Consider the following 142,153-nt stretch of genomic DNA (forward strand, 5'->3'; position numbering starts at 1 on the left):
GGAAAGGCTGGCGTCCACAGTGTGCAGCTAGAGGAAGCGGCCCTTGTTTGCTCTCTCGCAGCCCCTGGAGCTCCCTTCCCTCTGCGTGTTTGCTTAGCTTCCCAGCAGCTGTCGGCTGTGGAGGGCTGGCCGCCCAGTGGACCCAGGCCCCAGAGCTCAGTCCTCGACTTTAGCTTCCAGACTCATCTCTTGTCCCCCTGCCTGTCGAGAGTCATTGAGGAGCGGACGAAGCCAGCGTTGCCGAGCACCCACTATGAGCCTGGCCCCTTTCGCTGTGGCCCACGGAGGTCGGTTCCTCAAACCTTCCCTGGGACACTTTGAGCTGGTACCTTCTCTCTCTCCCCATCGACCAGCCAGGAAACTGAGGCACAGAGCTGCCAGGTAGAGCCCCAAGTTCTCACCACTCCTGGGGGTTAGATCTGATCTCCAGGAACCTCAGCCCAAAGCTGCCTGCTCTGTGTGGCCCCCTCTGAAGCTGTCACATAGAATCAGGGGCTCAGAATCATGTGATGGAGCATTTTAAAGCAGAGTTGGATACAGGAAACCGAAGACAGAAATTCTCAATGGCGCTATGAGATCTTAGAGGGAAACCAGAGATCTTTTACTGTCAGGCTCCTTACGTCTCACTGCCGGGAGCCCCTGAATGTCCTGGGGTCCCCCACCTGTTCAGTCCTTCCTAGGAGGCCGGGAAAGACTGAAGGCAAACAGAGAAGGGGGCAGCAAAGCCCAAGATGGTTGGATGGCATCACCGATGCAACGGACAGGAGTTTGAGCAAGCTCCGGGAGTTGGTGATGGACAGGGAAGCCCGGCGTGCTGCAGTCCCTGGGGTCCCAGAGTCGGACACGACTGACCACTGACCAGCAACAAACACGGTGCATTTCCTCGCCCGGGCCCAGCATGGGGCTCTCTCGCCTCCCTAGCCAGCGCATCCTCCTCCTCGAAGCCCCCTTCCCACTTGTCTGCATAAATTAGCACCCCTGCCTCAGAGCATCTGGCGACAAAGAGTGCAGTGATTCTGCAAGGCGGTGCGGGCTTCCTGCGGATTTCACGGCTGTCCCTGGGTGGGGGGTGGAGGACTGTCAACCCCAGGCGTGGGCAGCTCGAGTTCCCTCAGCAGACAGCCCCCTCCCCACCTTCACACCGTGGCTGCGAAGGGACCTCACGCAGGTCTCACCTGGGAGGTGGGGGTGGCTTAAAAATCCCTTGAATTCCTCCAACAAAGGGCAGCTCACTTCCTCAGGGGCTCTCCAGGGCTGAGCCAGAGTCATCCTGGGGGAAGACCACCCCCCTTCCGGTGGTCCCATCAGAATGTGAAAGCCACTACCGTTTGACCCAGAACCCCCACTTTTAGGAGGCAGGAAAGCTATGACCAACCTAGACAGTGTATTAGAAAAGCAGAGACGTCACTTTGCCGGCAAAAGTCCATCTAGTCAAAGCTGTGTCTTTTCCAGTAGTCACGTGCTGGAATGTGAGAGTTGGACCATAAAGAAGGTTGAGCGCCGAAGAATGGGTGCTTTGGAACTCTGGTGCTGGAGAAGACTCTAGAGGGTCCCTTGGACTGCAAGGAGATCACTTCTCTTTTCACAGAGGCTGCCCCCTGCTTCATGCAACCGAGGCCAGCTCCTTGCTTTTCCTGAGTCTGAAGAAGCCTCATGGTGGGGAAGGCGGGGGCAGCCTCTGTGGGCAGGAACCGACCCAGAGGGAGCGACAGGCCGAGTCCTCAGGATGCGGATGAGCGTGGCAGGTCAAATCAGCCTGGAAGCCCCAGCTTAGGCAGGCTGCTGGCCGGTCAGGAGAGGTGGGCTGCAGCAGGAGCCCAGTCTGGGGGCCCCTCTGGGCATGGTAAGGAGTTTGAATTTATTCCATTTTGATGACAAACCATCACAGTGGCTGAAGGAAGGAGCCAGAGGAGCAGGCAGGGGTGAGAATGCAGTGCGGCCCGTCCCAGCAGGGAGAGCCAAGCGCAGCCAACCACCCGAGTCCAGACGCCCCGCGAACGTGGGACCCCTGCCTGCTTCCTAAGGAGACGATGCCTTGCAGCAGGGAGGTTGGTCAGGCCGGGGGCTCGGGAGGGTTTTCTGACCCTGAGGCAGCTGTCGTGTGTCTTCAGCTCCTGACCCAGTTCCCATCACGGGGGCGGCTTCTGCATGGATGGTGGCCAAGAAGCGGGCAGGAGGTGGGCATGCAGGCTACACTCTGTCTGTCATCAGGAGAAAGGGGCGGCAGAGGATGAGATGGTTGGGTGGCATCACCAACACAATGGACATGAGTTCGAGCAAGCTCCGGGAGCTGATGATGGACAGGGAAGCCCAGCGTGCTGCAGTCCATGGGGTCGCAAAGAGTCGGCCACGACTGAGCGAGGGAACAGGATCCCGGCATGAGGCCGGGCTCTGCCACTCAGCAGCCCTACGACTTCAGATCGGCCGCCCCTTTGCTCGGCATCCTCCAGCTTCCCATCTGTGAGATGGGCACTGGGCGCCCACCTCAGCGGCCTTAGTGAGGTCTCCTGGGCCAACCCCTGACACAACTCTTTCTTCTCCTCCTCCCCACTCCGGGCACATGGGAGAACTCTCGCGTCACCACTGAAAATTCAATAAGGAAGGCTTCTCAGAGGGGCGGGGGTCATGGAAACTGGTTTTGCAGAATCTGAATCCAGGCCGTCACTCCGGCTGCCGTCCCTCCGTTAAGCAGATAGTTCAGCAGGGCCGCAGACTCTCTCTACCTGAGCAATGCTGCCTACCGGGGGCCAGGGCTCCTGGGTGCTCTGGACGGAAGAGCCGAGGTAGGGGAGAGGCAGGCTCCCCAGGGGGGTGTGGACAAGCCTGCACCCGGACCTGGGGGCACGTTGAGGGGTTCACAGCAACCAGGGGCCCAGCCCTTCTCTGAGCAGCAGAGCCACACCCACATGACTGCCTGAGCAAAACCCTTAAACCTGGCACCCTAGCTCAGCCTGGACCCAAACTGAGCAGAGAGGCCAGGTGCTGAGCCGCCAGCCTTCCTCGGGGTCAAGCTGGCCGCTGGGCTGGGGCAGCTGGAACCTTCTAACCCTCAGAGGCAGGGACCAGGAACCAATGGGGCCCAGCTCACAGCCTGCCTGCCACCCGGGGCTCCCCGGGCAAGTGCCCCCACTCCCGTCTGTGCCACCAGCAGGGCAGCAGTGGTGCCTGGTCACCGGATTGCTGCGACCGTGCAGCGAGCTGGTCTGGGCATTAGGCACACAACGCAGATAAGCCCCTGGCATTGTTATTCCTGCAGATCCTCCGGGGAGCATGAGGGCCGTGGAATCCCATTCGTCAGGACCGTCAAGTCAGGAGAGCCCAAGTTTCGCTGCAGTAACAAAAGCCCCAAATCCCCAGCGGCTTTAGTGCAACAAAAGTGTCCTTTCCACCCATTCAACATGCCCCAAACGGGCTAGCTGTGGCTTTGCTGTGTGCCATCGAGTCAGGCTGACGGGGCAGCCGGCGTCAGGAACGCTGCCAGTCGCTGTGGCAGAGAGAAGGAAGCAGGGGCTGCTGCCAGCTCCCAGGGTGTCCGCCTGGACACGAGACGCATGACTTCCCCTTCAAACTGGCCACTGTGGGTCACAGGGCCAGCCGCAAGGCAGGAGCGTGGCTCTGGATGCGCCTGAGGGGTGGAGAGGCAGCTTATGTGTGAGCAGTGCCAGTGACCACCTGCCTGCCCACCCGACCTCCTTTATTATTGTTCAGTGGCTCAGTTGCATCTGACTCTTTGCAACCCCATGGACTGCAGCACACCAGGCTCCTCTGTCCTCCACTAACTCCCAGAGTTTGCTCAAACTCATGTCCATTGAGTTGCTGATGCCATCCAACCATCTCATCCTCTGTTGTCCCCTTCTCCTCCTGCCTTCAGTCTTTCCTAGCATCAGGGTCTTTTCCAGTGAGTCAGTTCTTTGCATCAGGTGGCCAAAGTATTGGAGCTTCAGCTTCAGCATCAGTCCTTCCAATGAATCTTCAGGACTGATTTCCTTTAGGATGGACTGGTTGGATTTCCTTGCAGTCCAAGGGACTCTCAAGAGTCTTCTCCAGCACCACAGTTCAAAAGCATCCATTCTCCAGTGCTCAGCCTTCTTTATAGAAGAAGAACTCTCACATCTGTACATGACTACTGGAAAAACCATAGCTTTGACTAGATGGACCTTTGCCGGCAAAGGACTGTTGGCTTGTATGACTGACATCCTTATAAAAAGAGGAAATTTGGACACAGACATGCGTTGAGGGCAGACAGTGTGGAGAGGATCATATACAGGCTGAGGAGAGAGGCCTGAGCAGACAGTCTGCCACGGCCGCAGAAGGAACCTGCCTGCTGATGCCCTGATTTGGGATTTCCAGCCTCCAGAACTGAGAGGTGATAAATCTCTGTAATTTAAGCCACCGAGCCTGTGGTGCTCATATCAAGGCTGATAAGAGTCCTGTCTCATATGGAGAGAAGTACATCAGAGGAGATGTGCGCAGTGCTTGGAAAAGGGCCTCACTCCATCATCGATGAGGCCCAGGGAGGCTGAGCAGCTTGCCCTGAATCACACAGCTCCTGGGCACCTGATCTGGTGACGCTGCTGAGCTCCAGTCTGAGGTCCCCTCCCGAGGGTGCTTTGCTGGGTTCCTGTCACCCTGGGCCTTCTTTGCCCATAGCTGGGGCTCAACCACACCAATCGATCATCCTTTCAGTGGTCAAGGGAAAAAAGCAAACCACCAGAGAAGGGGGCCAGGCTGGCGGAGAAAGGCTCTTACTCAAGGAAGTAATTATGCGTTGAGTGGAAAAGTGCCCCAGTGTGTTTAGTGATTCAGCATCGCTGAGTCCCTGGCGGGTGTGCAGCCCCAGCTGCCTTCCACCGGCAAGCGACGCGTCAGCAGGTCCACCAGTGGCCGCCTCTCTGCCACCATCCAGGTGTGCTGGCGGGTAGGCGCCAGAAGCAGGTGGACCGAAGGCCACTCCAGGCAGAAGACCTTCCCCTGGGGAGGGGCCTGGCACCTAATCAAGCACTAAGTCACAGGCCCTAAGAGCTAAGCCTCAGTTTCCTTGTCTGTAAAATGGGTATCTCTCTGATGAGGAAGCTCCAGGACCTGTGGCCTTTCAAGAACCTGTTACGCGGTGGCCCCTCCCCAGCCACGCCCCGCAGGAGGTCAGAGAGGGTCAGGGCGAGGCTGCAGAGCACACAGTCCTTCTGGGGCACCCAGGGTGGGGGCAGGGGGGTACATTTTGCAACAGCTCTGGGGCGACCCCTCCAAGTAGCCCTGACCGGCTTTGCCAAGGGGGAGCCAGGGTGGGTGTGTGGGGTGGGTGAGTGGATGCTGCGGACACTGAATTTTAGGGGAAAACTTACTAGAATGAAAAGCGCCTTGCGATCACTACAACTCTGCTCCCACCACCCCTCCATCTCGGCCCTGGGGAGGGGACCATAAGGCAGATCAGAGAGGGGGAGAGATTGCCCTCAGGGTGCACAGCCAGAAAGCGGCCAGGCCATGCTGCCCGGGCGGGGGCGGGGGGACCTTGAGCACCCAGAGCAGGCCTGGCACAGCTTGAGTGACCAGACTTAGCAAATAAGCACGTAGGACCCCAGTTAAACCTGAATTTCAGACAAACAATGAATTAGTGTAAGTGTGTCCCATGTGCTGCTGGGTACATGCTTGTACCAAACGTTTTGCTTATCTGAAATTGAGAGTTACCTGGGCACCTCGTATCTTATTTGGGACAGGGAGGGGTGGAGATGGTGGGGTTTTGACCTGGGGTCTCTCAGGCCAGAAGGCCTGCGTTTCAGTCCTGACTACCACTCACTGGTCCCACAACCCTGTTGGGTTACTCACGGCTCAGCCTGGGTTTCCTCCTCAGCCTTGACGTTACCGCCCGCATAAGGCTGGTGTGAGGATTCCCTGAGATGACCTTCTAAAGCCTTCAGCTGGGGGCTGGGCGCAGGAAGAACTCAATACCTGCTCCCTGTGTGTGGCATTCACTGAGTCTGGGCGCGCAGAGGAACTGTGATCAATCATTAGCCACATGGCTAAGGCAGCAGGTCTCAAACACTGGGGGTCTCAGGGCCCCTTAGCATTTGGAAAATCATTGCAGGCCCAGAGCTGTTGTGTATGTGTGTATTGACATACGCAGCAATGGAAATTAAAGCTGAGAAAAAACAGAGGTCTTTACGCCTTCGTTTCTACACGACAACGAACCCGCTGTGCTTATAGAAATGATGCACTTTTTTTAATGAAAAATAGCTCTGTCTTAAAACCAGCAAAGTGGCCCAAAGAGCGCCCTTGTGTTTCACTTTGCAGGTCTCTTGAACGCGAGGTTGACACAAGGCCAGCTGGGTTCTCACACCTGCCACGGCTTTGAACCGCTCGCGAGATCACGCCTCACGTAGTTTCTGGAAAACTCCGTGGAACGCCTGCCTGCGAGAAGGTGAGAGTGAAAAATGCAAATCTCTTACTATCGTCAAGAAAGTGGTTTTGACCGTTTGTTCTCCGATCCCCTGAGAGGTTCCAGGACCTCGCTCTGAGAATCACTGTCTGGGACTCCTTTTGGGAAGCCGCCCCCCGCCCCGCCGCCCCCTGAGCCTCACCCGGCCGCGATGGCGGTGGGGCTGCCCCAGGCCTGGGAGTCGAGGTGGTGGCCCGGGTGCTGCGCGCTCCGCGGCGGGCCCTCCCAGCTGCTGTCAGCGCTGAAGGCAACGGGGTGTCCCGCCGGTGTCTGCGTCCATCCCCCCATCTCTCCAGGTAAGAGGAGGGAGCTGTGGTTGGAGGCCTGCGTCCTGGGCTGAGAGCCGGGGCTTGGTAGGGGTGAGGCGGGATGGGGAGCAGGGCTTGGGCCTCGGAGGTGGTCTCTCCTTGCACCCATACAGACACACATGCACACACCATGCACACACTCGCTGGGGGCCTGCACAGAGTTCGTTCCTGGGACCGCAGGTGAACAGCCTCCCAGGTGATGCTGGTTGCCTGGTCCGTGTCTGGCCTCTGGGTGGGTGTGCGTCTGGTGGGTGGCCCCGAGGTCAGGGGGCCTCCCGTGGGGGTCTGTCTGGGTCTGGGTGGGGCCATGTGTCTGGTCTGTCCCTTGCTGTTAGCCCTCTGGTGTGTGCAGTCCCTGTGGGTGTCTGGCTCACCCCGCGTGTGGCCGCGGGTCTGTGCATGCCTGCCCACGAGCACGTGTGTGGCACGTCCTTTGCATCAGAGGCGGCTTGCTGTCCTGGGGGCTGAGCCAGGGTGACTGCAGGCTCTCCCCTTGTCTCCAGCACATCCTTCTGGGGCCAGGAGCGTCGTCGTGGCGACCAGTGGCCACCTTGTCAATGGAGCAGATGGGCCTGTGACCGCGTCCGGGGGCTCCAGCTGTCCCTGCCACCCCCCTGAGCAGCCCCCAGGAGAGGCCACCACTGTCCCCCAGGCCTGAGCCCCAGAAGCCCACCTGGGCCTGCTGTCCCCCAGCCTCGGCCCGGGTAGGGGCCTGGCCCATCTGGGAGTGGATGCGCGTCTTCACTCATCCTTTGTTATTCCTGTCTTTATTTTTATTCAAAATGTGTTTTTCCTGAGACGGTTGGTAGACAATATTATGTAAGTTTCACATGTACAACATAATGGCTCACGGTTTTTACAGGTTACACCCCGCTTACAGTTATTATAAAACACTGGCAGTACTCCCCGCGCTGCGCATGGTGTCTCTGTGGCTCATTTATTTCATACACAGCCCCTGTCTTGCCCTTCCCCACTTCCCTCTCCCACGAGTAGCCAATCGCTTGTTCTCTGTATGTGCGAGTCTGTTCCCTTTTTGTTACACTCACTAGCTGTATTTTTTAGATTCCACGTATAAGTGATACCGTACACTATTTGTCTCTGTCTCACTCATTTCACTTAGGGTAATGCTCTGCAAGTCCATCCATCTGGCTCCAAATGGCAAACTTTGATTCCTCTTTATGGCTGAGTAGTATTCCTCTGTGTGTGTGAGTGTGAGTGTGAGTGTGTGTGTGTGTGCACGCACATATATGTACCATCTTCTTTTCTTTTCTTTTTTTTTAGCGTGTCTTCTTTATCCCTTCATCTACTCATGGACACTTAGGTTGCTCCATATCTTGGCAATTGTAAATAGTGTCGCTATGAACACTGGGGTGCATGTATTTTTTTTTCAGTCACTCTTTTCATTTTTTTTAGATGTGTACCCAGAAGAGGAACTGCTAGGGCATATGGTAGTTCTCTTTTTCCTTTTTTGAGAAACCACCGTATTATTTTGCAGTGTCTGCACCAATTTGCGTTCCCACCAAGAGTACGCGAGGGCCCCGTTTTCCTGCGTCCTCACCGACGTTTGCTGTTGGCAGTCTTTTGATGACAGCCGTTCTGACAGATATGAGATGCTAGCTCATTGTGGTTTTAATTTGCATTTCTCTGGTGATTAATGGTCTTCCGTGTGCCTGATGGCCGTCTGTATATTTTCTTTGGAAGAACGTCTAGTCAGGTCTTCTGCCTGTTTGTTTGTTTTTTTTAATGAGATCAGTTTTTTTTTGTCTGTTTCCAGTATAAGCTGTTTATATACTTTGGATATTAACGCCTTATCAGTCATATTTGCAAATATTTTCTCCCATTCAGCAGATTGTATTTTCATGTTGCTGATGGTTTTCTTTGCCATACAAAGGTTTTTACATTTAATTAGGTCCCATTTGTTTTTTTGCTTTAGGAGACAGATCAAAAAAAAATATTGCTGCCATTTATATCAAACAGTGTTCTATGTTTTCTTCTAGGAGTTTTGTGGGGTTTGGTCTTATATTTAAGTCTTTTAATCCATTTTGAGTTTCTTTTTGTATATGGTGTGAAAAAATGCCATTTCATTCTTTTACATGTAGCTGTCCAGTTTTCCCAGCACCACGCATTGGAGAGACTTGTTTTTCCTCTGTTGTGTGTTCTTGCCTCCTTGTTGTAGGACAATTGGCCACCAGTGTGTGGGTTTATTTCTGGGCTGTGTATTCTGTTGTGTTGATCTGTGCCAGGACCAGACAGCGTGGATTACTGTAGCTTTGTAGTATCGTCTGAAGTCAAGAAGCATGATTCCTCCTGTTCTTTCTCAGATTGTTTTGGCTACTTGGTGTCTTCTGCGTTTCCATACAAATATTAAAATTATTTGTCCTAATTCTGTGAACCATGCCCTTGGTGTTTTGACAGGGATTGCCTTGAATCTGTAGATTGCCTTGAGTAGCGTGGTCACTTTAACAGTGTGTGAATATTTTAAATACTTGACTTTTATTGGAGTCGAGTCGGTTTACAATGTTGTGCTGTTAGTTTTGACTGCACAGCACAGTGGTTCTGTTACACATGCTCCTCTCTTTGGGCTTCCCTGGTGGCTGAGCGGTAAAGAGAACCTGCCTGCAATTCAGGAGACTTGCAGGGGAGGCAGGCCTGATCCCTGGGTGGGAAAGATCCCCTGGAGAAGACAGTGGCAACCCACTCCAATAGTCTTGGCCTGGAGAGCCCCATAGAGCCTGGTGGCCTAAAGTCCATGGCGTCGCAGAGTCGGACTCAGCTGAGCAACTAAGCAACACTTCCAAATACACGTGTTCGTTATTTTTAAGATTCTTTTCACATCTCGGTTGTCACAGAACACTGAGGCGCGTTCCTGGCTGGCTTTCTCTCTTATATGTAGGGGTGTGTGTATGTATATCCCAAGCTCCTGACTTATCCCCCTCCACCACATTTCCCCTTGGGTAACCATACGTGTGTCTCCTCTCTCTTTAAGTCTGTTTCTGTTTTATAAACAAGTTCAGCGGTGTCTCTCTTTAAAGAATCATGTTCCGCATATGAGTGATAGTGTGTGGCACTCTAACAATATTAGCCCTTCCAGCCCAACGTGTGCCCTCTTTTCGTCTGTGTGTCTCCAGTTTTTTCATCAGACTCTCACAGTCTCCTGAGTACAGGCCTTTTGCCTCCGTGGGTAGGTCTATTGCCCGGGGCTTTAACCTTTTTGATGCAGTGGTAAATGGGATTGTTTCCTTAAATTCCTCCTATAGCTTGTTGTTAGTGTCTAGAAATGCCACCGATTCCTGTGTGTTAACTTTGTATCCTGCAGCTTTGCTGAATTCACTGATTAGCTCTAGTAGTTTTCTGGTGGCGTCTTCAGGATTTCTCTATGTATAGGATCATGTCATCTGCAAACTGAACATTTTACTTCTTTTCCAACTTGAATTTCTGTTCTTTTTCTTCTCTGAATGTCATGGCTAGGACCTCCAGAACTATGCTGAGTAAAAGTGGTGGGAGTGGATGGGCGTGCCCGTCTTGTCCTGCTCTTAGAGGAGGCGCCTTCGGGTTTTCAACACCGAGAACGCTGTTTGCTGTGGGTCTGTCATATATGGTCTTTATTATGTTGAGGGCGGTGGTGATGGACAGGGAGGCCTGGCGTGCTGCAGTTCATGGGGTTGCAAAGAGTAGGACACGACCGAGTGACTGAACTGAGCTGATGTTCCCTCTATACCCGCTTTCTGAAGGGTTTCTTTTTTAATCATAAATGGATGTTGAGCTTTGTCACAGCCTTTTCTGCATGTAGTAAGACGACCACGTGACTAATTCTTCAGTTGGTCAGTGTGCTGTGTCACGCTGATTGGTCTGTGGATCCTGAAAAAGCCTGGCGTCCCAGGGATAAGTCCTGCTTGACCATGGTGTCTGACCCTTTATTGTCCGATCCCGTCTGCCACTCTTTTGTTGAGGATTTTTGCGTGTGTGTTCATCAGTGACATTGGCCTGTAATTTTATTTTTGCGAGATCTTTGTCTGGCTTGGGTGTCAGGGTAAGGCTGGCCTTCGAGAATAAGCTTGGAAGTGTTCCTTCCTCTGTGATTTTTTTTTTCAATAGTTTGAGGAGGATAGGTGTTCACTCTTCTCTAAGGGTTTGGTAGAATTCACCTCTGCAGCCATCTAGTCCTGGACTTTTATCTTTTGGGGAGTTTTAAAATTACTGATTCAATTTCATTACTGGTAGTTTGTATGTTTACATTTTCTGTTTCTTCCTGACTCAGTCTTGGGAGATGGTACATTTTTAGGAATTTGTCCATTTCTCCTAGGTGGTCCATTTTATCAGCATTCTTTCTTAGTTAACAAATATTAACCCTCAGCTCCATGCTGGGCCCTGGAGACCAGTGCCATAAAGACAAAGTCCTGCCCTCAGGAAGTTTGACAGCATGTTAATTAGACCCCCTGCTTCCTCAGTCCTTACGATGCACTAGGCCCTGTGTTTTGCAATTTACATGCATTAGTTCATTCAATCACTGCGATAATTCTGTCACCGCTCCCATTTTATAAACAGAGACAGGCAGGCACAGAGAGGTTATGTCGCTTGCCCTAAGTGAGTGAAGTCGCTCAGTCGTGTCCAACTCTTTGCAACCCCATGGACTGTAGCCTACCAGGCTCCTCTGCCCATGGGATTTTCCAGGCAATAGTACTGGAGTGGATTGCCATTTCCTTCTCCAGGGGATCTTCCCGGCCCAGGGATTGAACCCAGGTCTCCTGCATTGTAGACAGATGCTTTACTGTCTGAGCCACCAGGGAAGTCCCTAAACCACACAGCAATAAACGGCAGAGGCAGGCTTGAACACAGGGTATCTGCTCCAGAGTCCGTGCTTTTAACTACCACTATACTGCACAGCCTCTAGGAAATGAGAAGTAACGTTTCAGATAGGGTACATGCCATAAAGAGACAAAAATGGAGGATGAGGGGTGCTGGAAGACAGGGTGCTTGGCGCTGTGTCCCTGAAGTGTTGGCATTTGAACTGAGTCTTATGAACCCAAAAGAGCCAGCCACGCGGAAGTCAGAGGGACAAGCATGTGCAAAGGCCCAGAGGCAGAGCAGAGCACGGCCTGCTGGGGATGGATTCACCTGGCTGTAGCTGGGAGGCCGGCTTGACAGAGCCTGGGTGGAGGCAGAAAGGCCTGGGAGGAGGCTGTGACTTCCTCAGGGGAGAGATGACGGCAGGTCAGTGAAGAGGGTGGGCAGACAGAGGGGCTCCCAGGGAAGCAGGGCCGGAGCTTGGTGACGTGTCGGAGGTGCCTGCTAAGGTGGCTGGAGGAAGTTCACGGCACTCTGTGCCTGGCGTCAGCGCCCCGACCTGAATCCACTCTCTCTTCCTTGAGCCTCCGTGGAGTCGGTGGAGGCTCGGGACCCCATGTGTGGCTGACGTGGGACAGCCTCGACCAGATCCCTCGTTCCTTCTCCTCCTGGTGGTGGTGGGGGGGGGGGGGTCCTTGAAGCTGTCAATTCTTATTCCCCTGAGACTGTCCTCCTCTGAACCTGGGGATGAGCAACCTCCTAGGGGCTCAGGGAACATGTCGCGATCTCTTCTGAAGCTGGAGGGCTCGGCTGCAACCCAGGTGGAGAAAAGGACTCCCCTGACCCGGGTCTCGCTGAGGGAGTCCCTTGAGTGGGGGGGCAGGGAGTCTGCGAGGATTGGGGTCCCTGGGCCTTCTGCTGGGCACAGCCCATCCCCGTGAGGCCTCGGGAAGGCCCAGTTCCTGCCCTGGGGAACCTTGAGCTGGTTTTAAACTTAATTGCAGAAGACACATGAATGCGTGCACACAGACGTGTGCTCACGTATGTACATCTGGACAACACATGGGAACTTGATCCTCCCAACCCGCGCGCGGATGACCCTGCCGCCTCTGGGGTGCCCTGTGTCGGGAAAGGGCTCCCCCAGGAGGCGCGAGTCCTGGCCTTGGCGGTCCCTCTGCTGTGTGGTCTGGGGTAGAAGCCCGCACCTCTCTGGACCTCAGTCTCTCTGTCTTGAAAACGGGAGATTTGGTGCACATCCTAGGCCGGGTGCTGCTTGCACAAGTGCCACGCTCAGCTGCAGTCAGGCTTTGCGCCTTCCGCATGGTGCTTGTCAACATGCAGAAAAAGGAGGAGGCTTTACCCTGAAAACCTGCATACTCAGCCCTTCTAGAAAAACCACACGGTCTGGCCACAGGGTGGCCCACGTCCCCGCGGGGCCGCAGTGGGCCCGTGCTGAGCCGCTCACCTCCTGCAGTTTTGTTACACGTGGACTTTCAACACCAAAGTCCTGGACTTCCTAATTCTTGATTTGGCCTCTTAGGATTTGCACCTATTTCAAGTCTGTTTTGTTGAAGAGCCACTTTAGAAATAAACCAAAGAGGGGAAAAATACCTTTGCCCAACACGGAGCCAAATACTGATTATCGTATGCCGTGTTGGAGGAACCTCACCCTTGTGGGGAGGATGGCGGTAACAGCAGCAGTGGGGTTTTTAACTTTTCACTGGAGTGTAGGGGCTTTACAATGCCGTGTTGGTCTCTGCCGTACAGTAAAGTGAATCAGCCGTAGGTATACACGTATCCCGTTTTGGATTTCCTTCCCGTCTAGACCCCCACAGGGCACTGAGTCGAGTCGTCTGTGCCACGCAGCGCGTTCTCCTTAGGACCTGGTTTGTGTGCAGGCGCGCGAGTGTGCTGACCCTACGCCCCGCCCACTGCACGCCGTCCTCCCTTGCTGTCCCTGTCTGCTCGCTAACCCCGTGTCTACTTCTGCTTTGCATGTATGTTCATCTGTGCCACTGCTGTCGATGTAACGTATATGTACGTGTGTGTGCGCTAATATACGGTGTTTGTTTTTCTTTCTCACTGAACTTCGCTTTGTATGACAGTGTCTAGGTCCACGCATGGCTCTGAAAGTTAACCAGTTTCTTTCCTTTTTACGGCTGAGTAATATCCCACTGTATTAGGTGCCCCATCTTGTTTATCCGTTCATCTGCTGATGGACATTTACGTTCCTTCCACATCCCGGCTATCGTAAAGAGTGCTGCATGAACACTGGGCTATGTGTGTCTTCTTGAGTGACGGGTTTCTCAGGGTATAACCATCCAGTAGCGGGATTGCTGAGTCAATGGTAGCTGTATTTTTAGTTTTTTCTGGAACCTCCACACTGTTCCCCGTAGTGGCTGTCTCAGGTCACATTTCCACCAGCAGGGAAGGAGGGCTCCCTTTTGCTCCAGTAAATCCTCTCCAGCATTTGTTTTTCGTAGATTCTTGGGCGATGGCCATTCTGCCTGGGGTGGGGTGGTACCTCACTGTGGTTTTGATTTGCGCGTCTCTAGTAATGAGCAGTGTTGAGTATCTTTCCCTGTATTTGGAGCCCACCTCTGTGTTTTCTTTAGAGAAATGTCTGTTTAAGGTCTTCGGCCCAATTTTTGATTCTGTTGTTTGTTTGATATTGAGCTGCATGAACTGTCTGTACATTTTGGAGATTCAGTTCAGTTCAGTCTCTCAGTGGTGTCCGACTCTCCACGACCCCATGAACCGCAGCATGCCAGGCCTTCCCGTCCATCACCAACTCCTGGAGATGAATCTGTGTCAGTTGCTTCATTTGAAAATATTTTCTCCCATTCTGATGGTTGTCTTTTCATCTCTTTTTTAATATAAAATATATTGATTATTGTCTTTTAAAAAATAATTTTATCTAGTTACTTTTGGCTGTGCTGGGTCTTCATCACTGCACACGGGCCTTTTCTAGTTGCAGCGAGAGCAGGAGCTAGTCTCCAGTGGCGATGCGTGGACTCCTCGTTGCGGTGGCTTCTGTGGAGCGCGGCTGCGGGGTCCCGTGGAGCGCGGCTGTGGGGTGCCGTGGGGTCCCGTGGAGCATGGCTGTGGGGGGCTGTGGGTCCCGTGGAGCAGTGCTGTGGGGTCCCGTGGAGCACGTCTGTGGGGCTCCTATGGAGCGGTGCTGCGGGGTCCCGTGGAGCGCAGCTGTGGGGCTCCTATGGAGCGGTGCTGCAGGGTCCCGTGGAGCGCGGCTGTGGGGTCCCATGGAGCGCGGCTGTGGGGTGCTGTGGGGTCCCGTGGAGCATGGCTGTGGGGGGCTGTGGGTCCCGTGGAGCAGTGCTGCGGGGTCCCATGGAGCGCAGCTGTGGGGTCCCGTGGAACATGGCTGTGGGGTGCTGCGGGGTCCCATGGAGCGCAGCTGTGGGGTCCTGTGGAGCGCGGCTGTGGGGTGCTGTGGGGTCCTGTGGAGCGCAGCTGTGGGGTGCTGTGGGGTCCCGTGGAGCGCAGCTGTGGGGGGCTGTGGGTCCCGTGGAGCGGTGCTGCGGGGTCCCGTGGAGCACAGCTGTGGGGGGCTGTGGGTCCCGTGGAGCGGTGCTGCGGGGTCCCATGGAGTGCGGCTGCAGGGTCCCGTGGAGCACGTCTGTGGGGCTCCTATGGAGCGGTGCTGCGGGGTCCCTTGGAGTGCGGCTGTGGGGTGCCGTGGAGCGTGGCTGTGGGGTGCTGTGGGGTCCCGTGGAGCATGGCTGTGGGGGGCTGTGGGTCCCGTGGAGCAGTGCTGCGGGGTCCCGTGGAGCGCAGCTGTGGGGTCCCGTGGAGCATGGCTGTGGGGTGCTGTGGGGTCCTGTGGAGCACGGCTGTGGGGTGCTGTGGGGTCCTGTGGAGCGCAGCTGTGGGGTGCTGTGGGGTCCCGTGGAGCGTGGCTGTGGGGGGCTGTGGGTCCCGTGGAGTGGTGCTGCGGGGTCCGGTGGAGCAGGCTGCGGGGTCCCATGGAGCGCGGCTGTGGGGTCCCGTGGAGCGTGGCTGTGGAGTCCCGTGGAGTGTGGCTGTGGGGGGCTGTGGGTCCCGTGGAGCGGTGCTGCAGGGTCCCATGGAGCGCGGCTGTGGGGTCCCGTGGAGCGTGGCTGTGGAGTCCCGTGGAGTGTGGCTGTGGGGGGCTGTGGGTCCCGTGGAGCGGTGCTGCAGGGTCCCATGGAGCGCGGCTGTGGGGTCCCGTGGAGCGCGTCTGTGGGGCTCCTGTGGAGCGGTGCTGTGGGGTCCCGTGGAGCGCGGCTGTGGGGTGCTGTGGGGTCCTGTGGGGTCCTGTGGAGCACAGCTGTGGGGTGCTGTGGGGTCCCGTGGAGCGCGGCTGTGGGGGGCTGTGGGTCCTGTGGAGCGCGGCTGCGGGGTCCCGTGGAGTGCGGCTGTGGCTCCTGTGGAGCGCGGCTGCGGGCGCACAGGCCTCACTAGTTACGGCTCTAGAGCGCGGGCTCAGTCGTGGCACATGGGCTTCGTTGCTCTGCGGCGTGTGGGATCTTCCCAGACCAGGGATCGAGCTGGTGTCCCCTGCATTGCAAGGCAGACTCTTCAACTGCTGGACCACTAGGGAAGCCCTATTGCCTTTTACAGTGTCGTGTTCGTGTCTGCTGTACGACGTATGAAGCAGCTGCGTGAATACATATGTCCCCTCCCTCGGGAGCCTCCCGCCCACCGCCTCATCTCACCCCTCTCGGTCATCACAGAGATGACCTCCCTGTGTTATACAGCAGTTTCCCACTCAGCTCAGTCGTGTCCGACTCTGCGCCCCCATGCGCTGCAGCACGCCAGGCCTCCCTGTCCATCACCAACTCTCCCGGGGCTTACTCAACTCATGTCCACCGAGTCAGTGATGCCATCCAACCATCTCATCCTCTGTCGCCCCTTTCTCCTCCTGCCTTCAGTCTTTCCCAGCATCAGGGTCTTTTCCAATGAGTCGGTTCTTCGCATCAGGTGGCCAAAGTTTTGGAGTTTCAGCTTTAGCATCAGTCCTTCCAATGAACACCCAGGACTGATCTCCTTTAGGATGGACTGGTTGGATCTCCTTGCAGTCCAAGGGACTCTCAACAGTCTTCTCCAACACCACAGTTCAAAAGCATCAGTTCTTCAGTGCTCAGCTTTCTTTATAGTGCAAACTCTCACATCCATATGTGACTACTGGAAAAACCATAGCTTTGACTAGATGGACCTTTGTTGGCAAAGTAACGTCTCTGCTTTTCAATATGCTGTCTAGGTTGGCCATAGCTTTTCTTCCAAGGCTGCAGTCACCATCTGCAGTGATTTTGGAGACCGAAAGATAAAGTCTCTCACTGTTTCCATTGTTTCTCCATCTATTTGCTATGAAGTGATGGGACCAGATGCCATGATCTTAGTTTTCTGAATGTTGAGTTCAGAGTGTGAACTCAAAAAGCCAACTTTTTCACTCTCCTCTTTCACTTTCATCAAGAGGCTCTTTAGTTCTTCACTTTCTGCCATAAGAGTGGTGTCATCTGCATATCTGAGGTTATTGATACTTCTCCCGGCAATCTTGACTCCAGCTTGTACTTTATCCAGCCCAGCATTTCTCATGATGTATTCTGCATATAAGTTTAATAAGCAGGGTACCAGCATTGGCGTACTCCTTTCCTCGTCTGCGGGCAATGCCAGACACCTGGGTTTGATCCCTGGGTCAGGCAGATCCCCTGGAGGAGGAAATGGCAATCCTCTCACAGTGGATTCACGCATAGTCACCGTGCACTGTGCTCTAGAACGTGAAAATGCTTTCCCACCAGCTATCTATTTTACATGTTAGTGTGCGGACCCTAGAAAAATGGTGCTGATGAAGCTATCTGCAGGGCAGGAATAGACACAGATGTAGACAGTGGACTTGAGGACCAGCGGGGAAGGAGAGGGTGGCATGAATCCAGAGACTAGTCCTGGCATGCACGCACTGACGTGTGTGAAGTATGCAAACAATAAGTGCTGCAGAGGATTTATTGGAGAAAGAGAGCACCCTGACGTGAGTGAAGCGGCTAGCGAGACACTGTTGCGCACACAGGGCGTTCGTCTCAGCGCTCCACGATGACCACAAATGACCCAGCTTGTGCCTTTTATGGCTGCGTAATATTCCACTGTGTACATTCATCTGCTGATGGACATCCAGGTTGCTTCTGTGTCCTGGCTGTTGTGAATAGTGCTGCAATGAACCCTGGGGTACATGCGTCTTTTTCCGTTTTGCTTTCCTCGGGGTGTGTGCCTAGGAGTGGGGTTGCTGCTCACGCGGTGGTTTTATTTTGAGTTTTTTCAGGAACCTCCACACTGTTCTCCTTAGAGCTTATATCAGTTTACACTCCCACCAGCAGTGAGAGAGGTGCCCGTTTTCTCCCGTAAGTGCTCTCCAGCATTTATTGTTTGTAGACTTCCAGATGACGGCCATTCTGACCAGCGTGAGGTAATACACCTCTCTATAGTTTTGATTTGTGTTCCTCTAATAATTAAGGCTGCTGCTAAGTCGCTTCAGTCATGTCCGACTCCGTGCAACCCCATAGACGGCAGCCCACCAGGCTCCCCCGTCCCTGGGATTCTCCAGGCAAGAACACTGGAGTGCGTTGCCATTTCCTTCTCCAACGCGTGAAAGTGAAGTTGCTCAGCCGTGTCCGACTCTTAGCGACCCCATGGACTGCAGCCCACCAGACTCCTCCGCCCATGTTTTTTTCCAGGCAAGAGTACTGGAGTGGGGTGCCATTGCCTTCTCCAAATAATAGTTAAGGATGTTGAGTGTCCTTTCATCTGGCCATCTGTATGTCTTCTTTAGAGAAGAAGTTTAGGCCTTCCGCCCATTTTTCGATAGGGTTGTTGGTTTTGTTTTGATACTGAGCTGCATGAACTGTCTGTACATTTTGGAGGTTGATTCCTGTCTGTCGCTCCGTTTGCCAGTTTTTTCTCCTTTTCAGAGGAGCATGTGTCGCTCATCGTCATGGCTTTCTTTGCTGTGAAAAAGCTTTTAAGTCCCATTTGTTTATTTTTGTCTTTATTTTCATTACTCTAAGAGGTGGGTCAGGAAGATTTTGCTGTGATTTATGTCCAAAAGTGTTCTGTCTGTGTTTTCCTCTAAGAGTTTTATAGTGTCCAGTTTTGCATTCAGGTCTTCAGCCCACTTTCGTGTATGGTGTTAGGAGGTGTTCTTATTTCAGCCTTTTACATGTAGCTGTCCAACTTTCTCAGCACCACTTACTGAAGAGACTGTCTTTGGTCCAGTGTATATTCTAGCCTCCTTTGTCAGATTAGGTGATTAGAGCTATGTGGGCTTATCTCTGGGGTTTCTGTCCTGTTGGATTGACCTGTGTGTGAGTTTCTGTGTCACTACCAGACAGTGTTGATGACGGCAGCTTTGTAGTCTTGTCTGAAGTCAGGGAGCCTGACTCCTCCAGCTCTGGTTTTCTTTCTCAAGATCGCTTTGACTATTTGGCATCTTTTGTGTTTCCATACAAAGCGTAAATTTTAAAAATCTAATCCTGTGAAAAATGCCATTAGCAATTTCAGAGGGATTACCCTGAATCTGTAGATTGCTTTGGGTAGTATGGTCATTTTCGCAATATGGAGTCTTCCAATCCAGCAACATGGTATATCTTCCCATCTGTTTGCGTCTTCATCAGAAGCTTATAGTTTTCCGAGTACAGGTCTTTTGCCTCCTTATGTAGGTTTATTCCTAGGTTTTTTTTTTTTTTTTTTGCAATGGTAAATGGAATTGTTTCCTTAATTCCTCTTTCTGATCTTTCATCGTTAGTGTATAGGAAAGCAGGAGATTTCTGTGCATTAATTCTGTATCCAGCATCTGTACCAGATTCATTGATTAGCACCGGTAGTTTTCTGGTAGCATCTTTAGGATTTTCTATGTAAAGTATCATGTCATCTGCAAACAGGGACAGTTTTCCTTTCCAATTTGGATTTCCTTTATTTCTTTTTCTTCTCTGATTGCCATGGCTGGCCTTCCAAAGTGATAGTGAATAATAGCGGTAAGAGTGAGCATCCTTGTCTTGTTCCTGACCTTAGAGGAAATGCTTTCAGTTTTTCACCATTGAGAGTGATGTTTGCCGTGGGCTTGTTGTATTTGGTCTTTATTATGTTGAGGTGCAGGAGACAGGGATCAAGACCATCCGCAAGAAAAAGAAATGCAAAAAAGCAAAACGGCTGTCTGAGGAGGCCTTACAAATAGCTGTGGAAAGAAGAGAAGTGAAAGCAAAGGAGAAAAGGAAAGATATAAGCATCTGAATGCAGAGTTCCAAAGAATAACAAGAAGAGATAAGAAAGCCTTCCTCAGTGATCAGTGCAAAGAAATACAGGAAAAATCAATAGAAAGATCTCTTCAAGAAAATGAGAGCTACCAAGGGAATATTTCACGCAAAGATGGGTTCAATAAAGGACAGAAATGGTATGGACCTAACAGAAGCGGAAGATTTCAAGAAGAGAAGATACACAGAAGAGCTGTACAAAAAAGATCTTCATGACCCAGATAATCATGATAGTGTGATCACTCAGCTAGAACCAGACGTTCTGGAAAGTGAAGTCAACTGGGCCTTAGGAAGCATGACTAAGAACAAAGCTAGTGGAGGTGATGGAATTCCAGTGGAGCTATTTCAAATCCTAGAAGATGATGCTGTGAAAGTGCTGCACTCAATATGCCAGCAAATTTGGAAAACTCAACAGTGGCCACAGGACTGGAAAAAGGTCAGTTTTCATTCCAATTCCAAAGAAAGGCAATGCCAAAGAATGCTCAAACGACCGCACAATTGCACTCATCTCACACGCTAGTAGAGTAACGCTCAAAATTCTCCAAGCCAGGCTTCAGCAATATGTGAACCGTGAACTTCCAGATGTTCAAGCTGGTTTTAGAAAAGGCAGAGGAACCAGAGATCAAATTGCCAACATCCGCTGGATCATGGAAAATGGAAGAGATTTCCAGAAAAATATCAATTTCTGCTTTATTGACTGTACCAAAGCCTTTGACTGTGTGGATCACAATAAACTGTGGACAATTCTGAAAGAGATGGGAATCCCAGACCATCTGACCTGCCTTTTGAGAAACCTGTATGCAGGTCAGAAAGCAACAGTTAGAACTGGACATGGAACAACCGACTGGTTCCAAATAGGAAAAGGAGTACGTCAAGGCTGTACATTGTCACCCTGCTTATTTAACTTACATGCAGAGTACATCATGAGAAACGCTGGGCTGGAAGAAGCACACGCTGGAATCAAGATTGCTGGGAGAAATATCAATAACCTCAGATGTGCAAATGACACTGCCCTTATGGCAGAAAGTGAAAAAGAACTAAAGAGCCTCTTGATGAAAGTGAAAGAGGAGAGTGAAAAAGTTGGCTGAAAGCTCAACATTCAGAAAACTAAGACCATGGCATCTGGTCCCATCACTTCATGGCAAATAGATGGGGAAACAGTGGCTGACTTTATTTTGGGGGGCTCCAAAATCACTGCAGATGGTGATTGCAGCCATAAAATTAAAAGACGCTTACTCCTTGGAAGGAAAGTTATGACCAACCTAGACAGCATATTCAAAAGCAGAGACATTACTTCATCAACAAAGGTCTGTCTAGTCAAGGCTATGGTTTTTCCAGTAGTCATGTATGGATGTGAGAGTTGGACTGTGAAGAAAGCTGAGCACCAAAGAATTGATGCTTTTGAACTGTGGTGTTGGAGAAGACTCTTGAGAGTCCCTTGGACTGCAAGGAGATCCAACCAGTCCATCCTAAAGGAGATCAGTCCTGGGTATTCATTGGAGGGACTGATGTTGAAGCTGAAACTCCAATACTTTGGCCACCTGATACAAAGAGCTGACTCATTTGAAAAGACCCTGATGCTGGGAAAGATTGAGGGCAGGAGGAGAAGGGGACGACAGAGGATGAGATGGTTGGACGGTATCACCGACTCGATGGAGATGAGTTTGGGTAGGCTCTGGGAGTTGGTAATGGACAGGGAGGCCTGGCGTGCTGCAGTTCATGGGGTCGCAAAGAATTGGACACGACTGAGCGACTGAACTGAACTGAACCGAATGTTGCTACTGCAGGTTCCCTCTGATTTCTGTTTGCGTGGAGTATCTTTTTTAGCCCCTCACTTTCAGTCTCTGTGTGCCCCCAGGTCTGAAGTGGGCGTCTTGTATGGGTCTTATTTTTGTATCCATTCAGCCAGTCCATGTGTTTTGGTTGGAGCATTTAATCCATTTCCATTTAAGGTAATTATTGATATGTATGTTCCTCTTACTTTTTCCTTAATTGTTTTGGGTTTGCCTTTGTAGGTCTTTTTTTTTCTTCACTTGTGGTTCCCACTTGAAGAAGTTCTTTTAGCATTTGTTGTAAAGCCAGTTTGGTGGTGCTGACTCTTTTTTAGCTTTTGCTTGTCGGTAAAGCTTTTGATTTCTCCACCAGATCTGAATGATATCCTTGCTGGGTAGAGTAACCTTGGTTTGTCGGTTTCTCCCTTTCGTCGATTTAAATATATCTGGCCACTCCCTTCTGGCCTGCAGAGTTTCTGCTGAAGAAATCAGCTGATAAACTTTTGGGGATTCCATTGTATACAATTTGTTGCTTTTCCCTTGCTACTTTTAATATTTTTTGCTTTGAATTTAGTTTTTTTAGTTTGATTAATATGTGACTCGGGGAGTTTCTCCCTGGGTTTGTCCTGTATGGGACTCACTGTGTCTCCCAGACCTGTGTGACTGCAGTGGGCCTGTGCTGAGTGACTCACTTCCCTCAGTGTTGTTACACCTGGGCCCCGACATCTGAGCATTCAACACCACAGTCTTGGATTTTCAAAGTTTTGATTCAGGTTCTTATGATTTTGGCCTTTTTAGAGTCAGTTTTATTGAAAAGCCACTTTAGAAATAAACTCAAGTGGGAAAAAATACCTTTGCCCAACACAGAGCCAAATATTTATTGCTCTACACTGTATTTGAAGAGTCTCACCCTTATGGGGAGAATAGCAGTTACAGCAATAATTAATAATGCTAATACTTAGCATTGACCCAGTGCTCTGCTCCTGAAATGGCCACTGCAGTTGTTACTGGGAGGGAGGACCTTCACAACAGCCCTGTGAAGTAGGGATTGTTCCCCACTTTTCAGGTGAAGAAGCTGGGGCTCAGCACAGCTGAGCTGGGCATCTTATAGAGAAGGCAGGCCCCAAGCTTGGGAATTAATATTATTCTAAGGTGCCACAACTATGGTGTTGGAGAAGTCTCTTGAGTGTCCCTTGCACTGCAAGGAGATCCAACCAGTCTATCCTAAAGATCAGTCCTGGGTGTTCATTGGAAGGGCTGATGCTGAAGCTGAAACTCCAATACTTTGGCCACCTGATGTGAAGAGCTGACTCATTTGAGAAGACCCTGATGCTGGGAAAGACTGAAGGCGGGAAGAGAAGGGGAAGACAGAATGAGATTGTTGGATGGCATCACCAACTCAATGGCCACGAGTTTGAGTAAACTCCAGGAGTTGGTGATGGACGGGGAGGCCTGGCGTGCTGCAGTCCATGGGGTCTCAAAGAGTCGGACATGACTGAGCGAGTGAACTAAACTGAACTGAAGGTGCCACATGAAGGCTGGCATTGTTCTCAAAGGCCTGGCTGCCCTCACGCCAGGCCCATTCCTTACCTGGAGAGATGGAAGTCACGGGGTGACTTCTGATATCATGTTGTGTGATTAACATTAAGTGGTCTGGGGAGTGCGGTCAGAGCCTCCCCTTTCTCAGGCGCTGTGAGACCAGGAGCAGAAGAACCGCAGGACTGGGGAGCCTCTGCTCATGGTAGATGCTGAGGTTTTCCAAGGCAGAGAGAAAACTGTGACCTGGGGTGGGGTGCAAGAAACTTCCATATGTTTCCTCTCCCCAATCCCACCTATCCACCCATTCATCGATCCATCCACCTACCCTCCCACCCATCAGCTCATTCATCTACCCACACTCATTCACCCAACCATCTACCTATCCATCCATCCACACATCCATCTACCAACCCAGCCTCTTACCCCTCCATCCATTATCCAACCATCCATCCATCCACCCACCCACCCATCCATTATCCAACCATCCATCCATCCACCCATCCACCCATCCATTATCCAACCATCCATCCATCCACCCACCCACCCATCCATTATCCAACCATCTATCCATCCACCCATCCATTATCCATCCACCCATCCACCCACCCACCCACCCACCCATTATCCATCCATCCACCCCCCCACCCACCCACCCACCCATTAACATCCATCTGTCCATCCAGTTGGGCTTCCCAGGCAGCTCAGTGGTGAAGAACCCACCTGCCAAGCAGGAGGCATGGGTTCCATCCCTGGGTCCAGAAGGTCCCCTGGAGAAGGAAATGGCAACCCACTCCAGGATTCTTGGCTGGAAAATTCCATGCACAGAGGAGCCTGACAAGCTTCAGTCCATGGAGTCACAAGTTGGACATGACTTAGTGACTAGCAGCAGCAGAAGCTATTTACTTATCCACCCCCCATCTACTGACCCCTTTATCTGCCCATCCATTAGCCATCTATCTATTTGCCCATTCACTCACTCATCCATCCGTCTGCCTATCCACCCATCCATCCACCCATTCACTGACCCACCCATCCATTATCCATCCGCCAATCCAGTTTACTCATCCATCCATCCATCCACACATCCACCCATCCACTCACCCACCCGTTATCTATCCATCTGTTCATCCACTGATCCATCCGTCTAGCTACTAATCCATCCATCCATCTACCCACCTACTTACCTGTCCATCCATTATCCATCCACTTACCCATTTTCCATCCACCCACTCATCCCTCCATCCACCTACCATTCTAGTGACCCTCCCACTTACCCACCTATCCATTATCCATCCATCCATCTCCCCATCCCTCACCCACCAACTTACCCACCTATCCATTATTTATCCATCTACCCATATACCCATCTACTCACTCATCCATCCATTCATCTTTCCACCCACCCACCAACCCACTCACTTATCCAACCACCTAGCTACTAATCCATTCATTCATCTATCCACCCACTTACCTAATCATCCATTATCCATCCACTTATCCATCCACCATCCATTCACTCATCCATCCACCCATCTGTCTTCCCATGCACCCCCTACCCACTTACCCACCCACCCATTATCCATCCACCTATTCATCTACCCACTCATCCACCCATCTAGCCATCCACTGACTCATCCACCTACCCACCCATCCATCAACTTACTCATCCATCCATCCAGCTATCCATCTACCCATCCACCTACCCACCATCCTTTATCCATCCACCTACTTACCCATCCCCACCCTTCAGCTCACTCTTTGTCTACCCATTCACTCACTCATCCATCCATCCATCTACCCATCCACCAACCCACCCACTTACCCATCTGTCCATTATCCAACCATCTAACTATCCATTTATCCATCCACTCACTCATCCCTCCACCCACCCATCCATTAACATCCATCTGTCCATCCAATTGGGCTTCCCAGGTGGCTCAGTAGTAAAGAATCCACCTGCCAAGCAGGAGATGCAGGTTCAGTCCCTGGGTCTGGAAGGGTCCCTGGAGAAGGAAATGGCAGCCCCCTCCAGGATTCTTGCCTGGAGAATTCCATGCACAGAGGAGCCTGACAGGCTTCAGTCCATGGAGTCAGAGTCAGACGTGACTTAGTGACTAAAAAGCAGCAGCTTCCATCCATCCACTTATACGCCTGGTCATCAGCTCACTCACCCATCCGCCCATCCACCCACCCACCCACCCACCTCGTACCCACCCATTATCCATCTATCTGTCCATCCACTTACCCATCTTCCATCCACTCACTCATCCATCCATCCACCCATCTACCCATCCACCCACCCACCTCTTACCCACCCACCTCTTACCCACCCATTATCCATCTATCTGTCCATCCACTTACCCATCTTCCATCCACTCACTCATCCATCCATATATCCATCTATCCATCTCTTCATCCACCCATCCATCTACCCATCCAGTGACCCACCCACGTACCTACCTATCCATTATCCATCCACTCACTCATCCATTTCCCACCCACCCACCCACTTACCCACTTATCTATTATTTATCCGTCTATCCATTCACCCCTCTACCCACTCATCCATCCACTCATCCATTTACCCACCCACCAACCCACTCACTTACCCACTCATTATCCATCCATCCATCCACTTATCCATCCTACTAGCCAATAATACATCCATCTATCCACCCACTCACTTACCTATCCATCCATTATCTATCCACTTACCCATCTTCCATCCACTCACTCATCCCTCCATCTACCTATCCATTCATCCACCTATCCATCCACCCATCCCTCTCCCCATCGAGTGGCCCACCCATGTACCCACCTATCCATTATCTGTGCATCCACCTACCTATCCACCCACTCATCCATGTACCCATCCACCTACCAACCCACCTTTTATCCATCTATCCATCTACCCATCTCCTCACTCACCCATCCATCCATCTACCTACCCACTTACCTATCCATCCATTATCCATCCATCTTTCTATCCACTCACTCATTCATCCATTCACCTAGCCACCTAGTGACCCACTCACCCCCCTACCCATTACTCACCCATCTATACATCCACCTATCCACTCACTCATCCAACCCCACCCACTTACTCACCCATCCATTACCACCCACTTATTCATCTACCCACTCACCCATCCATCTAACCATTCACTGACCCACCCACCTACCCACTCATCTATTATCCATTTATTCTTCCTTACCCACCCATCTACCTATTCACCCATCCACCTCTTCATTCACTGATCCATCCACCTACCCACTGACCTCCCACCTACCCATCCATCCATTATCCATCCATCTATCCATCCATTCATCCATCCATCTAGCTATCCATCTACCCATCCACTTGCCCACTCATCCATTATCCATCCATATTTCTATCCACCCATCCACTCACTCATTCATCCATTCACCTAGCCACCTAGTGACCCACTCACCCCCCTACCCATTACTCACCCATCTATGCATCCACCTATCCACTCACTCATCCACCACCCACCCACTTACCCACCTATCCATTCAGTTCAGTTCAGTTCAGTCGCTCAGTTGTGTCCAACTCTTTGTGACCCCATGAATTGCAGCACACCAGGCCTCCCTGTCCATCACCCATCCATTACCATCCACTTATTCATCCACCCACTCACCCATCCATCTAACCATTCACTGACCCACTCATCCATTACCCATCCATCTTTCTATCCACCCATCCACTCACTCATCCGTCCATCCACTCATCCCTTTTCGTGCCTACACACCCAGACACCCATGTAAAGAAGACAAAAAAGGTCCAAGGGAAGAAGTCAAACAACTGTCCAGTCATTTTATTTGTCCACGCTGTGACCCAGGCCCAGCGCTAACACTGGGGGGTCTGACACCGCCTATAGACACTGAGGGGCTCCCAGTGTGTGGGGCTAGGGGACTCAGAAGTATCTGAGTTTCAGCAGTGTCTGTGGGCACAGAGTTCACAGGTGCCATCTCTTCTTGGTGGCGCAACACAATCGCCAAAGATCCCAGCAACCTGCATCACACCACAAGCTCTCACCCGCAAGCAGATACCCCCGGGATCAGAAGGTCAACAGGCACACAGCACCCTGAATCTCCCAGGCACGTGGAGAGAGAGAGACAGAAAGCCATGTACATGCGGGAGCACACAAGACGTATACGTCGGCACCCGGAAGGTGCTCGGAGGGGCGGTCACACGACAGTGCTGAGCATCCCTAGTGTGTGTGTGTGTGTCTTTCTCTCTCTCACACACACACACAGGGAAATGCAAACAGACACACATTAGAACACCCACAGCCTCCTGGAGGAGAGACTTCCAGGTTGAGAGGCACTGGATGTCGGCGGACGTAGGGCAGAGGCCTCATCCACACCTTTCTGCGCCCTGGGACTATGCCACCCAGGAAGCCTTGCTGCTCGGGGGAGCCCCTCGCCTGGCTCTGCTGCCCTGTAACCGAGGACGCCCAGCAGTGGCAGGGCATCCTGAGGAGGAGCGGGTTCCCTTGGCTGACTTCTGCCAGGCAGTTATGACGTGTCCCTGTGACAGTCACGTGGGGCCCAGGACACGAGCCTGTGCTCCACACAGCTCCGCTCAAGGCCACCACTCAGGGGCCCTGCTCAACAGGCCAGGGCCAAGGACCTGCCTCCTTCTCGGGGAAACTGATGATAGCACAGCCCAGGCGTCTGGGGCTGCTCCTGCCCACTTGGCCAACAGGGCTGGAGAACCCAGCTGTGCAAGTCAGGGTCTCCGTGGAGCCTGACCCCACGCCCAGGCCCGGCCCCTCCTTACCCCAAAGGGAGTACCGGGATTAAGAAGAAGCACAGGCCGTGGAATGATACAGGCAGACTCAATATAAATAAAATATTCATATAAAAATAGTCTCTTAGAAAATATTCTCTCTTATCCAGTGGCTCACTTTCTAGAAGGTGGGAACTGCTGGGGAGGGGTTAGCGTTACCTTTCCCCTCTCTCTCTCTGTTCCGAACTGGACTTTTCTAACCGGGAGGTTTGAGCTGGGGAGGACTGCAGGCTGGGAACCGTATTCTAGAAAACGTCTCCCAATTCCAGACCAGCTCAAATCTCTGGAGAATTAGCAGCAAACAGCAAAACAAAAATTGTGTGTGTGTGTGTGTGTGTGTGTGTGTGTGTGTCTATATACGTAGAAAGGATGTCTGCCCTCGCACTTGAGCATCTGGTGCGGCAAGAGGTCCTGGCGAAATCAGCTAGGAGAAAGGTCTGCCTGAAGAATCACCACGCACAGTTCTACTCCGCTCCCTGTCCTGGCGACAGAACATCCCACAGGGAGAGCCAGCGGTCCACGTTGATTGCAGAAAACGGATCCCGACGAGGTGGAAGGGTTCTTGTTTAATTAAATTAATTAATATTATTTTTTTAATATCAGAATAAATTGTTAAATATTGCTATTACTGTTGAGGCCCCCGGGGTCCAGTGTTTCAGGCTTTGCTCCGGCCGAGGGCGGCGTCTGGGTGCGGCGTGGATGACGACTTGGGGTCCGGGAGGGGTTCCCCCGCCCCCCCGCCCCGCCTCCACCAGCCCAGCAGACAAGACGAGCTCAGCAGCGGCTACGGAGGTTGGGGCGGGGAACGCGCCGGCCCTCCGCTGCCCCGCCCCGCCCTGCGCGTAGCCCGGGGGTCGCCGCCCCGGCCCGGGGGGCCGCCGCCCGCGCTCACTTGCACGTGTAGACCTCGGTGCGCTCGCTGCACGTGTTGCACTTGACGTAGCAGCACCAGTGGAACTCGCAGCTGCACTGCCACACGCGGGCGTACTGGTGGGTGTTGTAGCCGCGGCCGCAGCACATGAGGTCGCAGCCGCTGGCCTGGGGCGCCGTCTTGTTGCAGGCGCGGCCCTGCGTGCCCGCGCTGCCCGTCACCGGGTCCTCCTCGCAGTAGTTGGGCGACTTCTCGATGTACACCAGGTCGGTGTCCATGGGCTTGCGGTAGGACAGCGGCTTCTTGATCTTGAGGAAGGTGGGCCGCTTGTTGCGGCTGGCCCGCACGGGCTCCACGTGGACCGCCTCGTTGTACTTGTCCTTGAGCACGTAGCCCAGCTCGCGGAACTGCGGCAGCGTGGTCCAGCAGGTCTTGGTGGTGCAGGAGCCCGACACGCCGTGGCACTTGCACTCCAGCTTCATGTTCTCCTCCAGGATCTGCGGGGGCGGCGGGGAGAGCACAGCTTGTCACGCAGGGCCAGGCGGGGCACCCCCGGGGCCACCCCCCACCCGCCCCGCTGCCCCGCCTGGCTGGGTCTGGCCTGTGCTTTTCTTTCTGGGGGGCTGCCCTGCTGGCTCAGCTGGTAAAGAATCCGCCCACAATGCGGGAGACCTGGGGTTGGGAAGATCCCCTGGAGACGGGCAAGGCTACCCACTCCAGTGTTCTGGCCCAGAGAATTCCATGGACTGTATAGTCCATGGGGTTGCAAAGAGGGGGACACGACTGAGCCACTTTCACCCGCTGTCCTTCTGGGGCCGGAACCTCAGACCTGGATGCAAAGCCTCCCCGGGACTCGCCTGCCCTCCCTGCTCCCGACCCCGAGGGGGCCTCACGCCGCTGCTTAGATCCATGCAGGCCCATGTTGACCACACGTGGGTTCTCTCAGGGCTGCGCCGGCTTAAAACCACTTCGGAACCAACGTGTGAAAGCCAGGAGGAGACTTTCAAAGACAGGCTGCCTGGTGTCCTGCCAGGCCAACAGAACAGGTACCCGGCAACTCCGAAGTGATGCTCGAAATTATTTCATAACCAGAGCAGCTGGGCGCTGACCTGCTGGCGTGGGAGCTGGCCACAGAGGCCAGCACGGCAGTCCAGCAGCGTCTGGCTCACCTTGGCCAGCTCGGCCACCCGGGCAGTGATACCTGGAACTCTGCCAGCCTCCGCCTCCCTCCTGGGCCAGCAGCCCTCAGCTCGCCCCAGTCCTTACTGCTCCCTGGAGCTGTAAGGACCGGTTTCAGTCCCAGATCTAGCATGAACCTGCTAAGCGCCCTCAGGCAGCTTGCCTCTTTCCTCGTGTGCAGAACCAGGGTGATGGCTGTACTTCATTACAACCCTCCAGTGAGATGCTGGTCAGAAAGGAGAGAGGGTGGACTTCTGAGACACACAGGAAGCTCAGCTGTCTAAAGCACAATGTGGCGCAGAAGAAGCCGGGTGCAGAGAGGATCTGCCACGTGAAGGCAGCGACAGGAAGCTCCAGGACGGGCAAAGCTAACGGCTGGGCTCCGCGCCATCTTTATCTACAGAAACAGGCTGAGACGGCCCGTGGCCTGGATGTTGCTGGCCCCTGCTGCGGACATGACTGACTCTCTGCGACCCCACGGACTGCAGCGCACCAGGCCTCCCTGTCCTTCCCCATCTCCCGGACCTTGTTCAGACTCACGTCCATCGAGTCGGTGATGGCATCCCCCCATCTCACCCTCCGTCGCCTCCTTCCCCTCCTGCCCTCAGTCTCTCCCAGCATCAGGGCCTCTTCCAATGAGGCAGCCCAACAATTGAAGAAGACAACGTTTACCAAGCCCCCCACAGGACAGGATATTTATATTGCTATCTAGGTTGGCTTTTCTCCCCCCCAGTTTTTATCTCCTTCCCTCCCTCATTTCTGTCTGTTGTTCATTGGTGTAAACTCTGTGTGTGAAAAGGCATCTTTGGAGTTAAAGTGTCTCCTCCTTCCAGGCCATCTTCAGCCTGATGTCATCCTAACAGGCCCTTGCTGTTGTGCGCCAGGCAGGGGATGGGCATGTGCTGGTGGGCGCCGTTTCTGGGTCATCACGTGTGAGCGTGTTTGCGGTCCTTCATCCACACTGCCTGGCTGCCTTTGCCTGCTACAGTGCCAGACTAAGGGAGGGAGGGAGGCAGTGGCCCGGGCACACTCTGGGTCCATGGGCTTATGTTGTTTCATTGCTAAGTCGTGTCCGACTCTTAGCAACCCCACAGACTGCAGCCCACCAGGCTCCTCTGTCCATGATTCTCCAGGCAAGAAGACTGGAGTGGGTCGCCATTCCCTTCTCCAGGGGATCTTCCCGACCCAGGGGTCAAACCTGCGTCGCCTGCACTGGCAGGTGGATCCTTTACCACTGAGCCACCAGGGACGCCTGTGCACTGGCGTCTTATTTAACTCTGTGGGGTTAGTAGGATTCCACTTAACGAGGCAAAAACCAAGGCTCGGCTGACTCCCAGAGTGGGTCTGTGAGGTGTTTGGAGGCCAGGGTCTTGTCGAGGTCGCGAGTCACGTGCTTGGTGGCTGAATACTTGCCGTGTGACCTTGGGGTTGTCATTCCCCCTCTCTGAGCCTCAGCTGCCTTCAGTGAACCTGGAGTGACGGGACCATCTTCTCAGACAAGAGTTAAGGGGGCTGGGATAGAATCTGATGTTCCCAAAGTAGCCATTAGTTCTGCCTCTGGGTTGGGCCTGTGTGGGTTCTGGGGACACAGAGGCGACCAGGTCAGATCCCTGTCTCCAAGGACAGGCCTGTGTCCAGGGTCCTCTCGGCTCCAGACGCTCCGAGTCCAAGAGGTGATTGGTCACGATACTCAACAGAAGGGAAGCCCACGGTGTCTGCACTCAAACACGCCAGCGAGGCCGGGGCAGCAGTGTTCTGGGGCGCAGCTGAATGCCTGCTTCCAGGACACCGGCCGTGTGACCCCCGCATGGTGCAGCTGGTGGGGGGCAGCCCCCAAGTCACACAGACGCCCCTGTGCTCATCAGTGAGCCGACGGTCCCCAGGTGGCACCCTTCCGTGTTGGCCTAAAAAGCAGAGGTGTCGTGTGTGTTGAGGGCAGAGTTCAGCAGGCGTTTCTGGGGCCTGATGCCCTGGCTGGTGGATCTTAGAGCATCAGAGCCTCCCACACAGGTGCCTGGGGTGAGGGGCACTCAGAACAGGTTCTGACGCTGAGCAGGGGTGAGGACGCGGAGCGCCTGGCTCGGAAGTGGCCCCCTCCGAGGGGCTTGCCCTGGAAGTCACATGCTCCCAAACAGGTTCAGGGATGTTCCTGCCAGCAGCGTTCATGACGGCTTTGTGGGCACGATCTGATGTCCGTCCATGGTAAGACGGATAAACGGAGGTGAGTGGGCTCAACGGGGCCCTCGAGGGCAGGGGCCTTGAACAGCCACAGCGGCAGAGGTCAACCTCGGGACACGAGGGGGCCGGAAGGGGGCAGTCGTGGGAGCTCTGCACGGAATGACTGCGTGTGTATCAAGTCCAACGGCGGCAGAGCTCGACTGGAGAGAAAGGGTCACAGATATACCAAGACAGTGGTTGTCCCTGGGGCAGGAGGCAAGGGACGGGCTGGCTAGGGTCACCAGGGGGCTCCTGGGGTCCTGGCAGCTTTCTGTTCCTTGATGTGGGCACTTTCTCTTTATTCCTTTAAACCCTCGTGGATGAGCTGAGAGCTTTTTTTTGTACGTGAGCTGCGCTTGCGATTTATAAAAATGCAGCGGGCGCAGGAGCCCGCAAGCACATGGAGAGAGAATGCACGTCAGTAGCTCCGGGAAAGCACAGGATCAGCACCGCAGTGAGACAGCACGCACCTCCCACCGGGGTGTGCGAGAGGAAAGAGAGGACTGCTGTTGCAGCCCGATGTGGAGAAGTGGGGCCTTCGCATGCTGCTGGAAGACGTGAGCGGGCGAGCCCCCGGAGACAGCCTGGCAGCTCCTCCGTGTTAAACACATGGCTACCGAATGACCTGGGACCATGCTCCCCACGCCTCATCTCACAGGCTGAAATCCTAGCCCCCGAAGGGAGGGTAGTGGGGGTCCTTTGGGAGGGTCTTCAGTCACAAGTGAAGCCCTCATGAATGCTACTGGTGCCTCGTGAAGGAAGCTCCAGAGAGCCCCTTCCAGCCCAGGAGGACAGAGAGAAGGTCCCGGCCGAGAGCCAGGAGGTGGGCCCTCGCCAGGGCACAAGCCGCACCTTGGGCTCCCCGCTCCCAGAATGGGGAGAAGCACGTTTCTGCTGTCTTGCTCCCATGCCGGCCAGTCTGGGGCGCTCTGCTGGAGGTGCCCGGGCACCCTGAGACACCCAGCAGTTCTCCCTAGGTGTTGGGTTGGCCACAGAGGTCATTTCAGTTTTTCCGTAAGATGTTAGAGCAAGGACAATGAGACATCAGTTCATCACCTGTGCACACCTGGGTCCATGCTTTTATAGGGGGTGTCTTACTTGACGCCACGATTCCACTTCACAAAAGGCAAAATCTAAGGGTCAGCTAACTCCTAGAGCTGGTCTGTGCAGTGTTTGGAGGCCATGGTCTTACTGCCGAGGGGTGCGAGTCGAGTGGTTGGTGGCTGCTTATTTGCTGTGTGACCTTGGGGTTGTCACTCCCCCTCTGAGCCTCAGCTGCCTTCAGTAAACATGGAGTGAAGGCAATTAGGTCTTTTGTGGCAAAAGTTGCAGGGAGGGTGCGTGGCGGGGTGGCTGGGAGAGAGTCAGATATTCCAAAAGTCGCCATTAGTTCTCTCTCTGGGCTGGGCCTCTGTGGGTGCTGGGGCCGGAGAGGTGACCAGATCAGATCCCCATCTCCAGGGATGGGCCCGTGTCCAGGGTCCTCTTGACCCCAGATGCTCGGCCTTCAGGAGGAGGTAACCCCGGCGAGTCAACATACTCAACAGAAGGGAAGCCCCCCCACACACATCCACATAAAAAAACGCATTAAACAGTGTGTACAGCAGCATCCTTCACAACAGCCCCAAAGTGGAAACGACCCAGACGAGCCCTGACGGGCGAAGAGAGTAAACGTGGGCCGCCCGCACAGCAGAGTGTCACCCATGAAAAGGGACGGGGCGCCGACCCCGCCGCAATGCACCCTGGTCACGCGGTGCTCAGTGACCGAAGCCAGACCCACGGGACCAGGTCCGGTCTCATCGCGTTTACCGGCGACGTCCGGGAGAGGCAGCGCTGTGCAGACAGGAGGCAGGCCAGAGAGGTGGGGGGCGGGTGCTGGAGGGCGCAGGGCTCTTCTGGAGGTAAGCTGACTGCGGGGATGGCTGTGCACACATGTGACGGTATCAAACAGTGCTGAACTTGCCCTTCGGGTGAGGGCCACGCCACGGTGTGCGCAGTAGACTGTAACTAAGCTGGCTTTAAAAAAAACAAGTTCTTGGCTGGTTGTGAGGAGGCACTGGGTGACACCCAGTGTGTCTCTGGCGGTGGCCCCCCGGGCGGCGAGCCCCAGCGCCAGGGCCAGACGCCCGGGCGACCGCCGCCAGCTCACCGCCTCCCTCCTCCTCTGGGGCCACCACGGCCTGCGGCCCTGGCAGAACTTACATGGGCCCCTGATTGCATGACACGCAGCCCGTTAATTAACCCTGCAGAGTCTGCATTTTGAGAGCTCGGGGATCGCATTAAGTCTGCATTAAGCTGGGCGGAATCACAGCCGCGCGGGCCAGGACTGGTCACTCGGACGGGCACCGAGCCCTCTCCCCCAGGCAAGGGGGTGCGAGCAGAGGAAACGCCTGTGGGACAAAGCCAGGCTCAGCTGCCAGCGTCTGAGCCACCGGGGCGGGGGGCCTTCCGGGGCCCTCCCGCTTGGGGCCTGGGCTGCAGTTCTGGGTCAGGCAGTCACGGGTCTGTGCACCTTCCCTGTGGCCTGACCCATGGCCGGTGCGCTCAGGAGACGGCCAGAGAGAAGTCAGCAACAGGTGCCTTCACACCCTGGCACAGCTGGTATTCCGGGCTCGAGCACCCAGTTCGAGTGTCTGGGGTCCTGGGGGCGCCCTGCATCGCCAGATGGAGGGAAGGGGAGGGGCAGTGGGGGGCCTGGAGCCGCCCGAGTGGACCGCTGTCAGCATTTCTGCCCGTGGCTGCACGTCTGGGTCCTTCCTGGCTTAACGACCGGGCCCACGAGACTGCCCGGGCGATGCCACACTGGCATCCTTGAGGCAGAGACCTCTCGGGACGCAGGGAAAGGCCACCGAGAAAGCAGATCGTGAGGGCCTCGAGCTCTCCTCCTGCCCCTCGCCCCGCCTGTCTCCGCCGGTCAGGCAGGGCAGGGACTGGCCTTCATGGAGGTGGCTCCGGGTGAGGAGCGGGGCCTCACCTGGTGAGTAGCGCTGAGCCACAGAAGCTGTGCCCTTGCAAAGGGCACGTGGGGAAGCAGGGCGCAGGCAGCCGCCTCAAATGAGAGAGTAAGCGAGACAAAGACGGTGGAGCTGGGCCAGGGGTGCGGAGCGCGGGGACGGGGGGCAGGTGGCCGCGCGACACCGCCGGGCTGGACATCCTCTCAGAAGGAGGGTCGCTCCAGCAGAAGCAGAGGCCCAGGGAGGGGCAGCACAGGCCCCTGAAGGACAGACACTGCGGCCAGTGGCCGGAGGGCCTGAGGCTTCCACCAAACAGGGCCAGGGCCGTGCGGAGCCCAGGACGGGGGCCTCCCGCAGGCTCTGCTGACCACGCCAAGGAGCTGTGGCTTGGTTTTTCTGTTTTTAGTGGAATATGATGTGTGTTCCTGGTGTACAGCATCGTCCATCAGCCATACGTACCAAGTGATGTGGGTGAACCTGGAGCCTGTCGCAGAGTGAAGGCAGTCAGAAAAACACACGTTTACGCACACGTGTGGAATCTAGAAAAATGGCGCTGAAGCCCTGCGGGAGGGCAGGAGTAGAGACGCCCCTGGAAGGAACGGGCTTGTGCACGCGGTGGGGTAGAGACAGGGTGGGACGAACTTCGAGAGCAGCAATGGCGTGCACACCCTGCCGTGTGCAAAGCGGGTGCCGCACAGCATGGGCGCTCTGCTCAGCACCCTGCGATGACCTAGAGGGCTGGCATGCGGGTGGGTGGGAGGGAGAGAGAGAAGCTCCAAGAAGTTCCACATTCACTGGGGAAATTTGAGAATAGTGAGGATGGCCCCAGTGCATCCTTCACCCCATTTTGCCCATGGCTAACACCTCACCTCAGTGTTCTTGCCTGGAGAATCCCAGGGATGGGGGAGCCTGGTGGGCTGCCGTCTATGGGGTCGCACAGAGTCGGACACGACTGAAGCGAGTTAGCAGCAGCAGCAGGAACACCTCACCTCAGCATGATGTACACTTATTAGCACGGTAAATTAATGAATGAGCTAAGGGTGTCCCTGGTGGCTCAGCTGGTGAAGAACCCGCCTGCAATGTGGGAGACCTGGGTTCAGTCCCCTGGGTTGGGAAGATCCCCTGGAGAAGGGAACAGCTACCCACTCCACTATTCTGGCCTGGAGAAATCCGTGGGACTGTATGGTCCATGAGGTTGCAAAGAGTCAGACATGACTGAGCCACTTTCTTCTTATAATGTTCGCTTATTCAGTGAAGTCCGTACTTCATTCGGATGCCCTGGGTTGGTACCTTCTGTCCCCTTCCTGTTCCAGGAGCCCATCCAGATCACCCCATGGCCTTCAGTCCGCCTGTCTCCCTGGGCCGCGAGATGGGGTTTTGAGGACAGGACAGCCAGTGGCGGCCAGGAGCAGGATTTATGATTTGTAAAAGTCTGCTCACTGGCTGTAACAAAGGCACCACTCACTCCGGTCCCTGGAGACTGTGTGAGAGAGAGAGTCCAGGGGTATCTGGGAAAGTTCTGCACCTTCTGCTCAGTTTCACTGTGAACCTAAAACTTGTCTGAAACATAGTCTTTAAAAAATCCCAGGCGAGAGGCTGTACGCAGGGAGAGTCCCTGGAGTCTGGACTTGGTTGATTCTGCTGCTGACGGGCTGGGGGGCCTCCCTGGACCTGGGTTTCCCCATTTCAAAGTCAAGGGTTTGAAGTAAATGATTTCCAACGCTGCTTCTGACCCTAAGCATCCTGACCTTGTACCAACACTGCTCTTCAACCCAAAGTGTTTTGAGGGGTCTGACACCTGCTGAGAGATGGACACCTCCATCCCATTTCACAGGGGAGGAGACTGAGGCTCAGAGAAGGAAAGGGACTCAAGGCCGCAGCGCAGGCTGCATCGCCTCCGTGCGTCTGTCCGGAGCACTCCCCATCCTCTGCCTCCCACCCCGCCCCCCAGGAGACTGGCCCGGAAGGCTGCACCCCTGAGCTGGCTCTCGCTCCTCGGGGTGAATGGTCTGGCCCCGAGCACAGCTGCCTCAGGATGAATGCAGGGGCTCTGGCCAGTGGAGGCCCCGGAGCGAGCCCCGGGGGCAGAGCCAAGTCCTGGTTCTCATTCCTCCCACCCCTCCCCGCCGGCCCCACGGGGTGGCCGCGTCCCCCTCGCCAAGGTCACAGGTCGCAGCTCCCACGTGCTCCGTGCACCCACTGGGTTCCAGCAGCCCGACCCCCTGGCCCACCCGGCCTGAGGAGTAACGGCCCCCTGCCGCCAGCCCCAGGGGCTGCCCCCTCCCTCTGGGCCCCCTTGCCTGCGCCCTCTCTTCTATTCGCCTCTCGCTTCCCTGCAGTGTAGTGCACAAGCCACACAACCCACCTCCTAAGCGTGCGCACGCCAGTGGCTTCAGTACACGCAGAGCGTGCAGCCGTCACTGCTAAGCGCAGAGCGCGCCATCGCCCGAGAGCGGGGCCATGCTGCGCAGCAGTGGTCACTCCAACTTCTCCCTCCCCTCGGGCCCTGGCAAGCGCCCAGCTGCTTTCCCTCTGTGGATTCTGTTGGCCTGTCCTGGACATTTTGTGTAAACGGGCTCATAGAGCGTGTGGCCTTTTGTGTGTCTAGCTCCCTGCACTCAGCACAATCCCTTCAAGTTCAGCCCCGGTGCAGCAGCTGTCAGCACCCCATTCCTTTTCATGGCTGGATCATATTCCCTTGTAGGGCCGTGCGGCACTCGGTCCGCCCAGTCACCAGCCGTTGGTCTGCAGGCCCTCTGGTTAAAACTGTCCTGGATTTCCTAGTCGGAGCGTGCCGGCCGCCCGGCCTTGACCTGGTGCTACACCCTGGCTCCTCGTGGCAGGCCTGGGCACCAGCCGCCCCTAGACTCCCAGCCCACGTGCTCTCCCCTCCGTCCACCCCTGGGCCCTGCACCTGCCAGCCCTCATCTGGAAGGCCAATCTTTACTGCCTTTACGGAGGCTCGACCCAACAATTCCACCGCAGAATATGTACCCTCGGGGTAGGCGCATGCATGTGTAAAATGACAGCCTCAGAGAGGTGTTATCTGCGATATCAAAAGGCCGAAAGGCTCTCGGATCCACCAATGGGACCGGTTCTGCGAATCATGGGGCTCTGATAAACTGGAATGTCCTGAACTGCCAGAGAGGACAAGGTGGCCCTGTGCTTCCCAGAGATGCACCGGTGGAGACAGCAGGGGTGTGCAAAGCACGCGGGCACGCGCTGTTTGTGCGAGATAGACTGTGTGTGCCTGAGAGCACAGAGTGCGCACCCCGAGGAGCAGGAGACGCTGGGAGGAGGAGCTGCCTCCGGAGAGGACACCCAGTACCCTCCTTGCCATAGGATTGTTCTTGGTGCCATCTGAATATTCTACCAGGTCGGAAAAACGTCACCTCCTCCACAGAGCCTTCCCTGATTGCCAGGACAGTCACGAACTCCCCCATGGTTTCCATCCCTGTCCTGGGTTGTTGGGTAATTTTCATTTGTCCCTCTGGTGACCGTGTGCCAGTTATTAAATAGCCTCTGGCGTCAGACCAGCAGCTCCCTGCGGTGGACACGGAGCTGTGCCACCCAGACCCCCTGCCTGTAGCGGTGTGCTGGTAAACCGGCTCCCAAGAGAAGAAAAAGCCCAGTGTGGGATAAATGCTCCCACACGGCCAATTTGAAGCTACTAGTGGTTTAGCAATCAGCTTGCATATCTCCAATATTTAATTCGGGCGGGGTCTTGTAAGTGCCAGGAGCCAGCTCCAGCACCCCACGGGACTGGGCAGCCTCCAGCTGTGAGACCCTGCAGGGTCCGTCCCAGCCCCACATACCTGCCGCCTTCCCCACGGCCGGGGACAGAGAAAGGCGGGGGTCCCACGGTGTGGGGCGCTGCAGGCACACTCATGCCCCACCCTGTTCCTCTCCACCCCCTCTGTGTGCACGCGCTCACTTATGTCTGACTTTTCATGACCCCATGGACTCTAGCCCGCCAGGCTCCTCTGTCCATGGGATTTTCCAGGCAAGGATACTGGAGCGGGTTGCCATTTCCTCCTCCAGGGGATCTTCCTGACCCAGGGATCGAACCCGCGTCTCCTGCGTTGGCAGGCAGATTCTTTACCACTGAGCCACCTGGGACCCCCCTTCACTGATTCCTCATGAACAGCTTGGACCAAACTCCATCTCAGCCTCTGCTCCTGGGGCTGCGAGAACGAGGAGACCCTTCCCCCAACAAGCTGTGACACTCCTAGGGGGGCTGTGGCCAGGACACGCCCCTCCACCCCCAGCCTCGGGCAGAGAGCCTGGCGCGGCGTAGGTGTCAGGCGGCCGCGAGGGGAGAGGAGGACCCGCTGAGCGTCTGCTTCCGTGTGCATTCCTCATTTGTCGTGCACCGAGCACCTGCTCTCCTCTGCTGCGGAGGCCCCGGGGGTTCCGTGAGACAGACACGGGCCATCCTGCCTTCCCTGAGCCTGAGGACCCAGACGGAGCAGCCCCGGAATTAATACCGCCCCCAGATCAAAGTCAGAGAGTGCTGTGAGGAGGGAGACAGAGAGCAAACAAGACTCGACCCGGGAGGAGCTGCTCTGTGTACAGCAAGGACCTGAAACTAAGCAGGACACGCGAGAATCCGGCCAACTCAAGGCGACACAGAGGAGGAGAGACAGTCCCCCCAGCAACGTGGGACAAATGACACAGAGGAGGAGACACAGTCCCCCAGCGCGAGGCTCCGGGAGGACAGCAAAGTGGGAAAAATGAACACAGAAGACTCTCTAACACCATGCTCTAAAGCAAACCCAAAATGGATTAAAGATCTAAACGACAGACTGGACACTATAAAAGCCTTAGAGGAAGACATGCGGGGAGCACTCTTTGCCATAAAGTGCAGCCGTATCTTTCTGGATCCATCTCCTAGAGTAACGGAAATAAAACAAATGAGACCAGGTTAAACTCAAAAGCTCTTGCACAGCAAAGCAAATCATGAACAAAATGAAAAGACACAGGGAAATGCAAATGAAAACTACGAGGAGGTATTACCTCGCATGGGTCAGAATGGCCATCATCCAAAACTCTACAGGAATTCCTGGAGAGGGTGTGGAGAAAAGAGAACCCACCTGCATTGTTGCTAGGAATGTAAATGAGTACGTCCACCATGGAGAACAGTATGGAGGTTCCTCAACAAACTAAAAATAGAACTTGCCCTATGACCCAGCAGTGCCACTGCTGGGCATATGGCCAGAGAACACCCTAAATCCAAGAGACACCCCCCCCCCCCAGTCTTCACTGCAGCCCTATGTAGCTCAGGCAGGACACGGAAGCAACCCAGACGTCCATCAACAAGGACTGGATAAAGGAGGTGCGGCACATACACACAATGGAATGTTACTCGGCCGTAAAAAGGAACAAAATCGTGCTGTTTGCAAAGACAGGGATGGACCTAGGGACTGTCGTGCAGAGTGAAGAAAAACATCGCATAGTGTCACCTATAGGTGGACAGGGAGGCCCGGTGTGCTGCGATTCATGGGGTCGCAGAGTCGGACACGACTGAGCAACTGAACTGAACTGAACTGAACTGAACTGATAGGTGGAATGTAGGAAAATGGTTCGCATGAACCTATTTGCAAAGCAGAGATAAAGACACAGGTGCAGAATGAATGAATGGATACCACGCATGTAAGATGGGGAGGGACGAACTGGGAGGCTGGAACTGACGAACACACACTGCTGCGTGTAACGTGGATGACTGATGCGAACCTGCTGTGCGGCCCAGGGAACTCCAGTCCGTGCCCTGCGGCGACCTAAACGGGAAGGAGGTCCAGAGCAGGAAGGGTCTGTGTACGTGTGGAACTGATTCACCTTGGTGTGTGCGGTAGAAATTAACACAACACTGGAAACCAACTATACTCCAATGAATTTTTTTTTTTTAAACAAAGGACAATCTGCAGAGTGGGAGAAAATACTTGCAAACAATGCAGCTGACAAGGGATCCATTTCCAGAATTTACAAACAGCGCGGGGGCTTCAGTATTAAATAAAACAACCAACGATCCCATCCAAAACTGGGCAGAGAAACCTAAATAGACCTTTCTCCACGGAAAACACACAGATGGCCAAGAGGCACATGAAAAGATGCTCAACACAGATGATTATTAAGAGAAATGCCAATCAAAACTACCCTGTGATATCACCTCACAGCAGTCAGAATGACCATCATCAAATAGTCTACAGACAGTAAATGCTGGAGACGGTGTGGAGAGAAGGGCGCCCTCCCACACCGCCGGTGGGAGTGCACATCAGTACATCCACTGTGGAAAAAATATGGGGGTTCCTTGAGCAGCTAAAATCAGAGCTGCCCTGTGACACAGCGTCCCACTACTGGGAGTGAATCTGGATGGAGAAAACCGTAATTCCAGAAGATGCGCACCCCAGTGTCCACTGCAGCACTATTTACAGGACACGGAAGCAGCCCAGACGTCCTCCAACAGATGAATGGATAAAACAGATGGGGTACGTATACACAGCGGAATACTTCACTCACTCAGTCGTGTCCAGCTCTTTGCGACCCCATGGACCGCAGCACCCCAGGCCTCCCCGTCCATCACCAACTCCCGGAGTTCACTCAAACTCTGTCCATCGAGTCGGTCATGCCATCCAACCATCTCACCCTCTGTCGTCCCCTTCTCCTCCTGCCCTCAATCTTTCCCAGCATCAAAGTCTTTTCAAATGAGTCAGCTTTTCGCATCAGGTGGCCAAAGTATTGGGGTTTCACTTCCAACATCAGTCCTTCCAGTGAATATTCAGGGCTGATTTCCTTTAGGGATACTACTCGGCCATAAAAAATGAAATAATGCTATTTGCAACGACATGGACCTGGAGATTATCGTGCTGAGTGAAGACCCACAGAGAAAGACAGAGACATACGATACTGCGTATGTGTGGAGTCTCAAATATGGCACAAATGAGCTTATTTACAAAACAGAAGCAGAGTGGACTGATGGACACCAATGAGGGAGGGCTGGGTGTGGACACCCTGCTGTATTTAAAATAGATAACCAGCAAGGACCTGCTATATAGCACAGGGAACTCTGCTCAGTGATCTGTAAGAACCCAAATGGGGAAAGAATCTGAAAAAAGAATGAATGTATATATAACTGAATCACTCTGCTCCACACCCGAAGCTAACAACAGCATTGTTAATCAGCTGTACTCCAGTATAAAATAAAAAAATTTTAAAGAAAATTCACGCTTGGAATAATGTGAAAAAGTTTCTGTGGCACCTGAGAGAACGTAAAAATGCAAAGGAAAAGAAACTAAAATCTTCGCTAAATAAGTGTGTTAGTTGCTCAGACATACCGACCCTCTGCGGCCCCCTGGACTGCAGCCCGCCAGGCTCCTCTGTCCATGGGATTCTCCAGGCAAGAATGCTGGAGCGGGTTGCCATGCCCTCCTCCAGAGGATCTTCCCGACCCAGGGATCGAACCCAGGACGCCCCCCACTGCAGGCGGATTCTTTCTTTACCACCGGAATCACAAGACAAGCCCTGACATAAAAAAACAAAACTATCAAGGACCGCCCTGCAGAGCGGGGAACTCTTCTCACTATGCCCTAGTAACTTAAATGGGAAAAGAGTTTGAAACATAGAAACATGCCTATGTGTAGGTGGGTGATTCTGCTATATACCTGAAACTAACCCAACACTGTGAAGCAACAATATTTCAATAAAAAGTTTAAAAAAGTTGAACTTAGGGGAGATGGAAGAACTGCAGTGGAAGCCAGGGAAGGGCCATGCCAAGGCCCGGAGGTGGGCGGCATGCAGACAGCCCCCAGCAGGAGCGGGAGGAGACCGGGCTGGACGGTCAGGGCAGGGGCGCTCCTGATGACCTGCGGGCCCAGGGGTTCGGGAAGGGGCCTTCTGCAGGGAGGGATGAGGTCTGGCTGACCCCCCGAGAGACAACCCCAGAGAGGGCGGAAATGAGGTCAGAGAGGCAGAGTGGAGGGCGGGGAGGCCGTCCCCATCACCCAGGCCGGAGACGCTGGAGGCCCGGGGCCCCGGGGTGACTCACGGGCCCCTGATGGACACAGAGGCCGTGCACTGAAACCAGGGGCCAGGCCAGGAGCCGGGCTCGGGGAAGGGCACGTGTCGAGGGCGTGATGGGGACATTTCAGGCTCAGTGAGTGGTCAGGAAGAGGGGCCTCTCCGGGAGCAGAAATCTGAAATCCGGCCCCGGTCAGCTTGAGCGACCACAGCGGACGATCCTGGTCAGGATCCAGTCACTTCCAAAGACCTGATAAAACGTCGATGGAAACAGCCAGAAGTAGGACACCCACCTCTATCATTTCGAGTGTTGAAAAAGAGATTACAAAAGCAGAAGAAGCAAGAGGCTGAGAAAGACGACCGCCAGCTACGAATTAAGAGGCTGCTAAAAGGGCAGCCACCCGAAGCCATATTAACAGAGGTCCAATGTTCATAACATAGGAGGAGACAGTCTGGCTGTGTAACGTTCAGAACTGGGCTATGCCCCCACCGAGGACAGACCCAGAGAGCACGCGTACATGAGGGGGCTGGAGAGTCCAGGCTGACAGAGCTGGAACTGCCCCCCACCCTGAGAAGGCAGATTCTGGGGTCCTGGGCACTGCCCCCTACACTCTGCTGGCCCGTCCTGGGGCGGGGTGAAAGGGAGGAGCTGTGTGTCCAGGGGTCAGAACCCGGAGCCCAGCTGCAAGGGAGTCGCAGGCAACAGATCCCAGCTCCGTGTGGAGCCAGGCGACCCCACCGCGCTGGCCAGCACTGGAGGGGCCATGAGAGGTGGGGACCTCTTGTCTTGGGAGGTAGGGGGGGGCGGCAGCTGGGGTCTGTAGGGGGCATTCCTGAACCAGGTGGGGCGGGGCCGCTTTTAACCTGCTCTTCTGTCCCCCAGCCCAGCAACCAAACCTGTCTGGAATAGTAGGAAGGATTTTCTGCACCGCTGGAGGGAGAGAAATCAATCTCTCCCTGACAGGTCCCCCGGGAAGTGCCAACAATGTACCAGGTGCTGCCCAGAGCCCGGAATTACCAGGGCAGGGCTCCCAGGCCTGGGAGGGGCCTCGGGAGAAACTCGCTCCAGAAAAAATTCCTGATTCATGACACCCAACAGATACTATCGAGGCTGGCCTCCTGGGCCGGCCCAGACTTCGGGGCTGCCTGGATGATCTGGGGGTGGACTTCCTGGAGGAGGAAGGGGTGCTCCGGGGAGGGGGGGGCAGGCAGTGACCGGGGGCCTCTGTCAGCCTCCACAGCATTGAGAGAGGCAGCTGAGCACTGAAACCAAAAGCTCTTGGCCAGTGTTGGGCTCCACTGCCCCCTCCACATTGCAGCCCTCGCCCAGGGAAATTCGCGGCCCAGGACGATTTCCCCACCTCGTGGTGACCAGCCCTCCTCCAGGAATGCACCTCCATTCATCCCTACGTGGCCCTGCCCAGCCCAGCCCTCCTGGGGCCTCTGCAAATGCCACCTCCTCCTCCTCCTCGGAGCGCCCTGCCCCTGCCCCACCCAGCCCAGGAGGACTCCTCCAGCACGGACCTCTCCCACGCCTGACACCCTTCTCTTTGTGCCCTTGTTTACCGCCAACCTGCGTGGCCTCCAAGCTCTGCAAACGTGGATTCCGCAGTGAGGCTTTCTCCAGCCACGGAAACTAAAGGGGCCCCAGCCAGTCCTCACTGCCACTTGCCACCAGCCATCTCTCCAGTTCCCGCTGGTCACTGCTAAGTCCGGTCTTGTGACTCAGGCAGGTCAGGACCAATCAGAGGGAGTCCTCGGGGTTCAGCGAGAGACTGAGAAAGATCGACCGCTTTAGATGACCCCCAGCTCACTGTGAACTAAGAGGCTGCTGAAACGCAACCATCTGAAGCCATGTTAACACTGGTCTAACCCTCATAACGCAGGAGGAGATGGCCTGGCCATGTGACTTTCAGAACAAGAGCTGTAATTTCCCACCAGAGGAGCAGGAGAGGCTACAGAGGGCAGAGCCACGGACGAGCGTCTCGCAGCCACGTGGTCTAACCGGGAATGCAGAGCTGAGAAACAGAGAGAGGAGGCGGGGTGTGTGGACGCGGTTCCTGGGAGTATCATTTGTACCCTGCATCAAGCTGGCCCTGAACCCGCTACCCCGGGACCAGTTGCTTCCGTGAACTAATGAGTTCCCTTTTTGTTTTTAAGCTGGCTTGAGTTGGATTTCTGTCCTTGTGGATTAAAATGTTGTACCTGGCCGAGAGGGCCTTTTGCCTGTGTAGCGCGATGCTTCACGTAAACCCCAAAGCCAGTCCCTAGTTGGTTGAAGTCACAGCAGGAAGCAGAGCTGAGAGGCTCGAACATCTCCAGCTTCAGTTCATCTGAGCCCCGCCTCGCCTGTTGGCCCACCTGGCGGCTCTGCAGGGAGAGCTCGGTTCTGGACTGTCTGTGCCCCAGCTGGTGAGCAGTGACCCAGGCAATCAGACTCAGTCTCAGCACAGCAGTACACTGTGACGAGAGCAGCCTGAATCAGGGAAGCAGGTGCCAGAGCGAGGCAGCCCAAGAACCTGCTGCAAACCCCACCTCCGGCCACCACACGCTGGTGGTGGCAGAAATGGCCAGACACAGGGCACGCTGCCTGCCTGTCCAGCCCCCTGACCACAGCGGGGAGAACGCTGGACTCCACCTGATAAAGAGAGACCCGAAAACGCAACTGCTGTTTTCCATCTTTGGATGCTGTGGTGTGAAAGCGTGATTGCAGGAGCTTAGGCAGCCACCTTGTGACCCAAAGGCGAGAGAACCAGAGGCCAACAAGGTAACAAGGGCAGATGGAAAGATGGAAACAGCTTGGGCCTCGCAGAGTCTGCAGAGCCTCTGAAAGAAACTATCCAGACTTTCCTTTTGCAGGAAAAAGCCAACTCCTGTCATCGAAGCCACACCTAATACGGTATTCTGGTACTTGGCACCTCGCACCTTCAGCGATCTGCTCCTTGCACCTTCAGAGATCGGCTCCTGGCACCTTCAGAGATCTGCTCCTTGTCGCCAAGCAGGAGCAAGTCTCTCCTCAGAGGAAAAGGTGGAGATTAAGGAGAGAAGGGCGGGGCTTCCCTGGTGGCTCCCAAGGCTGGGGGCCCTGGGTTCGATCCCTTGTGGGGGAAGTAGATCCCACAGGCAGCAACCAAGAGTTCACACGCCACAGCTGAAGATCCCTCACGCCACAGAGAAGATCAGAGATCCCGAGTGCAGCCAAATAAATATTTTTTTAAAAAACCTCTTTGAGTTTTCTTTGTTTGGCACAATGAATGCTGGGGTGAGCCGGCAGGGGGTGGGGGTGGGGGAGGCAGGGTCGTGGGGTGGAGGGAGCAGGCAGGCCCAAGTCCTGGTTCTGCCCTGGTTCTGCCCCTGCATTGCTGTGTGGCTGCTGGCAAGTCCCTTTCCTTCTCTGGGCCCGGACCCCGGGCTCCTCTGCCTCCAGGACGAAGGCCCCAGAGGGAACTTCCCAAGAGAGGAGACAGGGACACAGGGACGAGACAGGCTCGTTCTCCCAGGTGTCGCTGGGGCGGGAGGCAAGCTCTGGCTGGTACAGGAGCAGAGACAGAAGTGAGGGGGCGAACACCCCCCCCGAGGTGGGGGACACTCTGAGTGCCCACTGCGGACCAGCCCCTCCCTCCCGCACCCGGACACCTCCCCTGTCGGAACCCCACGTCCAGCTCCTGCCGCCTGCCCAGGTGCATCCCACAATCGCAGCCTCCTCCCTGCGCGCCGTCTGCTCTGGCCCCTGCCTCAACCTTGCCTGTCCATGTGGACACTGCCTCCTCCCATGCTCAGACCCCAGCCACTCCCTCCCGGCAGGTGACCTGGCTTGGGAACCTTCTCCAAGCCCCGCCACGGCGGCCAACCACCTGGGAGAGGCCACACCAGTCGGGGGGAGCAGGGGGCAGGGGGCAGGGGGCCGAGCGGCTGGGTGTGGAGGCCTCCTCTCCCAGGGCCAGGCTGGACCAGGGGAGGGGACGTGGACAGGGGGATGGTCCCCGGACCCCGGCTGCCCGTCTCCAGGCAGCGTGTGACCCACACGGCCTGCTGCAGGGAGGCCAGCGCAGGCCCCTCCGCCTCTGCGTGTGACCCAAGGTGTCCCTCACTGCGCGTGCTAAGGCCACGCCCTGTGCCGGGCACCCCGTGCCTACTTCCTAAGGAGCCCGACAAGGTGGGGGCCCCCGCTGGAGTCAAGGCCGAGGGCCTGGGTAGGCCGGGCACCTCTGTGCCCCCTTTATATCCCCCGAGGCCGACCTGTGTACGCTGCACCCACAGACGCCCTGTGCCCAGCCTGGGGCCAGGCCCAGTCGGGGGAACCCTAGTTGCCATCCTGGGTGCTGAGGCGCCTTGGTGCCCCCTGTGCCTGTAAGTAGCCCCTTCATTCAGTTCCCCAGTGCTTCCCCAACTGTGCCGACCACCAGGCCCCACCTTGGCTGAGACCCAGGGTGAGCCGCCCCCGCCACAGGCTTCAGTTCTGTCTCCGTGTTCGAGGGGACACGGCCTGTGGTGGCTGCATCAGGACCGGTGACCCACGGCGGGGTGCCGGGTCCAAGGAGCCCTAGGAAGGGCAGCCGTGTGAAGGGCACCGGTCACAGGGCTGGACGGCGCAGTGGGTGCCACAGCGCCCACCTAGGCCCTGATCCAGGACCGAGCACTCACCACCAGCTGCCCAGGGTGTCGACCTGTGAGGCCACAGCCTCCTGGAACCATCCTCCAGGAAGACCCCTGGAGGGGGGCGTGGCCACCCACTCCAGATTTGTGCCTGGAGAATCGCCTGGACGGACGAGCCTGGTGGGCTGAGGTCCACGCGGTGGCGAAGAGTCCGACACGACTGATGGGAGTCAGCACACGCAGGAGCCCCCACGCCCGAGCCCACGGCCCCTCGTCAGGGCGGCCGTGGCCAGTGCCTGGTTGATGCTGGGTCCCCTGCCTCCCGCTGGGGACAACGCTAAAGGGACGTTCGGAGCCCAGAGCCACTCCCAGGACCCACTGGGGCCTCTGCAGCCATGGCATCCGCGCCTGGCTTCTCTCCCGCTTCCAGGGAAATGTGCGGCGGGTGAGGGTCCACGTCGGGGGCCCTTTCCAAGGACCCTGATCTAGGGCACTGTGGAGCCTAGGGGCAGGACGCCACCCCCCAGACACAGGAGGTGCCACAGGTGTGAGCGCCGCCCTGGGAGGGGGCTGCCGGCGCCCCCGTCTCCTGCCCCCCGCCCCCCCACTCCCACTCCTTTCTCCACTGCCCCTCCTCCCCGCACGTCGATCCATCATGAGCAGAAAAGCTTCACTTCACTCAGCCGCAGCTGTGTTCCTCTGGGCGACTCAGATGAAAGAGGGGAAAGACAGCTTTCTTTTGGTAAACACGTGGAGTATTTTCTCCTTGGTCACATTCTTTGAGTCACTCTGGATGCGCTGACTCCAAGCAAGGATTCCTGCCTGCCTCCAGTGGGGATGGCTGGGGAGGCCGCGTTCCACAGAGCAGGGCTGCTGGAATGCGGCCGGGTCGGCCTGGGGAGGGGCGCGGACTCAGGCCGGGGCCTCGGGAACTAGCAGCGTCAGCTCTGTCCGCGAGGGAGACGCTCCCGGGTCTGGACTGGAACCTGCTGAAGTGAGTGTTGGCCGGGTGACAGCCGCTCAGACGCCACCCCTGGCTCCCTGTCGTCCTGGGGCTGAAGCCTGGGGCCTGCCAGCCTCTGCCTACGGAGGGGTCTGGGACGAACTGCTTCTCGGGGACAGATGGCCCTCACCGCAGACTCATCTCTTTCTTGACTCTCGCACACTCAGAGCACACGTGTCACCACCTCCCGTGCAAGCTCGGTGCCCTGGGGCGTGGACTGTGGCCCCAAGTGAGGCAGTCAGGTACCCCCGACTATAGGGTGAGGGGCAAGGAGGCTGATGGGAGTGAGCGGAGCCACAGAAGCGTGCTTCTGCCGACGTCTGACACCACTGGACTGGCCTCGGCATTCATTCATTCCTTCACCCGTTGTTTAGTTGCTGAGTTGTTGTCCAACTCTTTGCGACCCCATGGATGGCACCCCGCCAGGCTCCTCTGTCCACGGGATTTTCCAGGCAAGAAGGTTGGAGTGCGTTGCCATGCCCTCCTTCAGGGATCTTCCTGACCCAGGGATGAAACCCGCATCTCCTGCAGTGCAGGCAGATTCTTTACCGCTGAGCCACCACGGGGGCCCGTCCATTAGCTCACTCACTCGCTAATTTGAACTTTCTAGCACGTGTTCATTGAATCGCTGCCTGAGGCAGGCCTGAGGTCAGTGACCGGGTGGCAGAAAGAGGCCAGGCCCCGCTCACCAGAAGCTGACGTCCTGGGCGGGGAGGCGGCCGTGCACCCGACTGTCACACGGGCACAAGGCTGACACCGCCCTCCCCCGCTGGCAGCTCTGAAGAGGAGTGCCTGCTGGCCCCTCCTGTGCTCACGGACCCCCAGCAGCAGCCCCGGCACCCCCACAGCCCGACTGGAAAGTGCTTCCAAGAAGCTCCTGCTTCCGCGGGAGCAGCCGAGTCAGGTGGGGCGTCACGCGGTATGGAGGGGCTGTTCCGGCTGCTCCGGGTTTGGAGGGGCTTGGGGAGGACCTTGGAACAATGACGATGGCTGCTGGCCAAGTGCTGGCTCCTTGGGTTGCCGCTCCCCCTCCTCCACCCCCGCGGTCGCTGCTGCCTCTTTGGCCTCATCCGTACCTCCTCTGTCCACCCTGATCGCCCTAGGTTCCCTGCGGCTCCTCCCGCACCCCCGGCATGCTCCTGCCTCAGGGCCTTTGCACGGCCCGCTCTCTCCGCCGCTCCCGCCCCCGCTTCTTGGGGGCCCTAGGCTCAGATCTCACCTTTGCCAGGACTCTCCCTGACCCCTGCCCTGGTTCGCCTTGCTCCCCGCGGACATCGGTATCTGACATAGCACACATTGCAGGCCTCGGCTTCTCTTGTTTACCACAGGAGTGCCGCCTGCCCAAGGGCAGGGACCCAATCTGTGCACTCCTGCCGTGGCCCCGGCACCCAGCCTGCCATCCAGAGCAGGCCCGGTGCTCAGTAACTGAGTGAATGGCTGAGAGCAGGCCCGGCTGGAGTCGGGGGGTGGTGAAGAAGAAATCCCCGAGCTGACACAGGATGAGGAGGGCCAGCCTGGGCGCAGAGGACGAAAGGGCAGGCCAGGCGGAGAGAACAGCATGGGAGAAGGGAGCCGGGGAGCCCCAAGCTGGGGAGGAAGCCGGCGGTCCAGCTGCGCGGCCGCCCGCCTCCCACGGGACAGGGACTTGGCATTGCAGCGCCTCCCTGAGGACACCACGTGGAGGACAGACCCGAGCAGATACGGGGAGGAGGAGGAGGACGCGGCTCAGCCAGGGGCAACTGCAGAGGGAAGCCAGGAAGCAGAGATGCTGGAGAACCGCTCGCCTCCCTCCAGGGGCAGCCCCCACGGACTCAGCCTGCATCACAGCACCTGCTGGGCTGCGTGGCCCCAGCCAGCCCTGCGAAGAGGCAGGGCCAGACCACCCAGGGTGCAGGTCCTGCCTGCGTCCGTCCAGACCCTCCTTCTGTCTTGACCCAGAGACCTGGGCTCTTTCAGGGATGGCTCCGAAGAGGATGGACTTCAAGGACGTGTGGTACCTGGGCACAGGGACGGTGCAACACTCAGACCAGAGACGTGCATCCTCACAAAACCTGTCCACGTGTGTTCACAGCAGCACTGCTCCAGCAGCCAGAAGGTAAAACAACCCAAATGGCCGGCATCAGATGAACAGATAAACAAGACGTGGTCTGGATGGCAGGGGAGTATTACGCAGCCCTAAAAAGGGATGGAGTGGAGACCTCCCTGGTGGTCCAGAGGCTCAGACTCTGAGCTCCCAAGGCAGGGGGCCTGGGTTCGATCCCTGGTCAGGGAACTAGATTTCACATGCTGCAACTAAAAGGATCCCGCACGGCACAGTGAAGATTGAAGATCTGCGTGCTGCCCCTAAAACCTGGTGTGGCCAAAAGAACTTAAGAACAGCTTTTCTAAAGGGGTGACGTGCCGACACCGGCTACAACATGGATGGGCCTTGACAACGTGATGCTTGGTGACAGAACCCAGGCCCCCAAGGGCACAGACTGCAACGATTCCATCTGCACAGAAGGTCCTAAATAGGGGAATCCATAGAGACAGGAAGCAGACTGCTGGCTGCCTGGGGCTGGGGTCAGGGAGCCACCACGGACAGGCACGGGGGCTCCTTTCGAGGCAGGAGAGAGTTCCAGAATGGACTGTGATGATGGCTGTGTGGCTCCAGGAAGCCCTCTGTGCACACTTTGTGCCAGGCCGCTCTGAACCACTCCAACCCTCGGGGCTTCGGCACCTGCGCTCCCCACGGCCTGCAGCACCCTTCCTCGGTTCCTCGTCTGTCCTGTTCAGGAGGCATCCAGAGGGGGCCGAGGTGTTCAGCAAGCATTTGCAGAGTGAATGAATGAATGCGCGAGTGAATGCATGCATGAGTGAATGAATGAGTGCACCAGTGAATGAATGAGTGCGTGAATAAGTGAATCAATGAGTGAATGAATGAGTGCGTGAATGAATGAAGGCACCCTGGCTCGGGAGCCCGGATGGCCTTTTCCTTCATGGTGGGGTCTAACAGGCCCCCGACTTGGTCCACAGAAGACCAAGCTGAAGCCCCAGGGAGCGGCTCTGGGACCGAGGGCAGAGGAGCAGACTTCCCAGAGTACTGAGACAGCACCCAGGTCCTGTCTGGGACCTGGTACCCTCTGTGCCCTTGGCCACCCCCAGATGAAGGGCCTGGGCCCCTACGAGGTCCTGCCCGGGTGGCCAGGCATTGCTGAAGGCCTGTGAGTGTCCCCGTCCCACAGCGGAAGCGCCCTCTGCGTCAGCATCCAGGTGAGGGTGGGCCCGGCTGCAGCCCCTGCTGCCCGGCAGCCGGCCCAGGAGCCACGGTGCGGGGACGCCTCCCCTGAGATCGCCTCTTTCCTGTCCCCGCTGGAGGCAGGTTTTTTCCAGGCTGACAAGAGGGAAAAACACCCCGGGTTATCTCTGTTCCGGGGCAGTTTCCAGCAGCGGTGGGGGGGCTCTCCCCATGCCAGGGGCCAGGCGTGGTGCGGGGAGAGCCGGCTCCTTACTGCTCTGTGGCGCCAGGTGACCAGGCATGACTGAAGCCCCCTGAACGCCCACGCCCCAGAGCAGAAGCTCCCTTTGTGCTGGTGTCTAGGAGGGCTGTCGGCGCAGGTGGGCGGCCCTGTGTGCCTGCTGGAGCTCGGGAGGACCAGGAGGTCCACTGAAACCGTATCACACCGAGGCCCTGGTGCTCTTATAGCAGAGAGGAGAGGCATCAGTGTCCTGACTTGGAGCCCAGCTCTGCCACATCCTGGCCGGGTGATCGGGGGACATTTAAAATCCCTGGGGGGCCTGGTTCAACGAGAAGGAACAGCAGAAGAGACCACAGCTGGGGCAGAGCCCTGAGGGGCTCACCGCAGCGGGGAGCTGGAGGAGGGGACCTCCGCACGTTTGCAGGACTATTTATTTCCTGCAGAGGATGCCAACCAGCCCGGGGATGCAGGCAGTGATGCTGGGTTCTTCCCGGTTGGCCTGGGGGCAACTCCCAACTAAGAGTCTGTGGGAATGGAGTGAACGTCCTGGAGGGAGTGAGCGCCCTGTCACCAGAGGTATTCAAGCCAGACTGAGATTGTACAGTCCAAGAGAGGAGCCCTCTGCCACACGCGCCTCTGAACTGGGGCTAGTCTGACGAGATGTGCTCTGGGTGTAAAGTGATGGCCAGATTTCAAAGGCCCCATTATGGGAGGGAGGCAGGAAGGAGAGATGAGTCAGCCCTCCCCGCGTTTTCATATTGCATGCGTGCTCAGCCACTTCAGTCGTGCCTGACTCTGTGTGACCCTCGGGACTGTAGCCCGCCAGGCTCCTCTGTCCATGGCATTCTCCAGGCCAGGATGCTGGAGTGGGTTGCCATTCCCTCCTCCAGGGCATCTTCCCGACCCAGGGATGGAACCCGCGTCATCTCCTATGTGTCCAGCATTCACTGGCAGGCGAGTTCTTTACTCCTAACGCCACCTGGGAAGCCCACTTTCATACTGATTGCATGTTAAATAAATGACAGTATTTTGCACATATTAAAAATATTATTAACTTTAATGTCACCTCCTCTCACCTTTTTGATGGCGCTGCTAGAAAATTGAAATTACCTATGTGGTTCATATAAGTTTCTCTTGGACAGCACTGGTCAGAATCCCTGAGCGGTACCTTCACACACCCCTCCGGTGATGTGTGTGCGAATGAAAATCTGAGATGCCCTGCAGGCGCCTTGACCCAGGGTCTGGGGGACTTGGCTGTGGGGGTCTGAGAACGAACAGCCTGAACTCCAGCTGTGTTCCGTGGAACATTCAATAATCGATCCCTCGGCCCCCGAGTCACACACTTGGTCTGTAGTGTCCTTTCTGCCAGCTGGCTCTCACCAAGAACAAACACAAACTTTCAAGAGAAAGAAGTAGTTAAGCAGGGACTGGGCTCTCCTCGAAACGAACACGTCCCAAATCCACCGTTCGCTGGCATCCTGTAACTTGGTGAAAAACTCACTCAGTCACGTCTGACTCTTTGTGACCCCATGGAGTATACAGCCCGCGCAATTCTCCAGGTCAGGGTGCTGGAGTGGGTAGCCTTTCCCTTCTCCAGGGGATCTTCCCAGCCCGGGGATGGAACTCAGGTCTCCTGCATTGCAGGTGGATTCTTTACCAACCGAACCACAAGGAAGCCCAAGAATACTGGAGTGGGTAGCCTGTTCCTTCTCCAGCGGATCTTCCCGGCCCAGGAATCCAGCCAGGGTCTCCTGCATTGAGGTGGACTCTTTACCACCTGAGCTCTCAGGGACGCCCTGTAACTCGGTAAAGCCTGGGAAATAATCTCAGAAAACAACTAAAAAATGGATCTGCGTGTTTAAACAGTAAATAAATAAAACACGTAACCAACTCTGCCTAAATTCCTCCTCCTTTTTCTCTCTGAAAACTTGGCCCCGAGGTGTTCAACGGCACTAAATATAGAACTGGTGAGCAAGTGAGTCACTCGAGGTGCCGGGGCCCAGGGCTGCTTCACGCTGGAGCTGTAAACCACGGGGAGCTGGGCGCTGGAATCAAAATGCCGACGGGCCTCCCGACGGTGAACACGCCGAGGGAGGAGCAGGGCTGGGACCTGCCAGGGGAGTGGGCAGGGCGGGGCCTCTCTACACGCAAAGCAGCCCAGGCTCAGAGTCTGCCCTTGGTTTTCCACGACAGAAGCCGTGCCACACACACTCCTTCCAGGGTCCAGGAGGTGATCTGCCCGTTGCCCCCACCCCAGACCCCAAACACACCGTCTGGGACCTCACCTCCTGTCTCCCTCAGTCAGTGAGCAACACTGGCCTCTTGGCCTCAAGCTCTTACGCTTGCCGTTCCCTCTGGCTGGGATGCTGTTCCCCACGCGGCTCGCTTCCTGACCTCCCGTTCAGCAGAGGCCTCCCCTGACTCCCTAGTAGAAAATGCTCCCCCGCCTCCGGTCATCTCTGCCCGCTCACCCTGCTCTCCCTTCTCATCACACCACTCACTTCACTGACAGTAGAGTCTATATATATGTGATTATTTGCTTATCCCCTGCTTTCCCTCTGGAATGTCAGCTCCATAAAGGCAAGTACCATTTAATCCCAGAGCTTAACACAGTACCAGACGCAGAAATAGGTGCTTGATAAACATTTGTTGAAAGAGTGAATGCATGGATTTGCATCCCTTTCTTTCAGCTGGCCTCGTGATCTCACTGGGATAATATCCAACTTGCCAGCGGTGAGCTCAGCTTTTCATGCGTCCATTCAACACAGCCTCCTTCCAAACATCTATCCATCCATCCACGTATCCATTCACCTAACCATTTTCTAATATCTATCCGTCTAATCATAAATATAGAACTGGGGAAGAAGTGAACCACCCCGGGGTGCCGAGGTTATTATTCATCCATGTCTATATCCATGCCGTGCCCATATTATTCAGCCATCCAACCAACCATTCAGCCATCCACCTAACCATCTCTTAATATCTGTCCATCTAATCACACATCTGTGCACCCATATAACCATTCATCTGCCCATCCTTCCAAATACAACCTATCGTCTATTTATCCACCCAACTATCCACATATAGAATTGATGCTTTTGAACTTCTGTGTTGGAGAAGACTCTTGAGAGTCCCTTGGACTGCAAGGAGATCCAACCAGTCCATCCTAAAGGAGGCCAGTCCTAAATATTCATTGGAAGGACTGATGCTGAAGCTGAAACTCCAATACTTTGGCCACCTGATGCAAAGAACTGACTCACTGGAAAAGACCCTGATGGTGGGAAAGACTGAAGGTGGGAGGAGAAGGGGATGCCAGAGAATCAGTTGGTTGGATGGCATCACCGACTCGATGGACATGAGTTTGAGTTGGTAAGCTTGAGTCTGAGCTCCGGGAGTTGGTGATGGACAGGGAGGCCTGGCGTGCTGCAGTCCATCGGGTCGAAGAGAGTCAGACACAACTGAGCGACTGACCTGAACTGACCCACATAATCCACCTGCCCACCAGCTCAGTCTCCCGGCCCCCCCACCCCCACCCCCACCAAACCAGCTCCCAGACGCTGGGGCCTCCCACTGCCAGGCCCCACCGTCTCCCGCCCTCCTTCACCGAGTTCAGCTCACACTGCCATGACCCCACGTGGTAATTCACTCTTTCCCTGTGCTGTTAGAACATCGACAGCTCGGAAGCACCGGCTGTGCCCTCCCTCTGCTCAAGAGGGCTGGCACGTAGGAGACGCCAGTGAACATTCGCTGAATGAGCATATCTTTCTTTTCTCCGTATTTATTTGTTTTGCATTTCCTACTCGACTGTGAGCTCCCTGATGGCCAAGACCATTTTCTAGTCATCTGCTGCTAAAATCTCGCACCTGACTCAAAGAAGGTGTGTTATCCATACCGAGTGAATGAGTCAGTGAATGTACCCGTGAGAAAGACTATGGCAAGAGGAAAGATTCTGGAGCCATACTGACTGCAGGCAGATCCTGGCTCTCTGTTTATTTCCTTTTTAAGCGGTATGACCTTGGGTGAGTTAACGAACCTCTCTGTGTCTCAGTGTCCTCGTTTGTAAAAGGGAGGTCACAGTACTTCCTTCCTAAGTCAGACGGAGAGAGACAAACACCGCATGACATCACCTATACGTGCGATCTAAAGTAGGACACACGTGAACAGGTCCACGACACGGAGGCGGGCTCGCAGGCAAAGAACGGCCGTGGCTGCCAAGGGTCGGAGGAGGGAAGGATCGGGAGTTTGGAATTAACAGACACAGATTGAAAGGCCCTACTGTGCAACCCAGGGACCTATGTCAATGTCCTGTGATAAACCACAGTGGAAAAGAATACGAAAAAGACTGTGTATATGCAAGCTAATGACTGTGCTATGCAGCAGAAATTAACACAACATTGTAAACCAACTACAGTAGTTTTAAAAATAGTGCTTCACTCGGCTCTTAGGAGATTCTTATGACTTAATATACATCGAGTACTTAGAGCAGAGCCTGGAGTAAGACAAGGGTGGGCTTCCCAGGTGGCGCTAGTGGTAAAGAACCCACCTGTCAATGCAGAGATGCAGGAGACGAGGGTTTGATCCCTGGGCTGGGAAGATCCCCTGGAGGACGGCATGGCAGTCTGCTCCAGGATTCTTGCCCGGAGACCCCATGGACAGAGGAGCCTGGCGGGCAACAGTTCACAGGGTCGCAAAGAGGCAGACACGACTGAAGTGACTTAGCAGACACAAGCACTCACACAGGCGGAACAGAGTGAGCAAAGGGAAGGAGGAGATGAGGTCAGAGGGTCCCTGGGGTCCGGGTCGCGAACAGCCTCACTGGCACTTGTGAAGACCAGCTTCTGCTCTGACCGAGTTGGGGGCTGATGTAAGGCTGGGAGTGGAGGGTAGATAAGGTAACTTGCCTGTGAAGGGCTTCGCTCATGGTCCAGTGGTTTAAGAGTGCGCCTCGCAACGCCAAGAGCACTGGTTCGATCCCTAGTCTGAGAAGACTGCACACACCTCGGAGCAACCGAACCTGTGCGCCACAACTGCTGAGCACTCCCTCCGGAGCCCGCGAGCCCCGGGACGGGGGCCCACGTGCGCCTGGAGCCCACGTGCGCCTGGAGCCCACGCCCTGAAGCCTGCACACCCCAAATGGAGAGCGGCCCCCGCTGGCTGCAACTGGAGGAAGGCCACGCACAGCAACGGAGACCCAGCACAGCCCCAAATAAATCAATAAATATTAAAACAACACCACCACCTTCCATTTGAAGAGGCTGCCGGGGCATGCTGGCAGCAGGGAGACACGTTAGGAGGCTGCTGTACTACGCCAGGGAGGAGGTGATGGGGTGTGGACAGTGAACGCCTTGCGAGAAGGCAGAACCCGACGTGCCAGACGTAGGGAGTGACAGGGGTCGGGACCAAGCCCAGGTCTAGGGCCCGGATGGTGGGGAGGATGGGGCTGCTCCCCCAAAATGGGTGGGCAGATGGAGGCAGGGGCGTGTCTGTGGGACAAGCAGCCACAGTGAGGGCTGGGGCAGGTGGGCTCCGGGCCAGCAGACCCCTGGAGCGGGGCGGGGGCAGCTGAGGCTTGAGTCTGGACAGACGTCTGGGCAGGAGACCGGATTCCACAGACAGCTCTGCAGCTCCTGGATTGTGGCGGCGCCTGGGTACCTCTGGGGGGTCTGGGAAGGGCCGGGACAGAGCTCTCTCCTGGGGGCGCTGCTCTGACACCCCCGAGACCCAGGGGGACCTCACCTGTCACGGAGTGGGGAGGACCCGTGCAGCGGGCTCTGCCCCTAGTGACCCCCTCTCCTCTGTCCAGTGAAGTGACCAGTCTCCTCGAGTTCCTGCACACCTCCTCCCCAGGTCCCCAGCAGGCCATGCAAATGGTCCATGGGAAACACGGAGCTTCAGAGCTAGAAAGAGCCTAAGGAATTTCGAATATAGGAATTATAACCCAACTGGGGCTTTAAAATGACCATGGCAGCTACCACCACTGACCACGGGAAAAAGCATGTTCACGACAGCAGCCGCTGTCCTCCAAGCGCCTGTCACAGGAGAGCCCGGGCCGCATCTTCACTCCGCACGATGGCTCCGGGGTGCAGGTTATCACTGCCTCTCTCCTGGGGAGAAAACCAAGGCTGAGGCGGGCAGACCACCCAAGGTCACATGGCGAACCACAAAGTCAGGATTCTTCTGACCTCTTTCCTCAGCCTGTGATTCCCACCTCCCAGTGCAGAACAGAAGCCCAGCGTCCCCTCTTGGGTCAAGAGCTCGGTGTGGCGAGGAGACTTTGATCTGCCCCCGACCCAGGACTCGACACCCTGCAGAACCAGCCAGCCCCACAGGCCAGAGCCTCAAGTAGGTCACCTGCAAAATGGGCACAGTTACCCCCGCTCGCTTGGAGGAAAACCATGAGGCTTGACCAAGGAAACGTGTTAGAAAGTAAGGTCGCTCAGTCGTGCCCAACTCTTTGTGACCCCATAGACTGCAGCCCGCCAGGCTCCTCTGTCCATGGGATTCTCTAGGCAAGAATACTAGAGTGGGTTGCCATTCCCTTCTTCCAGGGGATTTCCCCAACCCAAGGATCAAACTGGGGTCTCCTGCACTGCAGGGGGATTCTTTACTGCCTGAGCCACTAGGCGGCTTTGCAAATTATAAAGTGTCTTACAAACACTGTTAGAGTCATTATTTCAAAATAGCACCAATCCTTAGGTCTAAAATACACACACACAAAGAGACACACACACAGATGCAGAGACACACAGACACACACACAGACACACACATACACAGACACACAGACACACACACACACATACAGACAGACAGACAGACACGAGACACAGAGGCTGGGCAGAGCGTGGGCTGGGAGGCAGGTAGCTGAGAGGGGAGCTTGCTGCCATGTTTTCTGCCTGGGTGACCTCAGTCCACCCCTTAACCACCTGTGCCTCCACTTTCCCCATCTGTAAAATGGGAGCAACAGCACCTTCCCCGGGGGCCGGGGGCTCATGTATGGAGACCAGTGGCACTAGGCCAACACACAGTGAGACAGATCTTGCAAGGGGCGCGCTGAGCAGCGGAGGCTGGGCTGGCCCTGTCCGCCCGCAGCGGGCCCTGCCTGGTCCGCCCCCTCCCCGCAACGTCCCGGGGTGGCCCTGAGGTCAGGTGAGCCGCCGACCTGCAGCAGCCCTCGAGCTGGGGCCTTGGCTGCCCGTCTGCAAAACGGAGCTCACGAGGACCACCCCCCGCAAGGTGGTCAGGCCGGTGAAACAGACGCCCTCGTGCAGACAGAGCACAGGGCCCAGGTCTTGAAGGCGCGCTGCAGGGCAGGGCTTGAAGAAGCCCGTTGTCAGCCCAGGGGTCCTTCTGGGGGACACAACAGCACCTCGATTGCTCCTCAAAGGACACATGAGTGTCAGGATCAGGGCAAGCGACACTGCCGCCCGGGTGCCAAATCCTCCACCACCCCCGACTCCGCTCCCCCTCCCCGGCCTGGGCAGATTTGATAACACCCGGAGTCTCACTCCCCCTGCAGGGCACAAAGGTGGCAATTGTCCCTGGTGGGCGCCTTTTGACTTGGTCTCCCCGCGCTGAAATCGAGCCCCTTCTGCTGCGCCCCACCTGGGAGGCCTCACAGGGCCTCGCCAGACCGGCCCCTCCCACTTTGGCCGGTTTCAAATGTGTGTCCTCCCTACCCCGCCCCTGGAGGGCCCGTAGCCATGCTGGGGACGACTTCCAAGGGAACTGCCACCCACGGCCCCTCTACAAGGCCCTCTCCTCGGCTGGCCAGGGCCCAGACAGGTGGCAGGGTTGCGCCCCTTGCTGCCAGACCTTTCCGGGTCCCCCGAGAAGTGACACGGAGGTGTGAGCCCAGTGCCCGCCACCCCAAGCCAGCCTGTCCACCGGGCCTTCCTGCCCGAGTCACAAGCCACGTGGCCGCCTAGCCTGGGAAACGCAGAGTGAGGGGCATGCTTCGTCTTACTCATTGGCAATGAATTCAAACTTCAGTGGCCACACAGGACCCGCAGTGGCCACGCAGGACAACAGCGCTAGAGCACTTTCAATGCCTTTGCTCTTCCAGCCCTCATAATACGAAGCGATCGTCGTCACCGTTCTGCAGAGGGAGACGCTGTGGCACAGAGAGGCGTGTTAAGACGCCCAAGGTCACACAGCCCGGAAACAGGAAAGCTGAGCACCATCTCCAGAGCCCACTCCCCACAGCAGGCCAAGCCAGCCTCAGCCCAGCCCCTCTGCTCCACAGCTGTGCGCAGGAAGGCAGGGGACAGGCCCTTGCAACCCCCGATCCCCCCAGGACCCCTTCTGGACAGCGGGCATTGCACTGAGGCCGCCCCACCTCGCTGAGCGCACCCACTGGGCGCCAGCCTCCAGGGTGGGCTCCTGGAGGTGCTGAGGTGGTTCTCACGCCAGCTCAGAGGGACGAGAGGAGTCAGCAGAGGGACAGGATAAGGGTCCCCAGCCAGCTTCCCTAGGCTAAGCCAGCCCAGAGGTCCCACGATGGCAGGAGGTGTGCCAAGTCCCTGCACGGGCCTGGGTACCCCTGGCACCTCCTTGTCCAGCTCCTGCATGCCCAGGACGGTCCAGACCCCTCTCCTGCTGGCGACAGACAATGGGCGCATCTTCCCCTCCACAGGGCCCTGCTCCCTCCTGACCCAGGAGAGTCCTCTCCCAGGACGAAGGCAGGGCTGCCCCAGCGCTGCAGCGGCCAGGACAGGAGAGGACAGGGGGTGCCCAAATGACCTACGATCCCCAAACCTCAGACACTGGGGCCTTCTGGGGGGCGGGGGACCCCAGAGCATCCGAGGTGCCCCAAACAGGGGACTGGAGAATCTCAGGACAAGGTCTTGGAACCACGGGACGGAAGAACTAGGGAGAAACGTGTCTAGGTCCAAGAGGTCCTGGGGCAGGAGAAGCTGTCAGAGGTTAAGAGCCAGATCCAGAGCTAAGGGAGCACCTGCCTGCTGTGTGGCCTGGGTTGTGTCTTGACCTCTCTGGGCCCCTGTTTCCCCATTTGTAAGATGGAGATGGCAACGGACAATGAGAGCCTCACGGGACCCGTGGGGATGAAGCCGGTGAGAACGCGGAACCGGCCCCCACATTCTCCCAGCAACTAGGCACCTGCCCTCTGGCTCATCCCATCACCAGAGCTGCAACCGGCAGCCTCTTCCCAGCCTCCTCTGCCCTGTGGTCCTGCCTCCTGGCCTACCCACGCCCCCACCCCAGGCCCCTCGCTGACCGGGGGGACAGTGACAGCCTCCCAGAGGTCACCGGCCTCAGGCTGAGGTCCTAAGCTCCTCCCAATACCTCTGGCCCTGCCTGTGCCCACCCAGACTGGGCTGGGAGGGGGTCTCAGCAACCCAGGGCTAAGCGGGGTGCTGAGGACCAGGCCCCGCGGAGCTGGGGGCCCGGAGACGTCTCCCTTCTCCGTGGAAGGGCTGGCGCTGCCCCCGCCCCCCATCACCTCCCTGCCCCTCCCACTGCTATCGCCGCAGCAGCATCAGCCACCGGACCTGGCTGTGCCCTGCCCCCACTGTGTCACCACAGAGAACTGGAAAAAAGCCCTCAGGCCTCCCGGGCATCCACCCCCGGGCCCCCCCGAGCTCCGCTCCAGCCCCTCCTCGCAGCTTCCGCTCTGGACCTGCCTGACTCCTTCCTCTGGGCCTGCACATCCCAGCCTGACCATCCCAGCGGGCTGTCCCCGAGGACCTCTCAGCCCACAGCAGCACCCCGTCCAGCCCACCCCCTACTTTGGCTGGTCACAGGGTGGGGAGGGGTTGACACAGCAAGGGGGGACTGAGCTGGGAGCTGGGCCTGGGCGCAGGGTCGCTGTGATGGGAACTACCTCCCATCTATTAAGTGGGCAAAGTTCTCAGCGCCGTCTGGAGACCAGGGCAGTAGAGGCTGGGGACCAGAGTAGGGGCTTCGGTTTTTCAGTTTTACTTCGTAACAGATACGTTAGAAAGATATTTAAAGCTATGTGTGTATGTTAAGTTGCTCAGTCGTGCCCAACTCTCTGTGACCCCATGGACTGTAGCCCGCCAGGCTCCTCTGTCTGTGGGATTTCCCAGGATAGAAACCTGGAGAGGGTAATCATTCCCTTCTCCAGGGGGTCTTCCCGACCCAGGGACCGAACCTGGGTCTCCTGTGCTGCAAGGCAGATTCCCCACCATCTGAGCCCCCAGGGAAGGCCCCCCAAAAGGCACATTCAAATGTAAAACTACAAAGCTTTTAGAGAAAAAAAACACAGGGTAAAATTTTCGGGACCGAGGGCTCAGCAGAGAGTTCACCGCAAAAGCACTATTCGTAAAAGGGAGAACTGATAAATTAGACCTTATTAACATTAAAAACTTCTGCTCTGCAAAAGAATCTATGAAAAGGAGCAAAGGACAGGCATAAACCAGAGCAGGGGGCACCACAAACCGTGTGTCTGACAGAAGATTAGCGTCCAGAACATACAAGCAGTTCTCAAAACTCAGCAGCAAAAAACCTAATCGAATCAGAAAACGGGCCCAAGGCACGAAGAGACATTCCCTGGGAGAGGATGTTCATTCGGCAAATACACACGTGGAAAGATGGTCCACGTCACTAGCGACGAGGGAAACAGTCGTTAAAACCACAGTGAGGAACCACACACACCTCTCAAACGGCAAAACCGAAAGCCAGTGATAACCCCCAGTGCCGGAGAGGATGCAGTGAAACAGGCTCCCTGGCACAGCGCTGGCAGCCACCTAGGACCACACAGCCGCTCTTCGAGAGTGTAGCCCTTCCTCACAAAGCTCAACACACCACTACGGCACTGACCCCCAGAGGCCTGGAGCTGTGCGTTCTCACCAACACCTGTCCACCAGTGTTCACAGCTGCCTTGTGCGCCATAGCCCCCGCCCGGAAACTACCAGACAGCCTTTAATGGGGGAAGGGTTCCAGACCGTGAAACCACACTCCGTCATAGAAAGGAGCAAACTCTCCATCGACGCAACAAGTTGAATGAATCATGAGGTGATTATGCTGAGCGAAAAAAGCCAATCCCAACTGGTTACCTACCGTGCAACTCCATTTATATAACAACCTTGAAATGATGAAAGGGAAATGGACGAGAGATTAGTGGCTGCCAGGGGCTCAGAAAGCCATAAAGAAGGCTGAGCGCCGAAGAATTGATGCTTTCAAACTGTGGTGTTGGAGAAGACTCTTGAGAGTCCCTTGGACTGCAAGGAGATCCAACCAGTCCATCCTAAAGGAGATCAGTCCTGGGTGTTCACTGGCAGGACTGATGCTCAGGCTGAAACTCCAATACTTTGGCCAGCTGATGCAAAGAGCTGACTCACTGGAAAAGACCCTGATGCTGGGGAAGATTGAAGGCGGGAGGAGGAGGGAGACAGAGGATGAGATGGTTGGACGGCGTCATAGACTCCACGGACATGAGCTTGAGCAAACTCCGGAAGACAGTGGAGGACAGCGGAGGCTGGCGTGCGGCAGTCCACCCTTTGTCTGTGGCAAAGACAGGGACATGACTGAGCAACAAGGTCTGAGGAGGGAACAGGCAGGGTGGGAAGCAGCTCCGGCTGCCGGAGGGAAGCGCAGGAATCCTCGCCACGCACCGTTCCGTGTCCTGACTGTGCCGACCCACACCCGGCTGGGATGCCGTGTTAACTTTACGAGCTGCCGGGGAACACCAAGCAAAGGGCACGCGGGAGCCTTCTGAATTCTTACAACCACACGTGGGTTGACATCTCAACATAAACATATTAATGTAAAAACGCAAGAAGTCCACTGAAGTTTTACTGTGAGATACGCAATGAATACATGTTTGCTCTAAGTATGCCCCACAAAACACTGGAGACACATTTGTACTAAAAAACCCTTCATTATCTCGAATTGGACTGGGAGGCCTGTTCTTTATCTGGGGAATCCCCCCGGGTGAGAGGAGACGCCTGGCACATCACTCGTCAGTCCGCACATACTGCCTGAGTGCTTACCGTGTGCCAGGCCCCGTTCTAGGCACGGAGGAGACAGCTGCAAACTCAGGCCGCCCCAGCCCTTGCGGTGCTGATGCTGTAGTGGGAGGAGATGGGGGACAGAGACACTAAGTGTGTGTTTAGTCACTCAGTCGTGTCCGACTCTTCGCACACCTCTGGACCATAGCCCGCCAGGTTCCTCTGTCCAGAGGATTTTTCAGGCAAGAATACTGGCGTGGGTTGCCATTTCCTCCTCCGGGGGATCTTCCTGCCCCAGGGGATCGAACCCACATCTCCTGTGTCTCCTGCACTGCAGGCAGCTTCTTCACCCGCTGAGCCATTCAGGGAAGCCCCGAGCAGAGACGTAAAGAGCTGTGTGAATCAGATGACTTCACCCGGCAGTAAGCGTGACAAAGAAAGCAGGACAGTGAACAGAGCAGCGGTGGTCAGACAGGTGGAAAGTCAGGGAGGGACTCCCTGGGAAGGGGACCTCTGAGCAGAGCCCAGCAGGAATTAGCTATGCAGACTTCTGAGGGAAGGGCATTCCAGGCCGGGGAAACAGCACGTGCAAAGGCCCTGCGGCAGGAACACAAGCTTGGTGGACTCCCGGAGCATACGGCTGGGGACACAGCTGGTGTCCAGTCAGTCCTAAGCACCTTGTACTCCTCCCATCCCCTCACGTCAGAACTAGAAGACCCTTCTGACACTCAAGGTCCCGCCATGGAGGACACGGAAGGCCTGGAGGGTCGGGGTTTGCCCACAGCCACCCTTGGTCCACCTCCCTCAAGTTCCAGCTGGAAGCTGTCATATCTGGAAACGGAAGAACCCACACGGGCACCAGACCCGGAGCCGGGAAGGACACGGAGGCCCTCGGAGGCCTCCCCAGAGCCCAGCCTGGGCGGCCGGCCGGCTCCGGGGCAGGTGGGACCTGGCTGGGCTCAGGCCCTCGGCGTGCCACCTGACCACTCCATCCGATCAAATATGCAAGTGGCCCTCAGGACAGCAGAGGGGAGCATAGCTGAGCAGCCTTATCTGGGCCCCGCCCCAGCCACCCGAGGCCAGCGCCCTGCCGTCCCCTGACTCCCGGGCCTCAGGGCAGGGTGGGAAGCCCGCTCCTGGGAGCACCCAGACCAGACGGGGCAGGGCAGGAAGGGACAAGACCAGCACCCTCGGCGGGCAGGGGCTGGGCAGGGACTGGGAGGTGACTCCCGTCCGGGTGGAATTCCATCTCCCTGAGCTCACCTCCCTTGGAGCGAGCAGCACATTCCAGCGGGGCCAGCCCCGTCCCGGCCGGGCCCCCATCCCCAGGGCTGCCTTCTCGGGGCTCAGGCACCACCTGCCCAGGAAGGGCCCCCAGAGCTCCCCTGCACGCGTGGCGCTTAGTGTCTAGCAAGGCCTCGAAGGCACACCTGGCCCGGTGCAGGAGCGTCATGGAGGTGCAGAGACTGACCCCCAGGCCCCCAGCAGAAAGCCGGCTCCAAGCGCAGCAATCAGGGGCCATCCACAAGGCCAACCTCCCCATCTTCCGCAGCCCATACATTCCTGCCCCAGTGCCCGTTTCCCCAGGGCTGAGCCGGGCTCTGGGCCCTCCCAGCATAATCTTCAGGCTAGCTGTCCTGCTAAAACCCCAGAGTGTCAGCTCTCACCTCCAGTTGGTGGCTCCCAGAAGTGGCTCCAACCAGGACCTCCCAAGCCCAAGTGCACCCGCATAACCATCACCCCTCATGTCCAGTCTCCCCCCGCCCCAGGGCCTGACTGCAAGGAGGTGGGCTCCCGCTCATCCACCCCAGATGCAACCCGAGCTGGGTTCCCGCCCATCCCAGCCCCTAAACGGCAGTGCCCCCTACCCACCCATGGGCCCTGCAGGGCTGGGGCACCTGCTGCCACCCCACCCCCCTGCACTCTGCTCCCCACCTGGTCCCAGAGACCTGCCCCCGGCACCCCTCCTGCAAAGCCTCTGCAAGAACCACCAGCCCAAGGGGGACGCTTTCTCCTGGGCCTGCACTTGACCCCAGCCCCCTCTGCAGCCCCATCACCCACGGGCACCTGTCCCCACGTATATGTAGTCTGCCCCAAGGGCCCATACTTTTGGAGGACTTCACACCCCTGTAGAGCTTTCCTGGCGGCTGAAATGGTAAAGAATCTGCCTGCAACTCAGAAGACCTGGGTTCAATCCCTGGGTCAGGAAGATCCCCGGAGGAGGGCATGGCAACCCATTCCAGTATTCTTGCCTGGAGAATCCCACGGACAGGAGAGCCTGGGGGGCTACAGTCCAGGGGGTCACACAGAGTCAGACACGCCTGAGCGACCAACACCATGCTTTTACAGCAGCCGTGACTTCTCCCTGAACTGCCTCCCTCCCGCCTGCCTTGTCCACGTAGAGGACTCCTACATATCCTTCAAAGCCCTGCTCATGGGTCCCTCCTTTTTGCCCCAGAGGTGTCCGGACTTCTCCGAGAAGAAACTGCTCCCGCCTCTGAGCCCTTACGCCTCCTGAACAACTGCGTGCCTCCTGCACCATTCAGTCCCGAATCATCACTTTTGCTCCTCTGCCCACCTGTCTCACCAGACTGAGCACCTTGAGGGCAAAAGGAATGGTGAGCTCATCCCCTCACTGCCCCAAAGGTGGGAAAGAGATGACGCAAAGCCACAAAGATCCCAACACCATCCAGAGATTCCAACCCACCGCTTCGGATGCCTCTCTCCCTCCCAAAGACCTTGATTTCAAACCCAAAGTGTGAGAGTGTAAACATTAACATTCTACAGCCCCAACCTCAACAAGTCTGTGATTTCAACCCCAAAATACAGTGACCCTAAAATTCCAAAATATGTGTCCTGGTGCTGGGAAAAATTGAAGACAAGAGAGGGGGACGACAGAGGATGAGATGGTTGGATGGCATCACCAACTCAATGGACATGAGTTTGAGTGAACTCCGGGAGATGGTGAAGGGCAGGGAAGCCTGGCGGGCTGCAGTCCATGGGGTCACAGAGGTTGGGACACGACTTGGCAACTGAACAACGCTGACAAAATTCCAGCAGCGACTCTACTTGGAGCGTCGCAACCCCAGAGGATCTGCTGGCTCTGTCTTCTCATCTGACCCTCTGACTCAACACTGCTGACCACACGACTGCTCGAGACAGCAGGTCACGGGCTGCAGGGGTGCCCACCCCCCACCCAGCACAGCCCCTCGGACACATCTGCAGGTGAAAGCCTGGCTCAGCATCCCCCAGAGCAAACTGGAGACACGGTGATCCCCGCGTGGTCAGCTGGGGTGGGGGCGCCCCTGCAGCCCCAGGGCCATCCCTCGTGGGGTCTGCCACTGCCCCGGCCCCCGGGACGCACACCGCGTCCCCCTCCCCCCGTTCTCTCGCGCCAGCTGCCAGCAAGCCCAGAGCCCCGTGGTCAGGTTGAGTCTTGTCTCCTCTCAGCAGGGGGAGGGAGCCGGCGATAAACACATCTGCGCCTCCTTCCAAGATGCTCACCGAGACCTCCAGCTCCACCATACCTGCGGCCCACGGAAGCCTGGGGTGGGCAGAGTCTCTGGCGCGGGGTCCCATACCTGCAGGCTGCAGGGTCCTGGGGGTCCCCCAGCTGCACCCCCGCCAGGCCCCAGAATAAATGGAGGCTCATCGTGCTGCGTGACAGACGAGGACACCGAGGCCCGCAGAGGGCTGGGCTCCAGGCTGAGCCTCGGCTTCCCGGGGCGAGGCCCTGCTCCTGGCCGCTGGGATCTGGGTCCGGGCACTTGGGGTGCCTCGGTTCTGGCACTGAGGTGCCAGGCAGGGAGACCCCCTTCCTGCCGTGCTCCGACCAAGTGGCATGGGCACTGCCCCGGGGAGCTGAAGGCTAATCAGGACCCGCTCCGGGCCTCAGCTTGCACCCCCAAACCACACAGCGGCTGCGCTGGTGGTTGATCGTGTGTGCTGGGGAGCCCCAGATTCTACCTCTTTGCTCTGGAAAATACAGCGTCTGGCTGAACGGCCATCCAGGAAGTCACCCTCAAGTGTCCTCTCAAACCAGGGTGGAGCTGGGTGGCGGCGGAGGGGGTGCTCTGGGGGTGCCAGGGGCACCCCTGAGCTCAGAAGCGTCAAGTCAGCCCCGACCCACACTCTGCCAAGATGCCCAGATCCCACTCCTGACCCTAGCCACGGCCTCCGTCTCTGTGATTCCGCCCTCCCCCGCTCCAGAACCATCAGGGGCTGCCCAGGGGAGGACCCACCCCGTCAGGCCATGTGGACACAGAGCGCCTCTGTCCACCAGGCCCTGGGGTGTAGCTGAGAATGTGACTTATGAGGTCTCTGTCCTCATCAAGCCTGGGCTCTGGCAGGGGGAGAGGCCCCAGAATGAGGCACCATCCGGGAAACGGCTAGGAAGGGGCTGAAAGGGGGCACAGCGGAGCTGTGCAGTGAGGGCGGAGCAGCTCCGGGAGGAAACTCACCGCTCTCACCTCCCGGGCCTGCAAGGCGACCACACACCCTCCCGGCCGCTGTTACCCCCTCAGGGACCCACCGACCAGCCAGACTGGGCCCCTGAGCTGACCCCAAGCCCCCTCCTCTGGGCCTTTGACCATGACCTCTCCCCACGAGACCTGGCTAGCCTCCATCTCTCTTCTCCACTGAGCCCAACCTCACTCGCTTCCTGGGGTCCACCTACTCCAGGAAGCCCCCTGAGGTTGATCTCACGATGTCGGACAGCTCCCGTCTGCTGCCTCATCCCGGAGCTGCTCTGAAGAGCACGCACGGCCGTCTCGCCTGCTGGAGCTGGCAGCTCAGGGAACCGTCCCCCGCCTGACGTGCATGGCCCCGCCAGGCGCTCTCTCCTTTTGCCCTCACCGTGGCCAGACCAGGCAGCCACATGGGAGGAAACACGGGGTGGAGGGAAGCCACTTTGCCTTCTGCTGTCCACCCCCAGGGATGGGAGCTTCAAGGTTAGGAGGGAGCCAGTGACCTGTGACCTCAGCCCTAAGAAGTGCTCCGACCGTAGCAAGTGGGAGGGACAGACTGCCCTGGGCAGGCACTCCGGCACAGGGCTGGACCAGCAGGGCCTTCAAGCCAAACCCCCACCCCGCCATCATCACCGGATACAGACCAGCCGAGCACCTGCCTGGTGACTCACCATGGCCAGCCGGGAGGCTCTGACACAGTGGGAGGGACAGACAGCTGCTGGGGCCTCTTCCTTGTGCACCTGCAGGGAGCCCGGCTCCCCTCTGAGACGGGTGGGCCACCCCCAACATCGGTACCAGACGGCTCCCTCCTACGCCACACGTACGCACCGTCTGCAGTCACACCCACCCTGTGCTGAGGGCCAGCCCTGTGCCAGGCCCTGGGAAGGGCTCCCCTGCCGCCTCCCCGTCCCTCTTCTCCCTGGACTGAGGACACTCCCGCCAGCCCTGCTTCCTTCCCGGGAGGAAGAGAGAGGCGAGAGCCCTGCTCAGAACCCTGGGGGCCCACTGCCAGCCCACACAGTGCAGAGGACGCCAGCCCGCCAGCCAGACTCCAGGCTTCACATTCTGGCTCTGACCCTGAATAGCACGTCAGTCAACCCCTCTGCACCTCAGTCTCTTCATCTGCAAAATGGGGTGGCAGTGCTACCGTTCACAGCGATGCCATGAGGACGAAGGGAGAAGACCACCAGCCCCCAGACACGCTCGAGCGAAGCAAGGCGCCCTGGCGGCCAAAAGGGCCATGCCAGGCCCCCTCGCCAGGACATGTGTTTGAGCCCCTAGAGTAACCTTCTTTCTCTTCTCCCTCTTGCACATTTTTCAAGAGTCACTGGTGACGACTAGTTTTGAAAACAAACAGCGAAAAAAGAAGTGCTTGTGCATGAAAATCTGGGTCTAAAGCCAGAGGCGGCGGCCACTCTGGGACACCCTAGACCGTCTTCCAAGCTGAGCCCAGACTCTCGGAGGGCGTGAGGAGACAGTGAAGAGGGGGTGGCCCCCTCCATCCTTTTGAGCTCCCGACCTTGGTTAAGCTGACCAAGGACGTGTCACCAGCCCTGGCATGCACCCCAGAGGGATGACTTCTACTGAACTCACCTCCACTCCCGAGGCCCCCTCAGCCCACAATCGGAGTTTTCACAGCTGCTTTTGTGGATCCCAGGACTAGAGTTCATATCCACCCCTCATCCCATCTTGCTGAGTTACAATGTTCTAACAGGGACACAATTACTCATCCTTGTCGGTAACTGACAAGTGTCATTCCACACAGGACCCCCAACCAGCAGCGAATCAACCATGGACTCCAGCTGAACCAGGCTAAGGGCAGAGCCCTGCGCCCCATCGACAGCCGTTAACGAAGAAGCCGTTTTGCGGCATCTGCGCCAGAGCCGCCCGGCTCCCCTCCCGGGCTGCCTACCTTCCGGCCTGCCTCATTATTGTGTAAGTTCATGAGAGTCCGGGCGTTCTGCTTGATCTCCCGGGCGTCCACAAAGACCTTGGCGAAGCCGATGCCATAGCGGATGTCGGCAGAGCAGCCACCCCACTTCCAGCCCTCGTCCCGGTGGTACTGGCCCTGTTTCTCCTTGTCGCAGCCGCAGTCACTCAGGTTGCCCTGGGTGCAGGCTGCCGTGATGGCATGGGCCACGCCCGCGGCGATGATGGCGTAGGTGAAGGCGGCCTCCCGGCTCCCTGCGGGGATAAGAGCGGAAACACTGGGCTCAGGTCCGGGCGTCCGGGGTGAGGAGGCAGGCTGAGTTCTGCTGGGGTCCACCAAGACCAATCCAGCACCCGTCCCTGGCCCCCAGAGCCCCCCCTCACGTGCACCCCCATTCAATCCCCAGTCACTGAATGCCCGGGGGAGTGGACAGGGGCAGCAGAGGAGGGGGGCACCTAGTTGCCTGGCCCCTGTGACGTCAGAGGAGGGACCCCCAGCATACCGATTACCACCCCACTCTCCACGCTGATGTGGCTGCGTGCACACGTGCACACACACACACAGAGGCCCTGGCGACCGTCAAGCAGCACTTTGAACACCCGCAGTGTGCAAAGGCTCTAGAGCCACAGGCTTGGGCCGCAACCCCAGAACATCAGTCTCTCAGCTGCCGCCACCCCTTCCCTGGGTCTTGGCCTCCCCTCATAAAGTGGGGACCCCAGGGAATAAGAGATCAGAGTTTATTACCGGTGTCTGATGGCGGAGAACACCTGCTATGAAACTGAGTCAAGCCTGCGAACGTGAACGGAGAGTGACAGCTCTTTGCCACTTTGAGCCTTCAGGTAACTGATAAAAGGACCTTTTGCAAAATGCAGTGTGCAAATTTATCCTTACACTTTAATATATATTTTATTGTTATTTTTTGAATAGTAACGTTTAAATACAACTACTTAATAACTCTACCAAATACAATAAAAGCAAAATTTTCAGTCAATAAATAAGTAAGGATTAAAAAGAGAGAGAGATTAGAGTCTGTCCGCAGCTCTGGGTGCCCACCTGGCCCACGGCACCTGCCTGAGCAGCAGCTCCTGTCTTGCTCCTGCTGTGCCCGGGTCACCTGCAGTCCAGAGGTCCAGCCCACGAGACTGTGAGCATGTGCAGACAAGGCTGGGACCTGCTCCTCAGCCTCCGTCTGACACGGACATCAGGGCTGGGGGTGGTGGGGGGAGGGACCGCCCGCTGGGACGGGAGGACAGGCTGGCATCAGGGAGCGGGGTCCTGGGGACCCCACTCAAAGTGGCATCGAGTCCTCACTCTCCATTCACTCTCACAGGCTTGAGTCAATCGTGTAGCCCGCGGGCTCCACCATCAGACACTGGTCTAAACTCTGACCTCTTATTCCCTGGGGTCCCCACAAGAAAGGCACTGTGGCGGGGTCCCCACCTTACAGGGGGGAGGCCAAGACCCAGCGCTGAGGGGTCGCTTCCCCAAACGCTTCCCCAGCTACGTGGAGACAGGGCCTGGCCTGGAGGGCGGCTGGAGGCCCCATGGAAGGAGGTACATGGGCCCAGCAGGAGGGTGCTGGGGTGGTCAGCGGGGCGCAAGGGTGCTGCATAGCTGGGGGCCAGGAGACAGACCCAGCGGGGGGAGTCACTCGGGCTGGTGACTCAGCCTCCCAGCCCCTCTGGGTCTGAGAGCAGTACCGACTACCTGGGAAGGAGAGGAACCCAGGCCCGACGTGTGGTGTGGCCGCTCAGAACCAGGATGGGTGGGGGTCAGGGAAGCCCCTGGAGGAAGAGGCCCTGGGGGCAGAGAAGCATTTCAGGATCTGGGACGGGGTGGTGGCTGAAGTAGGGGCCGGGGAGGTGGAGGAGGCAGCAACCCCCAAGATGCTTCAAGCCCCGGGTCACTGTCACCTGACTCAGGCAGGCCTTTTCTCACGCGCCACCCCCCCCCACCTTCACTGCACAGCCCTCCACCCAGGCTGCCAGGCCATGAGCACCCTGCCCCCCAGCCACCTTCCCCCGCCGGCCCCCACTCCACCAACCCTGCAGACGCGGAGACCTATCCACCTGCCGGACCCACTGCTTCTCCGTGCCACGGCCAGACCCTGGCATTCCACGACAGCCCTGCTCACACAGGGGCTCCGGAGCCCTAACACTCGAGTCCAAACCCCAGCTCAGCCACGGAGTGACCGCATCGCAGACAAGTTCCTCCTCGTCCTGAGGCTCAAGCTCCAGCTCACGCTACCGAGCACCAGACCCACAAGGAAACGACACACGGGAGCGGGCAGGCGACAGCGAGGTCAGAGCTTCCCAGACAGCAAAGAATCACCAGGTGGAGGGAACAGAGACAGTAAGACGGGGAGGAGAGCCCTGTTCCGCCACTTTCTGGCTGTGTGACCTCAGCCGGGTCACCTAACTGCTCTGTGCTCCAGAGCCTCCGCTATGAAATAGGAGAACGACCACCCACTTTGTCAGGGAGGTTGAGAGGACTTGGCAGAATTAACAAAGAATTTAGCAGAGAGCCTGGCATGAGAAAGAAAGTAGTTTGACTCTTTGAGACCCCATGGACTGCAGCCCGCCAGGTTCCTCTGCAAGAATACTACAGTGCGTTGCCATTTCCTTCTCCAGGGGGTCTTCCCAACCCAGGGTTCAAACCCAGCTCTCCTGCACTGCAGGCAGACCCCTTACCAGCTGAGCCCCCAGGGCAGCCCCGCGTGAGAAAGTGACCCCGGGGATCAAACTGATTACAATTCCTACTGATGATGTTAGTTAACAGTCCCTTAGGAGAAGGCTGTGAGGTAAGGAGGAGGAGTCTTCATTTGTTGAAGAAACCGGGGCCAAGAGAAAAGTCTGGCTCGTTCAGGCCGCCCAACCGGTGTGGCGGCAGTGCGGAGCTGTGCAGACCAGGTGCTGTCCCCGGTGACCAAATGCCTGCAAAGTGCGGAGGCCCAGCTGGCGGCCTCGGCAGGTGAACAGACACTGCGTCTCCTTTATCCGCCCCAGAGCAGAGCAGCAAATTGAGGAGGAGTGGGGCGCTGGCCTGCCACTTGAGACTTGCCCTGCTCCCCAGGTTCATCCCTGGGGCGGAGTAGGGCTGGGGACAGTGGGCGGGGCTCTCCCACTCAGTGGGCGGGGCTGAGGACAGTGGGCGGGGCTGGAGACAGGAGGCAAGGCTTTCCCACTCAGGGTCCCAGGCCTCTGAGGCTCCTGTGCAACACGTGGCAACCCAGATGCTCAGGGAGGACACTTACCCAAACCCAACAGCAATGCTGATGGCTTCTGTTCCCACCGGGATCCCCCCAGCACATCCCGGATGGGTGGGGGAAGGGCGGCTACCCCTGCACACGCACAGCTCCCCTGAGTTCAAGGTCACCGCCTGACCAGGGTGAAGTCTATCATGGGCCATGGCCTCCCCTCTCCCCCCGCCCCCAAGCTGGCCCTCACCTCTGCACCCATGGCCCCTTGGAAATAAAGGGACCATTACTCTTAGCTTCCGAGCTCCCAGGACCCAGGAACCGGCTGCTCAGGTCCAGATGCGGAAGGGCCGCTGCTGACTCCTGCCATCGACCTTGACCTAGACCTTGCCCACCAGTGTGAGACTAGGACTGCCCAGCCCCCCTACTTCCCCTTCCTCACTGACCACCAGGGAAGCTGCCCTGGGCAGGGGGCTGGCCGTGTAACTCTTGCCAAGCCTGTTCACCTCTCGAGGCTTCTATTGCTGTGTCTGTGAAATGGGTGTAAGAGCATCTGTGAGTCATGGGCTGGCAGGAGGCTGACTCACTGCGCCCGGCATGGAGTGACTGTTCCGTACACAGTTGATACCACCGCTGTGACTGTTATTAAAGATCTTTCTTTAAAGAATATACGTATTTGGCTGTGCTGGCTTTCAGCTGAAGCACGCGGAAACTTTAGCTGTGGCATGCGAACACTTAGTTGCGGTGGGCTCTTAGTTCTCTGAGCAGGGATCGAACCCGGGCCTCCTGCATTGGAAGGGCAGAGTCTTAGCCACTGGGCCACTGAAGGACACGGCCACCTCATGCAGAGGCCGGTGTGTGGGAATGACCCAGCGTCCAGCTGCCCGGCCAGACTCGGGGTTCCCGGCCTGTTTGGCTCCCACTGTTGACAGCCCCCATGACAGCGTCTGAGAGAGGGCTGAATGAAGGAGCAACTCCACCCTGCCAGAACCTGGGCGACCCTGGGCAAGTCACTGAGCCGCTCTGAACCTCCGCTTCCGTCTCTGTGAGTCTCAGCCACCTGGCCCGTGGCCGGCGCATGAATAAGCGGGGGTGAGTATTATGATGATTGTTTAACAGATGGAATCCCAGGCCTCCCGGGAGGAACGGAGTGAAACTCCCCCCCTCAGCATTCTCCATCACCCTCCTGCCGTGTCAGACTCGTCTGCTGGCTGTTGCTCATGCCACACCGACCACTCCCGCTGCCTCTGAGCTTCACCCCCTACAAGGCAGCGCCGTGTCGTGTCCCGAGGGCCTGCCGCAGAGCGGGCGCTCAGTACATCATCTGTTTAGTGAATGAATGAAGGCAGGCTCCCAACAGTGGCCAAAAGCCGAGGGCGCTTCGTTGAGCACGTATTACCAGCTCGGCACTTTGGGGAAGAGCTCTGCTCAGCTGTGGGTGGGGAACCCAGCCGATTGGGGTCCAGAGAGGCTCTGACCCGGCAGGTGCAGGGCAGGGATGGGCCGCGCCTGTTTGGCACAACCTCCCCGTCCCCCAACTTGGGGCATCGGCACAGAGTCTGCCCGAGGCCTGGGGTTTGGGGGCTTTGGGGGTGCAGGGAGAGACTAGAAGCGAAGGGACCTTGGTGAAGCACCTGCTCTGCTCCAGACCCACACTTGAGGCTGGTTCCCAATGGCCCTGTGGGCGGCCACCATTCTCCATTACCGAGGAGCAGGACGCCGAGGCTCTGAGAAGCAAACCAGCCCCGACTGGGATTCCGGCCCCGGTCGGTTGGCAGGGTCCTTCCTCAGTCCCAGCTCCCTCCTCCCTTCCTGGCTCCTCACTGCATGGGAAGGCCCAGGGTTGAGAGAGATTCCTTTGGCATAAGGCATCGACCCCAATCAAAATGCCTTTATTTCTGCCGTTCAATGGTTATCAGTTAAAACATCAATAAATCACTTATGAGACCCATTTAAATGGGATGGGCTGCTGAGAACAGAGCTGACGGCAGAAAGGAGGTATATAAGGATCCCAAAATCGTAAACCCTCAGACTCTCCGCGTGAGAGGCCACCTTACATGCTGCCTCCCCACGCCCCCTCCGCCCGCCCAGGCGCACAGCAGTTCCTGACTGTGTCTGTGGGAAACTGGGGCTCGGGGAGCGGACTTGCCCAGGGGCAGCCAGGATGCCAACACGGAGGTCACAGGCCACCTCGAAGGACTCCCCCAGCCCCGACCACGTGCGTGCTCCTGGGACGACCCCTCTCGGCCTGGGGAAGGTCCTCCAGTGGGGTGGTTTCCCGAAGCTGTGTGTGTGAGTCTCCCTGGACACACGTGCACACGAGTCCTCGGGGGCCTGCTCTTTACTGCTGCAGAAACAGGACGAGGTGGCAACCCACTGGCACCCGCTTCATAAGAAGAAAAGCAAAGTCATGAAATGCTTCCTGTCCACCAGGCTCTTTCCTAATGCTCAGTGCAGATAGACTCACCTCATTCTGGCCCCCCATGAGGTGTGCAGTGTCGTTACCTCCATTTTACAGATGTGAACACCGAGGCCCAGAGAGACGGTGTGCTCTGACGAGGACCCAAACCCAGTCAGGCTGGCCCCAGAGTCTGACCCTCTCTCCTGCCTTGATGGCAGGACACCCACTCCAGTCCCTGGCCAGGCTCTTCCCAGATTCTTCCTCGTGGGGCCAGTGGGCTTGGCCACCACTGACCGTCCCCTCCAAGGGCAGACTCAGCCCCTCTCGCCTTGACCACCCCCCCACTCTGGTCCCTGAGCAGAGGAAGAGCCTCCATCCGCCTTGCCTCTCCTTGCCCCCCGACCAAGTCAAGTGCCCTGTTCCTTCACTCCACAGCTATTTCCTGAGCACCTCCTGGGTGGGGGTTACTATGCTAGGGGCTGAGGAACCTGAGGGAGGGATCAGGTGAGGCCTTGCCTTCTGGGGGGACAGACAGCAAGATCGCCTCGCCCAGGCAGCCCAGGGCTCTGCAGAGTGTAGGACAGGGAGATGACGGGGCAGGGTGCTCTGGGGCGGGGCTTCTGCACAGGCAGAGAGGGCTCCCGGGCCACCAGGGTCAGGCAGCCCTGCCCCAGCGCGGGCAGTGGTGGGAGCAGGCATGGGAGGAGATCCTGCCAGGCCCACCGCCCGGCCTGGGCAGAGGGCCCTCTGTCTTCAGAACCAGAGAAAAGTACCTGGCGCCACAGACATAAAGCCCAAGGTACCTCCTGGACCCAGAGCTTCACAGAGGCTGGGAGACTTGCCCAGGGTCACCAGTGACTCAGCGAGACCTGAGGGTTAGGACCAGGGTCTTCTGGCTACCAGCAGGAGTCCTGCCCTTGCTGCCGCCTCTGGCTCCTCCACGAGGCCACCAGCATCTGCAGGTGATTTTCCAGCCAGAAGCCCAGGTGGCCTCAGCTCTGAACTTGGCTATGATGGAGCCTCTTCGTCCCTCCCACCTGCTCCCTACTCAGCGGGGGGACCCTCAGCAAGGACTCCGGCTCCCCAGCCTCAGCTTCCCCGCCTGGGAAGTGAGAACCGCCCGGAGGACATGACCCAGCTGGCCTGAAGATGAAACGAAACCTCTGTGTTCAGAGAAGCCCAGTTCCCTGGGAGGTTCTTCGTAAAGACTGGAGTTATCAGGGAGATGAACCCGGGGAGCCCGGCTGACGCCCTCCCGCATTCCAGCTCCGTAATGATCCCGGCGGGGACAGAGGAAGTGAACTGGTGTCCAAGCCTGCCCAAAAGATTCCATTCCACCGCCCTGCGCAGCCGCTGCAAATGGTTTGCACCGGAATATTATCTGGGTGTATTTACGGTATCTTACTGGAAACCACAAAGTGCACTGTATTTTTTTTTTTTCTCTTTTGCTATTTAAAGCCGATGGGTCAGAGAGTGAGCAATCTGCAGTGACACCGGCCGAAATATATGAAGATTTGGAAAACATACAGATGGAAAAAGGTGGCCTCTGCCAGCCCCGGGGCACGGTGCTCACAACCCTCTCTGGGCTCAGAATGCCACACCTGGCTGTTTCCGAGCGGAGGAACTGGGAGACCCCTGGATGAACGGAAGAGTGGGGGCTTCAGGGGCACGGGTCTTGGCTGAGCCCGGCTGACGGGTCGGGCCCACAGAGCTGATCTCCAGTCCCCAGCCTCCACCCTTCTCTCCTGCTTCCACTGCAACCAAGCATCTCCTCCCAGTGAACAAGGCTGGAGCGCACTGCTGCTGCTCGTCAAGGCCCAACAACAAACCTGCAGAAGATCATTCAAACACCTGAGGTTTTTTTTTTTTTTTTAATACTCGTACAGTGCAGTAAATTGGCCCATAGGTGTATCAGAATCTAATTCAAAATAGCCATACAATTGACGGATACTTGCTCAGATGGTAAAGAATCTGTCTGGAATGCAGGAATTCCTGGGTTGGGAAGATCCCCTGGAGAAGGAATTGGCAACCCACTCCAGTATTCTTGCCTGGAGAATCCTATGGACAGAAGAGCCTGGTGGGCTACAGCCCGTGGGGTCGCACAGAGTCGGATATGACACAGCAGTTAACACACACATGGGTACTATATCTTCCTATGGTTTAATTACACATACATTTACGAAAAAAGAAGAAATGCTCAAGGCATTCCTTCCTTCCTCCAAACCTTTCTGCCTTCAGTTTGCAAATACCCTTCCTCTCCCACTGACCTGGTGACAGGCCACGTTGCCCAGTGGTCGCAGAGCAGGGCCCGGGACAGGAGAGTGCCAATCCAGCTGGGTTGACATGCCAGCTCCACTTCCCGGGGGTGGGGCCTGGGGTGAGTCGTCTGACCTCTGAAGGCCTCAGTTTCCTCCTCTGTGAAATGGGAATAATAAAGCACCTGCCTCCTAAGGGTGTCAGGAAAATGAAACAAGCCCAGGCACCAGCCACCAAACCAAGAGCACGCCTGGAAGGGGTGGGTAAGCAGTGGCTCTTCCTAGGAGGGTTTGTGGTTATCGTCTCCCTCGAGGCGCAGCTCGGGGTCCCCTCCGAGGGGCCTTCCTGACATCCTCTCCGTGGCTTGTGGCTCAGCACCTTCACCATCCTTATTCTGTGTTGAATTCAAAGATGAGTTCAACACAGAGGACCCAGATTACTCATCTGTGATGCCTCAGCAGTTGAATGAATGAACATGCGTGTAAAGGCGTGCGAGAGTGTGAGAGTGTGAGGAAAGCTGGCAAGAGAACGTTTTAACAAAAGAGTCATCTCAAAGAATAGTGTCAGGAGAGCTAAAACCCAGGATGAACTGAGGCTTGCAAAAAAAAAAAAAAATGCACACGAGACAAAAAGTCCTTTGTCAGCTGCGTTCTAAACAAGAATAGGGAAAGAATAGGTCTTTTGCTCTGCCAAGATGGCGTATTGTTAAGAAATGGCAGAGAGAAAGTGGAGCTGGCCCGCCCCTTGCTTCTATGTGTCTCTCTGGAAAGGTCTTCAAATCACCCCTCCAAGTGGTCATCCGCTCACCAAACATGGGCTCCGTCCACCCGCCCAGCCCGAGATGGGGGAAAGATAGAGCCATTGTGCAAGGCATGCAGATTCCCAGACCTGGGCACCCCGGGGAGAGAGCCGAGCTGCTCTAGACCACTCGGGAGGAGAAGCAGTGAAATGGGATGGGAGCAGAAGCCCAGAAACGCATCCATGTTGCCTGGCTGGTAGGCAGAGGAGGGTGGCCCCCAGCGCCTGAGTCCTAGGTCACCAGTGCCCTTCCCTGGAAAAATTCCACAGGGGCGTACCAAACAGGAGATCGTGAGTATTTGAAAAAGAATGCAGCCGTCCCCAGGAGCGCATGTCAGGAAATCACCGTTTCTCTGTTGATGATAATGCTGGACTCCTAGCAGATTTCTATATGTGCTAAGAATCTGATCATTCCCACATCCTGTCTTTTCCCTGGACACAGGGGAGAGAGGGTCTTCAGAGAGCTCTCCCCACCCCTATCCCCTGGCAGACCCTGCAGGAAGGATCCTTCCCCACCCCTGTCTCCAGCCCCTTTCTGCCCCTGCCGTCCCCCAGCATCCAGCCGGTGCCCAGGTCACTCTGCCCACCCCTGTCCCCCAGCGTCCAGCCGGTGCCCAGGTCACTCTGCCGGGGCCACACCTGCAGGCCTCCTGTGACTGCCCCTCCCCACCACACCCTTCCTCTCCCGGGTTGCGGCGGCCCATTCTAGGTGACCCAGCGGGCAGCCTTCCACTCTCCAGCCCAGTGCCATCGGCCCGGTGCCCAGCCCTCTTCTAGCAGACTTCCAGGGCACACTTCAGCCCTGACTTTGCTGTCTGTCCCCAGCAGATGGTGGGCACCCCAAGGGCAGTCCCGATGACTGATTCATCAGCCACTTATCACACGGAAGATTCCAGTAAATATCTGTGGGGCCAATGAATGAATGAGTGGGTGGACACACGGGGCGGGGGAGTCCCACGAGCACTTAAGTCACATGAATTCAACCAAATGCGCCTGAAGCAGAAGTAAACTTAACATACCGTATGGACGGGGCTGCAACCTGGTGTAAGAGTGTGGAGAGCCCTCGGAAAACTAAAAACACCACTTCCTGGTGGTCCAGCAGCTAAGACACAGTGCTCCCAAGACAGAGGGCCCGGGTTCCACCCCTGGTCAGGGAACCGGATCCACGGGACGCAACTAAGCGTTCACACGCCACAGCTAGAGACCCTGCATCACGCTGTAACTGAGGCCCGGCACAGCCAAACAAACAGATAAATGTGTTTAAAAAAAATTAAAAATAGAACTAGCATATAGCAATTCTACTTCTGAGTATGTAGCCAAAGAAAATGAAAGTGCTAACTCAAAAATATTTGCACCCTCAAGTTCATCACAGCACTATTTACACTAGCCAAGACATGCAAATACCCTGAGAATCTATTGAGAGATGAACGGATAGGGAAGTGTATGTACATACAGGGGTGTGCGTGTATGCGCGTGTATGCGCGTGTGTGCGCGTGTGTATGTGTGTGTGTGTGTGTGTGTGTGCGTATGTGTACATGAAAAGAAGCGAAGGTGTTAGTCACTTAGTCGTGTCTGACTCTTTTGTGATGCTATGGACCTAGCCCACCAGGCTCCTCTGTCCATGAAATTCAGGAAAGAATACTGAAGTGGGTTGCCGTTCTCTTCTCTATGGGATCTTCCAACCCAGGGATCAAACCCGAGTCTCCTGCACTGCAGGCAGATTCTTGACTATCTGAGCCGCCAGGGAAGCCCAGATATAAATACATATATAAACATATAGATACACACACACGTGTATACATACAGCAGAATATTACTCAGCCACAAAAAAAAAGAAAGGGCTCCCGCCATCTGCAACATTCTGGATGGACCAGGAGGGCAGAGAAAGACAAATAATACATGATCTCACTTATATGTGGAATCTTAAAAAAAATATGAAAAAAAATAGTGTGCGAATCCTTTGCACACAGCACACGCTCACTCTGTCTGCTGTACATACGCACACAGAAACGTTTCCTGTACTTGTATAGAGAACCAGGTATTCCGAATGTTGTGGCTGACTTAAGGGACTTTGGAGAGTGGCGCTGGCTGGAACGGATCTCACGGTCCACATCAGACACGGGGACGTGGCCCTGCTGTGCCCTTGGGGAAGGATGCTGGGCTTGGGGGTGGGTGAGTACCCTTTCGTGGATAGTCCAAAAGCCCTGGGACGAGCGTGGCCCATCTATGGGGTCCCCAGAGCACTGTTTCCTGGGGTGGCTGCCTCGGAAGAGCAGTTCCAGCAGACTGTCAATGAGCCTGAGGTCTGGGGAGACGGGAGCCCCAGGGAAGCCTACTCAAGGTGCTCTCTTGTCTGCAGGACTTCTCAGAGCCTCTATTGCAGGGAGAACAGCATGCTGAGGTCCCAAACTGATCATCCGGGGGGCCCTCCTTTTCGGCCCAGAGCAGCAGGTGGGGGTGGGGAGGGCTAGAGACCTGCGTTCCCCAGAACAGACAGAGTAACCGGTCCTCTTGAGTCGCGCCTCGGCGGGAGGGCTGTCTCCCCTAGGCAGTGACCTAGGCGACACTCATTCTACCTGAAGCAATGCAAACGTGGGAAGAGAGCTAACAGAAAGCTGGGCTAAGACAGGTCAGAACAACCGCAGGCAGGACTGAACCATCAGGGCTGCATTTCGGGTCAGAAACAGAAAGCATTCACTCAAAGAGGACAGAGCGCGTCCCCCGTGCATGGTGCGCCCAGACCTGGGCCAGAAGACGAGCAAGACCCTGCAGGGCTCAGAGCGGCTGGGCGCGGAGGGCAGAGTGGAGCGGCCCTGCCCGGGAAGCAAGCCTGTCTCCACGTGTTTCCTGAGCACCTACTGTGCGCCGGGCCCTGGGGTCACACAGAGAAGACGGTTGACAGGCCCATGCTCCGTGGACTGATGGCAGACACACACGGCCTTCCCAAAGTACGCAGTCACTTCTGAAAGCAGTAAGTGCTGTAAAGACAACAGCACAGAGTGACCTGCAGGGAGGCTGTCACGGCCAGGTAGTCAAAGAAGGCCTCCTGGAGGAGGTGGCATCTGGGTGGAGGTCTGCACAGTGCTGGGCTGTGCAAGGTCCCCACCACTGCTCAGCAGCTTGGCCCTGTCGCCCTTCTGCCCTGACCCCTGTTCCAGAAGGGACTGGGGTGGGGGTCTGCACCGTTCCTCGGGGCTGCACGAGCAAGCAAATAGAGAACGTGCCCTGGCGTAGCAAGTGATGCAAAGAAAACCACAGGGCAGGGCAATGAGGGACGGGCGGTCTGCACCGCGCAGCAGGCCCTGGCGAGCGGCGGGCACACGAGCCGAGGGTAGAAGCAGCAGAGGGCATCCAGGTTGGGGACCAGCTGGGGCAAAGGCTCCGAGCAGGGAAGGACTTGTCACACGTGAGGGTAGGGGGGGAGATGGGGTCAGGATGCAGGTCATGGAGGTCAGCAAAGGACCGGGGGACTGTTGGCATCTTGTTCTCAGAGCAACAGGGAGGGTTTTACAAACGGAGATGCCATGGTCCAAGCAACCGAGAGGACAGACTTTGCTGGGGGCCGTGTGGCTGGAGGGTGGGGGTGTAGGGCAGTGTATTAGGGGCTGATGGAGTCGGGCGACAGCTCTCTGAAGATGGAGATTCCAACCAGGAGGTGATGGTGGAGGTGGGGAGAAGTGGACAGACTGGGCGATGCGCTCCGCAGAATCAAAATGAGCAGCTCAGGTTAGAAATGGGAACAACAGCCTCTCCCCTTTCTATCCCACAGCTTCTTGTCCTGGAATAACCAGGAGTAAAGTCCAGAGCACCCCCAGTTCCTTGAGTTTGTCTTCATAGCAGAGGGGCATGGGGGCCTCCTGGGAGGGTGAAGGGACGCCCCCGAAGGCCCACACCCTCCAGGTGCCAGGGCCTTACGTCCAGGGGGTGCTGCTGCCTGCCTCCTAGCAAGGTGGGCCGCGGGAGGTGGAGACTGGTGCTCGCTTGGACGCCCCACGGCCCACTGCCACCACCAGCCTGTTGGATACACGGCGGCCTCGGGAGTCGTATGTCTGTTAGGACCACACAAGCAAGAACCTCCGCAGCCACAGGAAACTTGCCAGTACAGTCTGTTGCTGCTGCTGCTGCTAAGTCACTTCAGTCGTGTCCGACTCTGTGCGACCCCAGAGACGGCAGCCCACCAGGCTCCCCCGTCCCTGGGATTCTCCAGGCAAGAACACTGGAGTGGGTTGCCATTTCCTTCTCCAGTGCATGAAAGTGAAAAGTGAAAGGGAAGTCGCTCAGTCGTGTCCGTCAGTCTGTTAGGAGCACACAAACAAGAGCCTCTGCAGCCACAGGAGACTCGCCACCCATCTCGATCTCTCCACAAAACCTCCATGTGACATGGTCAGCCTCCACCTAGTGCTGAGCTGAGATGCAGGTGCGAGCAACCAACAAGGTGATGGGTGAGGAAGGGCCGCCTTGACTCTGTTCACTGCCCCCCACCCCCTCATCAAGGCTCAATAAGACGAAAGATGGGGGTGAAGCCCCATGTGACCCACCCTCCTTGGGGCCCTGCCCAGGGACTGCAATGCAGCCCTCACCTCCTACCCATGACGTGACCACGTACAACCTGATTGGAAATGGGCGACAAGAATGAATGGGCAACTTACCCAGTATTAAACCTGCTCGGCCCGCAAATACAGGAGGAGATTGCAACCCCTTGACTTCAAGGACATGCAAGTCATGGTGAGAAAACATTTCACATTGCCCCGCAGGCAGCGAGGAAGACCTCTGGGCGATCCCTAGAGCGGCCGCAGGTCAACGCTGCGGGCTGGGGGAGCGGCACGTGTGCAGTCACTGGGGCAAGCAGCTCTGTCCCCACCTGCCGCCACCAGCAATTCCGCGGCTCACTATAGACGCCAGAGACACACTCAGAGGCCCTGGGACATGCGCACAGGAAGGCCTGCAGGGGCCCTGTTAGCAACAGCCCAGACACCCCTCAGCCAGTGTGTGGGCACACAGATGGGGTCTACTCACCACGGCTGATATGAATCAACCACGGCCACAAGGGGGACTTCCCTGGCGGCCCAGCGGTTAAGAATCCGCCTGGCAGTGCAGGGGACGCAGGTTCAAACCCTGGTGGGGGGAACTAAGATCCCAGCTGAGCCTGCGCACCACAGCTACTGAGCCCTAGCACTGTGCAGCCCGAGCACCGCAAACAGACGGTCACGTATGGCAACGAAAGATCCCAATGCCACACCTGAGACCAGACGCAGCCAAATAAAAAATATGTTTTTTAAAAAAACAGCTACAAGGAACTATACATACGAGCTCTGTCAGTGGCGATGGGAAAAAAAGTAAATTCCAAAAGACCACATATTATGTGATGCCTTTCCTCTGTAAAATTAAACACAACTCAAAACAATGTGCTTCCAGGGAATCTATCAGTAGGAGATAAATCAGACATTAAGATTCAGGAGAGACAAAGCGTGGCTTGGGAGGTGGAGACAGAAGTCGCCTGAGAAATGCTCACAAGGGTATAAACCAAACTTGCTCTCCTTGGCATCTTGGTGGATTCGAGGGGGAGTTCATCATTTTAATTAAGCAGAGGAAAAGCCTGGAGTGGGGGCTGCATGCTTTCCTGGGTCCCCCGGGGCCATACTGCTGATAAACCTGATGAAGGGTCACAGAATGCCTGGCGTGTAAGGCCCTTGATAGCTGGCCTGTGGTCTCACCTGAAGCTCCTGATCCCTGAGGCCGAAGACCCCCGCTGCCCCTCCCCTTAGCAATCACACATCCATGTCTTTACCCCGAGGTTCCCTTGGCCTGGGATCCCATTCACTGGCCAGTGAAATTCCTCCTACCCTCCAGGACCCAGAGCAAAGCCATCTCCACTGTCCCGTCCGCTCCCTCCACCTGGGCGTCTCACCTCTGAGCACCCAGCACTCCTCATACGCTTTTCCCTAAAGTGCAGACCATCCTGCTGTCTGGTTGCTTGTTAAGGGCTCAGCTGTGTCCCCCAAACTTCATATGCTCAGCGCTAACCCCCAGGACCTCAGAACGTGTCTGTATTTGGAGGCATGGCCTGTAAAGAGGGGGTTAAGTTACAATGAGGCCACTAGGCTAAGCCGTCTTCCAACCTGACCGGTGTCCTTAGAAGAGGAGATTAGGGCAGAGACATCAGGGCACCTGCAAAGACCAAGTGAGCACACAGGAAGACGGAGACCATCTACACGCCAAGCACAGGGTGGGGCCTCAGAAGGAGCTGACCCTGCCTGGGCCCTGATTGCAGACCCCATCCCCAGGACTGTGCGCGGGAGCTGCCCAGCCTGCGGCCCTTGCAGCCCTGTTGCCCGCAGTCCCTGTGATGGTTTGGGATGGACGGACGCTCCTGAGTCAGGCCCCAGATTCGATCAGAGTGAGTCCCAGGTTGCTCGCAGGCCTGTCGCTCTAAAACTGCAATCCCAGGGGTTTTCTTGGAGCCTCTGTTTGCTTAAAACCCCCGAGGCCACCTCTCCAACTGGAGCCTCCTCTGCAAGAATGCTCCTTGCCCCAGGCCTCCGCTCCTGCTGGGAATATACTGGTAGTATAAATGAGAAGTGCACACTGGTGGTATCTGCCCCACCCCCGACCTCAGCCTGCAACAGACCCCTCCATTTCGCAGCTCTGGGCAGCTGGGGAGCTGCTGGCCAGCAAGGCCTCCTTCATCCTGGGACTCCCTACTCTGGAGCCCCACTATCGCACCATGCCTGTCACTACCACAATGCCACCAACGGGCTAGCTATTCCAAGACTGCCAGTGAGACTGGGATCAGCCCAGCCCCAGGAGGCCATGCCACTCGCTGTTGCTGACCTTGGGCAAGTCCCCCGAGCCTCAGTTTCCCCATACATAACACCTCACTTGTTAACAAAGATCCAGCTAAAATGCCAGAGCCCAGGCCTGGGTCCCAGAAACAGGGGGAAGGGGAGTGGGCAGGAAAAGGCGAGAAAAGCATGAAGGACCACGAGCGAGGGCTCAGAAGACGGCGGGAGAGGAGATGAGGCGCAAGGGATGCACGGTACCTCAGTGTCGCGTGCTTGGGGAACAGGGTGAGGCTGGGTGGGTGGGAGGATGAGAAGGTGGGAATAGATGAGGACCAGGGGCCACAGTAGATGGATAAGCAGGTGGGGTTTCATCCTGAGGCCGGGAGAGCCTCCCAAGGAGGCTAAGTGGGAGACGACAGATTCCAGTTTCCATTTACAAGGGACACGAGGTCTTCAGGGCAGCCGGTGGCAGGTAGGAGGCTGGGGGTGCCCAGGGAGCCCCGAGGCGCTCCTGAAGGCTGGGGTGAGGACACGGGGCCGTGGGCAGATCCAGCTGGATCTTTCCAACATGAACTCAATTTGCTGCTGTCAGGGCTGTGGGAGATGGAGAACCCAGGGATGCTCCTGGAGCGGTCAAGAGGGCTGGGGTGAACCACTGTGGCCCAGGGACCCCAAGCTGACCTCACTTCCAGAGAAGTGCCCCGCTTCTCGGCTCAGCAATGGGCTTGCAGGGTTCCCGGCCCCACCCAGGTCCAGACGCACAGAAATGAGAAGATACACAGTGCGGCCTTCCCCACCCAGTGCATGCCTCCCGGCCACCAACACCACTCCGATGCCCTTTCCACCAGGCTTCCCTCACGATCACCTTGGAGACTGGATGCGCGGCCCGGCACTGTGTTTGTGTCTGTGTGTGTTTAACCGCACAAGGCACTACTCCCGTAAGACAGGGGCTGGAGACCCGAATGCCCACAGAGGCCAGGCAGCTCGTATCAGGGCGGCGGGTGGGCATGTGTAGGGGCGGGCCCTGTGGGGTGACTGGGCTGCCCAGGCTCCATCAACAGGGTGCTGTGTTCTCAGCTGCAGCCCATCATTAGCTCAGCGGACACACGTATAAGCTATCAGTAGCTCTTCCGAGTTTTGCAACAGCAGCCAGAAGTTCATGTGTTTTTGATGAAACGGATAACTTGAAGATTTGGGCGTCAACTTGCAGACCAGTATCAGTGCTGTATCAGCCAGTTCGCCTTTGGGCCCCTGGTCTGCAGCTCCGCTGTGAACAGATGGTGGCATGGATGCAAACCAGAGAGCTGACCCCCCTCACGGGCTCTGAATTCTGCACCTGTGGGATCCCATAGCTGGGGCGTTCCACCCTGGGGCAGGGGCAGGGGATCCTGGAGCAGTCCCGAGGCCTCCTGGTCTCCCCATGGCCTGTTAGACCCCGCTCGGGGCGCCCAGGTAGCACATACCCACTTTGAGCTCCTTGCCGAAGACGGTGCGCTCCCCCAGTGCCGAGCAGTTCCAGCGGCCGTTGCGGAATTGAAACTGACACTCGTCCAGGCCCATTTGCGAGCCTTCTCCTATGACGATGATGGCGTCGGGCCGGCTCTGGCAGATCGCCCGCTGTCTGGGGGCCAGGCCTGGGATCTTGTTACAGATGATGCTTGCGCCCAGAGCTACCACCGAGGAGAAGCTGCTGGAGCAGGGGACACAGAGAGACGGAGCGTTAGGCCAGCAAGGTGCAGGGGCGGGGCACAGCCTGCAGACCCTGCCTGGGTGTCCAGCCCTGCCTCCCCCCACCGCTCCCATTCCAGGCCTCTCAGCTTCTGACACTGCACGCCCAGCCCACGTTCGCGCGTTCGTCATTCCCATCAGCACTTGTGTATATTCAATATTAGGCGTAATTTCCTTTTTAGACACAAAGAAAGATGACGCTGGTCACAAACATACTGCCACACGAACTCGGCCAGTTGCCTTTGCATCTTTGGGAGGATTCAGTTGAGACGAAGTTTAGAATCATGCAAAATGGAACTGATAACTGTTTAGGGATCATCTCTGTGTGATGAAACTGCAAAGGTAACCCCTCAGTTTCAGGAAGCAGTTGCCTCTAAAAGGGCAGCGGGTGCACAGATATTAAAGAAAAAAACACTTAGACGTGTTATGTATTATGGATGTACGTGTTTCATTATACGTGTTATGTATGTATATGGATGTACGTGTTTCATTATAAACACAGCTTTAAAAAAGACAGAAAAAGAAACAAGAAAAAAAACAAAAAATTTTAATGGGAAAAATAGAAAAAATAAAGCAAAAATAAAAAGCAATTGTGAATAAAAGTTGCAGCCTTTCCTTCCTGCAGGCCCATGGAGTATGTGGATCCCACTCCAGACACGAGTGGCCTAGAGCATGCTCACGACCTTGGCAGAGAGGTTCCTGTCCTGCTCACTCACTTGCTGCACGGGTCCATACCAGACACCTGTCAGGGCACCAGGCTCGGACAGGCGAGGCCCTGCCCTCGAGGGGCCACCAAAGCCCACAACACATGCACCAGATAAACACAACAGGCCCTTCAGCGATGCCCACTACTGAGAAAATAGTGAAGACGCTGTGACGGCAAGTAGGGGTGGGCTTGGGAGGGGAGGGGCCGCTTCAGCTGGAGTGGTCAAGGAGGGCCTCCCTGAGGAGGTGGCAGTGCAGTGGAGCCCTGAAGGGTTGGGGACCAGCCGTGGGAAGGTCTGAGGCAGAGTATTCCGGGGGGCATCGGGGCGGGGTGTGGCGGGAACAGAAGATGCAAAGTCCCAGGAGGGGGACAAGCTTGGGATCGCCAAGGAACAGAAAGAAGCCACAGAAGCCAGCTGGGAACCAGGGCTCAGGGAAGGGGAGAGCCTGGAGAGAGGTGATGGCTGGCGGCGGGAACTTTCTCCATGCACCACGAGGCACAGGAGGGCTGGAAGCCAGTCCCTGGCAGGGTCCCCCCACCTCCAGCCCCGGGCAGGAGAGCACTGCAGGACTCCAGGACGAGGCAGGGAGCGTGGGCAGGCCAGAGGTGGCGGTGGCTTGGCCTTGGTGGCAGTGGTGCTGGGTGGCTGCAGATGAAGCGACCCAGCGCTGTGGAGGGCTTGGGCAAGGGTACAGAGAAAGAGGCGACCGTATGAGTCGCGGGCGTCTGGCCTGAGTGTGGGGCCGCTTCCTAGCATCCAGGTAACCCCAGAGAGGCTCCGATGGCAGCGCAGACCAAGGAGCCAGCCCTCCCCTTACACAAAGATGGCCCACTTGTCTGGAGCTCCCATTGTGTGTAAATCTCGAAAGGCCATCAAGCATCCTCTGGATGAGAAGACCTCACTCGGGTTGTAGTAATGAGCTCCTGTTGACACAGCCAAGGTCAGTACCCCGCCAGCCGAGCGCCTCATCCTTCCTGCCCAGCCTGGGCTGTAGGAAGTCAATCCGGGATTGGGATTTGCCAAGGGGAGGGGCCCCCACTGTTCTCCAAGCGTTCTCCACCTCTGCCCTCTTTCCTGCCGCCCCTGCCACACACCAGCCCTCCTCCTCCTGCCTTGGGTCCTTGATCCTCGCCAGTTCCTCTCCCGAGAAGCTTTTGCCCCCTGAGCTTCACGTGCTTGGCCTCTTGCCATCAGCCATGTGACCTTGAGGGTCCCCTCCCTGACCATCCCGCCTAAGGGAACCTGCCTCCCCACGCCATCCCTCCTAACTTTCCATCCCAATCATGAGCCTCAGAAACGTCACTCAGGCTGCGTGCCTGCCACGTAGAGGCACCCCCAGCCTTGGATGCATCCGTGAGCTTTGCAGGATGCCTACTATACGCAAAGGCAGCGTGGCCGGGCCGCCACTCACACTGGACCACGTGGTCTCTCTGAACAGCCCTCCTGGGCAGGGACCGTCACCTTCATTTCACGTGTCCACTCTGCACAGCTGGAAGCCGAGGCTCACAGAGAGTGAGACCTGGACACTGACAAGTGCTCTCAGTCACTCGTCTCAGCCACTACAACACAGAGCTAGAAGGTCTCCAGCATTTGAGGAAGAGACAGCATAAAAAGAGCAAGTCAAGCAGAGACGCTCTGGCCACAAGACAGGAGATGCCTCTGAACACCTCGCTGACCACCAGGAAACCCCCTCCATCAGCAGAGAGTGAAATTATATATTTGGGGAAAAAAAAAATTCACAGGCACCAATAGTCTCAAAGCTAGGCATTCAGGCCTAGGGTGCCACCGAAGCTTCCTTCACCTAGGAGCTGTGTGACCTTGGGCAAATTACATCTCCTCTCCGCGCTCGGTTTCCCCATTACTAAAATGAGGGTATTAACTAGGCCTTATCTCAAAGGGAGGCTGAAAAATTAAACATGGGAAGTGCTCCCCAGGTGTCAGGCACACAGTGAGCACTCAATAAATGAGCTGCTGTAGTAGTGACTGTTATTGGGTCTGATTGTTCCAAAAGGCTGGTGCCTGAGTCACCGGAACTATCCAGGTAAGAATACACAGGTGCCTTGCCATCCATCGGAACCAGAAGGCCTCTCACGAGAGAGCTGTGAAACTTCACCTTTCGTGCCCATTTTACAGATGGATAAGCCGAGGTGCAGAGGGCAGCAGGGCCTGGCCCCAAACCACCCTGCCACTCCCCGCCTGACCTGGCCCTCTCTCCCCACCCCAAAGGGCAGCCGCGGGACGGAAGGCGGGCGCCCTCCGTGGCTCCAGTGCTCTCTCCCTCCGTCCCTCTGGGCAGCTGGATCCCTGCGGGGACTGTGAGGTCTCGGCGCCGGCGGCGGGAGGTCGGGCGGGCGGGGCGGCCAGGGGAGGTTATTTTCTGTTGTTTTCCCTTTCTCTCTCCGCTCCCGGGTCCCTCCGCCCCGTTTCTAATTAAAAAGGAGATAAAGCCGCACGCGGCCAGCGCCAATCAGCCCCACCGGCTTCCTGGATGCGCGCGGGGCGGTGGGGCGCGGGCCAAGATGAAGATTAAAGCCGGGGGAAAAAAAAAAAAGCAAAGCCACCCAGACGCGGGCGAATCAATAACACTTAAAACAGCCGCAGGCAGGCAGCGCGCGAGCCCCGCAGCCGCCTCCCGGCCCGCGGTCACGGCTGGCAGCCGCCTGGTCCGCTCCGTGCGCACCTGCTGGCGGCCGCGGCCGGTCAACTTGCGAGGTCGCGGGAGCCGCGGGGCGGGGAGGCGGGGGAAGCGAGTGACAAAACACAAAGGATCCATCACACACACACACACACACACACACACACACACACACACACACACACACCCCGCCGCAGACCCTGCAGTCCGTCCCCTCGCCAAGCGGAGCTGGGGGCGCCGCTCTCGTGAAACCTGCCGAGGTGGCCCCGGAGCGCCGGAACCCCCCATCCATCCCTGGAGCCCCCACCCTCACGCTTCACGCGCACTATCTCCGAAGTACAAAGGGTGACTGGCCCTGCAAACGCAGCTCCAAGACGCGTCCCGGGCCGCCCCCTCCCACCTTCCAGCCCGAGCGCCGTACCCGGCCCACCTCCTAGAAACGCCAGGGTGAGGCGGGGAGGGCCGCTCGGCGGACGCGCCGGCCGCCTCGGGTGCCCAGCTTTAGGGGGCGGGCTGTCCCGCCTCTCGCCGGCGCTGGCTCGCGAGCTTGCGTCCCTGGGTGTCTCGGTCCATCTCCAGCTCTACCCTTGTGTGCGTCTGCTCGGGTGGCTGGCGCTGTCCCCTCGGCCCCGGGGGTCTGAGGGTTCCTGGAAACGCGTGGTGCCCAGGCTTCTGCTTTGGCCCAGCGAACGTGCCTCCCTGCGGGTACCTGTTCCCTGCTCGCAGACCCGCCCCGCCTGCCACCCGGGGACTGCCCTGCACTAGCAGCGGGCTGTGCCCGCCGCTCTGTGGACGCTTTCTCTCGGGCTCTGGGGGCTGAGCTTCCTGGGAGCTGCTGTGGTCCTGGCTGGTGGTCCCATGACCCGGTCCGAGTGTCCCTGGGAGGCGCTGACCCTTTGCAGCAGGGGACCCTCTTCAGAGTCCCCCGCGCTGGAGCGTCCCTGCGGGTTGTCCTTGGCTTGGGGTCGGGGGAGGGGGCTTCCTCCCTCGGGCATTCCGAGGACGGCCGTGTCTCTGGAGCTGTGCGCGCCCCTGGGGCTCGCGCCGGCGGGGGCCCTCTGCGCGCCCACCATTCCCGCACCTCACCCACCTCCGCCTATCTGCGGAGCCAACGAAGTTGGCGGCCGGCGGCGGCTCGCGAGCGGCTCAACCCCTCCCCGAGACACGCCAACTTTGCCGGGACGCGCGTGCAGGGGGTGCGAGCGGCCCTTACCCGATCCGGAGGTAGACCATGCCCAGGCTGAGAAAGAAGTGGCCCAGGCAGCGCCGCGCTTTCCGGTTCATAGTCCCCGCTGGCCGCCGGGGCCGCGGGCCGGGCCGGGCTGATCCCGCGGGCCGGCCTTGGCGGGGCAATCCACATAGCCCGCCCTGGAGGCGCGGGCCGAGGCTTCCCGAGGCCGTCTGTCGTGCGCCCGTCCGCGCGCTCGGCGCCGGAGCCTCGCCGGGAGCGCGGGAGCCACCGAGCGCCGGGAAGGAGGGAGGAGCGAGCGCGGCGCGGGGCGACGCCGGGCTGCGCGCGAGCGGCCGGGGCGAGTGTGCGAGGCGCGGGGCGTGCGGGGGCGCTGCAGCCGCCCGCCCCCGCCCCTCCCACCGTCCCCCGCCCCCTCCCCGCCCGCCTCCCCGGAGCGCCCGCCCCGCGCCCCCGCGCCCGCGGGACAGGGCCGCCTGCTCCGAGCGCGCTCGCGCTTGCCCCACGCGCTCCCGCGGCGCCCCCTCCCGGCTCCGGGGCGCCCACCGGGTGGGGGGCAACGGGAGTCCGCACGAGCCGCCCCTCCGGCGCCAACTCGCCGAGCGCGGGGCGAACGGGCGCGCAGGGACGGCCCTCCGGTTGGGGGGAATCGGGGCTCGGCCGAGAACCCTCACTCGCGCCCGGGCCTGCCTCCCGGTCCCTCCGAGTGCTCGGAGCTGGGCGGTGGGGCGTCGTGGAGAGCTCACTCCCCTCTCCCCAGCTTCGGGGGAGGGCGCCCCCTTTCGCAGGGCTAGTGGCGGAGGAGGATGACTTGGCTCAGCGGATTCCTCCTCACCCCCGTCCATTCGAGGCGGGGCGGCAGGTGGGTGCCCAGGTGAGACAGCCTCCGCTGGAATCCCGCTCCTGGAGGGCAGTCGGAGTCGGGCGGAGGCCTGGACTCCCCGCTCGCAGCCCAGACGCGGGGCGCGCCAGCCGCCCGAGGGCTCCGGGCGCCGGCGGCGGCTCAGCGCGCGCTCGCGGCGACACCTGGCGGGCGGTGCAGGTAGGCCTGGCTCGCTCGCGGGGACAGCGTCCAAGCTGACCAGAGGTCCTGACCCCTTCCCGTGATACGCAGCCCAGTCCAGTGAGCTAGGGGCTTTGGGACTCAGATTGCAACGAAAGAAATCGAGGCTCAGGGCAGCGAAGGTGTTTTCCCAAAGACACCAGCTGGAGGAGTGGCCGAGCCAGATTGCAAACAAGGCGTGCGTGACTCTAGTGAACAACTCCCGGCTCCTCAGGGTTATCACTTCTGAACCGCTTTGCTAAATCACACAAGGTCAATGAAAACCACTATTCTAGCGTCCATTCCCATTGCACAGATGTCTGTGCCACGCCCCAGCGTGGGTGCGGCGGATATTTTAAGGAATAAGTAAGTACAATATCCTTCTCTCCGAGCTGGTGGGGGAGGCAGACCCGAAGTAAACAAGTGCATAATTGGAGACGTCAGAGGGGCAGGTGCAGATGATAAGACAGAGTGATGGTGAGCGACAGCTCTGGGGCTGGAGGGTTGATTTTAGACGTGAGACCCCTGAAGGGCAGGGAGGAGAGGGCCCAGCAGTACCGGAAGCAGAAGGTAGGACAGAGGCTCACAGGTGGGCGGGAGCCGCAGGAGGGGATGAGGGCTGTGCTCCAGAGAGAAGGAAGGCCGGCGAGGCTGGAGCAGGGAGATGGGGTGCGGATCCCGTGGCGCTCCATGGGCAGGCGAGCAGCTATCCTCTGCCTGTGTTTCTCCCAGCCCTGAGCAGCCTGCCTCCAGAAGGCCCTCAAATGTGCTCTTTCTTCTCTACACGCACTGTCATCTTAGACCAAAGACACACCCAGGTCACAAATATTAGGGGACATTCAGAACCAGGGACTGGTTCACAACCAGGACGTTGGGGCAGGTGGATCAAGTAAACAATTCAGCGTCTGCCCTCCAGAGGCAAGTAGTTTGAGGACCAGTTTAATCATCACATAGGTAGTACGTGCTGCATGCCAGGTGCTGTCATCAAGAACATCAGCATATTAACTCATTTAGTCCTCTCACGATACTATGAGATCAGTGTTACTCTTCTTGCCAATATGAACGGAATGCTGGAGGGAATGGGGTAGGAGGGCTGCGAAAGGTGAGGCCCAAGAGAAGGTCTAGGGATAAATTCAGGGTACAAGCTCCAGGAGATGGTGAGGGACAGGGAAGCCCGGGTGCTGCAGTCCGTGGGGTTTGAAAGAGTCAGAACGGCTCAGCGACTGCACAACAAGGAAAGTGAAAAAGTGTGGGCCTTCTCCGAAAGAGAAGCGGGGCTGTGGCAGGCTCCGGTTTGTGCTTCAGGAGGCACATGGCAGCTGTTACAGGACCAGTAGAGGGAGGCAGGACATGAGGTGGGAGGTTGTTGGGAGAGAGGGCTCAGGTTGGACAAGACTCAAGGAGACCAGTGGATGCAGACAGTCTGAAGGCAGGGAGACGGGGTGAAGAGGCCCCAGGATGGCCTTCTGCCCTGGGAGGCAGGGTGGTTGATGAGGACAACACGGAGCCGGGCAGGAGAAGCTGGTCTGAGGCCCATGAACTTGGTTTTGGAGGTACCGAGTTTGATGTGCCTGTAGGTCACTGATCGGACAGGTGAACGTGTGTGCCGGGAGAGAGGATGTGGGCTTCCGAGGGTGACTGAGGTCTCCGCAGCCAGCAGTCGGTTAAGCCAAGGCAGGGATGGAATACTGCCTTGAGGCAGAGAGGCTGAAAGTGAACGTGTTAGTCTGACTCTTTGCCACCTGGTGGACTGTAGCCTGCCAGGCTCCTCTAGTCCATGGGATTCTCCAGGCAGGAATACTGGAGTGGGTTGCCATTCCCTGCTCCAGGGTCCCGACCCAGGGATTGAACTCGGGTCTCCTGCATTGCAGGCAGATTCCTTACCATCTGAGCCACAGGGGAAGCCCCCAAAGAGAGGCTGAGTATGCTGGAGAGAACCAGCTAGGGGCGGGAGCAGCAGGAGCGGCTTGGGAGTCACTGAGAGAGCCGGGAAGGAGCAAGGAGCCTGCAGGGCCGGAGCCTGCAGGGTCAGACCCTGCCAGGGAGGTGAGGGCATTTGGCATTTAGAGACACCCCCTCTTGAGCCGCCTGCAGCTGGCCTGGGGCAGGGCTGAGGCAGGGGGCTTTGGCGCCCCCTGCTGGAGTCAGAGAGAGGCTGCTTGGTTCCCAAGGGCTGCAGTAAGGGGTCCTTGCCAGACCAGCTCTTAAGTGTGGGCTCTTAGAGGGGGTCAAAGCCTGGCTCCACGTTTGTCTCTGTGACCTTGGGGCAGGTCCTCGCAGCTCTCCTTGGCACTCCTGTAAACTGGGGGTGGTAACAGGTTCTACCTCCGAGCATCGTGAGGTTTAAGACACTCACGGAAAGTGCTCAGAAGGCGGCCTGGAGCACAGTAAGGGCCGTGGACGCATTTGGGATGTTAAATCAATGGGGGTGGCCACAGATGCCACTCGGTGACACCACTGATCAGGAAAGGACATTGTGTGTAAGACAGTCTCTGCCTTCATTTGTGCTTACGAGAAAAATGTCAGCAACGCAAACCAGAGGCGAAGCTTTCATCACTAAAGTATTTGGAGGGCGTGGAGATTCCCAAGAGCCAGGCTCCCAGTGACCTGCTGCCTGGGGCAGCCTGTGGTGAAAGTCAGGGCCTTTCCAGCAGGAGGAACGCAGAGCCGTGGGGCATGGGACAGGGCGCTCGTGTGGGAGCCAGAGAGTGACATTCTCCTTGGTCACCACTCTGTGTGGCTCCGAAGAAGTCACTGCATGTCACCTCCCCTGTAAACCGGGGTGAGGATGATAACACTCCCTCAGGAATTATATGCAATCGTGTATGTGAGCATTTAGCGGAGCGTCTTGTAGACATCAGGCACTCAGCATGTGATAGCTCTTTGATGCTGATGAAGATGATTTCGGTGATAATATTGTATATTGGGATCCAGCCCTTTAGGACCTTCAGGAATCTTAAAGGTCATCTAGATCAGTGTTTTTCAAACTTCCAGGTGCAACAGAATGACTTGCTTACCCAAAAAAAAAAAAAGTACCCAGGTCCTCTCCTGGATTTCCTGGTGGAGGTGGGCATCGCTTCTCTGCTTATAACCAGCTCCCAAGGTGCCCAGCCAAGTCTGGCTTGATTGGAGTCCAGACCTCACGCAGAGCCCACCCCTCTCTGGACCTGTCCTGGCTGAGTGGTGGCCACTGTGCCCAGAGCTCTCACCAGGAGGCAGCTCAGTTCGACTCAGGTAGGGGAAGAGCAGGTCTCCACCCTTTCTGGGCCTTGATGTCTCCAGCTCAGACACGGCTGCCCTGTGTCTGCATCTCCCCCAAATGAACTTTTGCAGACACTTAGTTTTCCAGAGACAAGCTCAAGGGTGCAAGAGTGAGAATTTTTAAATTGTCTTATTTCAGTGCAATAGAACATCCACAGAGCTTGGACGATTGGGGATGACAGCTTTCTGACTGAAGGCCACCCTCCGCTGACTGCCCTGCTTGAGTTTATCTCTGTGTTGACTGCCATTGACTATATTTAATCTGTAACTTGCTGACTTTAGAAGAGCCTATACTTAGTTTTATGATAGTATATACTAAACAATGTAATACAGGCAGACCTCTGAGTTATCGTGGGTTTGGTTTTAGACCACCAGTGATCCCGACAGTAATGCAAATATCTCAATAAAGCAAGTCACAAGAATTTTTTGGTTTCCCAGTGCATATAAAGCTATGTTTATACTGTACTGTACGACAGTCCGTTACGTGTGTGATAGCATTATGGCCAAAAAAAGTACACACTTTAAAAATACTCTGTTGCTAAAAAATGCTAACCATCATCTGACCCTTCAGTGAGCTGTGGCCTTTTTGCAACAGTCATGTAATGCCCACCCATCAGAGATCACCGTAACAAATAGAATAATGTTGAAAAAGTGGAAATATTTCGAGAATTACCAGAATGTAGCACAGAGACCCAAAGCGAGCAAATGCCATTGGAAAAATGGGTGTTGATAGATTTACTGAACAGAGGGTTGCCACAAACCTTCAATTTGTAAAAAAATAAAAATAAATCTTTGAACCACACTACAGCGAGGCATGCCCGTAGCAAACATTGGTCAAGTGGACATTTGGTGGAGGGGAGGAGCACACAGCCAGCCTTCTCAAGCTCAAGAAACGCTCCCAGATTGTTTCTGAGGACTGCCATGGCTTGTGAGCCCATAGGTGGAGCCTCACATGGGATTTTCCACTGACCTTGGGGTTAAAGGCATTGCAAGGCCATTGCACACTCCAGTGCATGGGAGGGGATGGGGAGCTTGGAGGTACCGGAATCCCGTTTGTCCCTTCTGGACTCCATCCTTCCCGTCTGTGTGCTAAGCAGTTTGGGCAAGCCTAGCGCATCTTCCAGAGGCTCGTATAAGACCTGACGCCTGCTTTGCCATGAGGAGTCTGCGGCCAGTGGTTTTATCTGTGAGACTTCATGTCCAGGCCAGAGTGCCAGGAACAGGAGGAGCTGGTGGCAACAGATGAAGAAGCCCCCTTCAGAGCCCATTTCTGCCCGCGTGACCTCGAACGAGCGACTAATCCCCAAGGCTCTGTTTTCTCCTCTTCCTGCCACAGGCGCTCATCCTTCTGCCGTCAGGTCCCTGAGAAGCCCCTTCTGGAAAGCACCTGGAGCTATTCTTACGCACATCTGAGTGCTCCAGCCACAAGGGCCTCACGGCCTGCTGGCAGCTGACGTGGGCTTCTGGTCACCTTGGGAGGAAGGTGCTTATCACAATTCCGCCCCCAAGGTCTTCCTCAGGATAATCCGTCCCTGGTGATTCATCTCATGGGCTGGGTCCTTCCTCTCGGGCCTGAAATATCTCCCTCCCTCCGCCATTCCTGGGTCAGGCCTGTGACCCCCGCCCCCCCACCGTGTGACTTCCTCCGGGGACTGGCCGTGGGCCCCTGCCCGCCAGCCAGTCCTCCAGTGCCTGGCTGCAGACCCATTTGGGGCTGACATATCAGGCGTGGTTCAGCTGGGGCGGAGGAAACCCACAGCGTGTTGTGCTGGGGAAAAAGTGCATTCCTATGTCCGGCCCCCACCCTGGTCCAGCCACGCCTCTGCCTTCAGTGGGCTGGGCTTCCGCTGCACATCCTGGCCCAGCCTGGCCCTTTATCACCCGGCTGCCACGTGGTGCCCTACCCCTCAGGCACATACATCTCCAGGGAGGCTTCCGGCCTGGCTGGGGCAGAGGGCTTGGCCAGTGTGGAAGCTTCCCCCCAAGTCTGTGGAAGTGATCTTTTTCTGGAGCCAAGGACAGCTCTTTGGAGAAGGTCAGGAGATGGGCACACACCTCCCAGCTCCACGGAGAAATTGCTCTGTGACTTTGGGCAAGCGAGTCTACCTCTCCGGATCTTAGCTTCCCCAATTTTAAATAGAAAATACCATCTCCAGTTGCTGTGAGACTAATAAAGTAATACAGGTACACTGATGCCCAGGTTCTACCTCCAAGCAGTAAATCAGCATTTCTAAGGAGTAGGTCCCAGGCATTGTACACGGTGAAGGATGGAAAAAATGGTGAATAGCCAAAGCTTTAAAGCAGACCAACATGGGTTTGAATTCTGGCTGTTATATAATGATGGCGCCTGGAATAGATCCTTAGCCTCTCAGAGCCTCCGCTGACTCGTCCATCACATGGGAAAACAGTACTCACTTCCCAGTGAAGTCATCAAGGACTTCCCTGGTGGCTCAGGCGGTAAAGCGTCTGCCTACAATGCGGGAGACCCAGGTTCGACCCCTGGGTTGGGAAGATCCTCTGAAGAAGGAAATGGCAAACCACTCCAGTACTCTTGCCTGGAAAATCCCATGGACAGAGGAGCATTGTAGGCTACAGTCCATAGGGTTGCAGAGTCAGACACAACTGAGTGACTTCACTTTCTTTCCCAGTGCTGGTAGGAGAGTTAAAGGGAGTGATTGCTACCAGCTGCTGGGCACTTTAGGAAGCACTCAAGTGACGCTGTGTGGATGGACCCTTATCCAGTCACCACTAAACAACCAACAAGTCTGTGCCTGACCCACAGCTGGCACTTCAAACATCTGTGAGTGAATGATGAGGCTGTTGTGACTATAGATTAAAAGGTGATAAACACAAGTTACCATTGAAGATGAAGCTTCTGTCTTTTGACTAAAAAGCTACATTTCCCAGCATCGTCCACAGAACTCTGTTCTGGCCAGGGAGACACGGGTGCAAGTCTCCAGGCTCCTGGTTCCTTGGATTCCCCTTTCTTTGCTGACCTCTGGCCACCATCTTGAGAAGGGTGGCAGACTGGAAAACAAGAAGGATCAGGGGACGTGGTCGAGCTGCCATTCCAGCGCAGGCTGCCCAACTCGGGGGTTTATTATTTTCCCCCAAGTGAAAGAAACTTGGCATAGACCCCTGGTTGGGAATTTTTGTTTCTACAATAGGAAAGGAGATGCTTTGAGCTTCCTCATTGTCCTACTTTCTGTCCACAGCTCTCAGCCTCCAGGTAAATCTAGGACAAGACTAGCAGCCTGTGTCACTCATTCCTTCCTCAGACCTCTGGGGCTGGGTTAGGGGCACCACAGGGAATCTGCCCAGCTCTGACACTGAGCCTTGGGGAAGAATTAGCCGTATGTCTTGTCCAGCCCCTTCTGGCCTCCCCAGAAGGTTCGAGGAGAGAGAGTGACTCTCCCCTTCCCCAGATGCCAACCTCGTACCAAAAGCTCCTGTCTCCTGGGTAGTCTTTGGAGTCAGGAAAATCTAACTCAGAATCTTGACTCCTCCACTGATCTGCCATAGGCAACGTGTCTTTGAACAAAGCTCAAGGTTCACATTCGTCAGCTGAGACTGTGCCCACCAAGAGATAAAACTAAACATGGAAGTCAGAGGGGGAAAAGCCAAGCTAACAAGGCTAGAGGTGAGTAATTCTCCCAAATAACCCAGAACTAGCACTAAATATCCAAGGGAAGGGAGGTGGCGGAGTAAATGTAATATTAAAGACCTTGGCATTATGGAAACAATAGCTCAACAGCAGAATGTTGGGTGTGGACATGAGCAAAGTGTGAGGAACTTACATTTTTAATCCTTCATATTAGGGAAAGGGCTTCCCTGGTCTCTCAGGGGGTAAAGCGTCTGCCTGCAATGTGGGAGACTTGGGTTCGATCCCTGGGTCGGAAAGATCCCCTGCAGAAGGAAATGGCAACCCATTCCGGTACTTTTGCCTGGAAAATGCCATGGATGGAGGAGCCTGGTAGAGTACAGTCAATGGGATCACAAAGAGTTGTACATGACTGAGCAACTTCACTTTCACAGTAGGGAAAATTGAGCCAAGAGCAAAACGTGTAACTTAAAGAGAATCAATGACCCCCAACTTCTCAATGTTCTTCATAATCTTGGGGTTGGGGGGAATCTTGGAGGAAATATCTGTTATGGTAGCAAACAATCAAATTAGCAACGGCTTTTATTTAAATTATTTTGTTAAATTCAAGTATAATAAGCTTAATATATTTTAAAATTTAGCAAATAGTGGGATCCCCCTTCACATAATTCTTTCTGATTCCTTTTGCCCTCCCTCCCTTCCATCCAATGTCCCTCGTTTTTTCTCCTTCTTGCCTCCTGCCATATATAGGCCTACAAAGATATCTGTGATGATGTTGCTAATATTAATCTTGGACATTTGGGGTACTAGAATTTGCTATGATTACCCCTACCCCCACCCCCAATTTCTGCAGCATTTTGCTATCTAGCTTGAATTCTTTAGAAAGGCATTTAGCAATTTTACGAAGAAGATAAAATCATTTCCCCCCAAAATTAACGGCACCTAGTTAGTAGGGTTTGTGAGCATTGAATAAGATGACCAGGGGAGCACCTGGCATAGCGTGGCCCCCAGATCCCTGTTCTGTCACATCATGTCCTGTCCCCCTGCTCCTCTTATGTGGAAGCCCCATTCTTCTCCCTTTGACAAACTTCTATTCATCCTTCAAAGCCGACTCCAATGTGAAGAATTTCCTGACACCTACGTCCCATTAATCAGATCCTCTACTCTGGACACAGTCCAAGCAGTGACAGCTCAGCGTCCCGGGGTTCATGTTCAGAGGTCTTGGGTACTGACTTCTACTGGTTTTTTTGTCTTCAGGCCTCCCCTTAATTCCCCAACCTTTCAGTATACCCTTTCAAACAATTGTTTTCATTTGAATTCCTAAATCCAGTTTCTGCAGCTTGCAATTCAAGTACCCACCTGTTGCCCTGCCTCGCCAGCTCTGAGTTCCAGGCTAGGAAAGGTTTGTGGATGAAACTCAGTGGAGGCTATGGACTATCCTTCCCTCAACCCAACCTTCTGAAGGACACGGAATGGGACTGACACCTCATTCTTCCAGGTCCTGGGCAGGGGCGCCCACAGGGAGCTCTTGCTTGTAAGGGAACTGGTCTTTTACTGAGGACACTGGGCGACTTGCTGGAAGACACACAGCTCTGGACGGCCAGGCAGCGGGCCGGGCCTCCGCGCGTGTCTCCGCCCTCAGGCCCCGGGCTCTGGCCGTCCGGTCCCCGGCTCTCCCCTGCGTCCACCCTCCGCCCAGCTCACAGAGCAACACGCGCTCCCCGGCTCCTCAGCCCCGCCGCGAGCCCCGGGACCACGCGCTCGTCAGCAGCTCCAGTCCGCAGACGCAGAGACCGAGACTCGGCGGGGAGGGCTCGGCCCCAAGGTCCTCCGGTGGCGACGTGGGCGCCTGGACGCGAGCCGAGGCCGCGACGGCCCGAAACCCAGGGGCTGCCCCTCAGCCCGCGCGGCCTCTGCGGGGTGGTGTACGGCCGGCTCCCTCAGAGCGGCCCGGCCGCCGACGGGTGGGCTGGGGCAGGGGGCTCCTCGGGGGGCCGGAGAGGGCGACGAGGCTGCGGGTGGAGACGGCGGTGCGGGACACAAGCCGAAGGGGGGCCAAACAGGGCCGAGCCGGACCGTAGGGCCCAGCCAGGGGAGCGCGCGGGTCGCCATTGTTCCACGGGTCGATAGCCGCAGAGCAGGTGGGCCGAGCGGGGCCGAGCAGGCGGACAGAGCCTGTCGGGCAGAGCCGAGCGGGGCCGAGCGGGGCCGAGCGGGGCCGAGGAGAGCCGAGCGGAGCCGAGCAGAGCCGAGCAGGTGGACAGAGCCCGTCGGGTAGAGCCGAGCGGGGCCGAGTGGGGCCGAGCGGAGCCGAGCAGGTGGACAGAGCCCGTCGGGTAGAGCCGAGCGGGGCCGAGTGGGGCCGAGCGGAGCCGAGCAGGTGGACAGAGCCCGTCGGGTAGAGCCGAGCGGGGCCGAGTGGGGCCGAGCGAAGCCGAGCAGGCGGACAGAGCCTGTCGGGCAGAGCCGAGCGGGGCCGAGCGGGGCCGAGAGGGGCTGAGGAGAGCCGAGCGGAGCCGAGCAGAGCCGAGAGGAGCCGAGCAGGTGGACAGAGCCTGTCGGGCAGAGCCGAGCGGGGCCGAGCGGGGCCGAGCGGAGTCGAGGAGAGCCGAGCGGAGCCGAGCAGGTGGACAGAGCCCGTCGGGTAGAGCCGAGCGGGGCCGGGCGGGGCCGAGCGGAGCCGAGCGGGACCGAGCGGGGCCGAGAGGGGCCGAGGAGAGCCGAGCGGAGCCGAGCAGAGCCGAGCGGAGCCGAGCAGGTGGACAGAGCCCGTCGGGTAGAGCCGAGCGGGGCCGGGCGGGGCTGAGGAGAGCCGAGCGGAGCCGAGGAGGTGGACAGAGCCCGTCGGGTAGAGCCGAGCGGGGCCGAGCGGGGCCGAGCAGAGCCGAGAGGAGCCGAGCAGGCGGACAGAGCCCGTCGGGTAGAGCCGAGCGGGGCCGGGCGGGGCCGGGCGGGGCCGGGCGGGGCCGAGCTAGTCCCCGGGAGCGGAGCCGGTGACCGCAAGGGCGACTGAGCGGGTCCCGCCTAATGGAGGCGGTGGCGGGACTTGTTAGGGGCGAAGCTGCTCTGGCAGCCCTGCGGTCCTTCGCGTTTAGACCTCACCTTTTCAGGCTAAACAGGGGAAGCGGGGCGCTTGGTTCGCCAGGCCCGTGAGTCTCCCGGTTTGCGCAGCTCGGGCTCTGGATGGTGGGGACCTTGTGCCCTGTCTGCCGGGACTGGGTGTCACCTCTCCGGGCTGGGCCCTCGGGCCCGGTTACCCTGGGAGGGGCTCTGGGGGACAGGTCCCCTGGCGCTGAAATTGCCCGTCGGGCCGTCCGGAGAAGCGCGCCCCCGCCGCGTCGTCGGGTGGATGCGGCCCCGGTCCGGGGCGGGGGTGGCACGGACAGCCGACCGCAGCCGAGCCTGGGCTGCGCCGGCGTTTGGACCTGAGGCGGGAGGCGCTCCCTGGGCTCCGGGCGGTGAAGGAGTCCGGAGTCGGAGGACGGCCTTGGCCCGGGCGGGGGGCGACCTCACTGAGCCCGGTTGTCACCTGTGAGCTGGGTGGACATGCCCTCCTGTCGGAACGTTCAGAAAGAGGCTTGGGGGATGCGCGGGGTAAGGACTTCGGCAGTATTATCCTGTGGTCTGTATGTGGTAAGATGTCACCCCTTTTAATTCCTAATAAAAAGTGTTACGTGCCAGGCACTGTTTAAGCCGGGGTGGGGTGGGGGGCATAGACACGAACGTATAAGCCAGTAATCCCTGCTTGTGTTCTGGTGGGAGGCAGCTATTCCTGTGATCTGGCCCCAAAATTGAGGCAGAAGCACAGCTTGGACCAGCTGTCCAAGTGGCACCTGATCCCTTCTCACAGTCCGTGCCTGTATTCCTAGGATGGTTTGTTCTAAAACATACATGTGATCGTGTCACTTCGGTGCTAAGAGCCCTTCAGTGCCAATGAGATAAAGGCTTGACTCCAGAGCTGGCCCAGCCTGCCTTTCCAGGCGCATCTCCTTTCCCTCCCCGGATTTTCAGGAACGCTTGGCCACATCCCTCTGCTCTTCTTTGCCTTTATTTACCCCCTCTTGTTTAGAATATTTAAAAGTGCTCGGCTCAGTGTTGACACGAGATGGCGCCAGAACTGTGCGCAAGGCTTTCTCTAGCGCCCACTGAACATGGAAATTGGCTTGGTGGTTGGACCTTTTAGAAAGCCACTTAAAACTTGTTTTATTAGCAGCTTGTATCTTTTTAGCACACCTCTCAATGAATTTTATGTATCTAATTAATTTTCCAGATATGAACATAAATGGGCTTCCCAGGTGGCGCTAGTGGTAAAGAACCTGCCTGCCAATGCAGAAGACTTAAAAGAGATACGGGTTCGATTCCTGGGTCAGGAAGATCCCCTGGAGGAGGAAATGTCAACCCACTCCAGTATTCTTGCTTGGAGAATCCCATGGACAGAGGAGCCTGGAGGGCTACAGTCCATGAGGTCACAAAGAGTCAGACACGAATGAATGGACGTAGCGTGCCTGCACCCACAGGCTTGAACACATAATAGTTTTTTCTCTCACAGTTCAGCAAAGACCTGAAGCTGAAAAGCAGGTGTAGTTGAAGTTAGTTCCTCATGAAGGCTCTGAGGGGTCTGTCCCATGCCTCTTTCCCAGCCTTCCAGATCTCCAGTAACCTTCAACATCCTTCCTTGGTGCTGTTCTTCCTGAATGTGTCTGTGTGTCCTCTTGCTTCTTAAAAGGAAACCAGTCAGTGGAGTTAGGACCCACCCTGGTCTAGTATGACCTTGTCCTAAATAACTGTATCTTCAAAGACTTCATTTCCAAATAGGATAACCTTCTGAAGTTCTGGGTGAATTTTGGAGGTTATGGTTTAGCCGATTATAAAACTTCTATGTTTGAAGGGGACACCATTCAATCCGTTAAACTCTTATGAATGTAGTAAATGTGGGAAATCCTTCAGCTATAGCTCAACTCTTTTTCAGCGGTTGTAAGAACTCTGTTGGGTGCAGACAGTGTAGGAAAGTCTTCAACTCTAAATGATCCTCGTTAGGGATTGGAGAATTCATCCTGGAGAGAAGTCATCTGTGCTGCTGCTGCTACTGCTGCTGAGTCGCTTCAGTCGTGTCCGACTCTGTGCGACCCCATAGACGGCAGCCCACCAGGCTCCTCCGTCCCTGGGATTCTCCAGGCAAGAACACTGGAGTGGGTTGCCATTGCCTTCTCCAGTGCATGAAAGTAAAAAGTGAAAGTGAAGTCGCTCAGTCGTCTCCAACCCTCAGCGATCCTGTGGACTGCAGCCTTCCAGGTTCCTCCATCCATGGGATTTTCCAGGCAAGAGTACTGGAGTGGGATGCCATTGAATGGCGAAAAACTTTTCAAAATAACCTCTCTCTTATTCAGTAAGAAAAATTCATAATGTATATAAATCTTATGAATGTAATCAATATTTATAAGCTTTCAGATGCTTCATTAACCACAGAGACTGCACACTGGACAGAAATCCCAAAAGTATAATGTCAACAAAACTAGCTGGGAAGTAGAACTCATTTACCTCAAAGATTTCATACTTATTAATATATTTTTATGTTGATACTAAGGTAAAATTGGCCTATAATGTTATATTACTTTCAGGTGTACAACGTAATGATCTGTTATCGGTATATATTGCAAAATAAGTTTAGGTAACATCTGTTACCATACATAGTTACAAATGCTTTGTTTTCTTGTGATAAGGATTTTTAAGATTTACTCTCTTATTGCAAATCAAAACCACAATGAGGTGCCATTTCATGCCAGTCAGAATGGCTGCTATCCCAAAGTCTACAAGCAATAAATGCTGGAGAGGGTGTGGAGAAAAGGGAACCCTCTTACACTGTTGGTGGGAATGCAAACTAGTACAGCCACTATGGAGAAAAGTGTGGAGATTTCTTAAAAAACTGGAAATAGAACTGCCATATGACCCAGCAATCCCACTGCTGGGCATGCACACCGAGGAAACCAGAATTGAAAGAGACACACGTACCCCAATGTTCATCACAGCACTGTTTATAAGAGCCAGGACATGGAAGCAACCTAGATGTCTATCAGCAGACGAATGGATAAGAAAGCTGTGGTACATATACACAATGGAATATTACTCGGCCATTAAAAAGAATACATTTGAATCAGTTCTAATGAGGTGGATGAAACTGGAGCCTATTATACAGAGTGAAGGAAACCAGAAAGGAAAACACCAATACAGTATACTAATGCGTATATATGGAATTTAGAAAGATGGTAATGATAACCCTGTATGCAAGACAGCAAAAGAGACACAGATGTATAGAACAGTCTTTTGGACTCTGTGGGAGAGGGAGAGGGTGGGGTGATATGGGAGAATGGCATTTAAACATGTAGATTATCCCATGTGAAACGAATCACCAGTCCAGTTTTGATGCATGAGACAGGGTGCTCGGGGCTGGTGCACTGGGATGACCCAGAGGGAGGTGGGAGGGAGAGTTCAGGATGGGGAACACATGTGCACCTGTGGCAGGTTCATGTCAATGTGTGGCAAAACCAATACAATGTTGTAAAGTAAAATAAATAAAACTGAAAAAAAAAAAGATTTACTCTCTTAACAGCAGTCAAATTGCAATATAGCATTATTAACTATAGTCACCATGCTCTACATTATATCCCCAGGACTTACTTGTTTTATAACTGTAAGTTTATGCCCTTTGACCCCCTTCACCCATTTTGTCCCCCTTCACCCATTTTGTCCCCCAACCCTCACTTCTAGTAATCACGTCTGTTCTCTGTAGAGAGCTGAGGTGTGGGGGTTTTTTTTCTTTCTTCCTTCTTTTTGTTTTTTTTAGATTCCACATAAAGTGGAACTACATAGCATTTGTACAATCCTTCTCTGACTTATTTTACTTAGCATAATGCCATCAATGTCCATCTATGGCACAAAGACAAGATTTCATTCTTATTATGACTGGATAATATTTCATTATATATATCTCATATATATATCACATTTAAAACATCTATTCATCCATAGATGGATACAGGTTTTTTCCCCTTATCTTGGCTATTGTAAATAATGCTGCAGTGGACATAGATGGACAGATATCTTTTCAAATTAGTGTTTTTGTTTTCTTCGAGTGAATACCCAGAAGTGGAATTGCTGGATCATATGGTAGTTCTATTTTTAACTTTCTGAGGATCCTCCTTAGTGTTTTCCATAATGGCTGAATTTTTTTTACCACTTGAGCCACCTGGGAAGCCACACTACCCTTCCTAATGCACTAAATTTATCAGAATGTGTGCACGCCCCTAAGTCCCTTCCCATGCACGAACTCATGCATGTGAATAAAAATTAGGTGAGATACGTGTAGGTGGGAAAACCAGTCTGGGAAAATCATCTGGAAATGAAACCTCTTTGTGCCTCACTAAATTTCTGTTGTGTACAAACCTAATTATTTTATTAATTTGGAAAATGTGAAACTCATAAACATTCAAAAGTTGATATTGTTTGATAGTGGTCATGTATGGATGTGAGAGTTGGTCTGTGAAGAAGAATTGATGCTTTTGAGCTGTGGTGTTGGAGAAGACTCTTGAGAGTCCTTGGACTGCAAGGAGATCCAACCCATCCATTCTGAAGGAGATCAGCCCTGGGATTTCTTTGGAAGGAATGATGCTAAAGCTGAAACTCCAGTACTTTGGCCACCTCATGCGAAGAGTTGACTCATTGGAAAAGACTCTGATGCTGGGAGGGATTGGGGGCAGGAGGAGAAGGGGACGACCGAGGATGAGATGGCTGGATGGCATCACCGACTCAATGGACGTGAGTCTGAGTGAACTCCGGGAGTTGGTGATGGACAGGGAGGCCTGATATGCCACGATTCATAGGGTTGCAAGGAGTCGGACACGACTGAGCAACTGAACTGAACTGAACTAATACCAAACTAAAGATAAAAATTTATAAGACCATCAGCCTTCAGGATAAAGTTTATAATTTTTTCCATATTAAATAATTCAGGTAACAGAGTAAAAATTCCATATATTCGAATGGAATAGGAATATACTAGGATATGGCACCCCACTCCAGTACTCTTGCCTGGAAAATCCCATGGACGGAGGAGCCTGGGAGGCTGCAGTCCATGGGGTTGCTAAGAGTCGAACATGACTGAGCGACTTCACTTTCATTTTTCACTTTCCTGCATTGGAGAAGGAAACGGCAACCCACTCCAGTGTTCTTGCCTGGAGAATCCCAGGGATGAGGCAGCCTGGTGGGCTGCCGTCTCTGCGGTCACACAGAGTCGGATACGACTGAAGTGACTTAGCAGCAGCAGCAGGCTATAACTTCAGTTATATTTTTCAGTTATAACTGGAAGTTATAACTTTCAGTATCTTCACTTTTAAACAACAAATTTAAAAAGATGTATTTTTATGAGGGTCATATACCACATATTCTCAAACTGGAGTTGTTACATATTTTAAGTCACATTATTTTATTTGTCACTAAGACTTTTTAAAAAAAATTTCCCAATCAAGCTGTGTCCGTTCAATGATTATAATATCCAGCATGAATCAGAGATGTTGAGATGTGGGTCGTAAGTGAGTCATAGAGCTGTTCATCTGCATGGTAATTCGGTGATATTTCCTTACGTCTAGAGAGAAAGAGCATTGAATTTGAGCCCTAATTCACAAAATGAAGTCTTTCTCATTTTACCAAAAATCTGAAATAGTGCTGAAATATGAATTGGACTTCCTTCTGTAAGTTTGTGCTTTTCATTAAATCCATTTTTGAAGTCTGATCTTCTGATGTAACAAATGTCTAATATTTTCAGCATCTGTGCGGTGAAGGTTTGGCATCCATTGATCATGTTTACCCCTTAAACTTGGTCACATTATCCTGATTCTTTGTATAGTGAATAACTTTAAATTATATTTAGACATTTTGAATGTTGTATTGTATTTTAGTCCTGTTCTCTCCCTTTTGAGATGTTTGGCTGTAGAAGGCAGTTAGCCTGGTATGGTGCAGCCTGTGTGTCCAGGTCCGCTTCTGTGTGTTGGATCCACGAGCTCTTGTGGGTGTAAGCTGTGTGTGTTCGGGGTTATGCTGACACACATGTAGGCACACACATGGAATTAGGACCCCTCTGTAGGTCTTCCCCTCTGGAATTCCCTCCCACACTCTCTGGCCCTCAAAGGCGTCTCTTCTGTATCCTCCGGCCAGATGGCGGTGGTTCCTATTACTACTGTCAGGCCAATTCATGGTGAAAAAAAATCCGTGAGAGAGAAGAAATAGGAACCTTTTTTATTTTTATGTATTTTTAAAGTCTTTTGACCTCTGCTCATGTTTTAATTACCATACTTACTTCTTTAATGTTTTTCATGCCTATGTTACATATGTGATCGTTACAGGATCTGTACTTTTAGAGATACATAGTTCTTTCCTCTTTAATTTCAACAGATACTTGATTTTTCAGTGTACTGAAAATTTAGTTTTTTCCCCTCATATAAAGCTCATCTTCCTCTGGAGAATGTTTTATGATTGAATTGTTATTTGCTTCTTTCTTGCTCTGGAGGACTAACAACTGGAGAATATATATTCTTTATCACATATGTTTGTTAATCTGAAGTCAAAATTAACATGAAGGAAATTCATAATTTCATAATTCTAGAAATTAAATGAAAGGTAAAAAACTGAAGTGAAAATGCAGTGCAAATGTTTCAGTTGGGCTATGGTGAAACCCATTGCTCTTGCTAATTGCAGATAAACTCTCTGGAAAAAGTATAAAAGACAACCCTGAAGATCTCTGAAAAGTAAACAAAACTGGGCCAGTTATGGAGGGAGCGTTTTGGAGATGCGCACTGCATGAGGGTGTTTCCCATTTCTTTTCTCAGAAACCATGTTGTTCTGACAAAGAGCAAACAGGAGGAGGGGCCTCTGAGAGTCAGAAGGAAATTGTGATTCCTGCTGCAGTGAGAATGAGCCTTGAGGACACTGTGCTGAGTGGCACACTGCTGCTGCTGCTGCTAAGGCGCATCAGGCGTGTCCGACCCTGTGCGACCCCAGAGACGGCAGCCCACCAGGCTCCCCCGTCCCTGGGATTCTCCAGGCAAGAACACTGGAGTGGGGTGCCATTTCCTTCTCCAATGCATGAAAGTGAAAAGTGAAAGTGAAGTCGCTCAGTTGTCTCCGACTCTTTGCGACCCCATGGACTGCAGCCCACCAGTGACATAAGCCAGACACAAAAGGACGAATACTGAATGATTCCACTTTCATGAGGACTTAGAATAGTGAGTGTCACAGAGGCAGGAAGTACTGATAGGGTGGTGGGTGCCAGGAGCTGGGGAAGTGGATGGGAAGTTGTGTGTAATGGGGACAGAGCTTCAGTTATTCAAAGTGCAAAGAGTCCTTTAGATGGGTGGTGTGTGCTTGCACAGCAGTGTGTCTAGTGTGTCTGTACTTAATGCCTCTATACTACACATTTAAACATGGTGAACATGTTACATTTTTTGTTTTGTGTATTTTATCCCAGCTTTTAAAAAGTAAATGCATTGACCCTATGTTTATTTTACCTGACATTAAAAAGAAACTTCTGCTCAGTCTTTATGTGGCGTCTGTCTCACTCTGTATTAAAGTGTTCCTATCTTAGGACACACCTAATGTGGACTTCCAAAAATCATTCTCCATCTTTGCGTTTATTTGGATGCTTTCGATGACTTTAACATTTTGGGATCTATCGTGTTTTACGTGTTTTCTATTTTTCTCCTCTGTTTATTTTTCTCTCCCCTTTGCTTTCTTTTAAATTATTTGAATACTATATGCTTTTAATTTTTATTTTTTTGGCTGCACCGTGTGCATGTGGTATCTTAGTTCCCTGACCAGGAACCAAACCTCTGCCCCTTGCATTGAAAGCACAGAGTCTTAACCACTGGATCGCCAGGGAGTCCCAGTTGAAATAATATTCTGTTAACAAGTGACATTTTGGCAATATGTCTTTGAACATTTTTATTTGCTGCAGCCCAGGATATTACAATATACATATTTAATTTTTCCAATTAGTTTAGAATTGACACAGTAGCACTTCATGTAATTTCTCACAACCTCAGTACCCTGTAGGTTTATCACAGCACCATTGCTGTTACATTTATTACACATAATGAAACTCCTGCTAGTCAATGTTACACATTTTGCTTTAAACTGTTTTGTGTATTTGAATGAAAATCTGAGAAGAGATAAAAGTAATCTTTCCTAGGCACCCAGGTATTTACCATTTCTGGGCTCTCCTTCAATTTCTGAGGTACCGTGTTTCCCTTCAGCATGAAGTTCTTCAGCATTCCTCCAGGAGCCGATTGGTTGGCAAATCCTCTCAGTTGTACATTGAGAATTAATTCATTTTACTGTTTTTCCTGAAACATATTGTTTCTGGGTATAAAACAGGGTTTTTCGTCTTCTTTTTTTCCCTTGTGGCTCTTAAAAATATCTTCCACTGTCTTTTGATGTCTGTTATTGCTGAGAGAAGCCTATGGTCATTTGAATCATTGTTTCCCAATATGTATCTATGATTTTTATCTTTAGTTTAATCATGATCTGCCCAGGGATGGTTTTCTTTTAATTTTTCCTGTTTGAAGTTTGCTGAAATACATGTTTGTAATCACATTTGGGCAGTTTTATGACGATCATCTATTTATTTTTTAAAATATAGTAAGTTATTTGTTATGTTTACTCTTTACATTTTGGAAGTCTTCCAATATCTTTTCTTTTCTTTCGGTTTTATTGAGATATAATTGATACACAGCACTGTAAAAATTTAAGGTGTACAGCAAATGATTTCAGTTACATACATCACGAAATGATGACCACAGTAAGTTTAGTGAACATCCATCATTTCATACAGTACAAAGTTAAAGAAATGGAAAAAATGTTTCCCTTGTGATGGGAACTCTTCTTACTCTCTTAACAACTTTCCTATGTAACATACAGCAGCATTAATTATATTATCATGTTGTACATCTCAAGTACTTACCTATCTTATAATTGAAATTTTATACCTTTTAAGTACCTTCATCCCATTCACACTTCCTCTCCTCCCGCTCACCTCTGGTAACCACAGATCTCCTGTCTTGTTCCATGAGTTTGTTTGTTCAGTTTTGAAGTATAGTTGGCCTGCAGCACTATGTTAGTTCCAGATGCACAACCCAGTGACTTGATGTTTCCACACATTTCAAGATGATCATCACAGTAATCTAGTTACCATCTGTCAACATACCAAGATATTATGTAATTATGACTACAGTCTCTACACTGTGCCCTTCATCCCTATGCCTCGTTTATTTTGTGACTGCAAGCTGCTACCTCTTATTTCCCTCACTTATTTCTCTTTTTCCCCCTTCCCCCCTGGCAAGCACCTGTTTCCCCCCCTTCCCCCCTGGCAAGCACCTCTTTCCCCCACTTCCCCTCTGGCAAGCACCTGTTTCCCCCCCTTCCCCCCTGGCAAGCACCTCTTTCCCCCACTTCCCCTCTGGCAAGCACCTGTTTCCCCCCCTTCCCCCCTGGCAAGCACCTCTTTCCCCCACTTCCCCTCTGGCAAGCACCTGTTTCCCCCCCTTCCCCCCTGGCAAGCACCTCTTTACCCCACTTCCCCTCTGGCAAGCACCTGTTTCCCCCCCTTCCCCCCTGGCAAGCACCTGTTTCCCCCCCCTTCCCCCCTGGCAAGCACCTGTTTCCCCCCGCTTCCCCTCTGGCAAGCACCTGTTTCCCCCCGCTTCCCCTCTGGCAAGCACCTGTTTGCCCCCCTTCCCCCCTGGCAAGCACCTGTTTCCCCCGCTTCCCCTCTGGCAAGCATCTCTTTCCCTTCCTTCCCCTCTGACAAGCACCTGTTTGCTCCCCGTGTCTATGGCTCTGCTTCTGTTTCGTCAGATTTGTTCGTCTGTTCTGTTTTTTAGGTTCCACATATAACTAAAATCATACAGTATTTGATTTTCTCTGTCTGATTTATTTCACCTATAGCCTCTTGGTACAGCCATGCCTTGTAAATGGCAAGACTTCATTCTTTTCTTATGGCTGAGTAAGACGCTATTGTGTATATATAAACCACATGGACACGTAGGTTACTTCCGTATCTTTGTTATGATAAAAATAACGCTGCAATGAACATAAAGTGTGTATATCTTTTCCAATTAGTTTCTGTGTCTTCTTTGAATAAATATATTGGAGCAGAATTGCTGGGTTGTGTGGAAGTTGTCTTTGTTTAGTTTTCTGAGGAATCTCTATACCGTTTTCCACAGTGGCTGCAGCAATTTACATTCCCACCATGAGGGTTCCCTTTTCTGCACATCGTCACCAACACTTGTTATTTTCTGTGTGTCTGACAATAGCCAGGTGTGAGATGATACCTTATGGTTTTGATTCACCTTTGCCTGACATTGAGGACGCTGGGCATCTTTCCTTGTGCCTGCTGGCCATCTGCATGCCGTCTTTCGGAGAATGTCTATTCAGTTCCTCTGCCCATTTTCTAACTGGGTTGTTTATTTTTTGATGTTGAGTGGTGTGAGTTCTTTGCATATTTTGGATATTAACCTGTTATCTGATACGGCACCAGCAAATACTTTATCCTGTTCAATAAACGGTCTTTTTGGTTTTTGGCACAGGGTATTTTTAGTTTGCAGTCCTATTTGTTTACTTTTGCTTTAGTTTCCCTTACCTGAGGAGAAATATAAATTTTTTTTTTTTTTGCTAAGGCCAATATCAAAGAATATACTGCTTGTGCTTTCTTCTAGAAGTTTTGTGATTTCATGTTTTATAATTAACTCTATAATCCATTTTGAGTTTACTTTTGTATATGTTGTGAGAAAATGTTCCAATTTCATTCTTTTACATGTAGCTGTCCAGTTTCCCCAGCACCATTTATTGAAGAGACTGTCTTTTCCCCATTGAGTATTTTTGCCTCCTTGTCCTAGACTCATTGACTATAGGTGTATGGGTTTATTTCTGAGCTCTCTACCATCTGTATGTCTGGTTTTGTACCTGTACCAGGCAGTTTTGATTACTACAGCTTTGTAGTATAGTCTGAAGTCAGGGAGCATGATATCTCCAGCTTTCTTTTTTTCCCCAAGTTTGCTTTGGCTATGCAGGGTCTTTTGTGGTTCAGTATACATTAAAATCCTAAAGGCTTACTTGTTTTAATTCTTCAAAAAATATCATGAGTATTTTGATAAGAATGGTATTAAATCTGTAGATTCTTTTGGGTGGTATGGACATTTTAACAATATTATTTCTTCCAATTCGTTAAGACAGAATATCTTTCCACTTCTTTGTACCATCTTCAGTTTCCTTCATCCGTGTTTCACAGTTGCCAAACTATAGGTGTTTCACCTCCTTGGTTAAGTTTATTCCTAGGTATTTTTTTCTTTTTGATGTAATTTTGAACAGCATTGTTTTCTTGCTTTCTCTTCCTATAGTTCATTATTGTGATAGAAAAATAACAGATTTCTGTATGTTAATCTTGTATCCGCAACTTTGCCAATTCATTCATTGGTTCTAATAGTTTTTTGATGGAAACTCTAGCGTGTTCTCTAGATAGTATCATGTCATCAGAAAATAGTGGGGTTTTTTACTTCTTCCCTTCTAATCTGAGGGCTTTTTATTTCTTGTCTGATTGCTGTGGTTAGGACTGCTAATACTATGTTAAATACAAGTGGCAGGTGTGGGCATCCTTGTCTTGTTTCTAATTTTAGAGAAAAAGATTTCAGCTTTTCACCATTGAGTATGCTGTTAACTGTGGGTTTGTCATAACCTTTATTTTATTGAGGTTTGTTCCCTCTATACCCAGTTGGATAGGAGAGTTTATTATGAACGGATGTTGAATTTTGTCTAATGATTTTTCTGCATCTATTGAGATGATTGTGTGATTTTTTTTCCCTGTCCTTTTGTTAATGTGGTGTCCTACATTGATTGATTTCTGGAATATCAAACCATCCTTACATCCCTGGGGAAAAAATCCTACTTGACCATGGTGTGTGATTTTTTTTTTAATGTAACGTTGAATTTGGTTTGCTAATATTTTGTTGAGGATTTTTACAACTATATTTATCAGAGATATTGGTCTATAATCTTCTTTTTTTTGTAATCCCTTTGTCTGCTTTTGGTAACAAGGTAATGATGGTGGCCTCATAGAAGGAATTTGGCAGTGTTCCCTCCTCCCACATACTCTCGAATCATTTGAAAAGAATAGGCGGTAGCTCCTCATCAGAAGTTCGGGGGAAGTTCCCTGTGAGGCATCCTGGTCTCGAACATTGTTAGTGTTTTGACTACTATAATTACGGTATAGTAGCAATCAGTCTTTTCAGATCGTCTGTTTGTCCTGATTCAGTGTTGGAAGATCATCTGTTTCTAGGAATCTATTTCTTTCTGGTTGCCCAACTTATTGTCACATGACTGTTCATAGAGCTCTCTTATGACTCTTTTCTGTTTCTGTGATATTAGTTATAACTTTCCCTTCATCATGTATTATTCCATTTATTTGGGTCCTCCCTCTTTTTTTTAAATGAAGGTGTCTAAAAGCTTACCAATCCCAAAGAACAGCAATGCCAAAGAATGTTCAGACTACCACACAATTGCATTCATTTCACATGCTAGTAAAGTAATGCTCACAATTTTCCAAGCCAGCCTTCAACAGAACGTGAACCGTGAACGTGATGTTCAAGCTGGTTTTCGAAAAGGCAGAGGAACCAGAGATAATTGCCAACATCCGTTGGATCATTGAAAAAGCAAGAGAGTTCCAGAAAAACATCTGCTTCTGCTTTATTGATTATACAAAAGCATTTGACTGTGTAGATCATAATAAACTGTGGAAAATTCTGAAAGAGATGGTAATACCAGACCACCTTACCTGCCTCCTGAGAAATCTGTATGCAGGTCAAGAAGCAACAGGTAGAACTAGACATGGAACAACAGACTGGCTCCAAATCGGGAAAGGAAAACATCAAGGCTGTATATTGTCACCCTGTTTATTTAACTTATATGCACAGTACATCATGTGAAATGCTGGGCTGAATGAAGCGCAAGCTGGAATCAAGGTTGCTGGGACAAATACCAATAACCTCAGATACACAGATGACACCACCTTTATGGCAGAAAGTGAAGAGGAACTAAAGAGCCTCTTGATGAAAGTGAAAGAAGAGAGGGAAAAAGCTGCCTTAAAACTCAACATTCCAAAAACAAAGATCATGGCATCCGGTCCTATCACTCCATGGCAAATAGATGGAAAGACAATGGAAACAGTGACAGAGTTTATTTTGGGGGGGCTCCAAAATCACTGCAGATGGTGACTGCAGCCATGAAATTTAAAGATGCTTGCTCCTTGTAAGAAGAGCTATGACCAACCTAGACAGCATATTAAAAAGCAGAGACATTACTTTGCCAACAAAGGTCCATCTTGTCAAAGCTATGGTTTTTCCAGTGGTCATGTATGGATGTGAGAGTCTGACTGTAAAGAAAGCTGAGCACCAAAGCATTGATGCTGTGGTGTTGGAGAAGACTCTTGAGAATCCCTTGGACTGCAAGGAGATCCAACCAGTCCATCCTAAAGAAAATCAGTCCTGAATACTCACTGGAAGGACTGATGCTGAAGCTGACTCTCCAATATTTGGCGACCTGATATGAAGAACTGATTCATTAGAAAAGACCCCAATGCTGGGAAAGACTGAGGGCAGGAGAAGGGGACGACAGAGGATGAGATGGTTGGATGGCATCACCAACTCAATGGACTTGAGTTTGAGCAAGCTCTGGGAGTTGGTGATGAACAGGGAGGCCTGGTGTGCTACAGTCCATGGGGTCACAAAGAGTCAGACATGACTGAGCGACTGAACTGAACTGAAAAGCTTACCAATTTTATCTTTTAAAAAAAGGCTTTTGGTTTCATTGATCTTTTCTCTCCTTTTTTTTTTTTTCTGTCTCTGTTTCTGCCTGATCTTTATGACTCCCTTCCTTGTGCTATCTTCGGTCTTTGCTCTTCTTTAACTTTGTTGTTTGACACCTTGTTTGATTTACCTGATATATAGTAGACTGTATGAATTTGAAGCATACCAATGGATTCTATGGATGTGAGAGCTGGACTGTGAAGAAGGCTGAGCGCCGAAGAATTGGTGCTTTTGAACTGTGGTGTTGGAGAAGACTCTTGAGAGTGCCTTGGACTGCAAGGAGAACCAACCAGTCCATCCTAAAGGAGATCAGCCCTGGGTGCTCATTGGAAGGACTGATGCTGAAGCTGAAACTCCAGTACTTTGGGCACCTGATGCGAAGAGTTGACTCATTGGAAAAGACCCTGATGCTGGGAGGGATTGGGGGCAGGAGGAGAAGGGGACGACAGAGGATGGCTGGATGGCATCACCGACTCAATGGACGTGAGTTCGGGTGAACTCCGGGAGTTGGTGATGGACAGGGAGGCCTGGCGTGGTGCGATTCGCAAGAAGTCGGACACGACTGAGCGACTGAACTGAACTGAATGAATTCTTTTCAGTGTGTATTAAACATGTAAAACAACTATCACAATCCCCCAAACTTTCTTCACGCCATTTGTAAATCTTACTCTGCTTTCCTTTTCCCCCCCATGCATTCCCAGACAGTCATTATATCCTTTCTATCCCTTTAGAGTTTGTTACTGGGTAAGGGGTTTAGTTCTTAAGACTGGGATTTGAGTGAAACTCATGAATTATCTCAAGGAGATATGCTGTTAAATGACCTGCCATGTATTTGTGAGCTACATGTGTCAAAGTGAAGAGACTTAACAGACAAAGCCTAAGTCCACATATCTCAGCTAATGCAGAGAGCACAGGCTGTACACTGTGATGAATAATTTTGAAGTCAGCACCTTACATCCTCTTTTAAATGGCTCATTCGTCACAGAATGGGCTTCCCAGGAGGCGCCAGTGGTAAAGAATCTGCCTTCAATGCAGGAGATCCATGTTCGATCCCTTGGTCAGGAAGATCCTCTGGCGAAGGAAATGGGTTCCACTCTAGTATTCTTGTCCGGAGAATCACATGGACAGAGGAGCCTGGTGGGCTGTAGTCCATGGGGTCGTAACAAGTCGGACGTGACTTAGCAACTTTCACTTCCATTGCAGAATAATTACATATTTAATGCCATCTCACCCATATGTATCTTAAGACCTTGATTATTCGCTTTTCAGTACTGATTAGCACCAAAGGACTGATGCTAGCATAGCCATTTCCCACAAGCATCTGGACACACATACGCACAGAGTCGATATCCCACAACATTCTTGAGAACCAAGAGACAGTTATGTCCAAAAAGTACATGACCACAAAGAGACTCATGAGGAATAGAATGGTCTGGGTGGCCCTTTCTTCTGGGGATGCTTTTGGAGAAAGCTTGGTGCTCTGAAGATGCTGGGTCTGCCTCTTATGCCTGTACAAGAGAGTCACCATGTATCCACTTGAGAGGGCCATGAGCCCCAACAAGCAGATGTCTTGAATGGTCCTCAGTACAAACTGTACATACCTAAGGAAGTGAATCACGGGGCGAAGTGAGCAGGATTCAGTGACACGTAGAAGATGGGCTGAGGTCACGTTGGGGGTGGCAATAGTGGACAGTAAGAAGAAACCATTGATGAACATGTTGAAGACCCACAGGAAGAGAGTGCAATACAGATTGTGATGGGATGGGCGAAGTTTGAACTTGGCCAGACGGGAGTTTCTGGGGCTGAGGGTGATGGCCCGGAGGACACTCAGCAGGCAGGTGACACAAATGGAGAGGCCCCTCATCGAACTGTACAGGTAGACAACCAACTTACATTGGATGTCATCCCAGGTTTTCTGAGACCCGAAGGTGTCTGTAGCCATAAATGCCACGGTTAGTAGCATGACTATGTGGATTAGGGCCAAGTGACCAATGGTCAGGTCAGTGGACTTGGGTCTGTGCTCAAGAAGGAAGTTGTGGGCATGGAAGAGAAGAAGGATGGTGTTGGCCAAGATCCCAATGGCAACTTCGGAGAAAAAGGCATTTCTTATGTCAATGAAACTGGAAAGTCTATTTTTTTTCATCTTCGTGGAGGAAAATAAGCATGTAGTAAATACCTGTGGAGAAACTCAAGGAAAATGCTTTATCACAAATATGACCAATATCAACAACCTCAGCTGGCACTGTTGCCACCATCTGAATAGGTGGGTTGGGCTCCCCTGGTGATCCATTGGCTAAGACTCTGAGCTCCCAAGGCAGGGGGCCCGCGTTCTATCCCTGGTCAGGGAACTAGATCCCACATGCCTCAACTAAGACCAGGTGCAGCTACATAAATGAATGGATATTAAAAATGAACAGGTGGGTTGATCCCAGTTTTTGCTGCTGCTGCTAAGTCGCGTCAGTCGTGTCCGACTCTGTGCGACCCCATAGACAGAAGCCCACCAGGCTCCCCCGTCCCTGGGATTCTCCAGGCAAGAACACTGGAGTGGGTTGCCATTGCCTTCTCCAACGCATGAAAGTGAAAAGTGAAAGTGAAGACGCTCAGCCGTGTCCGACTCTTCGCGACCCCACGGACCGCAGCCTTCCAGGCTCCTCCGTCCCTGGGATTCACCAGGCAGGAGCCCTGGAGCGGGGCGCCACTGCCTTCTAGAGCTGCACTATTACAATTGTTGATCATACATCACACTGTACGTTTGATCAACTGCTTCAAGTCTAGTCATCACTCCCGGTGAAGGCTCAGGCATATACTTGGTAATACAAGAAATAATAATCTTGTGGAACAAGCAAAATACAAATGGTTTAGTTAATAACATTAGTGGGATTAAAAGTAAATATTTTAGCCATGAGCCTCCCACACCAGTTTTTTTTTTTTTTTTTTTAAAGATTGTCAAGACTGGGGAATGGGTCACCGAGAGCAGAAATCTGATTTTTCATGTGGTTCAAATGTGTTACGTTAAAGGATTTATCAGGTACAAAAATGCAGCATTCAGTCTGAATTAGAGCACAGACGTCTCCCTGAGATGCTCTAAGGTGTCAAGGGTCTTGCAGTTGAGTAGCACTGTCTTTCTCGTCATGGAGATCTCAGAATTCAACAGGCTAACAGCCCGGTTACTATCATTTAAAGCTTATGAAAGTTGTCAAGGCTTAGATATGGTCAATTACATCCTCCAACCCCATTGAAGGCACACACACACACACGTACACAAGCTGCTAAATGATCATACCAGTAGAATACAGATCTTTGACCCATTGGGATCATACCAATGGTAGATAGGTTGGGGTTACCTGTAATTTGTTAACATGTATGACCTTAAATTCATGGGAATCCCAGGCTACACCTTGTATCGTCCCTGTAGATGTCAAGGCCATAAATTAGTGCCACAACTAAGACCAGGTGCAGCTACATAAATGAATGGATATTAAAAATGAACAGGTGGGTTGATCCCAGTTTATACTTTACCACGATTCGTGCACAAGACTGCCTTACCTATCCCCTGCCCAGACACCATCCCCAAGATTCCTCTAGTCTCACTACTTCCCAGGATTCACTGGCTTGTGTATCTCATTGCTGTACTTGCATAGTACCTGAGATTTCCTCTATAGTGAGAAATAGTTTGCCTTTTATCTGCAGAAACGTGATATAAGGCTACGTATATAAAAAGAGCTCTATCGTTTTTGTTGAATTAGAATGAGGAGAAATGCCTACAGGTGGACCTCAGTTCCTCTTAAACAAAGGGTGTCAGCTAGATCGCCACGCACAGAGTTGTTTTATCTCGGTTCTGTCTTTCCTCTAGCTGATTGATTGTCAGACCAAATATACAAAGACTAAATGTTGACAGGCACAGTCCCTGAAGAGGCAGCTTGAAATTAAATGTGTGATTGGACATTGAGTGCAAGTGTGGCTCCAAGCAGCCACTTTACGTCTGAGCCTCAGTTGTTTATCTCTTGTGTAGAACACAGTAAACCACATTACCTCTATGCTAAAGATATTATGAGAATAACCAGATTAGGCTTGCCAAATGGAGAAGAGTGTATGGTGCATAAAAGTCTCTATAGAAATGTTAGATACTGTTTTTAGTAGTATCTAGTTCCTCATACATGTGACTTGGGAGAGTTGGTGCAGTTCTCTTAATAATTCCTGAGCCCTGCTCCTGCCTCAGGGGAGAGGGGAAATCACTACCAAAACTGTGGACCATTTAAAAAATCTCTGTACAGAGTGCCCTGATGGAGTGTTGCTCTTTTTTTGGAATCCTCCAAGGTAACTTCACATCCTACATATATTTCATTACCTAACCTGAAAACACTACTTTACGACTCTTTGAGTTGTCAGTCATTAGCAGGAACAGATTTCTTTTCTCTCCGCCCTTTGACATGTGGTACCAGGGTGATAAATATAACAGCAGTTTAAATAGATTCTAGATTGTTTTCTTTGCAGGTTTTAACTAGAAAACTGGTGTTCACCCCACCCTGAAGGAGGTTTCTCTCACAGGGCTTCAGTACCGGAGTTCAAGCCTACAGGTGTCCTTCAAGCAAGCACTGCTATCTCGCTAGTCAGGAAGACCAAGCATACAGTTTATACTCAAGAGTTTGGTGATAGCCTATTGGGATATTTTATCTGTGTGATGCACGTATTTACTTTAAGTCAAGCCTTATAAATATGAGGTACATAGCATCATAAAACGGCTTTAGACATTTTCACAGGTCTGTTATCTGTAAATTAAGAGTATAGGGCTATAATATTTTCACAGGTACTTAGCAAGAAGTTCTAGTATGTTTAGTTGCACTGAACATGCTGGGCTGTGTTTAGTTGCTCAGTCACGTCCAACTCTTTGCGACCCTGTGGTCTGTAGTCCACTAGACTCCACTGTCTGTGGGATTCTCCAGGCAAGAATACTGGAGTGGGTGTCATTCCTTTCTCCAGGGGATCTTCCCGATGCAGGGATCGAACCCAGGTATCCCATGTTGCAGGCAGATTCTTTACCAGCTGAGCCACCAGGGAAGCCCATGAATACTGGCATGGGTAGCCTATCCCTTCCCCTGAAATTGAACTGGAGTCTCCTGCATGGCAGTCAAATTCTTTACCAGCAGAGCTACCAGGGAAGCCCCAGATTATCTCTAGGTTACTTACAATACTTAATGTAAATGCTGTGAATCTAGTTGCCAGCAGGTGGCAAATTCAAGTGTTGCTTTTTGGAATTTTCTGGAATTACAGAAAATATTTTCCACCCTGGTTGGTTGCATCTGTGGATATGAAACCCACACATACAGAGAACCGACTGCATTATGAAGATATGTAGCCATTTCTGTGCTAACATAGTGTTTTTATTAGAAAACATCCTGGAGGATTTGAATATTTCATAGTCACTAAAAGAAGAGAAGAAAGGACGTGTGCACTTTTTCATCTGCAACAGGATCATAACAATGCACACTTCTTAGTGTGGAGATGATGTGTAAGTAATACGTTTAATGTCAGCACGTAGGAATTAAGAGCATGTATATTGGTTTATCATTATCTTGTAGGTCAGCTTCATCTTTGTTGTTACATTTCTCATCCATAAATCAAGTTAAAATGGTCCAAAGGTGTTTATAAGACGGAGTTGATCACGTACCACTCTAGTGGGTTTGGGGCTGCGGGTATATTGGGTATATTCTCTACCTTGAGGGTATATTCCCTACCTTGAAGCACAACTTATTGCTGGAAAACTGCGAAGAGAACTGTAGGGAAGCATCTAGCACTCTCAGGAAAGCCCAAGCATCAGCTAGATGTCAGTGCAGTGTGCAGAGCATCTGTGACGTGCGTAAACCCCAGAAGAATACGGAAGAAAAACCTGGGGAGTACGTGAGTTGATGGATGGCAGCTATTTCCCAGAAAACATGGGTGAGAATTATCTATTGATTTTCCTAAGTGAAAGGACTGTGAAGTCCAATCTCAGGTGCTCACTTGAACCACAGTATTTATAATGTAAATATTTTTTACCTATAATAAGAAGAGTAATTATTTTCTCCAATTAAAGGAACATTACAACCCCAGAGGCTCTACATGTCACAAATATTAAGTTGTCAAACCTAAAGAGTGCAAAAGAGTCCTGTGTAAGGGTTGGTGTCCCTAATCAACCAGTGGCAAAATAAGAGCAGAAAGGCTTTCTTGCTAAACTGCTTTCACTTTCATTTATCATCACAGTCTTGGTATTTTAGTAACAAGAAGGGAGATTGGTTCACATTCATCTGTTTATTACTATAAATGCATGGTAAGATACAGTTTGAATAGTAAAATGTAGTTCTCACCACAGGAAAAAAACATTCTGTAAATATTTATGGTGATGCATGTTAACTAGATTTATTGTGGTGATCATTTTACAACATATACAAATATCAAATCATATTGTACATCTAAAATTACTAATATAATGTGTGTCAATATGCCTCAATTGAAAAATCACAAAGAAAAGAAAAAGAAAATGTAAAACCCAAGCATAGAGATAAGGGTTACAATTTTCTTCCTAATGAAATTTGTTCTGGCATATCCATAGCAATGGAAATCTTTTAATGAATATGAAATAATATATGGATTAAAGATAAACAAATGAACCCAAACAGTCTTTCTCCTCACAGATTTCTGGGAGATAATATCCTTAGACAAGCATAGGAAATCTCTATCATCATCATCACTTTATTTTCTGAATTTTTAATGTAATTGCAGCTTCATTTGCACTGTTCTGTGATTTGAGGTTTGGTAGCTGCTAAAATGTAGGTTTAGGTGCTGACACCATTAAAATTTGTGGTATTAAAACCAAGACAAAAAAGGGTTTCATGAAAAAATACTGTAGATATTTTATAGTTATGCAAGGGTAAAGTCTCTTTATGAAACAGTTTTTTGAACAAAGAACCTAATTTCCTCACAAGGAATCTAAATTTTAAAAATCATACGAACTACAGAAGACGCAATAAATATGATAGTTTCAGTTGCTTTGTGGAGAGAATTAGAATTGAGTATATTTAATTAAAAGCCAGAGCTAAAACCTACCCTTTCATGACAAGTACACATATGAATTAGTAAAATTTCAGTCTAAAATGAGTAGATAATATAATCATATGTAACTTGAGAACTGATACAGTTAATAAATGAAAGTCATTTTATTCAGAGAAATTGAATGGGTACCTAAAATTAATTGACTACTCATTTGAGAATCAAATAATTTTTATGAGTCATGCAATTAAGTGATAAGCATATTTAGAATGCTCATATTGTGCTGTAGAGGAAGCAGGCCTCTGAGCTGTGGTAGCTGGCTGAGCCGGATGCCTAATCTGAGGCTACCAGAAAGCCTCACTGTAGACCTGATTTCCTCCTTCCACGCCCCGTCTAGATCCTACCCACGCCCCGATTCTAAGTGTGTGGAATAAAGAGGCACTTACCCAGGTGGACGTGTAGGGCGATCTGTGTATGTGAGAAGGACCCGCACGGTTTTAAGGCAAGGATGTCATTAGCTCATCTCTCTGCAGGCCTGTAATTTTAGTGTCTGTAGAAATGTGACCGGATCTGTCCGGGGACAACAGAACCACCCTGTCCCCAGTGGAATGTTCTACGTGTCCCCTGACTTTATTTTCTCTTGGAAAATAACAAGCTGGGAAGATCTGAGCTCAAAACTTTTCCACCCATTCCCTTGCCACAGGTGTGTGGAGGGGCGAAAGGTCCCAGTAGCAAGCGCTCTCATTTTCGCGCTGAGATCACATTAGTGTTATCTCACTGCGGACTCTGCCATGTCGCCCTCGGGGGTGAGAGGTTTCTGGAGCCTCACATGCGTTCACAGCGGCTCTGTGTGTGCCGCACAGCGTGTGATGGGCACCTTCTTCCCAGGGCTGATTTTCAGGAGAGCACGTGCTTTCTGGGTGTTATTGTCCTTCTATTCCATGATTCCTATTCTATCAGTTTCAGACTGAGTCAGTTGCTAAGTTGTGTCCAATTCTTGTGACCCCATGGACTATGGTCCACCAGGGTCCTCTGTCCATGGAATTCTCCAGACAAGAATACAGAGTGGGTAGCTGTTTCCTTTTCCAGGGGATCTTCCCAACCCGGGCATCAGACTTGGGTCTCCTGCCTTGCAGGCAATTCTTTACCAGCTGAGCCACCAGGGAAGCCCAGGTTCGGATTAAATAAGATATTAAAGTATCCCTATGGCCATAGGTGAAGACAGCAGAAACCCTTTGGAGCCAATTTCTTTTCATTTTCCACAATTTCCTAAAGTAGTCCCCAAATGTGATATAAAGACCCATCCCCTATATGTTAATGGCCCTTTCTGAGATGGAATACACATTCTGAAAAGATCTGGGAACCTTTTGTGTTCTGTGACTGAGGCACTGGGAAGCCCAGCTCCTGATTCTTCTGGGGCAACAAGCAAGAACTGTATTGCTATGGCCCAGTGTGGGGCTGTCGGTAGATTCTGGCAGTAGAAGTACCTCAGAATTCAGGGACATAGTTTGTGAAAGTAAAAATCCCACACAGTTGGATCTTGAGTGATTCTTAGCTTTTCTTTTTCAATTCATTAGGAAGGGAACCAGAAAAAAAGACCAGTTTCTGCCCATTTAAAGCAGTTAAAAAAGAAAATTTTAAAGCTCAGGAAAAAAATTACTATGTACCTACAGACAGTAGAGTTTGCCTGCAGTGCGGGAGACCCGGGTTCTGTCCCTGAGTCAGGAAGTTCCCCTGGAGAAGGAAATGGCAACCCACTCCAGTACTCTTGCCTGGAAAGTCCCATGGATGGAGGAGCCTGGCAGGCTACAGTCCATCGGATTGCAAAGAGTTGGACATGACTGAGCAACTTCACTTTCACTTAACCTAGACTAAATACATACCACTGGTATTTGATAAACTGAGTCTTAATTAAAAAAAAAAGGACCATAAACCATCCCATGTCTTTCAGTGCTGTGGGCTAACCCAGACCATGACATGTGAGGTCCACCATGTAGGTCTGCACTTGCTGTCTCCATTCAGAAATGTGGAAGCTTTATCTGTGGTTGCTAATCAGACATACTGAACAACAAGGGAAACCATGAAAGGGAGTGGGGGTGGTAACCACACAGGCAAAAACAGGGAACTTCTCTCCCCCCACCGTGTCAACCAGACACCACCTGCAGACGTGCCAGTCAGCTACGCGTGGCTTTTTCTTGTGTACTGTCCGTTAGTTAGTTAGTTCAGTCGCTCAGTCGTGTCCGACTCTGCAACCCCATGAATCGCAACACGCCAGGCCTCCCTGTCCGTCACCAACTCCCAGAGTTCACTCATACTCACATCCATTGAGTCAGTGATGCCATCCAGCCATCTCATCCTCTGTCATCCCCTTCTCCTCCTGCCCCCAATCCCTCCTAGCATCAGAGTCTTTTCCAATGAGTCAGCTCTTCGCATCAGGTGGCCAAAGTACTGGAGTTTCAGCTTCAGCATCATTCCCTCCAAAGAACACCCAGGGCTGATCTCCTTTAGGATGGACTGGTTGGATCTCCTTGCAGTCCAAGGGGCTCTCAAGAGTCTTCTCCAACACCACAGTTCAAAAGCATCAATTCTTCGGCGCTCAGCTTTCTTCACAGTCCAACTCTCACATCCATACACGACCACAGGAAAAACCATAGCCTTGACTAGACAGACCTTTGTTGGCAAAGCAATGTCTCTGCTTTGGAATATTCTATCTAGGTTGGTCATAACTTTCCTTCCAAGGAGTAAGCGTCTTTTAATTTCATGGCTGCAGTCACCATCTTCAGTGATTTTGGAGTCCCCCAAAAATAAAAGTCTGACACTGTTTCCACTGTTTCCCCATCTATTTGCCATGAAGTGATGGGACCAGATGCCATGATCTTCGTTTTCTGAATGTTGAGCTTTAAGCCAACTTTTTCACTCTCCTCTTTCACTTTCATCAAGAGGCTTTTTAGTTCCTCTTCACTTTCTGCCATAGGGTGGTGTCATCTGCATAGCTGAGGTTATTGATATTTCTCCCGGCAATCTTGATTCCAGCTTGTGCTTCTTCCAGTCCAGCGTTTCTCATGATGTACTCTGCATGTAAGTTAAACAAGCAGGGTGATAGTATACAGCCTTGACGTACTCCTTTTCCTATTTGGAACCAGTCTGTTGTTCTGCCGGGAGCCAGCACGGGAGATCCCACCCATGGCAAAGGTCACGCGGAAGAGGCCTGACGGGCAAGGTGGATCAAGACTCCAGGGGTCCCCTAGATCTGCTCGAGCATCTACCCCCGAAACCAAAATCTGTCTATTATACTACACTCTTCTGACATTAACAGGGGCTATCCCCGACCACCTTTCTCTGGAAAATTAACTTAAAGCTCCAGTTAATAGTCTCCTGCATATAAAAGGAGTGTCTCAGCTCAACCCTCTCTGCTGGCAGTCTAGCTTGCGTGACAGGTTTATACACACTCTTGCTGCTACGCACATGATTGTTTATAACCTCTCAACCATAAACAGCACAGAGAGTTTGGAGTATTTTGAAAGTCTTAGTTAGCATAGGGTTTTTCTAAAGATAAAAATCATGTTGGTGAAGGGTTTCATTGCTGAGTTAATGATTGCCTCCATATCCTCAGGCACCTGGGAGTATGTTAATCAATGTAATTGGAATGTAGAAAAAGAAATATAGTAGTTTTGATGTTAGCAATACTAGACTTTTGAGTTAATGAATTTTCTCTTTGTTATAAATCACAGTACTCCTCTTTCTTTGCTATAAATCGTTGTATCCTTGCTATGTAAGAATGTAACTTCATCACTATCTTAAGACTAAGTAGATCTTAAGGGAAAACAAGTTTTCTGATTGACTAACCTTTATCAATAGAAAGAAAGATGGGGCCATAAAATGTTAATCGGTCTTCAGACCAGAAGATATTGTAAACAAACATAAGACCCTTGTAAGAACAAAGATATGCAAAGAACACTGTCTTTAGATAAGGGTCAGAGCAGCTGACCCTGCGTGACTCTGCTTCTTACATTTATCTCTGTGTACAACTTAAAGTATAAAAGCTTCCCTGAAAAATAAAGAGACGGACCAGGACCAGGACCAGTTCCACGAAAGCCTGGTTTCCCCGTGTCGTCTTTTCTTTCTTACTCTCCTTTTCAGGCTAATTCCCCTCTGGAGCACAGAGGTCTGGCGTGTTTACTTATTTGCCTGGGCTTCTAAGACCTGAACGGGAAGGCGCCCTGCCTCTTCACTCCTCCGGGAGACCAGGAGGGCGCCTGCGGCCTATGTAAACGGTGCAAGTCTCTTGTCTCGAGACTTTATTGACTTTCCGTGTAAACAAAGGAATATAAGCCTCTTTCTCTCCTCTATTCTCTTAACTGCAAATTCTTCCCTTATCTCTCTCTAAATTTATATATCTCCCTCGCCTCGCCATCCACGCTTTGGATACCCTGGACCCAACCGGGGTTGGACCCTGGTAGTTCCATGTCCAGTTCTAACTGTTGCTTCCTGACCTGCATATAGGTTTCTCAAGAGGCAGGTCAGGTGGTCTGGTATTCCCATCTCTTTCAGAATTTTCCACAGTTTATTGTGACCCACAAAGTCAAAAGCTTTGGCATAGTCAATAAAGCAGAAATAGATGTTTTTCTGGAACTCTCTTGCTTTTTCCATGACCCAGCGGATGTTGGCAATTTGATCTCTGGTTCCTCTGCCTTTTTGAAAACCAGCTTGAACATCTGGGAGTTCATGGTTCACGTATTGCTGAAGCCTAGCTTGGAGAATTTTGAGCATTACTTTACTAGCGTGTGAGATGAGTGCAATTGTGCAGTAGTTTGAGCATTCTTTGGCATTGCCTTTCTTTGGGATTGGAATGAAAACTGACCTTTTCCAGTCCTGTGGCCACTGCTGAGTTTTCCAAATGTGCTGGCATATTGAGTGCAGCACTTTCACAGCATCATCTTTCAGGATTTGAAATAGCTCAACTGGAATTCAGCTGTGAAAAGAAGTGAAAAGCAAAGGAGAAAAGGAAAGATATACACATCTGAATGCAGAGTTCCAAAGAATAGCAAGAAGAGATAAGAAAGCCTTCCTCAGCTATCAATGCAAAGAAATAGAGGAAAACAACAAAATGGGAAAGACTAGAGATCTCTTCAAGAAAATTAGAGACACCAAGGGAACATTTCATGCAAAGGTGGGCTCGATAAAGGACAGAAATTATATGGACCTAACAGAAGCAGAAGATATTAAGAAGAGGTGGCAAGAATACACAGAAGAACTGTACAAAAAAGATCTTCACGACCCAGATAATCACGACGGTGTGATCACTCACCTAGAGCCAGACATCCTGGAATGTGAAGTCAAGTGGGCCTTAGAAAGCATCACTACGAACAAAGCTAGTGGAGGTGATGGAATTCCAGTTGATTATAAGTTACGGAGCCCCATTCTGTCACATGTTTTATAGTTGTTTATATAACTTTGTGTAAACTACATTTGAGACTGAAGCATAACTTCTATAATAATATATATAATACTATATATTGTTTGTTTCAGAGGAAATGCAGACTCTTGGCTGCCTGTTAGGAAGAGGGCCGGGTCATTCAGGTCCCTCAGACAGTAGAGGTGGGCGACACCTCAGCTTTAATTATGTTCAATATGCCTGTCATTACCTCAGCTCTCAACCTCTAGGTCTTTTTTTTTTTTTCTATTTTTTCTTTTATTTCCTTTCCGTTCACTTTTAATATTGACTCACAGCTTGGAACATAAACGAAGATTTTGAAATCACAAACTATGTGAGTACTAATACTCAGAATCTGGTAATACATGCTCCCCCTGAGAACTGACCTAAGGGTGTGGGTGTCCGTCAGATACTCGAGGTGCAGGACACACAGAGTCCCTGGAACTCGCCGGAGGGACCAGGAGTCTCTCACCCCAGAGGACATAACCAAGTTGAAAAGGGATTATTTTAATTTGATCTTAGGATCAAAATGAGAGAACTAGAATTTTCTACCATGACTGTTACCCTTCTGATCCTTCCACTCAGATGTGGCAAGGGAATTCACAGAAAAGTTTTGAGTACAGACCTCCCCGGATATTTATTTTCCTGGAGAGAATGAATTAAAATTAATAGACAAGTAAAATGTTCCACTGGGGACAGCATGGTTCTTTTGTCCCCAGCTGGATCTTGTCACCTTTCTAGACACTAAAATTACAGGCCTGCAGAGAGATGAGCTGATGACATCCTTGCCTTGAAATTGTCCCAGTCCATCTCGCATACACAGATCACCCCACACGTCCATCTGGGTAAGTGCCTCTTTGTTCCACACACTGAGAAGCAGTGCATGGATGCGCTTGTAGGCAGGCTGGAGAAAGAGGCAAATTTGGTCTAATAGTGATGTTTTTTTCAGATGAGCCATTCTACTCTAACCATCTCCCAGGTCAGAGGATGGTTTTCTCTTTAATGGAGTGGGGAAATGTTCTTGTTAGTGTAGTTCATCCTTTAAGTTGGTGACTCATAAAAATAATGGGTCTTTTCATGTGAAATACTAAATTAATTAATTGCTGATATGTGTTTTTTCCCTGAGTAAAATTACTTTTATTTACTTGCTATTTCAGTTCTCAAGGAAGAGATTATACTGTTAGAGTATTACTAATATAATAATATTTTCCTTAAAGGAAAAAATGTTTAGCTCTGATTGCATTTTCATTAAATATGCTCAGTTTCATTTCTCTCATTTTCATAAATCAATTAGAGCTTTTAAAAATAAGTGCCCTCTGGGGTTTGGGTTATTAAAAAAAAAAAAAGCTAAGCATTTAGAAGAAAACCAGATTCTTTGTTTGAAACATCACTTTGTAAAGAGAGTTTAACCTCACATTCCTCCAAAATATTTGCCACTTTTTTCTCATGAAGATCTTTCTTGTCCCCCACTTTCATAAGTTTCAAATTACCGTAGATAGGACTGTGCTCTAGCAGTTAGGGAATTTCAAATCAGGGGACAGTGAAAATGAGGCTGGGATTCCATGAAAAATAAAGAGAGCACAGTGCTGATGGTAGGCGTGTCCCCGGCTTGTCTGCTGAAGGCCTAACGCAGAATCAACAGTATTTGGTGAGGAAAAAGATTTTGTGTCTTCTCTTTTCTTCATAGGTTATTCATTTTAAAAATATCTGTTCCCTTTCATTTCGGGTATGCCAGAAACCATTTCATTAGAAGGAAAGTTTGGAACAAAAAACATTTTCATCTGCCCTGACCTTTATGCTTGAGTTTTAGATTTTTTTTTCCAAACTATGTCTTGTGAATTTATTATGAGAGAAGTGTGAACTGATCTTTTTTTATTACTGAAATACAAAGAAGAGGATGATTAAGTAAAAACTCTGAAGCAAGAAAACCAGACCCATTCTTACGTAGGACTTTCTGGGTTTGTGATAAAGCACCTCTGGGGTTTTCCTTTGTGTTTGGAATAAAGATTACTCTTGTTTTGCCTTTTCACAGAATAGATGTAAAAACATCCATGCTGTAAACACCCAAACAGCCATGGGCAGGCAACCACCCTGAGCTATACTTTGCAGTCTTTGAAGTCTGTAAAAACAGTAGGTAATTCTCACCCATGTGTTTTAGGAAACTGCTGCTGTTAACATATTCGACCGTACCTCAGGCTTCTCTTTTTCATCCTCCTGAAGTTCATATGTTTTCAGATCTGTACCATCACTGACACCTGGACGGTGGTGATTTTGCTTCCTTGACCTTTCAGGCTCTTTCTCCATTGTTCTCTTCCCGGTTCTCCAGCTAGAAGTTGCCACAAGGTGGGACGTGTCTTCTAGCACACCCACAGTCCAAACCCACATACGGGGCATATTGTCACTCTCTCCTCCCAGATCCTTTCTGCTCATTCCTACTTTGTAACAGAGGATAGCAGCGTTGGAAGTGAAGGCGCTGCGCCATTCAGCGGTGAACCGAGATGTGCTCTTTCACGTGTCTGCGGCACACTGCACACTGCTGAACGTAAAGGGGGTTTATGCCTTATCTGCATCCCAAGGAGTTACTCTGCTTGTGTAGCGCGAACACAGATGCTCTCTCCTCTCCTTCACCCTGCCATCTGTCCACAAGGGCACCACACTCACGTTTACCTCGGGCTCTGGTGCGGGGTGTCCTCTTTCCACTCACACTCATCGCCTCTCTGACCCCTGGCTCGAGTGAAATGACCTTAACATTCTTCAGTAGTGTGTGGCCCGTTTTGACGGCACTGTGCATCACATGATTATCCGTGATTCACATAATTGCACAATGATACAGTGTCTGAAGTGATTGCTTCCTTGATTGGGTGTTTGAAAGGAACCTCAGCTGTGAGCCTCAGCCTGCGCCATCAGCTACAGCAGCTCCTGGTGGTGATTTTCCCAAATGAATGCCTGTGTTTCTCATTGACATGTATCGCTCCACTTATGTGTTGTTTTGTTTTCCTTGTTTTATCTGTTGTTTTGTTTCCTAATTTTCCCACATAACTTTTCTTTCCTCTTTCTCAGCGTAGCAGCCTCTTAGAATGTGACCTGTTCCAGAATTTTCGTTTATGTTATGGTGCCTATGACTTAGATCGTTATGATCAAGCCCCTTTGAGGGCATCTCAGGTGTATAAATGAGATTGTGCTTGGTGCGCTAGGCGAGCCTGATACCCTCTGAACACCAGTCACTGCTGAGAGGCTTATTTGAAGAGGGTCTCATAGATTCTGCTGTTGGCGGGAAAAGTTTCTGCTCCGTCACTACTCTCCTGAACAGTGGTGTGCAGTTCAGGCAGTAAGTGTGATGAAGCATGGATGTGCGAGGACACACCATAGGATTTATTTTAGCTTGTTTCAATGAAAGATTCATATTTTCCGGAATATGTTTGCTATTGAAGCACAGAAATAGATATATATCTTTCTTTTCTAAAAACATGTTTATTTATTTGTCTGCGCTGGGTCTTAGTTGTGGCACTGGGGATCTTTATCATATTCATGTAACAATAAACAGTTAAATAAATATTTGCAGTGTGTTTCTGACTAGTAGAGTTGTCTGTGAACCTTGAAGTCTGGATGTAGTGGGATGATTAGAGGCATAATTCCTTTTGTCTCTCCTGCGCTCCGTGCCAGCTAATGTAAAGGGGTGCTTTTGATGGTGTTAATCTTTGTCATCTTCCTGGATCAATATTTTGGAGAAAGGAGATCAACTTTTCTGCTTCTACTATGGAGTTTTCCTACAGAGAAAGAAGATTTGCCCGTGGTTTTAATAATGACTGTTGACTGTGAAAAGTAAAAAGTAAGGTAAAAATGAGCAACTGACTTCTATAAAGCATGACACTTAATTGTAGCGGTGCCGCTGGAGCCCGGCCCAGTAATGGGATACATTATCCACCGTGGGTGGGTTGCGCAGCGGTGGGCTGGGGGAGAGAAGCCTAATGACATCCAGGTAGGCACGAAGGCAGACTTGAGCATCAAGCCCTTGGATGCGTGGGCCTGAAAACGGGTGCATTCGGATCAACCCACATGTCTTGATGATGGTGATGGTGCTGGTGGAGAATGGTGAAGGTAATATTTGTGGTAAAGAGAATTTTGCTTGCTTTTCTCTTCAGACGTTTACTATAAATAGATGTCCCCATAGAGATGGATAAAGATAAACCCTCCCATTCCGTTGCTGTAAGAAATGCATTCTTCTGAGAGGTTGTTATTGGGATCTCAGCCAACACTATCCTCTTCCACGTCCACACCTTCCTTCTCGAGCACAGACCCAAGCCCACTGACCTGATGATTAGTCACTTGGCCCTAATCCACACAGTCATGCTAGTAGCCGTGGGGTTTGTCGGTACAGACGTCTTTGGGTCTCAGAACGCTTGGGATGACATCAAATGTAAATCAGTTTTCTACTTAAACAGGCTGACAAGGGGCCTCTCCATTTGTACCACCTGCCTGCTGAGCGTCTTCCAGGCCATTGAAAGGTCGGGCATGTCGGGACATGTCCCGGCAGAGTGTCGCAGACAAGCCCCGGAGGCGGGCCAACAACCAAAGCCGTCCAATCAGGTGCTGACACGGAGCCCTTGGACACCAGTCACCGCTGAGCCCGCGCTTTCTTCCTTATATGGGAGCCCGGCCTGGGCTATAAAACCCTTCCCCACCCCTCATACCTCGCAGACTCCCTTTGCTTCGCAGACCCCCTTCGCCTCCTCGCTTACCCGCCCCCGGGAGATCTGCCTGAGAGCGACCGCCCAATAAAGGCCCTGATCAACGGTCCATAGGGGTGGCTCTTTCCTCCCGCGGCGTTTCTTACAGCCATCACCCTCAACGTCAGAAACTCCTGTTTGGCAGAATTCAAACTCAAATCGTCAAATCTCAACCTACGTTGCTTTCTCCTCCTCTGGGTCTTCAACATGTCCATTAGTCGCTATTTAGTCTCAGCCATCGCCACACCCAATGTGACCTCGGACCGTTTTCTGGTTATCACTGAATCCTGCTCACTTTGGACCTTGAGTTACTTTCTCAGGTACATATATGTCTCCCTAGCGACCTTCTGGGATGTCTCTCTCCTAGGGCTCATGGCCGCCTCAAGTCGATACATGGTGACTCTCTTGTACAGGCGTAAGAGGCAGACCCAGCACCTTCACAGCACCAAGCTTTCTCCAAAAGCATCCCTGGAAGAAAGGGCCGCTGAGACCGTTCTGCTGCTCATGAGTTTCTTTGTGGTCTAATACTTTCTGGACTACATGATCACTTCCTTCTCAGGAATGTTGAGGAAGAGTGACCCAGGTCTTCTTTTTGTCCAGATGCTGGTGGGCAATGGCTATGCCACCATCAGTCCTTCTGTGCTAATCCGTACTAATAAACAAAGGATCAAGTTCTTAAAATTCATAAAGGGGAAGGACAGTAAATGTCTAATTATTCAGTGATAGCTTCTCTTAAGTGAATCAATTCACTAGTTTTGGAATGATTAATGGTGGTATAGAGGATTTGCTGTCTTGAATAATTTAAATATATGGAGTTATGCTTTTTCTCCTAAATGTATTTACTTTATGTTTGTGGCTGGCAAGTACCTAGTAGATAATGTAACTCTACAACTATCTAAGAAGACACAAACTTCTAATCAGTCTCCTAAAAGACAGAGCTCTTAACACAGTTTCAAACTCTAAAGTGAGATGAAATAGAACAATTACTATCTGGATGCACAAAGGGCCAAGAAGAAACAAAAAGAAAATATAACAAAGGGGCACAAAGAAAATTTGGGGGTTGATTGTGGCTGTAGATACAGGAATAACCACCAATCTCATATAAACATGACGCCTGTTAAAGAAATAAAAAGGACTCATAAAAATTCTAGACATGAAATTTTTAGAAATTGAAATTTAAAAATACTGTCCAGTTCTAGACCAGCGGAACCCATTCCTCTTGTTAATTGTGGCTGATATATTTGGACAAAATATTTTTTCAAAACTACCTGAGAACTCCGATAAGTGCACAAAAACAAGCTAATTGTGGAAGAAGTCATATCTCGGAGATGCAGCCTACATAGGTGTCAGTTGTCCACTTCTTTTCTCACATGGACTTCTAAAGATCTCAAGAATTGACGGCAATGATAACAGAAATAATATACTTCTGGCCAGAAGAAACAGGCTAAAGGGCCTGTGAGGCCCAGAGACTGTTGGAGGGAAGCCCACAGGAAAGACCACCAGAGAAGTGCCTTTCTAACTCTATGTATTCTTCAAGAGATGGGAATACCAGACCACCTTACCTGTCTCCTGAGAAATCTGTATGCAGGTCAAAAGCAACAATTAGAACTGGACATGGAACAACAGACTGGTTCCAAGTCGGGAAAGGAGTACATCAAGGCTGTATATTGTCACCCTTTCTATTTAACTTCTATGCAGAGTACATCATGCTAAATGCTGGGCTGGATGAAGCACAAGCTGGAATCAAGATTGCCGTGAGAAATACCAATAACCTCAGATATGCAGATGACACCACCCTTATGGCAAAAAGCAAAGATGAACTAGAGACTCTTGATAAAAATGGAAGAGGAGAGGGATAATGCTGGCTTAAAACTCAACATTCGAAAAGCGAAGATCATGGCATCAGCTCCCATCACTTCATGGCAAATAGATGGGGAAACAACGGAAAAAGTGAGAGACTTTATTTTTGGGGGTTCCCAAATCACTGCAGATGGTGACTGCAGCCATGAAATTAAAAGACAGTTGCTCCTTGAAGAAAAGCTATGACAAACCTAGACAGGTATTAAAAAGCAGAGACATGACTTTGCTGACAAAGGTCCATCTAGTCAAAGCTATGGTTTTTCCAGTAGTCATGTATGGATGTGAAATTTGGATCATAAAGAAAGCTGGGCACCGAAGAATTAATGCTTTTGAATTGTGGTGTTGGAGAAGACTCCTGAGAGACCCTTGGACAGCAAGGAGATCCAACCAGTCCATCCTAAAGGAAATCAGTCCTGAATATTCACTGGAAGGACAGATGCGAAAGCTGAAGCTCCAACACTTTGGCCACCTGATGCAAAAAACTGACTCATTAGAAAAGACGCTGATGCTGGGGAAGATTGAAGGCAGGAGAAGAAAGGGATGACAGAGGATGGGATGGTTGGATGGCATCACCAACTCAATGTATGTGAGTTTGAGTAAGCTCCGGGAGCTGGTGAAGGACAGGGAAGCCTGGCGTGCTACAGTCCATGGGGTTGCAAAGAGCGGGACACAACTGAGTGACTGAACTGAACTGAATTCTGTGTACACCCCTCACAAGTCTCGGTACAACCGGGTACACACACCAGACAGAGCTGAACCAACACAGCTGAGACTGGAACAGACCGAAGAGAAGATGAATCAGAACTTTCAGTTTTCCTCTAAAACAAAAGCATAAACGTTCCCCAGAGGACTATAACAGGGCTGAAAACATAGTACAATAGTCAGAAGTCCAAAATACAGTTCAAAATTACTCAACATATAAAGAAACAGGAAAATGTAACCAATATACTAAGGCACAATAAACACATAGATGCCAAACCCAAGATAGCACAGATATTGAAGTTATAGACTCAAAGAAGCTCTCAGGAGCTATAAGTAAAATAACACAATTTGTCCATGCATCCACTTCTTAAAGGACACTGTAATTTGAATATTGTCTCCTCTATACAAAATGCATCGTTTTCCCCTGATAGACTTAAAAATATTTCCTTTGCCTTTAGTTTTAAGCAGTTTGTTTGTTAAGTATTTGTCCTGTATGGGATCCACTGAGCTTTCTAAACTGGCGCTTGCAAAGGTGAGGGTGTGGGTGGGCAAAATGGGTGAAGGGGATCAAAAGATACAAATTTCCAGTTATAAAGCAGACGCAGGAGATGTAATGTAGCGTATGGTGACTATAGTTAATAAAACTGTATTACGTATTTGATGAAAGTTGCTGAGAGTAGATCTTAAAACTTAACATCACAAGAAAAAAATGTGTAACAATTATGGATATGAGTGTTAACTTACTGTGGTGATCGTTTCACAATATACGCGTGTATCAAATCATTGTGTTGCACACCTGAAACTAACATAATGTCGCGTGTAAGCATGCTCAGTCACTCAGTCGTGTCCAGCTTTTTGCGACCCCATGGACTGTAGCCCACCAGACTCCTCTCTCCATGGGACTCTTCAGGCAACAATACTGGAGTGGGTTGCCATGCCCTCCTCCAGGGGATCTTCCTGACCCAGGGATCGAAACTGTGTCTCCCGGGGCTCCTTCACTGCAGGCATATTCTTTACCACTGAGCCACCGGGGAAGCCCAACCTAATGTTATATGTCAACTATATCTCAATAAAAAATAATGTATATTAAATATAGCAGATTTAGGAGAATTCCCGGCTTGGCCACACATGACGTGAGGACCAGCTCTTGCCCCGTGAGCACAGGTGACTGTATAGAGCCTTGATGGCCTGCACAAACTCCGCCTTCCTTTTAGTTTCCCTTTGAGGTCTCGCTGGCCCTTTCCAGTCATCAGGTCAACCAAGTCCATGTTTAAAGTTTACACTCTAGTTTTAGTTAGTAAGTAGTGTCTGTCTCTTTGCAGCCCCATGGACTGTCGCTTGCTAGAACCCCCTGTCCATGGGATTTCCCAGGCAAGAATACTGGAGTGGGTTGCCATTTCTTCCTCCAGGGAATCTTCCTGATCAAGGAATCGAACCCGAGTCTCTGCATTGGCAGGAGAGCTCTTTACCACTGCACTACCTGGGAAGCTGGGCTAGCCATTAGCTTCCCTTACTTTTTTTTTTTTTTTGCCAGTGTTAACAGGTAAGTCAAAGTTGCTCAGTCATGGACTATACAGTCCATGGAATTCTCCAGGCCAGAATACTGGACTGGGTAGCCTTTCCCTTCTCCAGGAAATCTTCCCAACCCAGGGATCAAACCCAGGTCTCCTGCACTGCAGGCGGATTCTTTCCCAGCTGAGCCACCAGGGAAGTAGAGACACTGTCTTATGCCGTGATATGCTGGTAGGGAGGGTCTCGGGTGACTGGCATCCAGTGTTGGCACACCCCCTCTGGGGTAATTTGGAGTCTCCAGGAGCTGGTGAATTTCTTTCAAAGAACAAAGTTGGCCAATGTGGTTTCTGTAATGGTTTTTCTCTTTAATAATGAGAATATATCAGCTAATTACTGTAATCAACCTCCTCTATCTTCTGAAAGAAGATAAAACAATTAAGCCTTAATTGGATCAAGTTAAACCCTTTCAGCAATAATGCTTCGTGGAGGCTGTACCTCCATGGAATCCACCTGGAGTCTGGGGCTGGGGTTGCTCTGCGGGGTGGCAGCAGCCAGAGCTGCCCACTCCCTCTGCAGCTGTGCATGCACCTTGCGACGCCTGAGGGTCTAAAATCACTCACTGCAGAATATTCCATGATTGGCACCTGATAAAAACCCAGATTCGTATGGCCTCGGAAACTGAGAACTATACACAAAAAAGTTTTCATCCACATGTTACTTCTTCATCATTTTCTGAGGATGAAAGAAGTCTTTTATTTCGGGGACTCCCTCTTTCCCTGTGACGTGACAGGTACTGTCAGACTTTTGATGCAACAGCAAGATTACTGGTCTGTGGAGAGATGAGCTAAAGCCATCTTTCCATATAAGCACATCCGGCAGCCTCAACACAGAGAAATCCAGCTGAGTCTCTCTTGATTTTTCAGATTTGGAAAATCTAAGTGGAAGAGGAAGCAGAGGAGGCATCCTGAATTCTGACTTTCACTGAATCAGAACCTGGACATAGATATTTATCTCAAAATGCACCACAGAATGTCTTTGAACTTTGATAGCATTGGTATTTAGTGAAGCTTGTCTTAGATGAGTGACTCTTCTTGAATAAAGGCTTATGTAAGTAAAACCATTTCAAAAAGCCAGGAACTCCTAGGCTTACATTCATTTCTACAACTTAAAACTTTTCATATCCTGTTTTGGTAATTCACAAGTTCAGAGAGAAACCTGAATACTAAAAATGCTATTCATGTCATCTAATTTTCTGTATAGAATGTGTTTCCATGAAACTGACATTGCATTCTCATAAAATGTTTTTTGCTACTCTGTATTAGAATGATTTCATCTTCCTTTTCAGTGGTTTAGTTGCTAAGTCGTGTCCAACTCTTTGCAACCCCTTGGACTGTAGCCCACTATGCTTTTCTGTCCATGAGATTTTCCAGGCAAGAATACTAGAGTGGGTTGCCATTTTCTTCTCCAGGGGATCTTCCTGACCATGAAATCAAACCTGGGTCTCCGGCACTGCAGGCAGATTCTTTACCGATCGAGTTACTGGGGAAGGCTTTTCACTACCACGTAGATATTTTTTTAAACTTAGGCCAGGTGCATATTATGCTTTTTTCTAGACATTCCAGGATGTACTGCTGCTGCTGCTGCTGCTGCTTAGTCGCTTCAGTCGTGTCCGACTCTGTGCGACCCCATAGACGGCAGCCCACCAGGCTCCCCCGTCCCTGGGATTCTCCAGGCAAGAGCACTGGAGTGGGTTGCCATTGCCTTCTCCAATGCATGAAAGTGAAAAGTGAAAGTGAAGTCGCTCAGTCGTGTCTGACCCTCAGCGACCCCATGGACTGCAGCCTACCAGGCTCCTCTGTCCATGGGATTTTCCAGGCAAGAGTACTGGAGTGGGGTGCCATCGCCTTCTCCGTCCAGGATGTAAGGAGATGCTAAAATGGTAGATTAAGTTTAAATTTGCGGGTAAAATAAAACATGGTGTTTTTCATGTTTCAGCATAGGGATATTATCATAGATAAGCACAGGGGTCCATTTATCTAACTACATTTTATATGTCCTAGGGGAAAAAAGGGGAAATTTTTCTTTGCTATCTGGGGCTTCCCAGGTGGCGCTAGTGGTAGAAATTCCTCCTGCCAATGCAGGAGATGCAAGAGAGTCAGGTTCAATCTCTGGGTCGGGAAGATCCCCTGGAGAAGGGAATGGCACCCCACTCCAGTACTATTGCCTGTAAAACCCCATGGACAGAGGAGCCTGGTGGGCTACCGTCCACGGGGTCGCAAAGAGTCGGACACGACTGGGCGACCGAGTATACACACATACAGCGTCATCTCTGAGCTGATCTGTTAACCTTATTCTTTACTAACGCATGATCATGGAGGGGAGGACATGGAGTTCAACTCCAGATACTATTTTAAAAGATTTCATTACATTAAATTTATTAAAGCCTCTAGAAATAAGACATTTCTGTGTTGTAGTCTCACTGAATTTTCTGTAATAAATAAGGAAATGTATCATAGTTTAGACAAGCTTATTTTATGTGTTGCTCAATAGTAGTTAATCTTCTAAAGGATTTTTCACTGTTCCTTCCTCCCAAATTTTAAGTGATGATGTTCTCATTGAGAACTTTCTTCCCAAAATATTGGTTAAGTAGAATTTTAATCCAGTCATTGAATTATCACAGATTTCAAATTTGGGGTATATAAATCAGGCAAATTAAGCATATTTTCCATTAAGTGATTTTGAAGGAGAAGAAAATGACTCAGTAGTACCAGTCTGAAGTGGGTGGGGAAAGATATATGCCAAGACCCCCAGTGGATGCCTCAAACCATGAATGGTACTGTTCCCTACCTATACTATGCTTTTTCCTATGCAAACATAACTATGAAGATGTTAAATTTATAAATTAGACATCAGTTCAGTTCAGTTCAGTTCAGTCGCTCAGTCGTGTCCGACTCTTTGCAACCCTATGAATCGCAGCACGCCAGGCCTCCCTGTCCATTACCAACTCCCGGAGTTCACTCAGAGTCCCATCCATCGAGTCAGTGATGCCATCCAGCCATCTCATCCTCAGTCGTCCCCTTCTCCTCCTGCCCCCAATCCCTCCCAGCATCAGAGTCTTTTCCAATGAGTCAACTCTTCGCATGAGGTGGCCAAAGTACTGGAGCTTCAGCTTTAGCATCATTCCTTCCAAAGAAATCCCAGGGCTGACCTCCTTCAGAATGGACTGGTTGGATCTCCTTGCAGTCCAAGGGACTCTCAAGAGTCTTCTCCAACACCACAGTTCAAAAGCACCAATTCTTCGGTGCTCACCCTTCTTCACAGTCCAACTCTCACATCCATACATGATCAATGGAAAAACCACAGCCTTGACTAGACGGACCTTAGTCGGCAAAGTAATCTCTCTGCTTTTGAATATGCTATCTAGGTTGGTCATAACTTTTCTTCCAAGGTAGTAAGAGAATATCCAATTTGCCAGAGTATCACTACTTTTGCACTTTGGGGACATTGTTAAGTATTATGTAAGGGTTGCTGCTGCTGCTGCTAAGTTGCTTCAGTCATGTCCGACTCTGTGACCCCATAGACGGCAGCCCACCAGGCTCCCCCATCCCTGGGATTCTCCAGGCAAGAACACTGGAGTGGGTTGCCATTTCTTTCTCCAATGCATGAAAATGAAAAGTGAAAGTGAAGTCACTCAGTCATGTCCGACTCTTCTCGACCCCACGGACTGCAGCCCACCAGGCTCCTCCATCCATGGGATTTTCCAGGCAGGAGTCCTGGAGTGGGGCGCCATTGCCTTCTCCGATATAAGGGTTACTTAAACACGAACACTGTGATACCATAGAT

The 142,153-nt window shown here is 53.1% G+C and overlaps 4 protein-coding genes across 4 annotated transcripts; 1 reads left to right on the forward strand and 3 right to left on the reverse strand.

Annotated features, from left to right (window-relative positions):
- Window positions 1-28,820: 28,820 nt before the first annotated feature.
- On the reverse strand, window positions 28,821-92,339 carry WNT7A (Wnt family member 7A). The gene is made up of 4 exons (XM_052646863.1): window positions 92,269-92,339; window positions 87,449-87,675; window positions 70,535-70,806; window positions 28,821-29,300 (listed from the first exon to the last, which is right to left on the reverse strand). The coding sequence occupies exons 1-4, from the start codon at window positions 92,337-92,339 to the stop codon at window positions 28,821-28,823; spliced, it is 1,050 nt and encodes a 349-aa protein (XP_052502823.1).
- Window positions 92,340-102,088: 9,749 nt separating this feature from the next.
- LOC128044590 (basic salivary proline-rich protein 2-like) lies at window positions 102,089-103,696 on the reverse strand. The gene is made up of 3 exons (XM_052636899.1): window positions 103,678-103,696; window positions 103,375-103,573; window positions 102,089-103,172 (listed from the first exon to the last, which is right to left on the reverse strand). The coding sequence occupies exons 1-3, from the start codon at window positions 103,694-103,696 to the stop codon at window positions 102,089-102,091; spliced, it is 1,302 nt and encodes a 433-aa protein (XP_052492859.1).
- A 14,569-nt stretch (window positions 103,697-118,265) lies between these two features.
- Window positions 118,266-119,192, reverse strand: LOC128048605 (vomeronasal type-1 receptor 90-like). Its single transcript, XM_052641058.1, has one exon. It carries the CDS (start codon window positions 119,190-119,192, stop codon window positions 118,266-118,268), a length of 927 nt encoding a protein of 308 aa, XP_052497018.1.
- Window positions 119,193-133,682: 14,490 nt separating this feature from the next.
- Window positions 133,683-134,959, forward strand: LOC128044597 (vomeronasal type-1 receptor 90-like). The gene is given in 2 exon segments (XM_052636912.1): window positions 133,683-133,995; window positions 134,337-134,959. Coding segments are annotated over 2 exon segments (936 nt in total).
- The last annotated feature ends 7,194 nt before the right edge of the window (window positions 134,960-142,153 follow it).

This window comes from Budorcas taxicolor, chromosome 1 (assembly GCF_023091745.1).
Source record: "Budorcas taxicolor isolate Tak-1 chromosome 1, Takin1.1, whole genome shotgun sequence".
Lineage (NCBI taxonomy): Eukaryota > Metazoa > Chordata > Mammalia > Artiodactyla > Bovidae > Budorcas > Budorcas taxicolor.

Coding starts and splice junctions, on each gene's coding strand:
- WNT7A (XM_052646863.1), bottom strand. CDS start 92,339: ATGAACCGGAAAGCGCGGCGCTGCCTGGGCCACTTCTTTCTCAGCCTG. Junction 70,807..87,448: donor CGGCAAGGAGCTCAAAGTGG/GTATGTGCTACC, acceptor TTATCCCCGCAG/GGAGCCGGGAGGCCGCCTTC. Junction 29,301..70,534: donor ATAATGAGGCAGGCCGGAAG/GTAGGCAGCCCG, acceptor CCGCCCCCGCAG/ATCCTGGAGGAGAACATGAA.
- LOC128044590 (XM_052636899.1), bottom strand. Junction 103,173..103,374: donor CGAGGGCCCAGCCCGGAGAG/GTGACACCCAGT, acceptor CGCCTCCATTAG/GCGGGACCCGCTCAGTCGCC.
- LOC128048605 (XM_052641058.1), bottom strand. CDS start 119,192: ATGAAAAAAAATAGACTTTCCAGTTTCATTGACATAAGAAATGCCTTT.